Source organism: Centroberyx affinis, unplaced genomic scaffold, assembly GCF_046629955.1.
Source record: "Centroberyx affinis isolate AG114_WGS23_722 - 3 ecotype Tasmania unplaced genomic scaffold, CSIRO-AGI_Caff_v1 ptg001090l_1, whole genome shotgun sequence".
NCBI classification, from domain to species: domain Eukaryota; kingdom Metazoa; phylum Chordata; class Actinopteri; order Beryciformes; family Berycidae; genus Centroberyx; species Centroberyx affinis.
Genome location: NW_027279635.1, coordinates 2,072 through 145,008, shown reverse-complemented (window position 1 = coordinate 145,008; position 142,937 = coordinate 2,072). Strand labels below are relative to the sequence as shown.

Here is a 142,937-nt window from a genome sequence, read left to right as displayed (position 1 = left end):
TTACCGAGTGGCCAAACACCCAATGGGATGCCCACTGGGGTTCCTGCGGATGCACCGGTTCTGCGGCCAACTGGACCTCAGCTCGGCCCTGCGAGATAGCTCACCCCTGACACTTCCTGAAATAATCCTATCAGGTGGTTTGACCCGAACTCTCTCCTCTCATCCCTCACAGCGCTGAGCCGGCCAAGCCCCCACCTTCGCTGAGCCACATTTTCCATTGAAAAACTAAGTGATATTCCATGCTGTCTAGCCTCTCGCTTCATTTTTTTTCTCCTCTTCATCTATGCCTCCGCTCTGTTACGCTGAAAGGTTTGAAAGGAGTCGTGGAACTGCACGGTTATCTCGGCGCGGAAGACGGACAAGTGGAGATTCTCGCTTGGCGCGGCCCGTGGCTTGACAGACTCCAGACTTCACCTTGGCTATTTAGTCCGCCAGAAACTCAACTTTACCGTCAGCGGGCGAAACCACACGGAATGAAATCCAAGAACACAGACGCTCTGAAAATCATTTCCCATTTGATGAGGAAATATGACTCCTGTGGCATGCTGAAGTAATTAGTTACCTTGCCGTGAAGGATGCTCCAAAGAGCCCCGTTCATTAGAGCCAGGACTTTGTCTTCTGCTTATTCCTGCCCTTGGACACAAATATGAGAGAAATAGCTGGGCCTAATTGTTAGATTCCTGAAAGAATTGACTGATTAAAAACTTGGTCCGGCCTTGCAATCATTTCAGGACCGGGGCTGTTTTGGATCAGCTGTAACTTCATGGGTGTTTGAGTTGAGGAGGTGATGTGTGCAGGCCACTTCTCAGATCACGGACATTGTTGCGGACCAAAGCTAATCACATGGAAGACGAAGGGTCAAAGAAGTGTTATTACATTGCGCAGACAAATTACACCCCCGAATTAGCATATTCCCCCAGCAGGCACGTCCATAGAGGAGTACAACTGGAGTTTGCACTGGGAACTTTCATTGGAGGAGACTAGGAAACTTTGGCTAACACTGAGGAATTACACATTGCTTATAGAGATTATTAAACAAATTAATTACTTAGTAGTAGTTAGGCATTGTGGACAAAGTGTTATTTCAGCGTTAGACTTGATTTCTGAACTTCCTGAAAGGAATACTAAAACATCTAATTTTCTTTGAATGGGTTATACATGTCCAGAAATAAGAAAACCTATTGATACAAGCCATTTCTATCCGAAGAAGAACATTTTAACTAATTTCTTTGACTAGACCACGATTGTTAGCGTCAGACAGGACAGGTTTGTTTTCTTATATTCCACTTCTTAATGTATTATTTCCTCAAAATCATTCATTCTAAAGGGAGGGATGAATTCTGGCATTGTCTTCTTGATTCCATTATTGTATTAAAGCCACATTTGTTCAACTCTTCTCCTGGATCCAGTTCTGTTGCGAGGCGGTTTCTGAGTCTACTGCTTATTGAGCTAACCTAAAGCAGTTGAAAAATATTTCCTGTCTTCATTTCTCATAATAAACTTCTTTAGAAACCACCAGAAATGGACAGGGGAAAGCTGTGCTTACAAGAAACCACAAGTAAATGCTGCGTTTTGGCCAAATGAGGACATGTCGGCTGTTATTCCAGGTGGACATCATCTCCATTTTGTTTTGTGAAAGGGCCTGGGTCTGAAATGGGGGGGAAACATGTGACACATGCCAGTTTTAAACAAAAAGGGTCAATTGCACTTGTAAGAACAGACTGTGGAGGCATGCACATTGTTCTTACTTGAGAGAATTGGGAGATGGATGAATGTGGAAGGATCAGAAACACTCCATTCAAACAAGCTGCCAGAGTAAACTCTTCTCACAGAAAGGGAGAACCGCATTTCATGTAGTGGAACAAGGATGGGTGGAAGGGGAAAGACAATGTAGGAAATATCTGCTTTGATACCTGGTCTTAAGTTTTCACTTTCATTTACATGAGTTCGACGACCGCATTTTCTCGTACTCGTGTTCTTGGTGAGACAACGCGTACACAGACTCCAACCACGCATAACATTTCTTCCTCTCTGCCATAAACTGACATAATCCCAGCTACAATCTCACCACAAAGCCCTGCAATACAACAGGCCTCATCTACGGCTCGGTCATACAGGGGTTAGCCGAGTCGAACGCTTTTTCCATTCGCCTCCGACGTCTAAACAGGCCCAGTATGCACGGCCACATCTCCCTGCTTGTTTATTGGAGGATAATGCCTGTGAATTTCCTCCCTGGATCCCATGTCTCGGTCCATCCAAGAGTCATACACACACAAACAGCAGGCGGTTTAGCTGCCTGCTGTTCAGCTGTTTCCTAACAGCCTAAATCCTGGTAATTGGCCATTCTCTGGGCTCCTGAGACAGACCGGCTAAACAGCTGCTACAAACAAAGAGACCCCTTCCAGTGGTGCTGTGGGTCCAAGTCGACGCATGGCTGCCAGCAGGGGATAAAGAGAAAGTACAAAAACCTGTAGATACCAGAACGAGATGTAAGTTGTAGGGGTGAGAACCACGACACTGATACGTTCACTTCTTGTGGTGCAAACAAAGTTGGGATGAGATATCTCTTTTCATATACACATGAAATCCCCCAAGGCTAGTCCGCAACTCAGTGCTGCAATGTTCCCATGTTTTCCCTGAGAAAGTTTCTAACTCTGTGCTTTTTTCAGTCGGCCATAAGCTCAATATTGTATGGAACTGAAACTAAAATGCGGTTTAAAGGAAGGCAACACTGCAAAACAACATTCATCTAATTTTAGGTCCATAGGCGGACATGCCAGCGCCTCCAATTCAAAATGCCAACTCTACTTGGAGTGTTTGGCTTCTTTTTCTCTATTTATTTATTGTTTCTAGTTCTCCTTGCCAACTACTGCTAGGTTAATCTGACTAAGTTAGCTAGTTTACAGTGCTAGCAAACAATGTTTTTCTCTCCCTATTTTGAATAAGGTGCAGTGCTCAGTGTAGCGCAAGGCATGTTGGGAAACAATTTCAGTAAGCTGTTTTTTCCTGTTTCTCCCCACACTGTTTCTAGAAACACTGGTTGTGCACCAGTTTGGCTGATAGGGACTATAGAGTATATGCATAGTGAAGTCTGTTTGTCTGTTGGTGTCACCTTCTTTTAAGTGCGCTTAATTTGCGCAGTGCAAAAAGGCAATGTCTTTTTTTTTTTGTTGCATTTGGGCAAACCTCTCATTACAATGAAAGTCCTATTTCAACTATGGTGAATGAACCTAGGGGGTGCCAATTGCTGAGGCAGCAGAATTCAAAAATAACACCCATGGCAGCTCCACATACCATGATTGCATGATTGCTGTTTTCGAATTTTGTGGCGTCACCAACAGAGCCGCTGTACCCTCCTAAGTTCATCCTCTGAAGCCGATATGACCGCCCATTGCATGTCAGGTTTGTCCTTATCCAAGCACTGAAATGTTGGGTTTAGCCTGATGGATTGCACTGCGAAGTAAAATGTGATCCTGCAAGGTTTGCAATTTACACAGTGCCACATTGACAATTGTATCATCCTCCATGTTTGCATGCCAAGTTCAAAGGAATTTCACGATTTTCATCTCAAAAAAAGGTGGGCAGGTCTACTCCTGGGCCTCTCTGGGTGACTTTCAAACAATATTTGGCATCCGCGACCACATTAGGACGCCGTTGGAAGTGTTGCGAGGGGAGAAAATGCCGTCTTTTTCCACCAGCAGTGGTAAGTTGTAGTAGTTCTAGCAGCACCGGGCAGATTGCAGAGTAGAACAGAAGCCACAACCACTCATAACATAATGACAGCCGGGGGATCACAAATAAGACGTAGAGGAGCGCCGGGCCTGGTGTCTCTGTGTAATATTTCATCACAGAAAAGCTAAATAAATTCCTCACTACAGTCAAGTGAAACCACGTCAATGCAGCAGATGTAAGAAATGGCAGCTGCCGGAGGAATGCGGTTTGGCAGCGGCCGCGGCCTGAGGGGAGACTGGAAGGTCCTCGCACGTTAACACTTTGTGTTTGGGAACACAACGATACATTGTTGACGGACCGAGCGGGGCTTCAATCGCATGTCTGCCTGTGCCGGCGGGCTATCGGATCTCCTTGACCGCTTCGTGGAAAAATCCCACACAAAGGGCTTTTCGTGTGGCCAGACCTACCGAAACTCCCGGGCCATATTTTAAAAGGATGGCATTAAGGGAAAGTATCGGTGGTATTTACGTGGTATTAAAGACACGTTTCACCTCCGAATAAAACACACAGGGAGGTGGAGGGAGAGAGACATAGAGACAGAGAGCGAGACCATCTAGACCTGGCAGGCAGCATGGCACGAGTGTGGCAGCCAGTTTTCAGGGCCAGCAAATAAATACGCCTCACATTGCTCCAGCGGCGGCGTGGGCCAAAACTGTAATGTTACCATAAATCTGGAATCAAATGGGCACACTCCGCCAATGCAGGAGCCCATTCCTCCAGATGCTGGTTATGGAACGTTTATTTATTATTTTCTTCCCTCATCTGATAAATATATACACATGTTCGATGTAAAACCGTGCAGCGGAGCCGTCTGGATTCACGATCTCGCTATGGGAGAGTCGCAGTTTGATGAAGTCGGGTTACGAGTATTCATTGCAACCACTCTATTTTACTGGACTGAAATTTATCAGCCCGACATACATCAGATCCTATCCAGCAAAGCAGTGTGTTTAGGAGAGAGCAGAGATATAAGAGTATTGGGTATAGATAAGTAAAGATTTGGACTTGGTTTGAAACTGAAACTTTCGCCACACACATTACTGTTGGAAACGTTAAATCCAAAATGTAATCCATCACAGATTAGTGATTACCTGCCTAAAAAAAAACAAATACTGATGCCAGCTTTCCTCTGGACTTCAGTTATTTTTTCTTTGGATTGTTGGTGAGGAGATTTGAAAACGTAATCTTGTAAACTTCACAATTCTGGACCTTCTTGAGGTTCATGGATGGATGCCAGCACTAGCCAAAGCGGACCTAGTCCAATTTCTAGAGCGGACCTCTGCATGGTTTCCTCTCTGGACTCACTGCAACTTCATCTTCATCCAGGGCTCATCTGCCTCGACGCAGACCTCAGGACTGTGTACAGTAGCGCTTTATAGCCTGCTGCGTGACTGTAGGACCATTTAGCAAGGACCACAGGAGACCTCACGGGGCCTTTGGAAAATATGGCCCTTTCACTACCTACAGAGCACACACTGTACAGCAGCCTGAATTCTTCAGTCTTCATGCCTTATACCGTTTTTGGGTGCAGATGGCTGTGGGACGACTTCAAGAAGACATGCATGGTCACATGCACCATCCTTTTCATTCAGAGAAGCCTGGCTTTGACCATTGTGGGATTACTTTCAGAGCTGGAAGAAGGAGTATTCTGTGAATCAGCAGTACTAATGGAGAGAATACAGAGACAGCAGGTTAGGCTACAGCTTGTTCACACTGTAGCTGAGAGTGTCCCGATTCTGATTTTTTTCCCTCACATGACACAGATCTGATGTTTTCTAATCAATGTGAACTGTATAAATTGCATGGAGTCGCATTTTTTCAATTACTACATGAGGTACAAAATCGGATCCCATGTAATTTGCAACTTGCAATGTTGCCATGACAATAAGTAAATATTACATCATTCACCTGAGACAACTGCCATTTCACACCTGCAGGCAGCTTGGCTGAGCCAGCGTTAGCATGGAGGATAACGAGATACAACAACTGAAAGAAAGTAGGGATGCCCCAATAACGTTTTTTGCCACCGATCGGCCATACCGAAGATAGAGACACCCTCCAAAGATATATATCCGTTTCAGTCTTTGTTTTTGTATAAGTGAATGTTCTTAAGAGAGAGAGAAAATGAGACTTTTCAGTTGCCTCTCCGCTGTTAGGGTCTCGACCGTCGTCCAGTTCAGCACCACGGACAGCGGTGCAGAGTGCAGACCATTATGTAAACAAACGCACATGGCATGCGATGAATTGATGCATTAAATAAGCAGAGAATTAAATCGACGTTACTGGTTGTCCATGAAGATTTGTGTTTTTAATTAACATCCACACCGCCGACATGTTTTGAGGTGAGTTAGCATGTGACAATGACACCAACTCCGCTGAGAAATGGCTCACGTGTTTTGCGTCATCGATCGTTTTTTGCAATCGGCGACTATAAAGCATTATCGGAATTTCCCGATTGCATATTTATACTGAATATCGGCCGATTCCGATTGCTGGCCGATCGATCGCGGCATCCCTAAATGAAAGCAAAGACTCAAATTCAGTCAAAACTCAAAAGCATATACCATAATCAAAATATGTTTGAAACAAGCAGAAACGTAAGAACAAAAACAAATGTGACGTCCTTTGTTATTGTTATGCTACGTGTCTTTTTGACATTGCTGTCAGTTCATATTGGTACTGGATATGGGTTATATCCTAGAATAGATATGAACAGTTATCCAAAAAAAATCAGATATGAGCAACAATTCGGAACTGAGCATGAAGGCCTGCGGTCTGAAAGTAGCCATAGAGAGGGAGCAAGAGAAAGAGAGAGAGAGAGAGGCGTAAAGAAACCGACCCAGACACATATCCCACAAAGAGATCAAGCAAAGGAACATCTTCAACAAAGTTCAGCTCTTAAATCCGGTCCGTTCTGAAGACGCGAGCTAGTCCTGGGTCTCCTCACAGCGGAGGTGGTAGTGGAGGGCAGCCCATGACCTCACTGAAATATATATGCGCTACTGTCTGCTGCTTGATTGGATGAATGTAAATATTTGAACGCAGCGATGCCGCCCGTTGTGAAGCCGAGCCAAGGCATCCAGCGCCGAAAATGAGTTCGGGAGCCTGCTCCGGGACCCTGCGAGCGAGGAGCCAAGGCTGGAGCCCCGCGGGGAAGACGAACCACGCTACACCCACGCACCGCTGTTACCGTATCTGCTTACTGCCCCGGGAGGGCTGGGGTTGAGGGTTGGGGGGGTGGGGGGTGGGGGGTGGTAGAGCAAGGCCTTTTATTACGGAGAAAGCTGATGTAAAGTAAGACGAGGGAGAGCCGGTGCCACTCTGCGTTAAGTGAGGCTGGAGCTCAGCAGGGTAATAACGTGGGCCATATTGCTGCTGGAGGTGGCGAGGTGTAGACAAAATAGCCGCCTCGACACTGTGGTGCTACCATTACAATGCACAACTCTCACACACACACACACACACACAGACATAGACGTGCATGCAGGAACACACACACACCCACCCACACATGTAGACAAGCACATCTGGTTAGCAAGCCTACGCCAGTTGTAGGTGTCAGTTTCCCCCGGCATCTGCCACAAACACATTCAAACTGCGCCTCTCTTGTGAAGTCCAAAGTACCACAGTAAACTGCCGAGCAATATCAAGAATCCTAAAATCCACAAAATATTGATATTAGATCCGAGTAAAAACTAAACCAAATCTAGAAAATGTATTCCAAATGTTTCGGTTTGAATTTCCCAGTAATGTATGTAAAACTATTCCACGGTTTAACATTACAAAACATATTCTGTACCAAAGATTTAAAGACTTGAGATTAGATGCACAATATTTGGACTTCGTGAAATCCTATTTTTTTCAGACTTCTGTATCTATCTGTTCATCTATAAAGTTCTACTGCCAAATATAGAAACACTAGTCATACCAAAGTGATTGAGTTTCTTTGGGATTTAGCCACAGTTTTCATCTCTTCGGCCAAGCATTTCACATGACAACAAAGCTGAACTCCAGTGGACTTTGGGCCACGTTCACAAGGACCGATCTGTACTTAAAGACCTGCTTCCTTGTGTCTCGATCTGTATGCAGCTTTGAGTAACCAGAGATCAAACAACGTCTCCTCTCAGACAATTAGACAGACATAGTCGTAACAGTTCTCAAACCCCGCTAAAGCTACGTGGTTATGAAACACTTGTCACGCCTTTGTTATTCTTCATAATCTGATTGAAAGGAAATCCTGCGACAAAGTGGATACTGGATACAGACTGTCTGGATTAAGTGAAACCCGCACAGGTTTGAAGTATCTTGTGTTTGTGTGACCTGGGTACAATTTCCATGGCGAGAGCTTTATTTGACTTTAGCTTGCTGGTGGGAGGGTGGGAGAGGTAGAGGTCGGCTTTGTGTTTTCAAATTCAATTGTCCACTATACACTCAAAGAGCCTGAGCTTCCTGCAGCTCGCAGTAATAAACCTAACCTCAGGTTACATCCCAGGCACAAAGGACTGAAAATGGTCAGGATGGTAAAAACAGTCTAGTAGGCCTGCGATAAGGTGAGGCCTCAAGCTCCAAGACACTGTGCAAACACCTAGAGAAAGTGGCAAAAAGGTTTAAACCTCTGAACTCTATGCTTTACCCTCATGGAGGCTAAGGCCTGGTCTTTGACTGATGGAAAAACAGCTTCTATGAAGTAAGAGTGGATCTTCCAGGGGCTTCCAGACCTCCTTGTCTCTTCAAAGTAAGTGAAATTGGGGACTTTTAGTCTTGGTGGTTTACAATAAATTCTCTGGTCCAACCCCAAAATCGAGATCAGCTTGGCAAAGGAAAATAAGCAGTGCAATTATAACACAGGGGCCAGATTATTTATACAAAATAATGAATTTGTTTCTATACATGCCAATCATTTCACCCAAAGGGGGTTAAATAATATCGATTTTTCTTTTCTTTTTTTTTCACAGGGAGCAAAGGCGCTGCAGTAAAACATGCGTCTTCTCCATGAAAATGTGTTTGAGGCATGTGGAAAGCGTACACCCAGCCCATGTTGATACAAAGTGATTAGTTTATTATAGAAGCCAATGGCCTGAGTGCACGGGTATTTGCTTCCATGTTGCAGCGGGAGCATGAGTGAGATCCGGAGGGCGTCCTGTGACACACTGAATGACAACACGGCCGTGGAATCCGAGATGGAGAGGCGGCGTGTGGCCAGAAATATGCCACACAGGAGCACCGCGAACAAGGGGAATTATGGGTGGCGGGATGATGAATGGAGCTACTCATCCTTCCATTTTGTTTCCACGGGGCGGCAGTGCCCCCGCTCCCGTCCCGTCCTCGGCCCATGTGCTTATTGCCACAGTAACCCGAGGCCAGGATGAAAGCGTCCCCCATGGCGAGAGGAGTTTTCTCTCGGAGGGCGTGGAGTCCCCATCTCCTGCTTTCTTTAGGGCCTTTACATAGGGCTCCGTGTTTTTGAAAATAACAAGGGTGGGTTACAATGCAATCATTTAGGTTTAAATTAGATTGACAGAGCTTCAAATCCGAGGAAACTCAATTACAGACATATTACAAGTTGAATTGACTTACATGGATCCGAGGCCAGAGGTTCACACCAAACAAGGGTAGAGGTTTCCTGCTTACCCCGGGCCAGCTCTTATTAAGTTAGGGGGGGCCTGGTGTGATTGATAGGCAGACATATAGGGCTGCTGCCTCTGAGGATGTGGGTAAGCCTCTCTGATGACAGAATCCATATTAGTTCTTGATAGGACTTCTTCCCAAAGACGTTTATACACTGTACATCCAACACTGTGACCATTCAGCCAGTCTCCTTAGCTGAAACATAATAAAAATAGTTCTACCAGGCCCACACAAGGAGGACAACGTTCCAGGATCTTCAGAGTGAGTCCAGAGAGAGAGACGGGGGGGGGGGGGGGGGGTTTAACTCCTCAGTAACCCAAAGGACAGGTCACACAGCTCAAAATAGATCGGTCCTGAAATGGGTCGCTCCTGTTGCCTGATGAAATGTCAAGGCTAAATGTAAGCGGGTGCAACGCTGTAAACACGAGGTTCCACATAATCAAAGTGTTTCCACCTGCAGTGACAGAGCCATCATTTCTGGGCTCGCTGGCCATTACCTCACAGTCTTCTGGTGCTGAGAGGGAAACCTAAGAGAGGCCAGAGCTCGGCTTTGGCTGACTTCAGAGGAAGGAGAGAGCAGGCACGGAGGGGCATTTTCCTCTACCTCACATCAGAAAGTAAACAGTGAAAACAGTCTGCAGACCTACAGGTGCCTCCGAGTCTTTCTACCCAGAACAACGGCCATGGGTTCGTCTGGAGAGAAAGGGGCTTGATCTTGTTGGCGAAGGTTGAACCCTAAGACCCCAGGGCCTCGAACTCTTTTCCGAGAACTCTGTAAAAGTGAACTCAGAGACGGCCTGCTGCACTTCTCAGTGTCACCCTGGCCCTATCACATTCTCATTATCACAGACTATGGAGCTGTCCTTATGGCCAACATATTACTTCCCCACTGCAATATACAATTCAGGTGGCTGCGGCGGAGGATGATCTTTCCAATCTTCCTCTCACTCTCTTCCTTACTCTCAGTCGGTCAGCATGGCAAAACAATTAACTGATAGCAACCGGCAATGAGCATGACAAAGTGAGTGACGTCTGGGAACCCAACACCTTATGAAACGATGCCCGACGTCTCGTAACATTTTTACACATGACAGCATGACTGCTCTCCTGAGGGGCTCGTCTGAGCGCTAACCCAAAAGCCATACGGCCTGCCGCGGCGGCAGAGGAGGAGCAGGGAGACAAGACTGTGTTAATGAGAGCCAGATCTGCTCTGTTAGCTTAGCGGCTGGCTGGAGACTCAGACACAGACAGCAGGACAGAAAGCAGTCCATCACACTGCCTCTCAAGAGCTTCCCTCTGGCTTCTGAGGCAACAGGGTGGGGCAGAGGTTCTGCGATTTTGGCACATTAAGTCTAAAATCTGCTTCGTCCTCCCTCCCATCTCCATAACACCCGGACTCCCTTGCAGTTTCCTAGTATTCACAGTGCAGCCATAGGGAATCTTAAGGCCCAGGAACCGCATTCGTCTCTGTCAATGTGGTCAATGAATATGTCGAAATCAACAGATTGCGTACACCGCAAAACATGTCCCACTTAACCGGTTATTTAGTCTCACATTCATCTTAAAATCTTTTTTCTGAAAATGAATGATAAATTCTGCCATTGGGGTGAGATACTTCCACTAGTTTCAGGAATTTCTAGAAACGAGTGCCAATATCTTGAAGGAAGGCAGATCTCTCCACTATTATTGAGAATCACACTCTGAAAAAAAAGTTCACTTGTTTGGAAAAAAATACGATTTTAAGACTCAATACTAGATTAAATGACATGTTGGATGGTTTTGCAGTGTACAAAATAAGAGTGTAGTCTAGTCTTCAAAGTCCAGCGTGGCCCTTCTTAGGAAAGCTAATGTCCTATTTTACCTCATGTGGCATGTACAAATCAACAACCTTTGTAAAATATTCCCAAGAATCGTTGAATCTGTCAACTCCAGCTTTCCAGTAGCTGATGTTTTTCAGTGCAGGCTGGAGGAAACGGCAGCACTGCAGCTCAGCACATTGTTGGACCACATCAAGGCATTAGTACGCTGTATGCCTCCGTTGTTGTTTGACTGAGACATATTTCCAGACGACTGCCTGGACTGTGGCAGGAGATGAGGGATACGCTACAAGGGCAAGAGTCTTCGCTCTCCCTGCCAGCCCCGGGCCCTTTCATAATCACCCAGGAATTATGCACATCCCAGTTAAAGCGCTGGTAAAAAGAGTTATGGCTGCGGTGGTGTTTCCTGAGAAGTCTGCCAAAAAGATGATTTAGATAGATCACAAGTCTGGGGTCTGAGGGTTCCTCGGACACTGTTTAAACACAAGTCTTTATTCTGAAGACAGGAATGTGAAGGGCGCTGAGTGAAAAACCCCTCACCTAACAGCGACATTTCCAACATGGCAACGATGACAGCAGAGTTATTGGTCATCTTCGGCAGAGACTTGGACGAGACATTAAAGCAATTACTTAAGAAGATTTATTCCTGCTTATTATACGATTTGGCTCATCGAGTTACAGCCGTCAAGGGCTCCTCAACACAGCTTGCATTAACATTTGAGGAATCATTTTAAAAAAGTCTTTTATTTAGTTTAATACATAGGGCGGTTTGTAGTGAAATATGTATACATTCAGCTTTACAATTCATAAAGGAATTATTTAATCAAATTCCTAAATTACACATCAATATACAAGGTATACATATGCTTTCACATACAAATTCTGAACACAATGAAAAGATTTCTATGCCAGTTTAATAATTAAGCAAATGTCTTTTCCTGTCCATGTCCTTTTTGGATAAATACACCATTAAATTCCAATGGTAAACCTGTATGCAAGGTTTCAAGGTACAACTAAATGAAATGCTATTGTTGAGTTAAGGTGTTCAGAGTTAATAGTCTGCAGGTCCTTCACTGGACAAACATGAAAGAATAACACAATAGATTTTCTCATGCAATTAAAAAGAGATAAAAAGTAAGTATCCCATTTCTGATAAGACATAAAGGCATCTGTGTCATTTTCACTATCACTGTCACAGGATCAAGCTCTCAAAACTACATTTCCCAGAATTTCCCAGAACACACACCAGCACTCAAATACTACAAACATGGTCAGAGGTCAGGGGTACAGTACATTTATAACTGCCTCTCGGATACGAACACAGAGATAGGAGTACTGCAAAATCCATTAGCAATGTGGACCATAAGGCTTTTTCTTTGATTTTCCAATTTCAGTGGAAACACCCTTATGACTCACTGCCCTGTTTAATATTGAACACTTTTCCTTTGTCTCTCTCCAGCTCGAAGGGATCTATATGAAAGGCCTAGCAGTGCTAGTGATATTACTGATATTATCTGTCTGAGTGAGGGAGTGCCAGCAGGTCGCACCCCATTAAAGCAACTAGTTACAAAACAAGGCGTGCAATTTTAAGAGCTTCTCTCTTTTCTTCGGGCACCCAACGGAAAGCTTGCCGGTGCCAATCTCTTTGATTTATGCACTCTTCAAAACACACTTAAAGGTTTGGAGTCCAACACAATAAAAGTAGTAAAACGTCATTCCAAACACTTGGTAACTCTATTATACTGTGAACAAAGGAGGCAGTTGTGTGTACAACAGAGAGACACATGATCCCAGCCCCTGACTGAGGGTGGTGAGAGGGAATACGAGCCAGCTTGGCGTGATAAGCTTCTTCATAAGCAGCATAACGTTCATGGGTGCTGTGCGGGGGGACCAGGCAAGATCAAGCATAGGACAGAGCGGAGAAAATACAAACACTGGAGAAAGGTCAGCCCTACATTTGACACTGGCGTGCTTGCTAGGGCAAGGTGCCATGAGACAATAAGCATGCTGGAGACATGGAGGAAGACTTGGGTCAAAACACTTTTTCCCATTCCCTTATACTTTTTTAGCTTTAGACTGAGGTTTACACTATAGGGCAAATTTTATTGTCCCATTCTAATTAAACCATAGGACAAGAAATAGGTGCTATTTTGACCTAGGTCCTGCAACGACACAAAAATACAGCTCAAAAGAAGGGAGAGAAGAGAGAAACTAATTCACTCACATGCCAAAGAGAGGAAGGCTGAGCCGTATTAGCGTTTTAGTGCAGCCTTTGTATTGGAAAGTGTGTAAAAAGTAGTGTTTGTATGAACACAGGTGGTGAGTGTGGAGGGTCAACCCTCACAACTCTGGGGAAGGGGAGACAGTCTGACTACCATGGCCTTCATGTCTGAGGAGGGAGCTCAGCTCAGGACAGCACACACTGGGACTGTTTCTTTTTTCTTTCAGGTGTGTATGTGTATGTTTGTGTGTGTGTGACATTGTATGTGGTATTCACACATGTATGTTTGTAGACATGTTTGAGTGCGTCTGTGTTGTTTCTATGTGTGTGTGTCGTCTAGACCAGGGAGCAGTAGCCGCCGCAGCTTCCTCCCCCGGCGTCTTCGTCGGTGAGCTGGACTCCTCGGCCGTGGGTCTCGCTCTGCCACAACCCGGGAGTCTGGATGATCTTCTCTACCAGCTCCTCAAACGCACACTGAACCCCATCCCTCGTCTTAGCGCTGGCCTCTGGGAAGAGCGAGCGTAGAGGAAGAAATGGAGAAACAGAGAAGAAGAGGGGGTGGAGGGGGGGAGGACAGGGAGGAGAGATGAGGAGGAGGCGAAGGCAAAAAGAAGTGAGAAGAACAAGAAGAAAAATGAAGAAGAGAGGAGAGCGTAGTGGAGTGAGGAGAGGTGGATGGGGAGGGGAAGAAAGGAGATGAGATACAGACACAACAACTGTTACTGTCTGCACCTTGATGTCATCATCTGCTGGGCTCCCCGGCCGGAGCGGCGAGCGGTGGAAAATGTCTTAACAATAACTGTCAACCCCGGACACTAATAGTGGGCCTTAGGAGGTAATTAGGGGATATTGGAAACACTCGCTCTGAAAGATGATGATATCCAGAAACAATATGATGGTAATAACCATAGGAAGATGATATAAATCTTATTTAGAAATTCAAATCAAAATTAATAATTTCAGGAAATGGCTAGGAAAGCTTGGAAATATCAGAGTGAGATCCTTCAATTTCCAACCAACCTTTTTCAAATTAAAGATTTTTGAATACTTGATGAAGATAAATACTAGCAGTTTAAAGTAATGCACGTCATCTAGGCAACTCCTTTGAGTTCTCTTTTCCTGACAAATCTGAAAAATAGAAGCGCAGGTAAAAAGCAGAGAACCCATGGAAGATGATAGATGATGACTGTTTTATAAATAGAACTATGCAAGCATTCCTCAGCAAGTATGATAGTTATTTCAAAAGCAGCTTCCCCAGGATAATGGTCTGCTGTAACTCATGCCCAGCAGGTCTTTGAGAGCTGGGAATCCTCCCGACTTACCTATAAAAAGCATGGAATGTTTTCTTGCAAACTTCAGCCCTTCGTTCCTGTCTAGCTCGTGGTTTTCCTAAAACAAAAGAGAGGTAATGGCTTATATGAGGGCTGCCCGGCAGACCTGTCAGCTACTGTGGCTGTCACAGGGCAGAAAGGGAAAGTGATCTCTCACAGAGAAAGAACAGCACACAATATATTTATAATGCACTATTTAGTGGGCATATTTATCCACATGGACCGATTCCGGTATACTGGTAAAAGGAGAGTGACCAAAAATATGGAAGTGGGGCTGCCACTGTCACTTAGTTAAGTAATTAGTCAACTGGGATTAAGCTGACTGTTTTTTTTTTTTTAGCTTAATTTAGTTGTATTTGACAAAAAAATAAGACTTTTTTTCATTCTATGGGTTATAAGTTTCTGTAAAATTATATGCACATCTCTTGCATCACAGCAAAAACAATGTGGAAAATACAATTTTCCTACCATTCATTTGACAAAATCCTGTGACTGTGAATCCTGTGAATTTCTTTAGTCAAGGAAAATCCTTCATAACAGCTCAAACCAAAAAGCCACGGCCAAAAACATATCAGGATGTCCTGTGTGAGACCAGCTGGATGAAGGAAACAGAATGTGTTGCTCCTTTGTAACGAGTCAGCCTTGTTACCTGCTGGAGTCCATCTACCTTCATGTGACAGAAGCAGCAACAAAGACATTGTATACAAACCCAGAAACCCACTCACCTTATCTATTTTGTTCCCCACCAGCATTTTGACAAGGTCATTCCTTGTACAGTACGTCTCGAGCTCGTTGAGCCAGTTGTCAAGCTTGGTGAAAGTTTCCCGTCGTGTGACATCGTACACTGTGGCAAGCAAAAAGAACAAAGGTTGCTCAGAATGAACACACACTTTTACATCTGACAAGACAAGGCAAACTGTCACTGGAGCAAAGGCACCATTTTTGGCTTTTTCCCTACAGTCTTTGCTTTTTCTCCATCTGTGAATATATGATACAGCAATAGGACAATCTACTATTCAAGGCCATAAATGAAAAGGCTACCCAATGTGACACAGTATTCTTGAAATTAAAAATAAGTCTTTGAAAGAGTGATTAAAAGTCTGAAAGGCCTTGAATTTCATAAAGAATGTATTACTTTTTTATTGAAAAGTATAGACATAATTGATTTTTACACTACAAGACCCTGAATTATTTCAGCTTTTGATTAAATTCAAATGAAAACCCCCCCAGAGTAAAACAGCAAATAATATGACAGTATTAAACAACAGATATTTGATTAAAAAAAAAGTGTTATTGTAATATTAATCGGGAGCTCTCACAATCCCAGTGCTACTGCAAGGCACCTCCTGTTTCCATATACCATTAGAGTGTTCACAAACTGAGGGCTGCAGAGGATGTCTGCTTTAGTATTAAGAGTTTTAACTTGGTTCCTGTGTGCGTGTGTGTATATATGCGTGTCCATTTGAGGGGCTTGAGTTAAGGGGTATAAACTGACTTCCAGAAAGAGAGAGGGAGGACAGTGTGTGTGTGTGTGTGTGTGTGTGTGTGTGTGTGTGTGTGTGTATGTATGTGTGTGTGTATGGGTCACAGGATGAAAACCCATCACTCTCTTTACAACCACTGGCCTGACTGGGTCTACCTCTGTAGTGAAGGGGGCACACACACACACACACACTGATGGTGGAGTAATGATGGCGTCGTCAGCTTGGCTTACCCAGGATGACTCCCTGGGCTCCGCGGTAGTAACTAGGCGTCAGGGTTCGGAAGCGCTCCTGGCCTGCAGTGTCCTGCAAAACACAACCAGCTCAGCCCTGCTGGACACACTCAGAGGAAAAACTAGTGGCTCGAACAGAAGGAAAACCAGGGCAGACGGACATAAAAAACAAGACTGCCTCCCATTTGTCCCCGATGGCATGTGTAGGCTAGAACGGTGTTACTTAAGCGCCATCTTCTGGGGACTTGGGTGAATGACAATGTAAAAGGCCATGGGAGACATGGGACAGTTTGATAGGTAATGTCTCTGCTCTGACTGACAACCAACAACCACAAACCTGTATTTTTGTTTTTACAGAGTGATATTTAAGTCTTGGAGCAGTAATGAGTTTCTCACTTACCCATATTGCCAACTTTGCCTTGTTACCGTCCACAGCGATGGTCTTCACTTTGAAGTCAACACCTAGACATGGAAAGGACACACAGGCCAGTCAATCACTCATACGGTCATGATTACCTCATCCTAGTCAAGTCCAAATGTGATGACTCTTACAGGTTTGTCCAATTACTGCCAAGAATATTCTATCATGACGACAGACTATAATCATCGATGATGAATTGTCAAAACATACATACCACACAATGTCCCTGAACTTCCGCTAACCCCAGCTATTCAGACCGGCACTAAACCCAGCCCGTGTCCTGTATTTAAATTATGGCGTGACTACGTATTTATATCCATCACATAGGGACTGTGTGGTTTAATATGCTAAACCGAAACCAATACGACAGGTCTTTGTGAAAAAAAATACACCACCTGTGAAATGGCTCACAAAGAGCCATGATTCACCCTTAAAAATCACTGCCTGGCTGCAAAGGGACAGACATTTACATAAAAATAACAATGTTGTCCTCCTTGCCCTCAACAAGTAAATCTCCTCTATTGCCTTGCGCAGTGTCTCAGAGTACAGAGCATGCAGCGTCTGGATGACATATCAGCCCGAGTTTTAGCATGCACTGACAGATTTACCAGGGAAACGTACACTTGCGATGGGGTTGTTTTTACATCTGGGAATGGGAAGGGGGTCAGTTCAGAGCCAAAACAGAGGAGGAAAAAAGGGACATGAAGACAGGGAGGACAGGCAGAGGATATATATGACATATGTGTACCACACACACATATACAGAGTCAATTCACACAGTCAATCACAACTAGTTCTTCCCCAAGTCCAGCAGGGCTGCTCAGATACTGTCGCCAGATGCGTGTGGAGAGGAGTTTACGCTAAACAACATTTCCCTGGACCTCGCTCTCTCTTTCTCCCAACAGGCCAAGTGTATTTACTACACATTCACAGACAGGCCTTTCCCAGAGAACATGCAGCATCTGTTTGCAATATCACAGCACAACAAGATGCCACTACCACTGGAAGTCAAGGCTGGCTGATCTCTGTAGGCGAGCCCGTTTATGGCTGACCTCAAAACAGCCCTTCATCGGCTGATACAGGTACACAAGGGAACACTACAACACACACTCTGTGTACAAAACACAAAGAGTATGCGTCAGTTGTGAAGATGGCTTAGGCCTCAAGGGTTCAAGTCTGTCATACTGTATTGGCTCCATTTGTTCACCTTTTATAATGACTTACCAAAGGTGTTCTGCACTGGTTTCTACACAAAAAGACAACAGAAAATAAGTTTGTGCTAAATGAAACTCATCTGTTATAAGTAGGCTCAAAGAGACCAAAAGACGACAAAGTCTTAAAGTGATTACCTCTAGCCTAATCAATGCCTTTGGGTCACTGTTCTATGTGCTAATGTGACAATGTATTGAGAAGGCTGAAATCGCAGGCGGCAAATTGAGAAATACAACCTCAGTAACCTAACTGCTTTAGGAGGTGAGGGGGAAAATAATCTCATTCTGAAAGAGTGATACCAGATTACAAGCGATTATCCTGCTCTGATCTGAGGGGACCTGAGTCAATGAGGGAGGCTAGACTTCTATGAAGACATCTGTTTGGCAAAGACTCCCAGTTGGCCAAGTAAAACAGTAGCGATGCATGCCTACCCGTAGAAGAAAATGTGTTTTTATTGCTCCAAGCTTTCTGGGAATCTGTGCCTTTGGTTGTTTCAACAAAGACAGCATTGTGAGCTAGAAGCTGTTCACAAGATTCACATTAGGTAGGGTAGAGAAAAAAAATACCTCTGCCTCCCTAGCCATCAATAGGACCATGAATCTTGAGTTGTTGAATGCTTTAATGAACATTAGCCCACTAGGGTAGTAACAGCCCCAAGGCCACCTGAAAAAATATCGGGGGTGTCCTTGACGCATCAAATGTTTAATACCATTAAAAAAATCCTGATATCATTCGCAGACCCACTAGGACCTGGAAGGAACTCCTCTTGCCAAAACGATGCACCGCTAAGGTCACTATTTCACCAGAGGAGACGGATAGCCTGGCCGGCTGTAAGCTTTTTTTCACACTCCCCATTAACTTTAATATAAATCAAATAAGTGGGTGGCTGTGCGGATGTGTGGTGCAGTGGTGACACCGACTCACAGCTTGCCAAGTGCTCATGCCTTCTCTTAGCAGATGTCCGAACAAGACACATTTTTTGTGCTGTGATCTCACCTTAGCTTTCATTCCACTACAAAAAGAGTTGGACTTTAATTTCCGATTTAAATGATATGCAGAGACCATTGGGTGTGCAATAGACACATATGAGTGCAGTGTTTGAGCCCTTTTTGGTCATGGAGCAGGTCAGAAGTGTCTTGTCATTTTGTGCACTGCTGTTCAGTACAATGTCCAACCGCCTCAGCAGGCCCAATAGACTAGGGAGCAGAATGAAGAACAGCTTATGGTTGCTTTACTGAGCTTGGTAGCCATGTGCTTGTGCTCACTATTTGATTTTTCTAAAAATCAACTTGTGATATCCAAACAATGCCCAGGAGAGCATAAATAGACTGCAACACCTCATGAGCTGTCACTCTGCCAATAAATGGCATTAGCCTACTATTTGACTTCAGAGGTAGGTTAATATTGACAGAGCTCAGTTCTGTTACTCACCTATTGTTGCTGCTTGGTCTGGATCAAATGTGTCATCTGTGAATCTTAGGAGGAGGCTGTTGAAAAAGAGAAAAAAAGGAGGAGAGAAAATGGATTATCGCTACATCAACAAAACTAGTGCTGAAACTATTAGTTGATTAATTGATCGACATAAAATCAATCTAATTATAATTTTGATAATCGATTAATCGTTTCAGTCAATTATCAAGTAAAAATACCAAACATTTCCTGGTTATAGCTTCACAAGTGCTAAGATTTGCTTGCTATATCCATTTCATATTACTATAAAATGAATACTGTGGGGTTTTTTTGGCTGCTGGTCAGACTAAGTAAGCAATTTTAAGACATCACTTTGGACTCCGGTAACTTGTGATGGGTATTTGTCATTATTTTTGACATATATAGACTAAATGATTAATCGAGATTAATAGAGAAAAGAATGGTTAGTTCCTTCCCTAAACAAAACAGTAACGACCCAGCACAATGGCCTTTTTCAGTAATTCTATTCTACTAAAGGTGAGCAAGCTCTTGGTCTGGTATCTGGTTTCCATGTGCCTGGCTCAGACAGCCGGCTCTTCCCAAAGCTGTCCTGTTTTGCGGCACCAGTCCTATCTTATTCTGTATCTCTATGTCTTTCTATTGATCACTTTCTTCTTCACATGCATTACACACACACAAGCTCCAGATGACATCATTTTGGTCAGGAGGACAGGGTTCATTTGTTAACTGTGACTAATCAAGTGCAAAGGCCTTAATCACAGCACTGATGATGTGGATAAGCCCACTCATTTCCCTTGAACCAGGCATAATGCTCTTATTTTTCCTCACAGCCCATCAAGAGGGATGCTGGCGCGATGAGTGTTCATTGTTTGAAGTCTACATAGTCAATGTTGTGAAACAGCCAAGTTAGAAGTGTATTCTGTATAGGTCAGGTAAAATGAAACCCATGTTTTCTTTGCCAGATAGACATATCGCCTATGATTTAAGGGCCTCTGCAGACTGCAGGGAAAGAAATGAAATAAGTATACTCTACTCAAAAATTAATCTAGTCAGTGTACCTACTTGATGATAGAACAATCGGCCCAAGATGATTCAAATAATGCTACTTGAGCCCAATGAGACTCTGAATTAGTTTATTGTATTAAGCAAAAGCCTATTTAAATTAATGCCAAATTGCTTTCTGGAAACACTGCCCTTGGCCCGTATGATGCACTAGCGAGAAGCTTATAGTAAACTCTTCAATTTTCAGGAAATATAAGCAAATCGAGGTCTATGTTATGGTGTTGGCATATACTCAGTGCCTCCTCTGTACTCAATCAATGCAGGCTTGCCATTATAGCAAGCAAATTACCACGACTGCTAGAGAAAATGTGCAAAGAAAAAAAGTTATTTCTGTTCAACAACTAAAACAAGCAGTGGCGCAGTGCACACAGTGAATGTTTTAATCAATAAAGCATCTAAATAAGGATAATGTTAGGACTACAACCTGCACATGAGCCAAAATTGGGATGAATATGCAACAGACCTAGAATTAGCAAAATTACAACTGCTACCGATACAGTGGAAACATTTACTGCTGACATTCTCTGACATAAAGAGCATAGATTAGTGCAACATTTGAGACTGTTATTTAAATCCATCCAGGCTAACGCTTGGTTGATCCAAAATGGAGGTTAGTCTCAAATCCCTTTTACATTCCATCCCTTGTTGATCATGTTGAAGATCCCAGTCTTGTAATTAGAATACAAAAGACCTACCCTTATGTGGTTGATGCTATGATTTGTTATTTTGAGAAACTGAGGACTGTCTGGTCAACAGAATGCCCTGAATGATGATTTCTTTTGGCCAGACAGTTCACTTGTCAAAAGGCTGTTACGACAAAGTATTGGGCAGCTCATTATCTCTGTACCGTGCTATGATTCTGGAAGGCATGCTGTACTTGATACCATAGTTTGCAATGTGATGGTTCATGGCTCAGGCTGGCTATCAGCATTCTTTCATGCAGTCTGGATCGCAGTCATGGATATAAAGGAGACCAACAAACAGGCTATGCTCTATGTTGGCAGTGGCACAAACTAGAGACTGCCAGACTCAAGTTGAAAATAGCATTACATGATTCTACTTTGCATCACATTAGGCTGATTGGTGGCAATAACAAGGACCTTTGATTACCAAAAGTTGGCAAAACCAAACAGTTTAGTAACGTGCAGCAGCCTTCTGGAGAGTCTGTACATCCAACATGCCAGTGAATACAGGATCACACTGAGGACTCATACTGATCTAATACTATTGCGGTTAAGCTAGTTCCACATATAAATATATGCTGTACTGATGATGGCGTGTGAACCACCTGGACTTAGAGAAGATAGCTCTAGAGATACAGTGAATTTGCTTTCTAGATCAGAATAGGGAGTGTTCTTTGTGTTGGGGTCAAATCATCTGTCACATTATTCCAGGGACTGTAGCTACTGCTAATAACATTGTTACTTTGCATAGATTTGCGACTGTTTTGTTAAAGTAATTTTAGTTAAATGCCGGTAGTAGCAGTAACCAGATATGATGTAGGAGAGAAAATTGGTGAAGTCACTCGATTGCAACATCTTCAACCAGCTTGTGTCTGACGTGAAAAAAGATGATGTCACACATGCTAGCACGGCCAGCTAGCTAATGTTAGCAAGACGGTCAGCACAATATAACGCCTGTATTAGGTAAATGGCGTGGTTTGGCTACTAATTAGGAAGATACCTACAACAGAGCGGTGTGCTCCGTTGTTTTTAAACGTTGTATTATCTTTACACCTAGCATGACTTAGTTAGCTGTTAAGCTAAAGCTGGCTAGCTAGCTAACGTTAGCAACCAGCCACGACATCAACTTCTTCGATGTAACTTTATCTTACCTGGACTTTCCAACGCCACTTTCTCCAATTATCAATATTTTCAGCGTCGTTAGTATGTCTTCTTCCATTTTCCTCCTCTAGTTAGTTGTTTTACACTCGACACAAACCAGCAGCCTGTGTTTAAAACGACGTTTTTTCCTAACTTATGTTCCTGTTTACAGCTTGCAGCAGAGATAGTTTGACAGTTTCTTGCTAAGAGCTCACACTCCCACCACATCCGGGACGACTTTTTTGGCACTTCCGGTATGCATGCATGCAAATGATCTTTGATCATTACACAACAAAACAAGGTAAAGAAATAGGTAACAGAGATTAACAGAGAGGTATTAGACCATTTTAATATGGGTTAATGTTTATTTTGGTAAATGGGATTTTTTTTGCAGCAGCAGCATTGTACATCATAAAAATAACTCAAATCTGTGTATTATGCAGTAGGCCTATATTAGCCTGGGTAAAAGTTATATATATATATAGATATAACCCCTTTTTCATAATTCTTTTCTATAATGACAAAACTATACCCGTTATTGCTTTTGAACCTATAGGCCTACTGTTCTTTTTGTGTCTAGTCTCAAGGTCAGCAGAAAAATTTGACTCTGTACATTTTGAATCGAAATTGCAGAGTTTAAAAAAGAACACCAATGTTGGGTTCACACCTGCAGTTAGAGGACTGGTATAAACAAGACTAAGAGTCTAATAAAATTCTTAGTAAGTCTCAGTCTAATAAAAATATTTCAGATAGCCCAATATTTCATTTGTTTCACCAGACGACTGAATTTAAATCAGTTTTCTGATTTTGTATGGAATGATTGAATTTATTGAAGTTGAAACTGACTATAGAAATCAAGCTTATGATGCTCTTACCAAGTTTTTACCCTATTGCATTGAAAAGTCCTAGATATTTTTATTTTATTTTATGCCATAAGACTGTTTCTACATAGTGATGCAGTGGTAAATAAAAATGAGGGTTAACTTTGACCTGCAGTTGATGATCATATAAGGCAAACAACCACCAATATAAACTAAATTCACTTTCTTTTACAAAAAGCATTCATTTATGCTTTTTTGCCCCTTAAATGACCCTCTACTCATAACTGACACCAGTTTGACACTATACTCACTATGATGTTTGCTATGAATTTCTGTCATATAGATGACAGGTGGGAGAAGTGGAAAGTAACTAAGTAGATTTACTCAAGTAAGCTACTGTACTTAAGTACAATATTGAGGTACTGGCACTTTACTTGGGTATTTCCATTTTGTGAGACTTTTTACTTTCACCCCGCTACACTTCAGAGGGAAATATTGTACTTTTTACTCCACTACATTTATCTGACAGCTGGAGTTACTAGTTACTTTGCAGAATAAGGTTTTACATGCAAAACATACAATAAGCTCATAAAATATGTTGCATTGTTAGAGTTTAAACTCCCCAACAGTGCATGCATGTTGCATGGAGTAGTTAGACCTTCAACATTAAAATACTTCATGGTTCATGCTTCAATAACTTAACACTCTGAAAGGGACCGTTTTCAGAATGAGTATTTTACTTTTGATACGTAAGTACATTTTACTGCTAATACTTCTATACTTTTACTCAAGTAAATGTTTGAATGCATAACATTTACTTTTAATTGAGTATTTTTCATTTTGATATTGCTGCTTTTTCTTGAATAAAGCATTTGAGTACGTTTTCCACCACTGTAGATTTCTATTAGCCTAAAAAAAAGCTGGTTAAAGTAAACTGACATATTGTCTAGACATTTCTTGACTGGATGGGCTAAACATTTATTTGACCAGGATTTTTGTCTATCTCTAGGTCAACAAACTCTACCCAGTATCAGGCCTATCAGTAAACTCTAGTATCTTTGAGAGAAAGCAATTTTGACCAAATCACAGTAAGCCAATCCATGGCAGGGTATAATTTGATGTACAACATGCTTCAGATCTTGTTATAGTCACAGTAAGTAGTTTACAGAGAGCATAGTCTTATAGCTTTGTGGTTGAATTGGATAAGTACTCTTAAAGTATAGTTATTTTCAGCCCCACAAAAAGATACACTCACATTTTTTGTACTTTATTTAATAAATAAATTCATAAACAGCATCGGGAGAGAACATGGTATTGAAATAAAAGGCACTTTGAAAACAATACTGTATAGGCTTAGTTGTGTGTGGTGCTTCAGAGGCATTTGACTGTGAAAGGATGTCAGAGGTGATTCACGTGATGTCTTTGAACAAATACTCCTTCAGTCTTACAGTCTAAAGCAGTTTAACAAAACATCTTCTATTGACCTACACAGATGAGTTCACACTGTGCTACTTGACAAGCTGACAGAAAAATAATGAGCAAATATTTTTGGCTTGCTTGACATGAACACAGAAAAGGACCTGAGAATGAATATTGAAATTAGTTAAGCAAATAAAACACCATTTCATTTTAGTTGCAACTTATTTTGTTTCGTAACTATACAAATCCTTTGATTGTTCGACACTTTGCCACAACTTAACCATTTAAACAAGTGGTATAGAATCCCTTTGTGATAGTATATCAATGCTAAAAATAATGAATGCTGATATTAGCCTTCTTCTCGTATATTTACTTCATGTTTTCATCCTTCAGGATAGACAACAATACTCATTAAGAGTGCAATAAAATCGTAAACACTGGATATTTCTTACCAATGCTAGTTTTCATTTTTCCAAGCTGCAGCTTACTAAATTTACAACTATTTACCACTGCGTAATCTATTGAGGTTCAACATAGCTGTCCGATCTTAATTGAATGCTAAAGATTATCCAATACTTCCTATTGTATATTTGTTCTATATATACACACATCATACATAATGTGCTATGGCTGACACGTTACATATTAAACTCAGGTCCTCTCTGAAACACACAGAATACACAAGAAGTCAGTGCACAGAGAGAGAAAACAAGAGAGCGAAAGACACAGAAACACAGTGGTTGAGGAAGGGAGAGAGAGAGAGAGAGAGAGAGAGAGAGAGAGAGAGAGAGAGAGAGAGAGAGAGAGAGAGAGAGAGAGATTAGCTGCAAAATGTGTTAACTGCTGTCATACATACGGGTAAAAAAAAGCATCATCACTGAACTATAACCACTGTACAGTATATACTATTTGTTCTGTTGATTACTGCAACTTTACTAACCTTCACTTTACTAACATTCTGCTTTGGCAATGTATAGAATCTCTGTCATGCCAATAAAGCACCGATTGAACTGAATTGAGTCAAATTGAGAGAGAGAGAGAGAGAGAGAGAGAGAGAGAGAGAGAGAGAGAGAGAGAGAGAGAGAGAGAGAGAGAGAGAGAGAGAGAGAGAGAGAGATTCTTGTCCATATATATCTCCAACTATTATGTATATCTGTAGTGTACACACTGTGTTGGTAAAAAAAAAAAAAAAAAAGCAAAATCCTTTGCCCATACCAGTCCTGTGGCAGGAAAAAAAAACACCTTCATTTCATCATCTTTTTTTGCAAATATGCAACTTAAAAGTATATACACATGAACTGTACATCTAGAATACAACAAATGCATAGAAATCAAAAAGTGTTAGTAAAAATACAGATGCAGTGGCGAAAACGTTACATTATAATGGTGAAGCGGCTGAAAGAAAATGACAGAAATCCAACTACAAATTCCTCTCATGCCCCCGAATCGATATAGTTGTCAGATACTTGCTAACAGTGTTCATTGGAAACTAACAGGCCATCATTTTCCTTCATATTTGGGATTGACCACAGTCGTGACAGCACTTTTGTAGATGGGATTTTCACCCTGGAAGGCAAAAATGAAAGAGCGAGTTTAGTTGAGAATCATGTTGCTCATATTATCCAGTCAATCATACAGGTATGTCGCATTTTTATGAATTCCTAACAGGTGAAACGACAATTTCAGAAAAACCACACAGCAAAATCTGTATTACCATTAGGCACAAGTGGAGAACAACACTTGTTATGCTGGAGTGAGCATTTTCATTCATCTTTCACTAGCAGATAGCATTCGATACACAGTCACAACATGCCGTTTTCATAGTGTACCAAATACCAGAAGGTACAAACAGGACCTCATATCAGTTTAATCAGACAATACTCACCAAGGCAAGGTATTTGTCATCTGAGGAAGCTATTTATATTCTCAGACACTGAACAGGTTTTGCCACTTTCCACTGCACACTCATGCATTTCTTTTCCAAACTATGAAGGCTACATTCCTCTTCTTGTGGATCAATTTGTTTACTTAACTCTTTGTAGTTTTAAAAGGATTAAGAGAAAGGTGAAATTACACAAAGTGGAAGTGCATACAAAAAAAAAATAAAAAAAGCCCATGCAGGAAACTCAAGTCGAGCAGAAAGGAATACAAACTTATAGGGCGGCAGCTTTGCGGCCATAGTTTGGGTTCTGGAACTTATTGATAGGACTCTTGTAAATGGGGTTTTCTTGCTACAGGTAGAGAATGAGGACAGAAGAAGGTTCAGCATGGAAAAAAAGAACAGCAGCACAGGAAACAGAATGAAGAAAAGGCAGTATAATAGACAAAAAAAGCATGAATAAAGACCAAAGGGAATGATGGAGAGAAGTCCGAGTCGGAAACAGAGGGGAAGAGAGAAGGGAACATTGCTGCATTTAAATGAAACAAGGGCAAACTCTCCCAGATTGCCTGACACCTTGATTAAAATGTAAATTAAAAGTTCTCCCTTAATAGTAATCTGGATAGTGGGGTTGCATCCTTAAGTGGGGATGGGAAGGAGGTTCTGCTATCTCTTTGAAGTTCATCAGAGAGCCTTGTGATTGCTTTGCTCTGTTATCTTGTCAGGACGCCCGGTCAGTCAGTGTTCTAATAACAGTCTCTCGTTTCCCATAATTAAAGGCATCTGCAACCCGAAGACGCCCGGCCCATGGTAACACGAAAGACCCCAAAATACACAGGAGGGGTTTGGGGTTGATCAAGGACATCTGCACCGTCAAACTCACTTTACACTTCAGCTTTAGCAAGAACTCACCACTAGGTGGCGGCAAAATACCGTAGATAAACCTTTGCTGAGAAATGGCCCTCTGTCATATTGATATTGGCTGGCGATCCTAAAGAGGGCAGGAAGCAGGAAGGGGAGGGTCTGTGGCCACGCCCCGGAAAACGGCAAACTATGCTCAGGCTGCATAACATTCCCAAAAAAGTCCACACAGCCCGCTACGTTTTCCCTTTTATTTTGAGCGGAACTCAAAAGCAACATATTAGATCGACTTCTGCAGCTGTGGGACTGTTGAGGAGGGGAGTGAGGCAATCCATAATGATATCAACAGGTCTGCTACTCTCATCTGCCACTGAGAACAACAAACGATCCTCTCAAGTTCATTTTCTCTACGGCGGTTCGCTTTGAACAGCACCTGTTTTCCACATCTCACTCACTCAACAATGAGAGAACGCGAAGCCACCGCCAAAAATCCCCCAAAAATATTCATCCTATTCATCTCCCACAGAGGCGGTTCGTTCTCACCGTCCCGGACGACTCACCGTGTCCCACTTAGCGTTCATCTTCTCCTTCTCGAACTTGGCGAACTCCCGTCTGTCGTGGATGATCATCAGCAGCTTCCAGATGAGCAGCAGGGCCATTCCAATCAGGACGATGCCGGCGACCACGCCCGCCACGATGGGGATGATGTCAGGACCGGCGGGGCAGTCTGAAACACAGCATGGTGCGGTACTGAGTGAAATAACACGGCGCAAAAATAACACGGCTCTGGGCAAAAACATAACATTACACGACTGTATATGAATAAACAGACGAGCTATTTTCGGCACCCAAACCACCGCAACCCCTGTAATTTCCCATGCCTCCTCTGTTCCCAGAACCATGACTCTTTCCACACCCAGGTCACGTTGCCCCTTCCGTTCATTTCTCAAGCTTCCGCCGCCTTTTCCCGCTCACCCAGGGTGTCGACCACATGGACCTCCTTCTCCGTGTTGTTGTTGACGGCGTAGGTGTAGTAGAACCAGCAGTCGTTGGCGTCCCTCTCCTTGCAGTGCATGACGGGGAAGGTGGCGTCGTTGGGCTGGGGCAGCTTCTCCCGGTCCTTCACCTTGATCAGGTTGAAGTAGCTGCAGTCTCGCTCGCACGTGTCCTTCTTCTCGCCGGTGCCGAACGTCCGGCACTGGACGCACTCTCTGTAGGGAACGAGAGTTTTAGTCGCTGTTAGAGATGAGCAGCGGTGTTTTACTCTAGGTGTAGGGCTGTTTTCTGAAATGAAATTTGATTGATCCCAGTGGGGAAGTTGGGTTGTTGCAGCAGCAAACACTAATAGAATACAGTGAAGAAAAATAGAATATAAATAAGAATAGCCAATGGGGGTTATATAAACATGCACAGCTTCAGTGTATTTCAGCATGAGAACATGTGAAGTAGAAATATATGAATGTAAAAATGAATGGATTGCAGCTTCATGAAGGTATGCAAAATAACAGCAGTAGAACTTACTGAGACGAATGAAAAATGTGAAAATACACAAAAAATATGAATCAATGTATATGGAATATATGACAAATGAAAAGTATATTGCTGTTGTCTGGTGAAAACCTTATATGTCCAAAATATCAACTTTTTTGTAGTTTATCCAGTGGGTTTTGAAAGGTTTTTGGTAGCCCAAGGTTCATAGAATTGACTAAACCCACAGAGAACCATGTAAGTTTTCAGTTTATGTTAAAACATGAAAATCACCATGATTGGACTTATGAGATTTTCACCCGACAACGACGATATGGACGTTGACAGATCTAGAGAAGGCTAATCATATGGATAGAAAGTGTCTTGGCATGTAGATGTGCACACATACACACATAATGAGTAGAAATGTGTTAAAATGACTTGTCAGACTCACTTGTGCTCAGTGCAGACTCCTGGACAGGTGGGGCAGGTTTCACAGGTCGGACCCTGGAACTTGGGGTCGGTGCACTTACAGGTGCCGCACTCGCACTTCCCTCTGCCGTTACAGGTCTGCTTGTTGCTGGCCAGGCAGGTGCTGGTGTCCAGCGAGCAGTCGCAGGCGCTCCCGGTCCACATGGGGTCACAGATACACACCCGGCACTCACAGCGTCCGTGTCCTGGGAGAAAAGAAACACATCAAACGAGGACGGCGTGTTGCTTCCAGTTAGGCCGAAACAGAGACAACAAAGGCATCTGAATGAAAGATAATCTAATTTCATCACAGCTTAATCTCAGACGTGGTGGCTGGTAATCTAATTGGCAAACTGGTTATTATTCGCCATCTCAAAACCATCACGATATTTCAGATACAAAAACGCTTCTGTGTAGTTATGCCGAACATCGACCTGGACACTCGCTCACCTCCGCACAGCTTGTTCCCGGAGCGGTCGCAGTTGAAGTTGTCGCACTCGCAGTACTGTCCCCGGTACCTCTCCTCGGGGTTGTCTCTCTTCTTGCACTCGCACGTGCCGCACACGCAGTCTCCATTGTTGCTGCAGATGTCGGTGCCGTTGTCCTTGCGGCAGGTGCGGTCCATGTCCTCCGTGGCCACCTCGTTGCTGCTGCACTCGCACTGTCTGCCCACGCGTCCTTCGTTACACCTGAGACAGGGAGGGAAGGACGGGTGAGACTGTCCCCACTGTGGATTTTGGGAACCGCTACAAGCATTACTGTGCCTTATCACTAAAATCATATAGTTTCTGAATAAGAAAATCAATAAATCAATCTTAACAAGTGATTTTAGCGTTGAGTCTTTTCTTAAAACGAGTGGGAAAATGATAGGGTGGAATAATTTCCCTTGTTTTCACTGCAAATTTCGTGATACCAGTGGAGTGATCTGTCTTATTCTTCCTTTTTTCAAGAAATGAACACTTTCAAAATTCCTGAAACGGCATTGGAAACAAGGGGAATTATCTCACCACATTGCCAAGATTTTAAGACTGAATATGAGACTAAATGGATTTCTAAGATGGACATTTTTGCCGTAATTATACAATAACGTTTGCGAAAATATTCCTAAACAGGACTTACTTGCAGGCTCCACATTCATACGTCCCATTGCCAAAGTGGCAGCGGTTGCTGTTCTTGATGCCATCCTTGTGACACTCGCACTCACAGATGAAGTTGAGTGTAATTTCCACCTCCTCTGTAAATCCCAGGGGCTTAATCTTAATGGTCTCAGACTTTCCCTGCTTGGGACAGCCCTTGGCCGTCACACTGATGGTAAACGTCACCTAGGAACGAGGGGGAAAGCAAGCAAACCAAGCTCAGAGATCTGAAAGACTGGGTGAGGTTGTCAGATGCTTGTGAAAATCTCAAAACCAAATAGTTCTTAAACTCAGCAAGAGTTAATGTTGAAGCCTAAGTCAAATATGTGCTGACTCAACACAAGTCCAGTTTAACCCTAAAAGGCATAGGGAATAGGGTCAAAATGTCCCTTTGCTATATTTTCGCAAGAAAAATGTTTTATCATTTGATGTATTCTTCAAAACTGTTGTCTGTTACTTTTCCCCATATAAATTATACATTTCTCTTTAGTACATTTTCAGAAATGTGTTTTTGTTTTAGTACTCCAGGTTTCCAGGAGCTGGGTCAAAATGACCCTCATTCATTGTAACACTATAAAACATTAGATATATGGGCTAGTGTCTGTAGTGTGTTTGTTTTGGACTTTGCATTTCTGAGAGAGTGACAGTGGAATAAATATTTACTTTTGTCACTGACTTCCATTGTTTTTTAATACATTCATTCACTGCATTTGCACCGCTAACATTAAGGCTGTGTGTGTGAATGTTGTCATAAGCTTTTTTAAAAGACTGCAACAGTTCAGGGACTCTTTCTACAAAAGCATATTTACTTCTTATCATTGGACCAAGGCTTTTCAGGACTTTATTCATGAACTATACAAAAACTTTGCAACCTTTTGCCCTAGACTCTGAATTTTCTTCTGTACTAAAAAGCAAGCTGCATCCACACACAGTAGCTAATTTGGAAAAACCTTTCAAAATTGTATTCAGGTCCATGCAGAACACAGTTATAATTAATGTATTTAAAAAAGAAAACATAATGTTCAGTGTACATACAGTATATATGGTGTAAAGAAGGGGCCTGGATAGTTAAATAAGCCTTCATGAAGAATTTAATTCTTTTCAATGAGGGTTATTTTGACCCTGCTCATGGAAACTTGTAAGCCTGTGATGTCATGCATGGTAGGGTTAAATCAGTGTATCTGCAGGTTTCACAAAGCCAAATGTAAGACTTTGTAAGACCTTTTTGATCCTACCGGGCATTTAAAAAAAAAAAAAACACCAAAAGAGACAAAGCTGGCAAAAACACACTATTTCCGAATGACCATAGTTACTGAAAGTGCTGAAACTATAAATGGGCAGCATCAGGAAAAGGACCTCAGGAAATTCATTGTTAAGGGATATAATGTCCAATTGTATTTAGTAAAGCACGGAGGACATGCAGGTCAAAGACACCTGTCATTGCATGGTGAAAAAAGACATTGTAATACTTTTTAAGGACCCATGGATACAGAGTAAATCAATGGAATGGTGCTGTATGTTTTAATGGTCTGAGAGATTCCCAAACTATGACTTTGTGGGAGTGTAATTCCCATTTAATTCATATTGTATAAAAAAGTAGTATAACAAAAAGGTGTTTTTCAATTCCCACCTCATCTCCAATGGAGATGTTGGAGCACTTGCGTCCGCTTTCCCCCTCGCTGACCACTCCGTTCTTACAGCGCGATGTGTAAGCTATGGTCACTCCCTCTGGCAGCTTGCTGTTCTCCAAAATGACCTCTGATGAGAGAGACTGCCAAAAACAGAGAGATAACAACATGAGTGTTATTATATCCTCCGCTGGAATGTCAGCTGGTAGCTTTGTTTTGACAGTGTATAATACACAAAGGCTTAGCCGAGCATTAAATGTGAATACGTGTTTTGAAATAGCTTTGACTGTTAAACTCCTTTCCAACACACTCAGAATGCTAAATGCTTTAATGTAGTTGATTTAAGTAAATAATACATTAATCATAGCTGTTGGAGGGAGTGCTTCAACAGCGTGTCCATAGTGTACTTACATTGTAGGCATCTATAATGAGGTTGATCACGTTGCTGGAGTTGGCAGACAGTGTGCCCACTGCAGACTTCGGTATCAGATTTTTCAGCTCCTAAAGAGAGAAGAAAGGTTCAGTGCAAACCTTTGTCAATCCTGTGATCTCTTGAACCCCAGTGAGCCACAGCAGGGATTAAAAATACTTTGCTCTTAACTTTTATAGACTGTTGTTCCAGCTGCGGTGCACAAATACATAGCAGTGGAGTGGCAAAGCCCAAAAATGTACGATTCAAGCCGTTTCTAGCTTTGCGGCATTTTAGATTTAGACGTACAACATTGATTTAAAAACTACAATCATGAGATTGTTATTGTTCTGAAACTACCATGTGTAGACATAACGAAGGGACTTTTATCAAACTCAGATATGGAATTGGCTTGAAAAGCAGCAGCAGAGCAGAAGGAAGTGATCCGAGTTTCATGGCGATGCTTCTAAACAAGGAGCAGATGCATCAGGCCAGGTGAATGCTCCAAAGTACCAAAGGCTTCATCCAAACACACTCATGCACACAGAGGGAATGAGGAGGAGTACGGCCAAAGAGGGAGGGACATAAACAAAGAAGTAAAACAGAGAGCAAGACAATGAAAACAAGAGTAAGAATGAGAGCGAGAGAGGAACTAACTTTGTACACAGGCTGGAACTCCTCTGTGACTGCAAAGATGGTCTGAATGTTGTTGTCGCTCAGCTTCTGAACCAGGTGAGCGATGGAGGGATAGTCCTTGAAGAGAAGACGGAGGAGACGAGTCAAATTTACACCTCAACAAGCATGAATATAGAGATCTACAACAAAATCTCAGTTGAGGGATGTAATCCGACGTCTCCACATATGGAAACCTTTCAAAAATAGGCCGAGCAATGTCGAGCTACTTACATAGTAGTGACTCATGGTGTATATATTGTTCTCCAGGTGACATTTTCCGTCATTGGGCAGTACGATGCCGCCCAGCTTGCCATCTCCGGCAAAGTGGAAGCCGGCGTCGGTGGAGAACACCAGCAGACGAGTCACGTTCCTCCAGCCAATCTGGTCCTGAGAAATGAGAAGGAGAGACTCCAACTACTGCCAAACCGTACAAAAAATAAACCCCATCTTGTCCGCTACCAACCATGTACCAACTCTGTAAAAACAAAGGGAGTATACGAGTAGTTGAAAATGTAACACATGACCCTTTGATTATCATTGCATCCAAAAATCTCCCCGTAAACACCGAAGACTCATAAAATGCCTTTTCACACATCGCCACATTAACCTGTTTATTGGTGTTGTATCGCTGCAAGCAAGTGCTGTAACTGTGGGAATATTACCTTGAATTGTGAACCCAAGTGTGTTTATTTCCCATAGGGTCATACAAGAATGTTCTTCCTGCTTACCCCACACACAGCCACTTGCATGATGGCATCGAAGCCCCCCTCAGGAGAGTCCAGGTTTCCAGAGATGTGCTGCTGGCCCACCAAGGTGTTGAACTTCGATCCGTCGCTGGTCAGCTTCAGGACGTTCTTGTAGCTGAAAGGGCTGGTGCAGTTCTGGTCGCCCGTGCAAGGGTTCAGCAGCTTGGCGGGGGTGGTGCTGATGTATGGCATGACCGTCTTCTCCACAAAGGAGCCAAAGCCTTTGAAAACACAAAGGAGAGACAATATACAGGATAACTGCGGTTGGATTCAACATTTAAGTTTCATTTACTTTAGCAAAGAGTCAACAAGTTATTTTGAATGGAGACTTAACGAGGTGCTTGGCCAATCAGTGTTTACTCCTTTGGTTCAGTTTGTTTGGGCAGGTGAGAACAATGCCATTTGCACCTGGGTGGCACCAAATAATCACAGTGAGATGCCTGAAAATGGAGGTCTCAGAGAACTGTGGTACGGTTTGTTACGACTGCGAACATAATCGTACTAAATACAGGAAACAACCCCAAAACATACAGTTTTATGGGTATGTTGGTGGTTGTTTGACTGTTGTTCCATACGGTTTTATGGGTATAAGGAGACGGATGTTGACATCTGATAGCCAGCAGCTCCTCATGCTTGGAAAGGCTAAAATGAACTGAAGGCAAACAGCAGTCTGGACTGATGCTCATATTCAGCTATTTCTTCATGTGTTCTTACCTGGTATGAAGACCTGAGAACGTCAATTACGGCAAAGCGTTCAGACAAGTCCATCATGCTTAGGTAAAGTTACAGGGAGTGGAATCAGATTTGCTTTGACTCCCTGGCTGACAGGTTCCTAAAACTCTGTCCAGTTAATTAGCTATTTGTGAGTCCATGTGACTTTTGTTCACAAGCCCTGGTTCTCTTGTAATTGGGCAGCGTGAACTTAAGCGAACCAAATCCAAAAATGCAACAAAGTAAGCTTTTCAACTATGGCTGGGAAAAAAGAAAACACTGTAGGTGATTGCAAACTTAGATGAAAATCCTTACCTATCCTGAAGTCAGAGGTGATCTTGGACATCTCCAGCATCAGGCTGGTTCCCAGGTTCTTGACATTCTCCAAATCATCCTTCATGGAGTAGGACAGGTCCATCAAGTAGTAAAGGTCAATGGGATAATCTTCTGCTCGTTTGAACTTCAAGTTGAAAGACTGGGGCTCGCCTATAAATGCAGATCACGGATTTACAGGATGTGATCTTCACATGCTAGAGACTAGAGCAAGAGTACACTACTGTGCCTCAGTACTGTACCCCACACTGTACAAGAGTTACTATAATTGTAAACTTCTGTCATGTTATTGTGGTAAATATCTAATCCAAGAGAAGAAATCTAATGCAGAAAACTATGTAGTAAAGGTAAAATGAGAACTAAATGTAGCAATATTTTTAACCGTATCTTATCAAAATGTTCTATCATAATGATATTGCAGTCATATTTCTGTGGTGTTATTTCTCTGCTTCTCACCAGATCGGAGGGTGAGGCTGAGTTTCTGGGGCTGGATCTGAGTGATGTCCTCCGGCCTTAGCTTGTCCGCTCCCTTGTTGCGATTTGTCACCATTTTGTTCTTGAGGATCCTCTGTCCTCCGCGTGGGTTCTCGATCATGGCCTCTGCACAGCCCCTCTTCCTCAGAGACTGCAGCTCGTCACAACGGGTCGACACGGTCTCGCCCTGTTTCAGGAAGTCCTGGCGGCGGCACAGAGTGAGTTAATACCAACCTCAAACTGGACAGACTGGACCTGATATGCCTAAGACTGAGTTGGATTTCCTTGCAACATCAATGGCTTTTACTCTTCCACATTATGCAACAACCAAAACTAAACGCTTAGCCAAACTATCACTATGTTTTCATTGTAATGTGATGTTTAAGTGTAGGCCTACTCAATGCACCACAAATGGTATGATACTGCAATTCTCAGTAATGATTATAGCTGACTGCTTCGATCCACATACTGGGTCTGTGCACCAGCCACATTTGGCTCCAGCCTGGATGCACTCCCCACAGTACTTGGCATTGGCGTTGATGCACTCGTTCCCCTCTGGGTGGAAAACAAAGAGAGAAGAGGAGGCACAGAGTCAGACAGAGCAGCGGCACAGCAAAGTCCCTGCAAAGTAAGCAGCCCGTTAAGCCCCCCGTGTTTACACATCAGTTCATCCGGAACATTGTGTGGCTCAATGGTAATTGGAGACAGAGACGGAATACTCCATCTTTTCCATTATGCGCTATGCTCCATAATGCTAAGGTGGAGCTCCACTTCTGGTTAATGACATCATTAGGCTAAAGAAGCCTGCCTCTCCTCTAGACACGGAGGTGGTCATCGTTCTGAATTGTACGCTTGCGATGCGAGCCGACATCAATGCAATTACATCATGTTCTGCGCGGTCAGTGGGCAGAATACTGATGTTGCTGCTATATGTAAGCTGACCTTGTTTAACAAGGTGTAGGTAGGAGATGAGATCTGACAGGGAGATCTTACCTTTCTGAGCGCTGCCGTAACAAAAGACTCCTAACAACGTAGATATCAAGAGCAGCTTGAGGTCCATCTGAAAACACACAAAAAGAGCAACTGTTGATTTGAAAAGCAATATGTCAGCTGAGAATATCTCTTTGTTAGCAATAATAGCTGGGGCGCTTGGCGGCCTGAACGCTAGGATTCATAATATCCCAGACAAAAGGGTCCTGAGAGCTAGATGGATTGCATCTGTAAATGGCCTAGTTATAATTGGAGGTAATAAACTATCCAGTGGCAGGGGCTTTGCTATTCTCAGTCGGTCATAGGGCAACAGGGAGCTAATTCAATAAGACCATTCTCGCACACAAACACACACACATACACCAACTTAGCCCTAGCTTGGAGTGCCGCCTCCATTTCCCTCCCACCCATCCCTCTTACTGTAAATAGCCTCGTCTCCCTAGAGTCGACCCCTCTCCAGTCATGTCTATTGATCCCTTGTCTGTGTGTAGGCCCTTTGGTCAGCCATATCAATGAATCATCCCCTATTTGTAATGCAAAGCTCATGACTTTCTAATGACAAGGGGACTGAATGGCCTTTCTCTGGGCTAAACGGCCCATTAGTGAACAGCCTGCAACAAAGAGGACAGGGATGACTTGCTTGAGTTTGCAGTAATAGCTTTATTGTCAATAAATGCTGTGCCTGACGCACTCAATCATGAGAACAGAGCAAAGGATATATTTACGGTCTGTACTTAGTTAAGGAATGGGTTTTTCAGTGATCCTCATTACTATTATAAATTCTACATTACTGCCACCGTCTCAAAAGATTTAGTTAGCGTTGACATGCTTTTGGGAGCCTCACCACCTCTTATTAGCAGTTATAATAAATGAACGCTGGCAAAGCTTCTACAGAGAGGCACCATACCAATGGCCTTATGTTGTACTATGGTGGCCTGGTCAGCAAGGGTTCACTTTGCACCGAATCTAATTAACATATGGAATGTACGACCAATTTCCTGCCTGACTACAAATCGCCAACTCTGGGGAGTTCGAGTCATTTTAAAGAGAATCGCCACAGTAGCTAATGTCTACCACGCTGCATATTAAAGCATGTGGTTCAAATTAAGGCTAGATAGACTGCGATAAAGCCACTCAGTGAGGAACTCCCCGACTTAAAGACATAAACTGCATAAAACAGGACTAAAAAATGTTCCCTTTATAACCTTGCTAGACCATTGGCTGCTGCTGGCTATTCATAGTGGCTACATTAAAAGCCGACATTCCCTTACACTGTGGTAAAGGAAGCTCTGACGTTCAGCGTGCACGGTGTTGAGTGAAGCATTCCTGAGCGCCTGTGTGTTTGTGTGTGTGTGTGTCCATTTATATAGACACAGCAGGGTAGACAGCCTGTCTGCAGCCCCCCAGATTAGATCAGCTGGTTTGAACCTCTTCTCTGCTGCTACACATGTGTGTGTCCCTGCATGAGATAAACAGCACAATTACCCAAGCTCTGCCACCTTCACAGTGCACTGTCTCTGTTGGACATGCACTGTCATACTTAAGCCAGTGGTCTTAAACTGGAAGATAAAGCTAGCACAAAATAGCTAGGTCAACACTTAAAATAGAGCAAAATGGTAAACTATTGAGCAAACTGCAATGGTTTTAGTTAGTGTGAGAAGTTGTGCTGTGATTTCTTCTACTGTCGAAGTAGATGCATGCAGAATGAACAACTGATTTCACTGGACACTGTGAACACTGAGCTGAAAGGCAAGGAAAATATATTCACATTCCTCTTACAACAAAACCACAAACTCAGTTATTTCCTTAGCGTTCTTGCTGGGGTTTGGGCTTCAGCTCCAGCTCGGAGTTCCAGGGAATCATTCAAATGCAAACTACGTCTATAAAACGCCAGCGAGGTGTCAAGTTAGAAAAACAACCACGGCGTCTTCTATCCCATGAAGCTTAGCAGCTGCAGAGTGGAATGCTCTAAAAACTACAGTAAAATATAGAGCAGAGCGCCGAGAGCAGGCCGGGAAAGGGCAAGGAGCAGGAGATAATGCTGCCTTCAAGTGCTCCTGAAAAGCTCAGCGTTCAGAGGTTGTACATAAAACTTGTCAGCTTTTGGTTGGAAATGATAACAACATGGACCCTGTAACTAAAGTAGGTTTTTAGTGGCTGTTCTATTTTATAAATCTGGCAGCACAGAATTACTTTGTTCTGCAGTGGCAGAACAAAGAGGAGAAAATGCACATCAGGCATGAAAATTATGCTTTAATTAATCCGTCGAACAAAACTTATACCATCAATTGTTGACACAGCTTTCACAAAAAATTCAGATTTTCCCAGTTGAAAAAACAATATTTCCGACAGTACTTGAAGGCAGCCTCAATCTGCATATCTTTATATGAAAGCCCCAGCAACCATGATGCTCAGATACCCTATTTGGACAAGCATGACAATGCCAAGAACGTATATCATTGAAAACCACTAAGAATGATACACAGTCAGTTTGATTTATTGGGTTTGAAAAGTGCATGCCCCAATAAGCAAACATTCATAAACAGCTTGAATATTTTGGTCGTATATCTTGTGAGACTGACGTGAATCACAGTGCTAATGCAAGGGAGGGAGGGATGCAGACTATTAAGGGAATTTGGCAAAACAACCACAATGCTCAAAAGTATTTCTGCCCATGGGACAGATTGAAAATAAAGGAAAATTCCAGGCAGCATACTGACACCGAGACAGAGCAGCGCTGGTGTTTCTATTACAGAAAACCACTTTATTTAGTGAGTATCACCTTGGTGAGAGAACAGACAATAACACAGTCCCACTCTCTTCCCGTCACTCTCCCTGCACTGATTCTCTGTCTCTCTGCCTCACTCACACATCGACACACACACAAAACACTCGCATGTTATTCATCGACGCTTATCCACTTGTCACACACACCTGAGCTGTAACTAAGGACGGCCCACGTGTTTTATCGGCTCCTGCGAAGCTGTCCCAGCTAGCAGGAGAAGGTGATGCATGGCAGACACTGTGGTGCGTGACTAAAATGGGCTGAGGCTCTCAGGCATTCCTGAGGGACTGAACGCTCCCGGACCAGGATAGTAAACTGGGACCGGGAACACTGTTACCGCACTTTGGGGAAATGTGAGCCATGACAACCATGATGCAGGGAGGCCGTATTTGGACCGGTTGTAACGCCCCGTGTCTCACAACCGCCCCTCCCTATCCCATTTTCTCATGATTATCTGTCCCCTGAAAAGGACAAAATTACAATTCAATATGCGATATGGGGTTCACAATTCGACACAACCACGTTACGATGTAATGAATAAAAGTTCAATGACTGACTGTGCAGAATTATGTTTATTTCTGAGCCACAAATCTTTCTAGCAATGGCATTGGCTTGCTAGAATGTAAACAACAATTTAAAAATGTCATTACAAAGTGCAAATAAAATAATTTGGATGGACAACTTGTGAAATTGTGATGGGCATTTTTCTGCCCCACAATATGTTTTGTCACATTTTTGTATTGGTATATATTGAAATTCAATATATCGTCCCATCTCTAGATAGGAATAGTTATTCTTATACATTCCCTAATTGGGATGAGTTCTAATAAATTAAATTAAGGTGAAATTAAACTATTCCTCATTTTAACAGGGACCCCCAAGGACCCCTTGAGGTCCCTGGGCCGCTTTTTCTAAACCACTTGTGCAGAAAACCCAGCTTATCCGTGCATCTCAGTGACAGATCTTTGTCATGAATGAGTGGATTTACTTTCCTTTAAAAGTAGCTACGTCTGCAAGCACTTGGCAGCACTTACTGCAGCAAGTAATACCATGAATAATGAGAACGTCCACAGCAGACAGTGGAGACGGGCAGAGTGAGGGAGGGAGAGAGCAGACAACACTGCAGAAACACAGAGCGGGTCAGAGCGGCTCAGAGTCACAGTGGTCTTTGCAGGAGCGGGCCGAGCCCTGGGCTTCCCTCGCTCAGAATTACTGTTCTTCTCCGGCCGTGAAAAGGAGGAATGGAAAAGAAGGAAAAACAGGAAAGGGCGGTCCACAGTTCCCTGCTCGGAGGGGAAAGGGGTTGCCTCAAGTCCAAAGGGAAGGATCTTTAAGACTTTCCTATAGCCTCTACTCAGTTAGCCCTTTATTCTCTCCTATCCTCCCTCCTCTATTTGTGCCTGTCTGTCTTTCTCTCTCCTCTCCTCTTGTATGGGTGTTCAGGGTTTCTGCAGGTTTCAAGTTCAATTGAAGACTTTTAAAGACATTTTTAATACCAATTAGAATGAAATGAAAGTCCAGTTTGGCAAAAGAAAAAAGTGAAAATGAAAACAGATTTCTAATTGGAGAAATAGAGCAAGAAACCACAACATTTTCAGACCATTACAACTGAATTTTAGACTTACAATGCCATCTTTAACTCTATTATATTTCATTCTAAGGCCTTGAATTTAGATGATATAACTTTAAACATCTGAAGATGTTCTCAGGCAACCTGGTGCTGTCTGTGGCATATCTTTGGCATCCTACTCCCATCCTCCCTTTCTCTCTCTCTCTCTCCCTTGTTTCCTCCCTCCCTCCCTCCCCCCCTCGTTCTCCCTCCCCCCTCCATACCACCCACACAATTGCTCACTTCACTCCCTCCATTGCCGGCCAAGCTAAACCGTGGCCCCTTGACTCCGCATACCCTTCAAACCAGAGCGGAGTGGGGAACATGTCTGGGCCCGGAGACGTACAAGCCGTCCGACAGAACTGAAGGAGAATACCAAACAGTGTCCGTCTGTGTCTCTAACTCCCCCCCCGCCTACCCCACCCCACCCACCCATCCGGAGGACCCTCTCATAGCAGACAAAAGCAATGAATCAAGCTGCCCTCTGAGACCAGGAGCGAGGGATGGATCCTTATAGTGTTCCCACTTCACCATCCTCTCTTTGCTCTGAGAGCCTCTGTGTGATAAATCTTACTAATGAGGCTGATGTTGATGTCTTTTATTTTTTGGTTTTGGTGCTTCATTGTTTCCAGGACATTGATATGGGCAGACAGTCCGATGTGGTGTTATTTCTAATGTGATCTTTCCACAGAAACACTACCCCACAGACAAAGTAATTGATAGGGATGTGGGCAAAAAAATGACTAGAAATTCCATCATAGTTTCCATATTACATGAGCATTTCAATTTTGAAACTGTTTCTCAATAAAACAGCTTATTCAGATAGAAAGGCCAGTGAAAAAAAAGTATTTAGAGATGGAGTGGAATACCAGCAAGGGGAAGCAAGCGGAAGGAAGGGCTTCTCATCATTGCCAATAATGTTAAAGAGTCAACTTTCCGTCACACCTGACTCAGTGTGTGTCATCACTTATTTTTACCGTCAATGAAATGTAACATGATGTAAGGAGTCATTGACATTGGTTTCTATTTTTGTATTCTGTTTTCACGTCACATAGGGTCACAAAATGCTAACAGTTGTAATGATAGCTAACAAGCTAACCACCTGGTAACTTTCTGTATTTGTCTTTGGAAAAAGCGCAAGACTTGGTTTGTAGCATTTTGAACAACAAATACATGAAACTCTGTGGGAAAATATATGCTAACATGCTTTCATTAGCCATAGTTAACCAGTTAGCATTTCAGTGGTTTTTAATGGCCATGCATTTGTTTCTCAAAAAAAGTGACAGGAGATGAGAGGAATGTCCTATTTAGTGTCGGAATACAGGAAAGGTTAGTAGGAAGAGACAGAAAAGGTGAATTTTAAATCTCCTTTCAGTGTCTACCTTCTGGTTGCGTCCTTTGCCTCTGTTTCTGTCATGGTGATTTCAGACCCATTCAAACCACCTCTTGAAAGCAACCAAATTGCTGGCCTATGTAGCCTTTTCCCTCTCATATTCTAATATACTGTAATATTGCTTTCATTGCATGAGAACACAAAAGAAGTATAGAAACTTGAATGAACTTGCTTTTGGAAAGTGCTCTAAAATAATGGAAAAAGTAGGCCTATTTGCCCTAAATATTGGAGGAATGTTGTTAATGTTAGCTTAGCAGTTTAGCTAGCAATACGTTTGTATATAGCGGAACATGAGACAAAATGTGTCACTGGTGCAAAATTAAGCAATAAGCCATGAGAAGCCACACTTTACAGAGATTTTACAACAGGGAAGAGTCATTAGGCACAACCTGATGCAAAGTAATACTAGACAGTTCTACAATCACTATGAAGCACTGCATTGAGTGGCACACTGCGTTTATAGAAGAGTGAAAACACACCATTGTGTTAAAAAAGAAAGAATGCAAATATTCAGTAAATCTTTTATTTTAAATTGATAATAATTAAACAATGATAATTAGCTGAAAGTTATTCTTTGGCCATGCAATATTGTTCTTGAACAGTAGTTGAACAAAGTGCTTGCTACTTGACACAGTAATTACATAGAGTGGTGATTTTCAGTCAGGGCATTAATATTTAAAGCCAATCAGCCAATCAGAACTGAGGACCAGAACTATAATTATCCACTGTGTTATAGTTTAACATGAATAGTAACAGGACAGCCTGTAAGCCAGCTTCATAGTTGGAATTGGAAAGGCAGCTCATTGCAGGTCTCAAAAACGCTGGTCTAACCATTTCACACAAAACACTTAACCACATAGGGTGGCTCGAAGCCAGCATTCCCCTCATGTGTGGCAGGGTCTAAAGATACACTTCTGGTGGAATATTGCCTTGAAAGGAACTTCAGGTAACTGCAGTGCGCCTCCAGACAGAAAATCAATAACACTTAAGCATTTTTCGATTCTTTTCCACGCCTAAAATACATTTGCTTTGAACAGGGTTCGCATATTGTCGCGGCTTGTCCGCCCTCACTGTTTGAGCGGTTCAGCAGAGACAATTGAGGCAAAACCTCTGGAGGAAGGCCAAGTCCACATCACTATTCATGGCTCCATCTCTGTGTTGAAAATAGCTGTGCAGTGCTAACAAGCTATTTCTGACTCTCCACCTGGCCTCTGCACTCACTCCACAAGTCGACCCACAGGAGCTTTTGAGGGGCACAAAAACATCAAATTGGTTTCACAAGATGTCACAACCTAGTAGACACAGCAGATAACCTACACCTTACCAAGTGGTGATATGACTGATGTTCTACCCTCATAACCCGTTGTAGAAATAAAGGAGAAACATTTGACTTGAGCTTGAACTTGACAGAAGCTGCACTGAGGCATCTGTAAAATGAGGCATTTTTACTGAGGCATCTGCTTTACCGTTTATGTGATCCTCTCAAAGCAGACCCAGACTAAGGCAGTGAGCATCCAGTTTCTCACCACCGATCACCAGGCTGAAACGCAGACTGGTTTGGGGGATCCAGTGGGGATGCCTGTCTGTGACAGTGTGAGCCCAGGGCTCAGCCTGTGGAGCTGGGAGCTGCTGTACAGTAAGCCTCCCTATTCTCCCTGTGTTTGCTGAGTCGGCCCTTCCTTTGCTGGAACACAGGAAGCTCAACCCGATCACACAGGAAGCCTGTAGCATGCTGCCTGGCAACCAGCCATGTCTGCCCCTTGAAGCCGGGGGCCTGAAGATGAAATATTTTGTATCCAATGGAGAAAGGGGGAGAAAGAGAGGCAGAGAACAGGAGAGAGAGAGAGACAGAGAAAGAGAGACAGATAGCAACAGAGAGAGACAGAGACAAAGACAGAGAGAGGACCAGACTGCCTTGTCACACAGAGTTGAAAATGTTGTGTGCTGCCAAAACGGCAGCATATTGTCTTTGTGAATCAAGCGTGTCTGATGCCTAGACCTAAACCAGGCCATCCCTGTAATCTAAGCTCTGGGAAAAGCTAAACAAGCCTGGAAACTGCTGCTGGCAGCACAGCCAGGGGCCTGATCCCTCCAAGAAATGTGGAAATTAACAGACGGCTGTCACAGATACTAATTCTCTGAGACCATTTACAAGAGTCAACACAATAAATGTGTTGCTTAGAGAAAGGGAGAAATCATTTAGACGCATGGCAGCAGATTGCTGCTCGGGATATAAATATTTATAGTGAGAAAGTGATTGATCAACAGCTTATGGTGTTAGAGGCGAGGATAAAGACCATTGCTGCAGGGCTAAATAGTCCCTACAGTGCGTCTGCTACTGGGAGACAATGTATCACACTCATCCAGAGTACAGAGAGGCATCCAGTTCAAAACAAAACAAGGCAAAGGAGCTTGAATTCTTATGTTAACACTACAAAGACATATGCATCAGAAACAAAACTGCACATATGCATTTTGCTTACATATAAGCTTAGCCCCCCCCACACACACACACACACACACAGGCACACGCTTGTGCATGGCCAGCCACTTAATTCAACATGAGAACAGCTGCAGGGAGAGCAAAACAGTCAAGCCGTCCAACAGAAGCCAACACGTCACAAAGGCCGGGGAGGCACAGACTGTGGGGAAACTGACGCCGCTCTGTTTTCCCTGCACAGACAGTTCTGTCAAAGCCGGGTCTTAATCTGACTTCAGCTCTGCACCCGGCGGCCCGGACACCTCCGCCGTATTTCTGCTGGGGCCCCCGGCGCTCCGAAAACTGGCACGTTAATGACACTCAGATGTCTTTCATTAGGCTGCGGGCTCAACACTCGAGCTAGAGGGCCTCCGTTTCCGCCGCCACGGGGAGAGCGAGGCCCTAAAACGGTAAGCGCTCGGCGGGTTCGCGCGCTTCCTCTCGGGAGCAGTAGAAGAAGAATAACTGTCATGTTTCATTCTGCAGGCGTTCCTCAGAGGCCGCGGACTGGACGCCATGTTCTAAAACGCTGTTTCCGCTCGTGCAGAGCTCCGCTATACCGCTTCCAAGTTTGATATTCCTGAACAACGTACAGCTGTTGCTTGATATAAATTATATAAAAAAAAGCCCTTGTTGAATCAAGTGTTGAGTCTTGAAATACTATTTTTGCTAAAAATCATTTCGCTTTTCTTTAAAGTGAAGTGAAAAACCAGGCAACTGAGCGAAATGATTTCCCCTTTTTTCTAGAATTTGCATGAGTCAGGTATCATATTCTTGATACTAGCGGGGTGATCTGCCTTATTCTGCCCTGATTCAAGATACTGACACTTGTTTCTATAAAATCCCTCATCCCCTTTCAAGATGGAATACAAGACTAGATGATTCATTAACATGGACATTTTTTGCTGTGCGAGTTTTATGAGGAACTCGCTGAAAATTGAATGCAAATGGTGGTGGTTGATGTGAAGCCTGCTCATCGGTGGGAGGGACATAGTTGAACAATATGTCATCAAACATGACCCCATTAGTTGCTTGATGAAAAAAGGGGCCGGTCCAGTCAGAACAATAGAGTCCAGCTACACAAGAGAAGCTTCCCACACTCATGAGTCTCATGATGACAGAGCCTCTACATAACCTTTCCCTAATGTAATATGTGCTAAACATACATTGAATCCACATACATTGAGTCTGAATATCCACAACCTGGGAATTCCCCAACCCTTATGAGCGGGTTTATACAAGAGCCATATTTATGAAGTTGCAGTATTATATTTTTATCTCTGAACTTTGTGAAGAACCTTCTTTCGCACAGCTGGTGACTCACTAACACCATCAGACATCTGCATCCAATAGACCACATCTACAAAGACAGAACACATCGACTTTGTTCATAGACTTGATTGTTTTGGTTGTATGTATCCATGCATACAGGGGCACAGGAGCAAATCAGTATCTTATATCTGGGAGGTAAATTATGAAGACAAATTCTAATGCCAGGGAATGAAACAAACAGTGACCTGTCATGAGCTTTCATTGCCTCCATCTGGGAATTATCAGGATCAACTGCCTGCCAAGTCAAAGAAAAGACTTGTTGACTGGGTAAGTCACATATCAAAAGTTACAGATAGGGGGAAATAATGAAATATGGCCGACAGAAATCTGCTTATAGGAGCTACTGAAGGAGCAATGTTTGTCATCGTAGTTGTTGACGTGTTAAGAGAAAATCATACAGCTGAAAATATTATGTTCATTTCATTTAGTAACACAAAACAGACATGCCATTGTCGGTGTCGGTGATAGGCGAGCCATTGTTCGTGTTTGTGAATAAACCCACATTTCCACACACAAAACTCCTTCACATAAATAAACCGAGCGGGGCTGTGAATGAAAGGCATACTGGAAACAAACAAAGTCTCTTTTCCCACTCGCAGACCCTCGCCGTTAAACTTCAAACTGTCACAGTAATAAACGAGTACGCTAGATCTCGCAACACCGCAACACTGCTCTACTATTTACTACCAATATAACACGTTTAGCCCGTTTTCTCAGCAGACCTCGGCTAGCAGAGGTCAGCCTCAACCACGTCTCTCTCTGAGGCTGTTTTTAGAAGCCAGAGGCCCCCCCCCCCCCCCCGGCCCCGAAAAAAATCACACCGCCGCCTTTGAGCTGGATGTGGAGAGATAGAGGGAGGGAGGGAGGAAGGGCACAGGGAATAGTGTCAGGCTAAAACCAGCTCTGGAGGTCACAAACCAAAACCCAGACTGAGGCACAGCCCGCAATCTAGCTGCACAAATACACAAAATCTGTGCCAAAAGATATTTTCAGAAGAATGGAGTAGGACCCACGTGGCGAAAGAAGTCCTCGTATCGCATAGGAGAGAGTTGAGAGTTTTGCATGAAGTTTAATTCACGTATCATAGATTGTTTCTGTTGTAACTGGAGTTCATATTTCCATTTGGTTAGACTGTGTTTGTGTAAACTCTCACAGTTCAGGAAAAGTCTGTTGAGATTTTGGTCAGACATGTGATTCACCGGCTAACAAATCATAGGTAACTGCTCTTCTGGGATCATCACCTTGGTGTGTGTGTGTGTGTGTGTGTGTGTGTGTGTGTGTGTGTGTGTGTGTGTGTGTGTGTGTGTGCAGTGGGGGTAAATGGCAGTAACAGGCGATTATTTGTGCCACTTTTACGCCTGAGATCTTCCCCTCCGGCAAAAAGCGTGTGTCACGGAGGGCAATAGTACACATTCATCACTTCCGTCTCGCAAGGGACAACACATAGGGTCCACGTCTCACACACACACACACACACACACACCCACACACACACACACACACACACAGCACCACCAAAGCGCACATTCATCACTTCCGTCTCAGGGGGACGAGCTCACACAGAAGGTTCGTGTCACACTCTGACACAAAAAACACACACACACACACACACACAGGAGAGACATCACATGTCCTGCAGAAAGGGAGAAGGGCTGCTGGGTGTGTCCCTCTGTGTGCCGTCGTAAATCAGGTGGGAGCCCGGCCCCTCCTCCGGCAGCTGCTCCCCCGGGGACTAGAGGTCACATCCATTCAGCTGGTAGCACCCCCCTCCTTCCCCACCCACCAACCCCCAACCCATCCCCAACCCAAGCTACCGTCTCCGCTACCGTCTTCCAACCCCCCACCCGCTCTCCTACATTTACCCTCCTCCTCAATTAGCCTCCTTCCCTCCCTCCCCCCGCCCTCTACCGCCTCTCTCCTTACTGTCCGTCCTTCCTCTCCTCAATTAGCCTTCCTCCCTCCTTCTGACATGCCCTCCCTCCCTCTCCCTCTCTCTCCCCCGCCGTGGCGAGGCACCTCCATTTCCCTAATTAAACTGAGAGCCCCAGATCCTCCAGCCGCCACACTGAGGAGTCAGCGCAGTCAGCTGTATTTACAAGGCTGGAGAAAGCAGCCTTCATCCCGCCCGCTCCTCTTCAGATGAAATGGGGGGATGAATCTCTGTTTGATCCAATCAGCGGAGGCGGGCGCTGGCTGTCCTGCAAGCAGCTCTGACAGGATCCTATTGACTTTTAAATGGCAGCAGGCTCTGCATTTGCATGTTGTGTCAGACAGAGAAAATAACACCTGTCTGCACCAGGAAGGAGAAATTGATGGCCTGCATGTAATTCGCAGATTCACACACACAGACTAGCTCTGTTACTTCCTCAAAAAGGGAAAGGAAAAGCAGCGATGCGCTCTAAACTTGAGGAAGTCCTCCAGGCCAGATGGCATCAGTGGATGGGTTACAGTGCGAAAGGCAGGATGTGATCAATCCTTGACAAATCATCAAAGGCTACATGCAGATTCGCTAGGAAAGCTGGTGCTGAAATATGAAAAACTCAGATAAAACGGTAGATACTGTTCATCATCTTTGAAGAACCCTCCCCCTGCAGTCCTTTTTACTGGCTCTGCTTCAAGATCAGATGGTGACTATAATGACACTGGTTCAGCAGAAGGCCTTGATGCACTGATACTGTGACAGATTGACTTTATTATGTCGCCACACACCACAGGATCACAGCCTCGACGGTGTCTGAGGACAGGACCTCACTCACACTTTCATCTGTTGACATCTCTCTCTCTCTCTCTCTCTCTCACTCTCTCACTCAACATCTCATGTGAAATGATCCCCGAGTAATTTGAACAGATCATATGAGATCACTTGAAGACAACTTGGAGCCTTTTCGTACGACCGTCCACATTAAAGGCAACAAGTGGAACGGCAGCCTGTTGAATCTGATCCAAAAAAAAAGAGGGATACACACTGGAGATCACAATATTTACATACACATCATAATATCAACATAAACCTCATTATCTGGTTATTACAATACAGACTGCATACCAGCTCAATCACCCCCCCCACACACACACACACACCACACACACACACACACACACACACACTCTCACCACCACTCTTCATAATGTATTGAGGCCAACCTGCACAGCCCACCACCTAAAAAATATTCTTGTATCGTTTTGAAAGATAAAGATCAGTTTTGATATTCCTAAAAAACAAAAACAAACAAACAATATATATTATATTATAATATTATAATATTATAATGATATATCATATCATATAAAAACACTATACAGTACCATAAGGTCAGTATAAACTCACTACTGAGTATCATAGACACATACCGTAAGTCCCTATAGGAATATCATAGTGATACCATAGGAGATAGAAAATACTACGAAGCACCATAAGGTCAGTGTAAACTCACTACTGAGTACCACCGCTACACTACTAAGTCCCTATAGGAAATCATTACAGGGAGTTTTCGTTAGAGTGGGATGAAACAACATAACCTAAATCTTAGAAATCATCATTTGCTTGTTTAGGATGCATTGCCTGTTTACCTTGGCGTCGTGGTGTTATTTCCTCGGCAACATAAAGAAGTATCCTCTTTAAAGATCCCAGTGATGATCCGCTCTGCAGCAGCACAGACAGACGGCAGCAGCAGCAACTACTGCCCTGTTGGCACCGGGGGCCACTTTCTCCACCGAAAAAGTCACGGTAGATTCTCCCTGCTACTCATTCCCCTCCGACTCCCTCCACGGAGAACAAAATATATCACAATAAAATGGGGGAATAGGTCGATAGCTGGAAAGGAAAACAATATCCCGGTGGCTGTGTAACCCCCCTCTCTTTCCACGATCTAAATCAGGGAGAAAGCGGAGAGACGAGCCCGCAGCGCTCCGCTCCTCCTGCCCGAGCCAGACCGCTGTCAAGCCAGACAGAATAATGCATGGAACTTCCGGTTACAACTTTCAAAATAAAACTCAAAATAAAACGAACACGTTACCATCCGAAGTAAGTTAAAAATACAAAATATATTTAAGGAGTCTCTTTTATGCCCACAAAAATTCCTTTTCACAACATATATCAATAGCCATAAAAGCCTATAGATAGGCTATGCCTACTATAAATATATACATTTTTAAAATGTAGCCTATACTTTTAAATAAAGTAATAAATTTTACTGCATATATCCATAGCCATATAAGCCTACTCAATATACCATGCAGGCTACACATATACGTAGCCTATATATATGTAAATGACTTTTGGTGGGAAAAAAGGAACAATAAAAAAATAAATAAAAACAAATTGTTTCCACTTTGATAGCTACGACTATGGACTTTACTATTCTTATTCTATATAGGCTAATATATATTTTATAAATAGTGGAGGAAAAATACACAAAGGCAGACTAAATCACAAATCCTACATCAGAAATCGTGGAGGAATGTTATCTGGAATCTTGAAAAAGTCAGTTTCACCCCACAGCAGTGGCACAATTATTCCCTAAATTATATGGAATGGGACCTCCAGCACCTGGTGTCAAGTCAGGCAGATAAGCCACTGACATGCCTTGTGCTTTCCATACACACACTGTAAACTTTATGTATACAGAGCTGTAAGAAATTCACGCTCACAACCCTTATTGGAGATGCTTTTATTTTGAAAGCAAAATATTCTGTTTCCCGGTATCATTCTGGCTAACTCTGGCTCACTTGACGCAGATCCTGTCTGATCCTCCTGCTCACGTCACTGCTCGAGGACAACCCCGCTGTTATAATTGTCTATTTATACAGATAGCAGTTCACCAATATGTCTGTCAATTACACGTTATAGCAGTCTGTAAATTTATCAAAGTTTAAATCTTTTGGGGAGGATAAAATATATTATGACCAATGATAATTGTCTTAATACTACTACTACTACTACTACTACTAGGCTACTATTACTACTACACTACAACTACTTCTAAAAATAATAATAATAATAACAATAACAACTTACAATAATATACAATAACAGACAGACACAAGTTTACGCAAGAAAAGAAAAGGACAGAGGCAAAAACAAACATAGCAGTGGAGGGCAAACCGACCTAAACTTAATTTATCCAGCTTTTTATTTTGAGAATAGAGTTTATCCACCTTTGTAGATTGACATAAATCATGTAGATCAACATAAATCATGTATATTCATAGAATACATAATAGTAAGTAGTATCAGGCTGACATAAGTTATATAAGGATAAGCATTCCTAATGTTTTTTCCTCATGATGGGTTGATGTGCGATTAAGCATTGCCCTAAAAATATTATTCAAAAGATTCATTTAGAATATAGCTACAGGGGTAGAATATTTGCAAATGAGATTCATTATTTGCTTCAACTGCATTTCTCTTTTAGCTTGAAGTTTAATGATTAATAATTCATTAGTTGCTAGTTTCCATGTGAGCTGCAGGGTGTGACTACTGCCTGCTATGAATGCTGAAGAATGAAAACCTTGTTTGTATTTCTTAAAATGGCATTCAGTCATTTTTTCCCTTCTGTTATTCACCTTTTTTCCCCCAGAGCTGGATTTAAATCATTATTATCTATGAACACAGTCCAGACCAACTCCAGTTATCAATCCTCTTCCATTAGTTTATCGCTGTTGTCAGACAAAACACATGAATCTGCAAGAGGTATGTTTTTCTAAGGAATGAAGAAAAGAAATCATTGACAGCCGTGTATTTTTGTGGTTTTCAAAGGTCTCAAGGGCCAAAGGTAGCATGAATCTCAGCAGAGAAATCACCCTGAAAGCTTTCTAATAAGACAAATACCAGCTACATTGTTTCCACGACAGCGCTGTCATGTAGAATGAGCAGAACCACAACATGATTTCGGTCAGCTTGGATCAGCTTCAACGAAAACCGCCGAGACAGCCAGTATTTATTTGCGTTAAACTTTGAGGAGGAAAGTTATTTCCGCCTTGACGTTGGAGAAATGGTGGAAACTTCGGAAGGAACAGACACATGGGGTCCGGAAGATGCCGGGTTCCTGTTTAGTCTCCAGGGAGTGTTTACAAAGGAATGCAGCTTTTTATCTCCCTGCGCTCCACGACAGGACCCCTCTAGATGGGTTACATGTATAACTCTGACCCTCTTTAATTGGACAGGAAGCCCACAATCATTCTGTGTCCTTCTCCCTTGTCCACATAGTTCTCATGTACTGTAGACGCTCCATTATACTCTGTTTTGATGAAAAATACAGTAGTTTTACAATTTAATTCATTAAGAGACCAGACAGGAGAGGTCATACAAAGTTATATGCATCAATGTATGTGTGTGTGTGTGTGTGTGTGTGTGTGTTTGTGAGCGAGAGAAAGGGGGGGCAGGGTGGGTGGGGTTCATATCTTGCCAGTGGGCCCCAGAATTCCTAGCAGCGGCCCTGGATGAAACAGTTATTTTACTGATATGAGTCATATTTCACAAATATTTGCTAGGAGCCAAGACATTGTTGCAGCACCTGAATGAATCATATCACAGAGCGAGTGAAAAGTCCAAATAAAGGGAGGGAGAGAGAGAGAGAGAGAGAGAGAGAGAGAGAGAGAGAGTATGTGGAAATGAAGAAGAAGAATAAGATCTTAGAAGTACAGCGTGTCCAGATATCTAACACATGCTGTCAGAAGAGATACAGACCATAGCAGAGGCCTGAGACTCACTGTATGTTATCCAGATGTAGAATACCTGGCAACTCATGGTTAACTGTTCCCTCTCCTGGCTGTCTGCATCTGTTTCACCTATGGATGCTCCATTAAAATGTATTTTGTCGCGGAGAAGGTTGTGTAAGGGAAAAACTAGATAGAGTTCTTTGATCACTTGCGACAAGGGAGACAAACAGTTATTAAAATGTGTTGATATAAATGATAAAGCCACAAAGAGTGATTCCAGAGTTCAAACCCAAATGGGAACATTGCAGATTTAAGCCTGTTAAAGGTCAAGAGTTGTGTACTATTGTTAACATAGGTTTTTATGGCTATAATAAGTTCCATAGTGATTAGGACATCCCCTATACAGATTATAGTATTGTTATATAGTATTATTATAGTATTATAGTCATTGTCTATGTGCTTATTCCCAAGTATTATATCTGGAATTGGACAAACACCCAATGTATCACTAGTTGGACTCAATCAATGAATGATTTGTGGAGAGTGGAAGAATACTATGTTGGCAGTGCTTCTATGAACTCTTGAGCCTCCCTGTGGTCTGTTTTGGTCACTGCACAGAAAGAAGGACAAACACTTTAAAAGCAATAGTTCTTTGTTATGAAGCCTACATTTCACTTTTTCCTGGGCATAACTCACATATATATATATATTCTGTCAGCCATGATAAAAAGCTCATATACAGAATAAACAAATGTAATTGTTATGACAAAAAATAATAATACAATTTCACACAATGTAAGTACAAGTCGAAGTACAATTCCAGATTAAACAATGTTAGTTGCCTTTGGTAGTCATATCTAGTTCAGTATTTGTCAAAGACATCCGGTCATTTCTTTTGAAGATATCAGGTAGATAGAGAAAAACCACAGCAGTTAAAATGCACACAGCAGTTAAAATGCACACCCATTGGTTTCAGTAGAATACCCCATCATTTAGCAAGCTATGTGTCCTGTATGTATGAAGTATGATGCTATGTGTCCTATGTAGAGCCAGTCTTATGTTAAACTATAATCATATCACAAGATTTTAATGAGAAATTTGTACTGCTTCAAATAATCAACAAGAATCTGTATCACTCCACTGAGCCACCCAGTGGCAATATAGAAAACTACAGACACTGTTGTATCTCATACAGGCTGAAATTTACAGCTCATTCACGGCATGTTACTGAAGTTTCATAACCAGTGTTGTCTTACACAGACAGTCAGTAAGAAAAGACACACACACCATTCCTTTTTAGCTGCTAAATGAATATATGACCATCATTTCGGGTCAGTTTCAGGTACACTGACGATCCCCATTGATGAAGCAGTCCTGTGTAGCTTGAGACATGCTGGTAGGAGGATGATTGTCTGTGGCTGGTATCTTCAGGGCTTGGAGATGGACCCAATCATCATCAGAGTCATCCACTTATTCCACACTGTACCAAAGTGCTCTATGGGAGAGTCCATACTAAAGCTGGCTATAACTGAAATCCTATTAAGAAGTATCGTTATGCAAGATACCACATTATGGGCTGGTTTCCCAGACAGAGTTTAGACTGAGCCAGGAGTAGGCCTTAACTCAGAATAGTTAATCACTGCTTAAAAAGTGGCTTTCTTCAGCACAGCTTAATTTGAGATCAGTTACATTTGGACTATGGAGTCCTTGATTAAGTTAGATCCGCCAGATTCTTGTGTTTCTTGATTTTGGCGACACTGTTGGTGATAAGCGGTCATAACTTTTGCACTCAGTGTCGGCACTGGCCCAACATGCTGCAATAATAAAGACACTCAGTGCAGACTGTGGCTTCTTTGTTTATTCTTCTAGTCATATTTCTTTTAAACAGCTGTTCTTTTGCTTCCATAAGCACAAAACGCATCACTTTCTGTGCAGCAGAGGTTCCTTCCCAGGAAACACAGACTCACAGGTGTTTACAACAGCAAATATAAACGCTTTAATGCATTAACTGGCTATAAGTTGAATCACTATTGTATGGTATCAATCAGTGATAGAGTAACAAAATGGACATTTGTTTATATGAAAAAATGGATGTAAAAATTGTAATTGGAAAAGAAACAAGGGATGGAAACTGTGTCTTCCCTGATGAACAGCATTAATCTGAAGTTCAGCCTGCCTCCTTGGAAGATTAATTAAACCTTCAACTATTCCTGGAATAGCGTTTATCTTTGTTCTGAAACTCTAATCAAATATCAGAGTAGATTAAGATAAATCTAGGACTATTTCAATCTACAACCCAGAAAGCAAATTATTGTTAATCCAGTTTAAAAGCACATTTTAGTCTGGGACTGTCCGGAAAACCATCCCTATCGGTTTAAGTGGTTTAAAGAGAGATAATACGAATCTGGTGGGGTTACAAATCTCATGTAGTTATTTTGCATGAAGGGCATGCAACCAAATAACTTTATATGACTTTCATTTACTTGCCTAAATATGTATTCTTACTTAAGACTATGGGGACTAAGCATAACTGCTATTTATCTAACATGGTTTAAGAAGAAATTGTCACAATCAGTAGTTGACATTCTCTACTTTTGCATTCATCTTCTGATCTGCAATATACAGTAAATTTCATGTCATTTCGAGTGCAGAAAGGAATAATAATGTCTCTGCCTAGTTATCCTACAGTCTACAGACAACATCATACACTCCTATATACAGTACAGACCCACTGGCCGTGCCGTGCCAATGTAACACACCAACACTTTAAGATGTGGCCTCACTAACCCCTCGCAGAAAAATCTGTGAAAATGAAGACTAAGTGTAATTTCGCCTAATGACAGACTAACACAAAAACAGCTGAGCTCCTCAGTGACGGCCACATCAGCTTCCCATTAGTGGTCAGTCTCCGCCCTTCTCCCTATGCCATCATTTCCACCGCTGTTTACCGCTCCAGTAGGTGGGGATGCCTCACATTAGAGACTTCGCTGCAGTTCTTTCCATCTGCTTGGAGATCTGGGCACAAGTACTCACCCGTCTTGTCACATTAGAAGTGCTGCTGACCGCTTTTACTCAGTGTTGGACTAAATCAGCTGGGGAATAGCTTCCTATAGAATCTATCAAATCCACTTTATTGCCCTGAAACTGAAAAATAACCAGACCTCTTTATTTGAGTCGTATCTTTGGAAACTGCTGTGAGACAAAGACTAGACAGAAGATTCTTGTTTATGTCACTGCTGTGCTGCATTAGTACTTACTTTCACATCATTTCGATGCGAATAACAGATGTATGACTGCTGCTTGTGTACAGTAGATCTTCATATTGCAGTGATGAGGCTACTAGCTAACCCTCTGCAGCACGGCTGTGATGGAGATCAGACTGGAATGGGAACAGGAGGATATGGGAGTCCAGGGTCAGAGGTTAAGGTCGGGGGGTCACAACAGAAACATTCCCATTGCTTTTTAAGGCCTTGCTGTTTATTCATCTTTTTCCTACAACAGCAAATTACAGAAGCAGTATTGAAAATAAAAGTCTTTTTTTGTTGTTCTTGTAAAAAAAAAAAGAAAATCTGCACAAAATTTGAATGACAGTACAAAACGAAGCGATAATATGCCAGGTAAATGGAGGGGTGGGGGGAGGGGGAGGGGGACATTACTGTTGGAAAATCTGTTATGCCTTTTTCAATAATGAAAAACATCTCAATATTTTTTACATTTCAGAATTATATCACATAATCTGAAACTATATATAAAAAAGATGAAAGAGAAATGAACACGTGTTTTTTGTGTGTTTTTGACTTTTCCATTTTTTTGCAAATGAACGCTATAAACACATAAACTTCTTAAATATATTTATCAGTGCAACATTGTTTCTTTTGAGTCCACGCTACAGTATCCTTTTTCTCTAGTTTAGCAGACGGCTGTCTTTGCTACAGTCCTCTACAGCTGAAAGCGGTAGCAGACGGTACGGTGGAGGGGGGGGTCGCAGAGCGCGGGACGTCCAATCTGAAATGAACAAAGCTGAGAATGTGTTCACCACAGCACATGACATACAAAGCACACTGATGGGAAAAAGACGTCACCCCCCTTCTCAGGATCAAGTCTCTGATTGTTGTGGTGCGAAAACCACTGAGCTCCAGGTCCTGCGGGCCCTCGTGTCCTGATACTGTCAATCTCACACCGAGTTCACACCGACTCCCTTCCCCTTGTAGTCCAAAAACCCTCGCGGTGGGACTGTCCCGTCCATCACATGGCAAACAAGAGTCTCAATAGAGATTTCGAGAGTAGAGAGTTCACATCGAGGTGACGTATGCACTTCTTTTTAAGCTTAAAAATAGATAGAAAAACAGACGGTCACACATTGCTCTTTTTCTACAGTCGTCCTGTCGTTCCCCCTGTTGGTTGTCTCTGGGGGGGAGGAGTAGGGGGGGGGGTCTGACAGGGCAAAGCGAAGAGTCCTTTTTTTTTTTTTCATCTTCAGTCGTAGTGAGCGATGACTGTGTATAGCAGTTGTGTGTTGGAACCCCCAGCGAACAAGAAAGGGGGCGACCATCCTTTGGTAAAGCCACGTGGGAGGCCAGGTGACCTGATTCAGGTGACGCCACTCGATCCCCCCGCTGTAACCGGTGTCCCTTCCTAATGACATCAGCTCTGACATCGCAACGTTATGGCTGCTACACGTGAAACACGTAAAAACTCTTTGGCCCCCGGAAAAAGGCCGTTAAGCTACAATACAGCATGTGAACAATACAAACTGGGTTATCATGAGTTACGTGTGTCCGGCTGGAGTAATGATAGCACCATTCTTCAGTTAGTGTGTTTACCCCCCCCCCACCCCCCTCCCGTCCCCTTTAATAGACTCCCACAATGAGGGATTCAGTGACAAAGTGCATTCAAGCTGCATTGTCCAGATAGCACTTCTTCAGTGAACAATCCACAGTGACATTTGGAGGTGACCAACAAGTCTAGTCCTTAGCTAAAGCAAAGCAATGATGATTGATTTTTTTTGGTATGCTGGCAGACATTTTACACTTTTTACTACCTCCTCTGCCATTGACATGAGCAATGTTAAGGTGTTTGAGGCTGTGTGAAACGTATTCGGCTCACACAGCAGAGATCGGGTGAGGAAAAAGACTGAGCGCGAGGGAGAAAACGAGAGAGATGCTTAATTGCCGTGAGTTCATTATATGAATTGTTTTCTTTTGTTGCCTTTTGACTCATTAGTCCTTGGGTGTTGTTGTGAAGTGGGCGTTTTTGATGACAGATGGCTTGAATGCGTACTGAAATCGCCGTAACACCGGCGTCACACAAATCGCGCTCTTCTGAGCGAAAGGAATCTAAAATTGAAACCATAACACTGCACCTTCCACAAAACAGTCAGACGATTGTATTTACACACACACAACCCATGAAAAAAGGGATACTGCAGCTTTTTTCCTTTTTACTTTCTTTAAAAAGGGCAATAAAATATATTAAAACTTATTTACAGTATGTGGGTTTTGGACAGAAAAGAACGAAACAAAACAAACAAAGCGCTGTGATGGATTGGATCCTGTTTTGCAGATATTTTTCAGATAATGTGCCCCTGTTTCCTGTCATCATAACTTAAGCATTAAAAAACACCCAAATCAACAGAGGAGGCCAACAAAGATGTACTAAAGGCACTGTCAGAACCATACATTGCCATGGATGGGACCCTCACTTTAGAGAGATAGGGGTCAAAGGGGAAAGGGTACATGTATCGGGGTTTATGGGTTATGGGCACACCCTGTATGCCACACCATGGGGCAAATCTACAGTTTTGCCAGATATGGTTCACTTAGAATTTTGATACGTCTCTTTCAAAACACGAAAATAAACAACAGCCTTCATGAACTGATAATAAAAAAGGTTTCCTCCCAGAAAACGATAAATACTTTAAACATTATAATAAATTGGTCTCAACACCAGCATCCGATTGTAAAAATGAATGAAAATCAAAATAGAAAATTAAAATATCATCTAAATCATCTGTACATATTTTTTTTCTGTATTTATTTTGTACACAGTGTCCCCTACTGGTAGGTTCTTTTTACTGCAGCTCCTGAGAAAAGCGTGGATCAGTCCAAACCTCCCATTGGTTCCTGAACCTGTCCCTCATCCGGCGAGTTTAGGGCGTCGACAGTCCTTTGAGCCCGCCTACTCACGGATATACGAGAGGATATGCCTACAGTCAGTCTTGTGCATGCTCTGCACGTCGCCCAGTCACACGAACGCACTCTCTCCCATCTCACGCCTCCGAGTAGGAGTTCTGTACATTGAGTTTGTCCTTCTTTAGCTTGACGCCGTCCACCAGCTCAAAGTTATAGTTCTCCAGAGCTGATAAGTTCCTGTCGGACATGCCGCCGTGCGAGCAGGCGCAGTAGAGGACCACGCCGCAGATGGCGCCCAGGAAGACCCCCAGGGCGGACATGGCGATGATGGTGATGAGGATGGGGTCCAGCGTCTTCAGCATGTTGCCCGGCCCGCTGATCTCGTTGCTCTCCACGATGTCCGGGTAGTCGGTGCTCTCCTCAACTGGAAGAGAGAGGGAGACAACCAGAAAAGGAGAGTGAGAAGCGAGGTAAGATGGAGATATATGTGATGCAAGAAAAGTGCAACCGTGAAGGGTTTGGGGAAGAGTGAAGTGTTCCCAAGAAGGCAAAATACTTGAAAAATAAGGGGAGAGGAACCACTTCTGATGCAAAAAGGAAAATATTTATTCAAGCTGATAGTTGAAAAGGTAAAAATGCAAATGCAAAAATATGGCTATACAATGCATTTGCACTTTAGGCATCGTGGTTCTCGAGCTTCCTTTTCTAGCTTCAAGTTGGTACATATATCAATACCGTTTAGTACAGGACCTGATTTTTAAAGTATACAGTCAGAACTAATAAGGAATTCCCTTCTTTGTTCTCTGACATTTAACCCCACCCACCCAAAATAAACTCTCCCTAAGACATGACTTACTGATTTCATTGAAGCGGTCCTCCGGCAGCATGGGCTCAGTGGGTACGTCCGGATCTATTCAAAGAGAGAGTCGAATTGAGCTCAACACCACAACAAAACACAGTGGGAATAGAGTGAATAGTGGTCAATAGAGTCCAATTCCAGGTCAGGGACTGGACTGGAGGCATTGTAACTGTGCACAACAACCCTTACCTTTGCAGTCAGTCATGCTGAGGCCATCGAGGATCTTAATGTCATCCACAGCAATGTCTCCCCAGCTCTTTCTCTCCACCAGCCCTTCAATCACCACCTTGAAAAAAAAAAAAACACAGAGTGAGCTTTCAACAACCTTACGTCTTGAATGTCACAGTGGTGAACTAACAAAATAAAGCATCAAAAGGCACCATACTGTATCTACACAGTTATTGTCTTCCTGACTGTTTCATCATTGATCCATCCAAGCCTTTAATTTAGCCAAAGGGGAGGAAGAAGCAGGAACTCTCACAATTTCTATCATCTATTCTGTTTCTGGCTTTCTATCACAAATGTCATCACAAAGACAAAAACACAGAACAAAATCTGATCTCTATGTGTTGGTGTTAACGGAAAAGCTGCAGAATATGGCCTCCTGTTGCAAATATCTTCCATTAAATACATGGATGGTTTATTCGGACCATACTAAAATCTTGGCAGTCTTTGATTTACCTGATAGGGTTTGTTGGAGTGCGGCACAAGGACGCGCCCCTCCCGCCAGCGGTTGCCTTGGTGACCGCTGACGGTCCACAGCAGGACGTCAGCCGGTCCTTCCACGGTCTGCTTGCGTTGCTTGATGTGCAGAGTGCCGATGTGCGGCCCGAACATGTGGTACCAGAAGGACACGCACAGGTCCGAGTCGGGGGAACTGACCATGGGACTGACCAGCCGGGCCACCTCGGTCTCCTGGGGACCCGTCGCTAACGTGTAGATGAAGTTCCCTGACCCACCTGCCAGAGAAATGATGGCATTGAATTACTGACAGAGGAATACTCCAAGATGCTGTCAATGCATTGATTTCTGATGTTTTCATTACAGCGCATGGATCTTGATTTCTATTAATCGAAAGAGATATTTCATAGCAGAGGGTCAAGAATTGGTAAGTTTCAGATATCTGCTCTGTCAGTGCACCTTACATACAGCCGAATTGTACCCCATAAGGCCCTCACCTGTGTGGTCCATGTTGGGCCCAGTGTTGAGGGTGGGGGTCCCGCTGGACTGGATCTGCCACCTAGAGCCGGTATCTTCTGATGTCCAGCTGCAGAAGGACGGGTCGTTGGCCCAGCCGAAGTCACAGGCAAACCACACGAAAGCTGCAACGACACCGAAGGTTAAGGTCAGGGTCCAAAAAGGTGTCAGAGGAGATCATATTGGATCAGATCAAATTTATCTTCTGGATCATTCAGTCATCGCTGTCATCATCACTATCTTCATATGCAATAATTATTAAAACAAAACAAATTAGATCCCTGGCCAGAATAGTGAAATGAGTCGCTGCTCTCCTATTAAAAAAAGGGAAATTGCCAAGAGCTCTGAGCTTTACTGTAACAATGACCCGAGGGCCTGTCATGATATGACTGCAGGCTAGGCTTGAGGGCTTCAGCCACTCATCCTTATGGTCTACAAGCACTAGAGGGCAGCAAAGAACTGCAGGACTGAAACCCAGAGTCCCACAGCTGGAGGGGAGATGAAACAGCCGACTCAGGAGGGAGAAACAGACAGAAGGAGGCAGGGAGGGAGGGAGTGAGGGAGGGAGGTACGGCCCTGACAAGAGAAAGAGAGGAAACCGACAGCTTGGACCTCATGCAGACCATATATCTTGGCTCTAGTTAATGATCCCCTTTAATAAACGCAACACGGCTTATAAAAGAAGGTATGGAGTGACACTAAGAAGGGAGATGGCAGAGAGACGCGGATAGAGAGAGAGAGGGAGGAAGACGGGGTCCGGACATCATGTCCAGTTGAAAAAGCAGCATTCACAGCAACCCACAGAGAGCTGAGGATTTTAATGAGAGCAGGGACTCGAGGTTTAAAGACAGCTATAGTTGCAGTGAAGGGCCCCCGTTCCACCAACACAATCCCCCACAGACACATGCCGCGCCGAAAAAGGCTCCGCAGAGGAAAGAAATGTGTGAGAGCTTGGACTACGGCGGGTTTTGCTTTTCAAATTGGATAAAGAAAGACTTCCAAGGAACACAAGGGAGAGGGATGTTTGGGATGTTAGCTATGGCCTCAAACTCCAGAATGAGATGCCTTTAGAGACGGCGCGGGGCGGCCCTCCAAAGGATAGAAAATATGAGCCAATATTCCCTTTAATAATGGGAAGGTTTTAACTAGCTTCTGCAGGCCGAGACTCTATTTATCCATTAAACACAAAGGATGGAATTCCCATGTGGAACCACATTTCAGGCGTAGGGCCACTTTTTTTTTTTGAAGAAATCCCATTCCCAATTAAAATGGCTTTGGGTTTTTTTTTTTCCATTCTTAAGAGACTTTGACTGAGGCTACCGACAAGCTCTGGATAAGATGAGCAGCCACATGACTCACTCGGCCATTCGATGAAAAGGAGGACATTTTTTTTTATGCCATATGCCAGTGGAAACTACATCTCTCGGGTGCATGCACACACCCACCCACACACACAAACACATACGCATACACAGAGCTGATTAGCATGCACGGCTTGAGGCCCTTAACATGGAAAATCAGATGGATAAGTGCTCACTCACAGACACTTACTTATGTTGACACGCACACAAACACACACACACACCTGCACCTCGGCTCTCATTCTCATCTATTATCATAGCTGTGCCCCAGTAGACCGCAGACAGACCAGAGAGCCTGCTGATAGAGTGAGGGGGCTGGGTGGAGCCTATGGCCCATTAGCCAAGGTCAGACTGGGGCATAGCCTCTCAGCTGGCTGCTGCCTCATCAGCTCACTATAGGAGACAGCGCTATGTGTGTGTCTTTGTGTCTGCGTGTGTGTGTATTTGTGCCCGTGCATGTGCCCGAACGCACACCTAATCTCCTATGGTCATTTGCATCGTGCTTTCCTGTGTAGTGTGCGTGTGTGTATATGTGTGTGTCTGTGTCGGCCCAGTGATTAGTGATTATGCTGAGAAGGCAGCAGCAGAGCCCCAGTGCTAATCATCAGCTAGGCCTGCATCACGCAACCTCCCTCACCCTGTCAGCCGGAGCCTCTCAGGTCCATATCATCAGCTTTAATAACACACACACATCACAGCAGAGCCCGGCTTGAGCTGGCAATCATTAACTATGGTATGATCTTGTATAAATCCATGGAAATGAATACAAAACAAACCTTGGCATTTTAACAGTCGCTCTGATTGGCGTGCAACAATCCACATTTATTATAGTGAGATGAAGTGAGAGTAATCCATGATGAAAAAAGGCATAGGTTTAAATTGTATGCACCGTCTATTGTATTGAGAACTGAGAAAAATGCTCACCTGGGATGGTGTCCACTTCAGCAGTAGTGGTCTCTGGCATCGTGGTGCCACCTGCCACAATGCAACACATTAGCACAGTTAGCCTAGCCTGGCGTAGAGTCTAGCCTCTACACTCTCAGTAAATAAACCCATGCACTGAATCTATCCATGCTAGCTAGGATTGGCTCATCAACACATGCCTTATCTCCTCATTCTGACAGGTGCCAGTGGATACATTTCCCCTTTCTATGTATATCCCCCGTCAAGCACTTAAGCAATACATTCTAAACATGTGACTGAGACGGTGCCATGCTCTTCATTGGAGACTGCTGGTTAGTGGGGAGTGCAGGCAGCGGCGCAGGCTCAGAGGGTTACTGGGTTAGTGGGGAACGAGGCCAAGAGGAGGAGGTAGAAGGGGGAGGAGGAGGACAAGGCAGGTGAGAGATGAAAGGAAGGGGAGGGGGACAGATCCGGCTGGAGTTAGTTAGATTTAGAAGCAGGTGTGTGTGTGTGTGTGTGCGATCTGTGCTGCAAGTGAGATAATCCTCTCCTGTGACTGTGCAGAGGTGGAGGTAAAAAGGGGGATGGATGGTGAAGGGGGAAGGAGGGCTACAGGTGCAGGTAATTAGAGCCGCGACCGCCTGTGTGTATGTGAGCGTGCACACACGGGCGCGTGCACGTGTGCTCCCGAGCGTGCACGGTAGATGGCAGATTAGTTGCGGTATCGAATCGAGCGGGGGGGCAGAGAGCGGTGAGGCTGGGGAGAGCAGCGGCGGTGGTATCAAATCAAGAGGAGCAGATTGAGTGTGAGCCAGGGCAGGAGATGGGTTGTGTAGGGGGTTGAGGGTTGGGGGGGTTTAGTTAGTTAAGGTTGCAGTCTCATGAGGGCGATGTTAGCACCTGTCACGTCGTAGTCATCACCTGTGCCGCTGTGGCAGCTCGCCTGGTCGTCGTCGCACTCGTCCGACGGAGTGGTGCTGGGAATCGGCGTGGTAGGAGGGAGAGTGGGAGCTGTGGAGAGGGAGAAGGAGAGAGAGAGAGTAGACGACATAGGTTAAAATTCAGGTGAAACGTTAAATGTGATAGATGCCTTGACATAGGATTTGTAGGAGATGAGTTGATACTTTGTTGCTTTTACGCATTGGTACAATTCCATTTCACATGGAAAAAATTCAAGCACGTTTGTGGATCATCACATTTACATCGTATCCCGTTCCTGTAGTTGGGTCAGATCACTGTCTGATCACATTCTCAGTCAAAACGAAGCACTCATTGGATTCATTTGGAAATGCACCAAGACCACCCTCTGAACAAGGTCTTGAGTGCGCTTGCTGTGTTCGCATATGGCCAAATGAGCTGAACTAAGTTTGAAATAACTAGCTCAAAACAAACTAGGTGTGAAAACGCCCCCAAAACTGTATACAAGCTTGGCGTGCTCCTCCCACTGTCATGAAATTGGTTTCAATCTGGGCCCTCATCTGGGCCTGAGCTATTAGCATCCCTCCTTTTATCAAGCTGTGGAGGTTTGGGTGTATAAATAGAGCTGAAGCTAAAGCCTGGTGCTTGGGGCTTGGGCGGCTGATGCTTGGAGATGGAGAAACAGGGCTTGGGATTGGCTATAGGCAGGGCCCCTGGCTGCCACAGCGGCCTATCATTATGGCCCGCTACACTTGGATGTGGGCAGGGCCCGAGAGCCATTCCACGCTCCACTGCCACACAGCCGTCCTGCGGTGTGTGTGTGTTTGTGTGTGTTTACGCTGACAGAAGTAATGAACGGGCTTCCCCAGTACAGAGGGAGGCAAAGAGGAAGAGGCGGGAAGGAGGGAGGGAGAGAGAAAGGCAGAGACAGATAGAGGTAAAAAAAAAATGCGTGAAAAATGTATGCGTGACTGTGTGTTCTTGTGTGTGCGAGAGAGAGAGTGTGTGTGAGCCAGCGGTCTCCCTCTCTCTCTCCCTCTGCTAGATGAAATATGAGGCAGATCAGCCTCTGTCAGATTCAGGGTGGGGAAGGTCAGGGATGGGGTCAGCACTGCATCAGGGGAGCTCCGCACAGAAATGAGGATTTAGCCCTCCTACTATGGCTAGGCACACACACACACACACACACAAACACACACACTGTACTAGTACAAGCACCTGCGTATGTGCGTGATTGTGTATACATGCCTGTAACCACATGTTTGGCAGGGTGATTGCGGTTGCTCTGTGTGTGTGTATGTGTGTGTGTTTGGCATTAACACTGAAAACAAGCATTATCATCTGACTAAAGCTCCCAGTGGGAGTCCACGAGGCTTACAACGGAATGGGCCCACCGCCTCCCTGAAATCCAATATGTAAATCCACTTAGGGCTAGCCCGCTACAGCACACTCTTATATCGCTGAGCTGTTTCTACTCTAGATGAGCTTTGAGAGAGCGGCAGATAAAGAGAGAGGAAAAAAAAATAGGGGTAATTTTAGAGATAGCGAGAGTGCCGCGTAGACTTTAAGTGTGCGTGCGGTCCTATGAAAGAAGAAAGACGGGCAGGAGCTGGGATGAGTGTGATGGGGGCAAGGCTGCAATAATCCTACTGGGCCAGGTGGGCTTTCATTTGATCCCCTCTAGGAGTGGCTCTGCTATGGGGGCTGCTTTGATGTAACGGGGAGACAAGACAACTGTCCCTTGTAGGGATAAAGAGCAGGAGCTGGACAGCTGTTGGCTCAACATAGGGAATCCTCACGCACATCTTTAAATACCCCCCGAGCAGGGCAAAGGCATCAAGTGCACGCTACTTACTCACATGTCATTACCCTGGATGATAGATGGCTCACCTGTGCGTGTCTGTGTGTGCGCAAAGACACGTGTTATCATGCATGTCAGATGTGTATACAGGCACATGCAGTTCCGTGAATGAGTGTATTGTGCCTAAGTGATGCAAGACACGCAATCAGACAATAAAATAATAATAAATGTTGTCATCGCAGGTATAAATGTCATCGCCATGGGTGGAAACTTCATCGTGGGTAATTGCGTCAGTAGAAATGTCATCACCGTGGGGTAGAAATGTCGCCAACTTGGGTAGAGGCCGAGGGTGGAAATGTGAACGAGAACTCATATAAATACTTGGTGTGAATGCAAGAGCGTGATCAGATGGGTCATCACCCGGATCGCATTCTAATAGCAGGCCTAAATGAGGTCCCAGTACCTTCGATCTCGCAGCCCAGGAGCTCGAGTCGCAGGCCCATCCCGGCAGGCGTGGCCCTCTCCGGGTAGATTCTGACGAAACGGGTCAGCAGAGGCTCCACCGTCCTCAGCTCGGGAGTGTCGTAGTTCATATTCCCCTCAAATATCTGACAAGGAAAAGGAGGGAAGGAGAGAGAGAGAGAGAGAGGAAAGAGTAGAGTGAGTGGAAAAAAAAGACATAAAGCACAATATTGCAGATAATGTCATTGCAGTCGCGAGTTTGACTGATATAGTTCTCCAAACGCAGATACCCCGAGGCAGACTTATTCCTGCCTTCTGAAAAACCAGCAGAGGGGTGGAGGTGGAGGGCGGGGGGGGGTGGCGGGTGGCGGGTAGATAGAAGGATGTTGGGAAACAACAGAAGATGACCAGATCTCTCTCGTCTTGCTGACATCTAAAGCACTGCTTAGGCGACTGACGCAGGGGGCCAGTGGCAAAGACAGCATGACATATACCTCTGTCAAAGGCAACTTCAACTCCTTCCACTCTGCCTCAGATCCTCCTCTACTGGAGGAATAAATGAAAAACGAGAGGAGGAAAAGGGGGGAAAGGAGAGAGAGAGAGAGAGAGAGAGAAGCAGGCGAAGGAGGAGATGGAGGATTGATGGAAGTGGATTAATGGGTGTGATCACGTGAAGGAGCCTGGTTCGCCTTGGATGCTGGGAACCTCTTAGGCAAGGAGAAAGGGGAGAGAGGCGGCTAACTAGGACAGGGGGATATGGATCCTCCTGGCTCCCTTCATAAATCAACCATCAGGCCATCTGGATCAGATTTATACCCTGTCAGGGACGCTTGTAATTGGGGACGGGCTCTTGCCGCACTTCTTGGAGGTGTGTATGGTTGTGTGTGTGCTTGTATGAAATCTTTGTGTCTTTGCGTACACGTGACGTGTTCAAAGCGCAACAACACCGGCAGATAAATCTGGGGTTGCTTCTCTGTGTTGCACGTTCTCTCCTCTCCTCTCCTCTCCTCTCCCCTCTCCTCCCCTCCTTTCCCCCTGCCTCCCTTCACCCCTCCTTCCTCTCTGGAGAGGTTTCACTATCCACTGAAAGTGCTTGAACAGTGTGTGCTGTGCAGAATACAAATCAAAGAGAGAGGGAACCGGGAAAGGACTCGGGGAGACGTCTCGAGATGCTTATCCTAATGTGATTCAAAGCACTGCTGAAATTGACTCGCAATGACTGCTGAATGACTCACAACTGCCGGGCGCAACGCTCCTGCGAAAATTGACTAAATGCGCCATAATCCGAATCAATGTTGGTGCGTATCTGAGAGACTTTTTTTTAGAAGAATGCATTCAAATAATTTTCCACAACACTGAGGGTAAAATGTTATACCTACTTTTTGGCTTTTGTTAGAAACCACACCATTACTTCCCTCCCTCATTTTGTCTACATTACAAAGGAGAACCTTCGGGTTCTTTTTGTTTAGTTGTTATGGTGGTTCTGATTTGTTAAAATAAAAAAAGAATATAAAACCCAGTGTGTCACTTAAAAAGTTCTTTTAACACTGCTGATTTGGGACATTTCAGGCATTGTGCAAGGGTCCTTTCCAGCATCATAAAGGGTTCTACTATGGTACAAGCCAAGCCATTTTCTGGTACAGGAAAAACAGCATGACAGAAGAAATGGTTGGCTAACCGAGCCGAGTCCGACCCTCTGCTGCTCTCACCTTTGGCTTGTTCCCGTTGGCGTCCAGCACCATCCTCCAGTCGGAGCCGTTGTTGCTGTAGCCGAGGCGGAACTTCTTCATGAAGACTTTGTTCTCGCGGTGCTTCCCTCCCTGGATGATCATCCCCCTCACCAGCTTCTCCTCACCCAGGTCCACCTGCAGCCACTCGTTGGTGAAGGGCTGGGGCTGGGGCAGCAGGGTCCACCCTGACCGGCTGGTCAGCAGGCGGGCGTTCTCCGGCACCCAGCTCCGGTCCGTATGGGAGGACGCCGTGATTTGGGAGTCTGTGATCAGGCCCGAGACCATGCCCAACATGCCTGAGCACGGGTACTCTGAAAGAGGAAGGAAAGGGAGGGGGGGGGGTTAGCTTGTTCGTTTTTGATAAGAACTAATGAAAACCTGCAGGGATGAGATATGCACGAGCAACCAAAGGCTTGATCTATATCCAAAGGCTTGATATTCAACATCATTTACCATGCCAAAAGTCTGCTTTGGCGAGTTTGAGGTTCATATGGGGGCAAGAGAGAGAGAGTGACGGTGAAAGTCAAAGTGAGGAGGACAATTCCCGCATCTCTTTGTGATGTTGCTGTGATCTCTCTCTCTCTGTAGATCTCGTGCATACTAATTCCTGTGCCTGAAGCGATTGTCTCTAGGCAGCCAATTAAAACCCTCCTCTCGGTTGGTGCTTCCACCTCCTGCATTCTGGGAGTGCTTTTCTTTTCATCTCCCTTATCCCCTCCTCCCTCCACACACACACGCACACTCACACAAACACACACTTCTCTTTGTATTTCTCTACTGCTGCACTCATCTACCTTCTGCTCCACAGCTGTCAACATCAGTGGGACCGTGTCTTTTAACACCTCATTGTTTCCTGTCCACGCTTTCTTCTCCTCCTTTTATTCTACCTTTCCCGATCCTATCCTATCCTAATTTTCTGTCATTTTCAGCATTCTTGGACACATGACTCCCATTCATTTCCAAAGGGAGACAGCTGTTTTCTTTTTTTTTTCCTCCTGCTCTTAGAGTCTTGATCACATCCCTGCATATCGAGAGTGTAACTGAACCGTTATATGATGCCACATTCATTTCATATCAGTGGAAGAATGGGTGACGTCTTGTTGCTACAACTTGGAAGTGTTCTTGTTTAAAATTCAAAATGGCCACATCCACTATGGCCATCGTGAGGCCAATTGTTGTGGCGCTCATTCTTGTTCATTCTTGTTCTTCTTATCTTCTTCTGAAAGACCAAGTGGGAGAGTCCCCCATGTCGTACTTGCAATTACCACTAGGAGGTTTTTCCCAGTCGGCAGCTTGTATTTGCGGTAAATCTGATATGCCTGAGTGCCTGTCTCTGGTCTGTCTCTCTCTCTCTAAACATGTTCCTCCACTTAAACCGAAGACACTGAGTCTAGGACCTGTAGTAAGTAATAACATATTTACTATCTGGCTCCCACGGAGGGATAAAACTGGCCACATCTTCTGTGTCTGTGTGAGACAAAGTGTGCACTGTACCGCTGCAGGACTCAATAGGGTCACTGCATCTGGGAAACAAGAGCGAAGACTCGGAGAACAAGGCCTCATTCAGACGCGTCTCCCTCTCTGGTTATCTTAAACAGCTCCTATGCAGGCCCGTGAGACGAATCCCTGGTCCTGCGCTTCTCTCCGAGGAGTAGAAGAGTCCAAATCCGAACTCGAGGAACAAACGCTGGCGGTGCGGAAGACTCTCTTCTGTATTCAGGGTCTTTCTCCCTCTTTCTTTCGTCCTCTGCCAAGATCTGTTTGAGTGTGATCAGAGGAGCTAGCCCCTGGCGGAGCAAAGCTAAGGCACTCCACTGCACACTGACCGCCTTTGATGTTGGGGGGATATGAAAGAGAGGTGTGTGTGAGTGAGATTGTATGTGTGTGTGTGTGTGTGTGTGTGTGTGTGTGTGTGTGTGAGCGATCTGGGTTTAGACACCGGGTGAACTCCCCGGGTCATCTGGAGCTGTTAATGGACTTCAGCTGCGATCGGAGAAGGTTAGGGATGGCACGCACGCAACGACACACCCAGAGGAACACGTGTGTGTGTGTTGATGGTGATACTCAAGAGATGAGGGTTTGGGTGGAGCATCGGCGGTGGATCACAAACACACATACACACACCCTGGCTTATTTACAAACAACAGGGCGGGTGGGGGTTATTAATGAGTAGCTGCATGAATCGGCAGAGGCACGCGACACACGTGGCGCTGACCAGAATGATTTACCAAATACATATTGGAGCATTCTGGGGTCTACCTCCGCCTTTCCTCTGAAGTCTAGCTCTCCATCCTGCAGCTCTACACCCTCACTGTTTCATGTCAAGCCTTTTCTGTCTAAGGCTTTTCAATGCGGTTTTTTTGGTCGGTTGGAACCATGGCAGCGTCTCTCAGAAAAAAGCGACGAGACATTAAAAAGCTCTCAGTGCTTCTTTCAACAGAAGCTCTTTTTGAATTTCTTGTCTCAGGGATTCATAATTCAAGGTAGGACGGAGTGAGTCAAGGAGTTTATGCGGCACTCAAGCGCCTCACAGCTCTCTCTCTCTCTCTCTCTCTCTCCCTGACTGTGTCGCCAGCATCTACTGGAGCTGGCAGTGTCTTCAGAGCACCAAGGGGTGCTGACGTCACCGCGGAGGCCCTGCGGTGCCTCCGTTCCTGTGATGTGTTTACGCTCTGTGCAGCGGTCTGGTCGTCAGCCCAAAACACACGCCCCAGCTGTAACCCTGCTGTAACCACAATGCCCTCTGCCCTGACATGCACAGCTACACGTATGTCATGTGTGACTGCGCAACACTACATGGATGTGACCTTACAAACTCTAAACCCAATTCTTAATCCTCCGCTAAACCCTTGTAGAAGTGAGGACCAAAAAAAGGATTTTCTTCATCTCTCTGTCCTTGTGATAATCCTTTTTTCCTCACAAGAATTAAAAAAGTATAAGAACACACATGCAAACACAATGCTGTGCCTAATGCACACTGCACCACAGCGCAAACACTAATAAACATTCAATACACATGCTCATAAACCCATAGAGACGCAGACAGATGTGCTGACAAACATACACGCGCAGATGAAAGTGAACCACACACACAGACACACAGACACACACACACACAGACACACACACACCCACCCCTCTCATTAAAATAACAGTATTGACAAAGAGGCAGAGATGATATGAGCTTTTGCCACAACCAAAGCTCTATAGCCAGAAGACAGCAGACTGGGGCTGGATAGGAGGGTGGGACCAGACCAGCAGGGGAGCTGGCACTTTGGAGGGATGGGAGGGAGAGGAGATAGACCACAAAGAGAGAGAGAGAGAGGGAGAGAGAGAGAGGGAGAGAGAGAGCATGTGTGCATACAGCCCACAAGGCCCCAGCTCTGCTTGTGTGCCTGCCAGCTGTTGGCTCCATTCATATTGAATGAGGTACATCTAAACATCAGGTAACATAAATACGTAATCCCCCCCTTCATGTGCCACTCCTCCATTATGTAGCAGCTTGCTTTAGCCTTAGAGGAAGGACTCTCATAGACAGCTAGCTTCTCATGCTTGACAGAGGTAAGGTGTTTCTGCTGCTGGGGCCAGGAGGGGAAATAGCAGCCAGGTTGCAACAAGAAAAGGAGTCAAACCAACGGCACAAAGGAACACAAGCAGAAATGATCCCTTTTTATTTTGAGTATAATCTCATCTGGTGAGTGCATTCGAAATTGGCCCGTGTTTAATTGGAAACTAGCTGGTAACGGTGTTTTCAGTGGCAGGCTCGATAAAACACAGAGCTGGAGTGTGTGTAGGTATGTATCAGCAGGGGTCTCAGCAGCGCTAACCTGATATCTTACAGCCGTACACCTCGAAGCGCAGCGCGATGCCTGTTTCCCAGGTAACGGGACGGACCCGGACGAAGCGCGTCAGCGTGGGTTTGGGCAGCATCGTCTTGGTAACGTCCGTCGGGTTGGTGTTGCCTTGGAAAACCTGCGAAGGAGGCAGAAGAAAATTTAATTATTGACAGAATTTGCTGAGCGGAGACACAGGGAGAGAGCCTTAAACACAGAGAGAGAAAGCCGAGGCAGTGGAAGATGCAACTCAGAAAGTATACATATGTATTTAATCTAATGATGAGTCTCAAATCATATTTTTCCTAAAACAAGTGAAAAAAATCTGCAAATGCCGTGACATAATTTCACTTGTTTCCAATGCTAATAAACTCTGGAGTGATTACTTGTGAGTGATTGCTTCCACATTATCTCAGAGCATTTCCTATCGCACCACATGTTGCAGCACAAACAGACGATGACCTGTGATTGTGTAACCAGAGGCGGTATGTAGTAACACTGACAAGACCAGATTGGCTCATGATGCCCCCATTTCCTGTCCTCTTGTCTCAGATCTGCTCACAGTTTTACTGCAGTGTCTTGGTTAAAGGTCAGAGATGTCACTGTTCCTCCCCTGGGGTCGGCTGACAGTTTACTAGCTCCGTACGAGGAGGCCGGCCACCCAGCAGAACAACTCCCCGCAGTCCCTCACAGCTCGTTGTGAGTAATTGAATCACATCGGTGACCGTGCGACCCGCTGACCTCGCCCGCTGAGTGGCTACGGGGGCACAGAGGAGTCCAGCTGTGTTTACCCCCTGAGAGGAGCGGGGATGGACACATAGACAGACAGATACAGAGAGAGAGATGGGAGGAGATGGGGGAGATGGAGAGGTGATGAAGGAAAATGAGAGCAAGAGAGAAATCGAGAAAGAAAAAAGAGAGAGAGAGAGGGACAGTGCGGTGACCATCACTCTCCAGCTCAGCTAATCTGGGCTGGAGCGGGCCGGGGCGCTGAAACGGCAAACAGGGCTGAGCCATTAGTCCGTGCTGCCTGCCTGCCTGGCCCTCTGCAGCCCAGTCCCAGGGCAATACCTGTCAGCCACGCCACTAAGGGACCTGCAACAAAGTCATCCACTCTCTTAAATGTCACGCCGAGGCTCCTCTCCTCTCCGCTCGCCGACTATAAAATGGCTTTTTTCCAGAGCCGCGCTAAGGCTCCAAACTGCAGGCTCAGCATTTAGCAAATGGTCCCACTCCTCACAAAAGCACTTTAGAGCCCGGAAAAAAAAACACACACACACAGCGCCGGGCTTTCCACGGCACCTTTAAGCCGCCACTTTGCAGAAGGGACTGTGTACTTTGGAGAGACCATAAAAGAATCAGGCCTGGGGGGGGTGTGTACACAGCAGCACAAACACGGCTGTTTGGACGCTCTTTTGCTATAGAAAACTTCTTTTTTTTTGTGCCACTCTTTCACTCAAGAACGCCCCTGTGGTATTTACATGTCACGCAACTTGAGGACTGTCAAATAGACACACACACACACACACCTCCATGACCCTTTGGACACCCACAGAGAAAGGCAGAGCGGGGGCTGTTTGGCCTCCAGAGCAGCACAGATGGACAAAACCTGCTCTGTTTGACGGGCTGATCAGCGATCGATGGTTACAGCCTGTCACGCTCCGGTCAAGCGTGCCCTCCCTCCCTTTCCTTCCTCCTCTTTTCCCTCTCTCCTGGACCCACCTCTAGCAGCTGCTCAAACATGACAACCTGATTCTTACCTCTATCCCTCATCCCTTTAACTCTTGTTGATCAAGTCTTTTGTTGTCCCCCTTTTCGTTTAAGGCAAGCTGACGGGTGCCTGACACAAAACAGAGGCTACATTCCTCACAAAATCCCCCCTCCTGATGGCTACTGCAGTCTTGCGTTAGCGCTGTAAATACCATCCACTCACACACAACCAGTGGGTATATTACCATACCAAGTAAAGTGCATAATTGCATGTTGCGAGACGGAGACTCAAGTACATATAGCAGGGTATTCCCCCCTTTTGTTGAGCTCAAAGGGAACATGGACCAAACCACAATTCAAGTCAGCTGGCTGCTGTACTGAAATGGGACATTCCAAGTGCAGTACATCTGCACGGGTGGTTTCTGTGACACAGTCACTGGGCGGCGGGACATGCACAGAAATACATCAAAGGGTTTATCTAGTCCCTGCTTCCATAGTCTTATTTAGGAATGGAGACTGCATCCAGATTGTATACTGGAAACAACTGTATCCATCTAAAAAAGTTAGTTTATCTAGCATTGGATGATTTTGCTTATTTCCAATGCAGATCAACTGGTTTCAACATTTTTTTTTAATCAAATCATTTCAAAATATACTTGTGAAGTGATCTGACTTATTCTACCTTGTTTCAAGATACACAAGAGACACACAAGAGAAAAATATGATTCATATATATATATATACATATATATATGTATATATATATACATATATATATATGACTTTGCAGTGAATTACAAGTTTATGTATCCACTGACCGCCTAAACTAATTAGGGACAACTCTACCTTGGTCTGTCATCTTGTGACTTTAGAGAGAGAGAGGGAATGCAAATTATTAGCCTCGTTAGTCAGAGCCTAGAGATTATGTTATTAAGCCTTAGTCCACTTAAAAGCTTGATCTAATGTTTGGTAAATAAGTGACTGTTAGTACCCAGTCTGCTCATTAGGAGAGTGACTTTCTGACTTGTTGGCTAATTCAAAGCCATTTCCCAACCAGAGTCAAGGAATAGACTGAATTGAAAGGAAGCAGGGGGAGAGAGGACAGTTTCTCCTTGTTCTCCTACCTTCTGTTTGGAGCCCTCCTTCAGAGTGATCCAGTCCTCCCCGTTGGAGCTGACGTCCACTTTGTAGGATTTGACGAAGTAGGTCCTCCGGGTCTCCTGGGAGATGGCGCCCTGGGTCCCGATGGCCGAGACGAACCGCAAGAACCCCAGGTCCACCTGAGGAGGGCAAAGACAAAAGAGAGAGTTAAGCACAAGCAGCCGGAGAGGAATTTTACATTTCACCTACAGAGAGAGGAGATTTTCCCTTTTAAAGTGCAGAAGAAACTTAAAGAACTAGAAATATAAAGCTTTTGCCTGTTCACGCACATGAATAATTTGCGCAAAAGAAAAAGGTGTTCAACGCAGGATCCCCATTAATAATGTACTGACAAGCTGGAGAGTTAAAAATATAACTCTGCTATTGGAGTCACCTCTGGCCATAGCCTCATCAGCCACTGCCTGGAATTTAATAAACAGAGCAATGAAATGATATTCGCATTAATGAAAGAGACACTGGATGACAACTTAATTTCCTGAGATGGGAGACAAGAGCTTATTGGATAAAAGTGAATGTTGAATAGAACGGAGCCCGCGATCACATTATCAAAATCGGCCAAGAGGAAAGAGAGATACAGATTGAATATCAAATATTGCAGGTTTAAAATATGCAGGGGCTTTATAAAGTAATCATGAACTGCAGTGCATTACAGGAGGGCTATTATATTTTCACAAGCAGACAGCCAGAGGCAATAGGGTCAGGCAGTGTGTGTGTGTGTGTGTGTTTTCTGTGCTCATGCATTTATATAATGTATATGTGTGTGTTCTGTATGTGTGTGCTGCATTCAGAACTGCCTGAGATGCTGAGCAGACACACACTGGTTTGCATCAGAACTGGTAAAGGAGCAGAGTGTCTGTCTGCCAACCATCACGCCTGCTCACCACCATGACCGCCACTGTCAGGACACACACACACACACACACACACACACACACACACACACACCCTTCAATGTGCCACACTTTCTTCTGTTTATACGAAACTTCAAAGTGTAAGAATAGCCTTCCAACTGGCTCTTAATCCTTTTAACGGTGCAGTCTGTGGCCCTCCACGCCTGTCTAACTGCAAGGGCTTGGCTAGGGGCCTACTGGGACCCACACACACACACACACACACACACATATATTTCCAGTCACCAGCGAAAAACAAATCGTCTCCCTCTGACCTCTGCGGAAGGCTACTTAACCCCGCCGTGCCATCCCTCCATCCATAACGGAGGAAAAGAGCGGGCGGGGTGCGTGTGAGTGAGAAATGAAACTGGAGGGCTTTTAAGAGAATACCGACTCTTCCTCTGAAGCGTCCGAAGCGGCGCGGCTGCTGTTTAACGAGTGTTAGAGCTGACGTTAATGAGGAGTAATGGCGTTGCGTGCGGAGGAAGCCGGGGCGTCGGTGGGAACGGGCTCTTCGGATCACGATGAGAGACGGGGGGCTTTGATGTCGGCTTTGAGACGGGGGCTCGGCCTCTGATGGATGATGACCGGGGTCTTGGGGAGATTACTGAATCCAGGAGAATACCGGTGTGTGAGGGTGCGTAAGGAAGAATGACAACAGTGAAATCCTTTATGCGAGAGCCGGGGGAAGGAGATCTGCTTCCAAAACCGGCCCGAGCCGACTGGAGCTCCAGCATGTTAAAACCATACGGCCCCTGCAGAGCCAGCTATAGCTTTGTCTGCCAGCCTTATATATACCACACTTAATGACTCAGAGCAAAGAGCCGGGGGAAGGAACATCTGCATGCCACAGTGCCCCCGGTCACTCCTCTCCTCAAGTTCGCCTTGCACTTCCAGAAGTAAAAAAGATCTAAACAGATGGGGGCAATGAATGAGGCTTCTCCATGCCATTCCTCCCTCTCTCTCTCTCTCTCTCTCTCTCTCTGCCTCTCTCTCGCCCACTCAAAGGATTTGGATGGATGGAGAGGGAAAGAAAAAAAAACAGAAAGAGTCACACGGAGAGACACAGAATACTTTTGTTCCTGTCTATAGGCTCAAGGGGCTTACTGAGTAAGGCCCAGATTTCTTTTAGGTCCGCAAATAGAGACAAAATCAAATCCCCTCCGCTTCAGACGGTTCCCATTTAATAACGCAGCAGATGAATTCCTCTCTGTTGGGTAAACGGCTATATGTGCCAGTGCTGGATGGGAAAAGCCTGGCGGATGGCAGTGAGGCCTATACTGGCATGTATTAGGCCAGGCGGGTCCTTAACGTCTCGCTTCAAATGGCCGGTCTGACTCCTTTCCAATCTGGACCAATGACAGCGCGGCTTACTGAAAAGGCTTATACTAAAACGGTCGAACGGGAAGACTTGGCCTTTGGGAGGGTCTTCCCTGATTGGGTCTCATTAGGCGTAATGGAGAAGAAGAGCCTGTGGGAATGCACTGAGTGGCCGGGGCTAACTGGGAACACTCCTGAGTGCTCTCTCTTATTGGCTGCGCCGCGCCCATCGTCTTTTTGCAGGATTCACTTTCATTTCTGAGTGATCGAGCGGCCCACCTTATGAGTACATTAACAGTCATCTGAGCAATATGGCAGCCGGCGCTCCGATTCACCTTGCGGTCTCCGAACCCGAGAGTCGGGAATTGGAGAGAGTAGGGTTGGACCGATAAATCACTTTGTCGATATACTGTATTGGGCTCTTATTGGCCTTTTATTAAAAATCTGCTCTGGCCAATCAGTCTTGTCCACCTCTAATATGATGGAGGTTCCTTCCTGACCACATCTCCATTAAAACAGTCTGTAAAACCTGCAATAAAATCTTATTTCTTTGCACATTTGTCCCATAACGTTTTTTGTAAAATAATTCTTTATTACAGCTCTATCCCAGAGTTAATTCCCCTACCACTGAATAGGTATTTTACAGGCTTTTCCAACCTGCCAAGAATAAAATCCTATGGTCCTATGGAAACACTGAATACTTGTAGTTTTTTTTGGAATTTGTTGGCCTGAAAATGTTCAAATTTAAAGATATAGCGTATCAGCAGCTTCAAAAACATTGGTATCGGTCTTCAAAAGCCCAAATTGGTCGAGCCCTACTTCGGAGTTAGGGATGTGATGAGAGGAGAGAAGGGGGGGGGGGGGGAGGAAAGAGGAAAGGGCGAGAAGTGCGGAGGGGAGGAAAGAAGAGACGATAGGAGACGAAGGGGAGAGCTAAGAGACGGGAGGAAAAACAAGCGGCTGACAGTGACGCCTGGAAGGACGTGGAGGACAGGAACGCCGGGGTCTCTTGTGGAGGAGAGCACAGAAAGACGAGAGAGAGAGAGAGAGAGCAGACTAGATCAATTTCACAGACACGGGTTGATAACAGGGCCTGGCTAATGAGCGAAGCATGATTTATTAATGGCTGCTTGTTACAGGCAGGGGAAGGAGGCCGGGCCTGCGCTAACAGACCGGGGGGTTACACGGGTCAGGGAGAGAAGACAGGCTGCCAGGACGTCTGGATGTAAAGCACGGCCCGCTCCTACACCGCAGAGACCGCACTGAAAACAAACAGGCCGGGATAATGATCACTAGTGGGACTTCTTTTAGCCCTGAGCCGCCGGACAGCCTTAGCTGACCTATATAAACCAATAACCGACATTTAGAAAATCGCAAGCCGAGCACAGAGAGCGGATCCCAGGCAAAAACACAACGCTACCAGATGATAAATGGCTCGTCATCTATCTTCGCTCATCGCCTGAAAGGCTGAATCATGCCTAATGGGTGTTGTAATCACTGTGTGAAAAAAGGGTGATTTAATATGACTCCCACGCCCGCATGTAAAGGGATGTATTTTGAGACTTTGCTGATCTAACAGAACGAGGCCGGTGTCTGTCCCGCATCCACTGTATTGTTAAATCTCCAGCGGGGGAGGGTGCGTTTTGGACCGATGCCCCGCCTATAGACAAATGACACTATACATTCCCGGGGCACGCTGGCGCACGGTAACTCATATCTGGAGGGACACACACACCCTGCGCCATAAACATGCCAGGTCGGGTAAGAAATCACGCACACTTCTCCGAAACTCTCCATAAAGCAACGGGAGGCCGATACGCGGGCGGGACTCCGATGTGTCCTTGTCTCTGAGGAGTTTTTTTCGATTCCGACGCGGTCCGGAATGTGTGTGTGTGTGTGTGTGTGTGTGTGTGTGTGTGTGTGTGCGTGTGTGTAGGTGTGTGTGTGTGTGTGTGTGTGTGTGTGTGTGTGTGCGTGCGCTTTTGGCTGTTCTCTACCTTCCTGTCGTTGTGAGGCACAACCGATGACTCAAAAAGCCCTGTGCCTCGCAAAACAAGCCCGGCGTACACGGCTCCAGTCGTTTCGCGGGCTAATGAAACCGGAAAGGCAGAAAAAGAATTAGTCGTGCTCGGGCTTGTAGCGTCGGCCCGTTAAAGCCTGGTGTGCGCGCAATTAGAGCGGCGTGCGGAAATCCACCGCGTCGGGCGTGTGTGGCAATGAGCGGCGGGGAATGACAGACAGACAGCGTGTTTATGTATTTGTGCTGTGTTTGTACAAGTTTGACGAGTTAATTTCCCAATTATCCGCCGACAGCGCCGACAGCTGAGGGGCGTGATCGCGAAGTCTATCCGTTACTCAGTGCATTGTCTCCCCGCTGTGTGAGTCAGATGTACAACAAGGCCACATGATATGTATTGGAAGCTGGAGTCATTGTTGTGTGGGCGCAGCGAGGAGACGTGCGGTTTATAGGGGACGGGGATGGGAGGGGTTGGGGGGGGGGTGTGTTCGAGAAACACAGAGGGCTGCAAAAGCTCCATCTCTCGCTGCTCGATTGGCTTATAATTGAGTTGCCAGGGAAGTTGTATGGAACAATCCGTACTCTGGGAGAAGTTTACCAAAATACTTTACTTTTTTTTTTTTTTTTTTTTTTTACCCATTTCTCTGCCTTCCCCCGACTGTGGGGGGAAAAATAGCTTCCCATCTGTGTGTGTGTGTGTGTGGGCTGCTGAGTGAATAACCGAAGCCTCCGGGGGGAATGAGTTTATTCGTTTTTCCCTCACCAAAAAACAACAACAAGAGAAATGCTGATGGTGAAAAAGGAGGGAACTCTCCTAAGTGTTCCAGAGTCAAAGAGCAGCTGGCTGACAGAGACAGAGGCCCGACCCTTCTATTTCAATACTTTTTGGAATGTTTTATGGATCTCAAAGGATGGGATAGTCATAAGAAAGATAGCCTGCAATTATTCAAGGACATTACATAGACGATAAAGCTACAGCCATCTGGTTTTTGCATACAAAATCTGATTAGAATATCCATTGTATGACAATAAGAGAGATGTGGTATTGTTTGTGAATTGATCTATGCAGGTACTTTGCTATGTGGCTTAAGAGATCTGTCTCTAGCATAACCATAAGGACAGATGCAGCATTTCCAAATTAGGTTACAGCAGTCCATCCCCTGATTTCACCCGCAGCACCTGGGTGTTGCTGCGGGAAGCTTTTTTTTGAAGAGTTCCATTACCCTAAAGTGTAATTAATCCTCCGTTCATGAAAATTGTATTACTCAAACGCTGCGGGACCTATGAGCTCTACTCACGACCTTCCATTTATCACAGTATTCACCTGCCAGAATTACAGTTTATTTTTAGCCCCCCCCCCCCCCCCAACACCTCTTTGGTGGCATTAAATTATGCACATCTTCCCATGCGCCGATCATCTATTTCCCTGACAAAGAAGGATGATTCGGAGAGGCTCTGCCGCGTGCGTGTACAGGTAGGATGACAACTAAAAATAAAATAAAACGGTTGCCTGGTTTGTGTGTGACTGTGAAGTGTGTGTGAGCTCAGCATGCCGGAAATGTACCGTCGCATGATTAAAGGTTTCAGTCCCAGCTGTTTGAGGAAGGATGTTGATTTAGAGGTTTCCTTCCTTGTGAATCATCTTAAAGACTCTACCTCCACCGCCATTCACACACACACACACACACACGACTAATGCGCTGAGTGACGTTTACGAAACCAAGAAACAATGCTCGGGACGGAAGAGAGGATGACCTTATGGTATGTCACGTCTGGCAGCTGCTTGACGAGCCCGTCCCGGGACGAGGGGGGGCTGCGGATGACCGTTTAGTGACGAAGCCTGACTCCAGAGCCTCGGGCAGTTTCCTCGTCTGGAATGCAGACGCTGAAAATGACACTGATTACGGCTGAGCTGCGTTTCTGTCCCGGGGTACTTAACGCAGCGCTGTTTCATTTCATTACATCATGCCATCCTTCATGTTTTCGATTTCTCGTCCCACTTTTGGGCTACTCCACTCGAGTGCGGGTCTCCGTCCTCCCATTGATTTTCCAATTGAGAGCGAGGCCCCGGGAGCAGCGAGGCACAGACAGCATGCATTGTTTCCATTTGTACGCCGCGATGATGATCTCACCGGCAGTCGCATGCCAGCCTCCGCTTCTCTTGTGCACTCTCTCTTTCTCTCTCTCTCTCTCTCTCTCTCTCTCTCTCTCTCGGCTTCATCAACTGAGAAGCTGCTGTTAATTACCAGTCCATATTCTAATTACTCATCACTCCGCGCGGCAATAAGCCCTGGAACGGAGACAGCGGCGGAGGGAGAGAGACAATAGCGATGAAGAGGACGTTTCTGCAACTCATTGACCTGAGGTAATTGAAAGCACATTTGGATGATGGAGAGAAAGAAAACAGGATATGGCGGAGCGCGTCGCTTTAGCGTCTGACGTGAGCCCCTGCACTCTGGACCGCGGAGGAGATAAACGGCGGGGGCCGGCCAGACCGGTGTTTTGAGCGAGGAAGTCGGCAATTAGTGGTCGTTTGGTTTCGGTCAGGCGGTGGAACGCAACCTGTTATCTTTGTTCAGCGGCCCAGGTTTCGCAACGCTGTTTTCCTAACAGTGTTATGGATCCGTGTGAGGAAATATGGGTCATGCCCCCGCGCTTTAAACTCTCATGTTAGCCCGTGATAAGTTCCTCTGTAAATGGTTGACTTTGCCTTGAGATCGCTATCACATGTAGGGGATAAAGGAGCATATTTTGTAAACAAACGCCAATATGCTTTTCATGTGTTGGACTTTCATCTACCAGACGGGCGAGACTAAAGCAGACATCCCCTGTCACATGAAAAAGGACTTGCGTGGCTCCCTATCTCCTCTCATGATTAAACAATTTCGTTGATCAGAGACATATAGAGGCCTATACATAAATACTGATAACATAATCAGGGATAATGCTTCTGGTCAAGAAGATTGAAGATAATGGCAGGACCCATTGTAGCTAAATCATATGATTATAGAGAGCAAGAACTACTCAAGCTCATAAGGATAAATCACCTCAACCTGGCATATGGGATAACATGTACTGTATATTGCCATTATGTGATGCTCGATAAAGAGGCTTTCAGGTATTGACAGTTGGGCTCTCTCCAAGACAGCGTGCATTATTCATGTTGTGTGTGTGTCTCTGTGTGTGTGTGTGTGCGTGCGTGTGTGTGATCAATGGCGGCTGTCTGACAGACCCGGTTGTCTTGGAGATCCGGTCCTGCCTCATTCAGATGCTGCGGTGACTCTTGGTGGCCATCGGATCGCCTCTCCAATATATTCAACAGAGCCATTCATCATTACTCAGCATCTTGGAGATTTTCCCTCTGATGGTCCCTGAGGGACCCTTTCGTCTCAGGCTGTGGCGTGTCTTCCGAAAATATATATCTTCCCCTCGGAGACGCAAATGTGTGGTGCAGATGCAGGTATTTCCTCCCCGACGTTATGCATCGTTCAGGTTTTCCTATTGGAACCAGGCTGAGTCCATAAATGCAAGGATCGGGGTGTGAGGTGGGGAGTCTGGGTGTGCGCCCGCATTTATTTTTGCCGCAACCTGCTGCACGGGCCCCCGCTGTTCATCCTCTGAGGCTTCAAAGAAAGCCATGGCTCACGCAGGCAGATAATATGCACAATTCTTCCTCTCCCTTGATGTGGCTGAATGTTCAAGAAGAAGAGGGAGAAGAAGGGGAAGAGGAGACGAGTGACGCAGAAGAAAAAGAGGGAGGGAGATATGAAAGGAACAAGGAAGAATGTGACGAAGGTCTGTTTTGAAGGATTATTGCCCCTTTTTTCCTCCCTCCTTCAAGCCACAAAACCCCTCAAAGGACATCTGTCCATCTCTGTGTACTCCACAGGGCTGATTAATGACCTGGCTAACCCAGCACTCAATGCTGAACCACATCACACCAATCTAATTACCCAGAGAAGAGCGCACAGACTCCAGCATCTTGCCCTCCTCCTCTCCATGCATTAGAATTAGGCGGCATTAAAATGGATGACAAATCTGGATTATGTTCGGCAAAAAAAATGGAAAGCAGAGCGAAGGAAAATGCCCAGGAATCAAAAAGCCGCCTGTCATGAATAATAAAACCGTCTGCCTCAAATTGCAGTCAGGGAATGATAATGAAATAAATAATGAATTGATTACTATGCATCTGACGGCGCACTGAGATGATTTGTACGTGCCGCGAGGGGGCCCGAGCTTGTTGCTGCACCGCGGACGGGCTTAATGAAAGAGGAATGAAGAATTCCACTCTTTTAATAACACTTGTGATAATTGGGCTCTGCTCAGAGTGCCTGGCACAAGTGCATCACACTCCTTCAAAAACATAAATTATGTGGCAACCCCAGACTTGGCTCTTTTCGCTGCCTTTGAAATTAGAGGCACCCGGTTCAGCGTTTTGATCCGATTGGTATTGGGAAATCAGCATGCCCATTAGAGCATGTCCCCTCTACAATTCAGACTTTACTGCTAAATCAAATCCTCCATAGGATCAATACTACAGCAGAGAGAGTCTTGAGTGGCAACAAATCATCTTGTTTGTCTGTGGTTTCTGCTGACGAAGGGGCAAAACAGGGTAGAGGAGCGTTCAAATCTATACTCGAAAGCAGAACTGTGTCTAAGGACTGGCAATCAACTGATAAAAAATATGTTGTTACCCTTAACACACATATCTGAAGATAAACGATGGACTTTCCTTCCAGAGAGACAAATGGTTTACACAACACTGTCAGATGTGGCTGAAAGGGAAGTGGTCAGGGAGGCCATGGTTCTTCCTGATCCACTCAGACACATGCTGGGTTCCTCTGCAGGACAATATGCACTCCCACTCACTCACTAAGCCAAGAACACAAAATCACGCACACATGGACATTGACAAGCATGGGAGAACACACACACAAACTCTGATTAAATTAGTCTGGAGGAGCAACGGGGGCCCTCAGGACAATATTTTCATTGCAATAAAGGAAAAGCTTTGCTTATGGCCCTCCCCGAGCAAATATTTGGCAATGGGTCAGCTCTATTATTCGCCCCCAGAGGAATATGCTGGGGCCAAAAACTTTTCAGCGATGAAGCAAAGAGTGTAGAAAAAAGGTAGAAAAAGAAAAACAGTCTGGGCATTTACAAGGCCTGAAGGCTTTGGGTTAGTAAATCAAACATGCTCCGAATGCGTCCAGGTAGTGCACTGGCGGTATTGTCACTGGGGGGGGTTTGTGCTGTAAGTGGACTTGGAATACGTGACTTGGCCCCGTCTGGGGATCAAAGACTTAAACCTTTAGTCTTTCCACATAAAGTTCCCTAGGTGGATGATGATCCCTTGGTGGAGATAAGCCGACAGGCAGACAAATGTGGCGAGTGTGTTTGTGTGTGTGTGTGTGTGTGGCTAGGCAGGATGCCTGGACTAAATCACATCCTCAGGTAGGAGAGGAAGACAGAGACAGAGAGGGACAGAGACAGAAACGACAGTGACAGAGAGAGTGGACAAAGGACATTTTTGCGAGGTTAGGACTCCACCACCCCGAGGTCCACCAGGAGGCCAGCATTCATCATCAGAACTGCTGGATCTGGTCGAAGCGTTATGGAGAAACTACACCTCCAGAGACTGAAGGGCAAACACAGAACACACTCCTACTGTGTTCAAGCAGGCAGTAGTCACTTCTAATACCGCGTACACCCTCAGACTGTGACTCACCTCCGGTATCATGCTGCTGGGAGTTTGTTTTTTCTTCCATGCTGCCATCTATGACTCAAACTGCCACTGAAGCAATAATCCGTAATATTTACATTCTTTCTAAAGCATGTGAAGTTACAGTGGTTGGTAGTGCTGTACCTGTATCCACTCCTTGTTAGAGTCCTCTGCCGGCGTCCAGGCGTTTTCATAGTAGTTGAGTCTGGAGCGCTCTGGGGACCAGCTGGGGTTGTACTGGGACGAGGCTACGATCTGGTCCGACGCTATCTCCCCCGACTCCATTCCCAAAGGGTCGGTACAGTCAAAGTCTGAGAACGGAGGGGGTGAGGAGAAGGACAGAGAGGGGAGAGAGGATAGGAGAAGAGGGGCAAGGTAAAAGATAGTTAGTTTCATTTTGAGCGGTGGAGGCACCGGCGCGTACCCAGCATGCGTTCTCAGCGCTCCCCCGGAATCGGAGCTCGTCCCTGGGGAGAAGTCACCGTGCGACAGGGCACTCAGCTCTGGTGGCCGGAATAAGCAGCGCATCAGCGACGCCTCAGTAAACCCCTTCTCTTTCTCTCTCTCTGTGCTTTAATGGACCCAGGGTGGAAGTGTTCTACATTAAGGCGTAAAACTTCTCTTCATGAAACATTCAGCGCGGTGCTAAGTTTACGCCCGCACGAAAGAAATGTATTAGGCGTTAAAGTGACTTTCTCTCTAGCTTCTTCCTTTCATTTTTTTTTTCCCACTGACTGAATCTGTGTCCCTCAGCTCCCTGTGGCAGTTTATCTTTTTCGCACACGGCACATATTTACCCCAATTCGGTCTCCCGGGGGAGTTTAGGTACGTTTAGTGTCTGTATTTTGGGGCCGTATATCACGCTCAATGGCCCTACCACCCAGGATAGGAGGTGGGTTCCCTTGTTTGTGTTGACAAGGGACAGCCGCTCTGAGGCATCCCCGGCCGGGTGACTGGAGACCGGGTCAGCTCGGGGGTTCAGCCCCTCTAACCCCCCGGAGGTCAGACGTACAGACTCTGGAGCTGCAGTTAGGGTTGAAACGAGAGATATGAGGTAGAGGAAGAGCTGATCTTTTGACCCGGGCAGGGGCCGAATAACTTCACCACAACAACACGGAGGTATGCGAGGGTGCGCTCTCACACGGTCATGCGGACATGTTGGCCAGTTAGCGATGCCACTGGAGCAGTTGGGGGTCAAGTGCCTTGCTCAATGGCACCTTGGCGGGGTTTTGTGAGGGAGGGGAAAGCGCTACTCCTTCACTTTTCCCCAGCCGGCCTGGGAATTCGATCCGGCGACCCCTCCGGTCACGAGCCCGCTGCCACACACACCCCCTCGCAAATACACAAAAATGCAGTCATGTGCTTGTGTGGATGTGGACACACACACAGACACACACACACACACACACAGAGGGCATAGGGCGAGGAGTAGTGAGGAGCTGCTATGTGGCTGCTGCCTATGAGCTAACACAGATGGTCTCCCCATCTGCCGCACTGCTAACACACCTCAGTCACTGGGTCACCGTGCGAGTTTATGCTTGAGAGTGTCTATGCGCGATTGCAAACGTATGTGTGTGTGCGTGTGTGTGTGTGTGTCACAGTCTCAGTGTGAGGCTGAGGAAACTGTCTCGCACCTCTCCACTCACATCAACGCCTCTCTTTTGAGAAGTCTGCCCGTTCTTGTCAAACTTTTCTGCTCAGACCCACATCTTCTAGATTACTGGATGGCAATCAACAAAAACACAAAGAGGTGCTTGTTTGCAGCTGAAGACGGTTATCTGACCATGTGGATTACCGACCAAGGCAAGGGGTGATAGCAGAGGAGATAGGGACGGTAGGGGAGGGGGATCGGAGGGAGAGAGAGGGAGCGAGGGAGAAGGGGTAAGGATAAAAGACAAGGCCTCTTTTCATCAAAGCCTTATCACCTCTCATCAGCAGCTTTCAGCTAGAGTGTACCGTTCCCCCTTGCCATGTAGAAGCGAGAAAATCCGCTGTGTATTATGCATAAAGGGATTATGAATGATTCAAGTGGTACAAGTCTGGAAGAGCACTGAAAAAGATCAGAGATTTCCTCACTTTCTTTCTTTCTTTCTCGGATATGTCTTGGCCGGTGATGTAAGACCGAGCAACTCATATAAATTAAGGTATTTACTGATCAAGGGTCCGATATTTCACTATCCCTCTTAATGGTTAACGTGAGGAGTGGATTTGGGTAATCTGATCTCAGAGCTGTGATTAAAGCGACTCAAGTAACTCAGAGGAAACTAAGGAGTAATGACATCAACAGTCATCGCTGTGTTCATTATGCTTGTGTGTGTGTGTGTGTGTGTGTGTTGACTTAGAGTGTGTCATTATGCAAAGTCTTCCCTACGGGCAAGAAAAAAATCCTTTTGGAGATGATTAGTAGATTTGTTGAATGCCATCCATCTCTATTGCATCCAAGGAGTGAGTGTGTATGCATATGCATATGTGTGTGTGTGTGTGTGTGTCTGGGGTGGTCTGGTCTGTGGACAGATTTACGACCCCTAGCAGCGCTCGTCTTCCTTAATGAAATGTTTAGTCGGAGCGTTTCTCAAATTGGGGTCGGCGGGTCGGGCCCCATGACGATGATGCCGCATGTAAAAAGCTCTAGGGTTGTGTGTGTTTGAGAATGTGTGTGTGTGTGTGTGTGTGTGAGTATGTAAGGGTGGTTTCTGGTGGGGTGGCCGCCTCCTGGAGTCTGTCTGGGCCCTCGGTGTGTTAACGTGGGTCTCGTAAACCACGGGAGACGGCCCTGTAGCTCGTAACACATTCCCCAAATGACGGGGCAGGAGGTGTTTATTTAATAACTCACAAGCTCTGTTAACTGAGTGGGAATTTGTTAAAACGGGATCATGTGTAGCTTCACTTGCAGACAAGCTCTCATTCTTACTCACACTCTTAGTAATAATCCTCTGGTGGTTGCTTTATTGCCCTCTAACTCTTATGCAAACCCTTCTGAATCTACCCAATTTAGATCCGGGCTCATCTGATCCAAATCCCCTTCCATCCCATATCTCTATGGATTCTGATTTCATTTTGATTCTCTACCTGACTGGTACAGGTTTTCATTTCTGCCATATTTGTTCTGGCTATGTCTGCCTCTTCCTCTGACTGCCTGGAAGAGATTTTGATTCTACATCCCCCTCTTGTCTTGATTCTCTGTCTCTTCATGCCGGCTCACCCTCGGGGACGGTCCTTTCGATGACGGTGAAGTTGGCGGAGAAGCCCTCCTTCGCGATGGCGCTGTCGGTGTTGATTGTCAGTGCCAGGATGCCCGTGTAGGAGATGATCCTGCCCGGGGTGTTCTGCCCGCAATACCTCCCGACATACGGGCCGACTGGAAAAAAGAAAGAGAGAAGAAGAGACAGAGACGGGGGGAGAGAAAGGACAAACATTGTTACCGAGGTTGCACACGGGTTAGAGTTGGGTTAAGTCACTATTTGTTTGTTTGCCACAGCCATGTCACACATGGGTTTGACTACTAATCACCTCACCGCCCCCCCCGCACTGTCTGGAGGTGAGAAAACTAGTGTGTCAGTGAGGTATGGGAACGGCTGCATTTTTGTGGCCGAGGGGAAGATTTTCCCCATAACGACGCGTGGGAAAAGACTCCCGACATTCCGCGCCTGCTTGCCCGCTGAACACAAAAAAAAGAGAAAAAGCGGAAGAGGGACTTGTGGTGCGGGGAGGTCACGGTTTCTGTCTGTTTGCTGGCCGTAAATTCCTCAGAACGCCCCCCCTCCCCCTTCCCCCCCCCCGCGCCCCACCTCTTTTTTTTTGTTTTTTTCCTTTAACGTGGTGCACAGTTGAGGCAGACGCGGCCATGGCCGAGCGAGTTTCGTGAAGGAGACCAAACAAGTAGAGACTGGGTAGACAAGGGTGCGGGGGGGGGGGGGGAATGTCAAAAGACACGGGGCAATAAATGTACAAGAGGGGCACGTTCCACTGAGCGGACTGAATGAACAGCGGGATGGAAAATAAGGTAGGGATGGAAGATGGAGGGAGCAGGAAAGAGAGGGGGAGAGGGGAAGAGTGATGGGGAGAGAGAGAGCGAGAAAGAGGGAGGGAGAGAGCGCACAGTGACCTTGCCCTATGCGTCTGATGTGTGCTATGATCCATGCCTTTGTGCATTTGCGAGTGTGTGTTTCCCTGCGTCTGTTCTTCGGTGTGCAGATGTTAAGCAGGTCCGGGGACCTGCAGCTTATCTGTGATTAGTAATGCTGTGATCAGTGGCGAGTGACAGCCCCTGCCTCCCCGCGGCCTCCTATCATCCAAACACGCCACTTCGAGCCGGGCTCACACATGAAAGGCAGAGGCCAGGCCACAGGGACTTAGGGCAGGGGTGTGATGGCTCAGATTAATCTTCATAACACAGGTGCTGTGTGTGTGTGCGCGCGAGTGTGCGTGTGTGTGTGTGTGTGTGTGCGCCTTTAAACCCACCAAGGCCTGGGCTGAACAAAAAAAAAAAGCCATCTCCCAGATTATCTGCATGACTCCCCCGGCGTTATGAAATTTTAAAGAACCTCACTATGAACTCGGCGTCCTGCTTGTCTCTCCATTCCTGAGGGAGGAGGGAGCGGAGGAAGAGGAGGAGCGGGGTGGGGGTGGGGGGCGGGCTGCGCCGCAACACCAAGCCCATCGAGGTGCGCTTTGAGTGGGGGAGAGGGAGGGGGGGGGGGAGGTGCGACTCCCCCGGCGCTTCACGGAGGCTCGCTTTTGCCCGGACATCTCCCACCTCTGCGGCCTCCCGGCGGCTAGCGTGCCTCCAGCCTTCTGTGCTAATGCACTATTGATCCAGCAGGCACCGCAGGTACTGGCCTGGCAAAGCCGACACACTGTACTTTCCTCCCGTGGCTTATTTTTATACGAGGCTGTCTCTCGCACACAACAACACTTGCAGGGTGTGATGCCACGTCGGTCCGAAAGTGTTGTTGTCGTCCGGTTTGTGTCCTCGAAAAAGCCTCAACTGTCGGACAAAACCGGGTTATTTTGTTATTTTCGAGTCGAATATTACTCTTCAGCTGAGCGAACAGAAAAGTCTCAGTGGATTTTAATCGGAAAATGTGTTTTTCTGCAGATAGCGCCATAGGAAATGCCTCCTTTGCAGATCCCCGAGGTAATTTTTACCGAAGTCGTGTCGCAGTCATGGGAAAAATATATATGCATAAAAAAGGTGATAGTAATGTGACATATTCTTTGCCCTCGAGGCCTTTGCAGATCTTCTTGATCAACACGATTCTCGGGAAATTAAACATGTTCCACCTTTGGGAGATAACATAAAAACGTGTAATGGAAATAGTTTGACACCTCTATGTGGAATCAAAGGTCAACGCTGCACAGTTTATATCTGTGGAGGTGTGAGTTTAGACTAGAATATTGAACTGTAAGTAAACTCGGCTGAAAAGGCGCGGTGATTTGCAACACTTTGACCTTATCGCTGGGAAACGCCAGTGCAGAGAATACCGATGTGCGCAGCGTTGAACGCCGCTAGATCAAATTCTTTCAACTTTCATGTTCGCTGCACACTCTGTGTTGGAATAGCCAGCAGAAAAACTCCAAACTTCAAGAGGCGATTTCGCTGACCGAGTTCAAAGCCTCGGCTCGGGCTGTGGAAGCGTGCTTTGAATACTGTCTGTGTCACTGCTCTCTCTCTCTCTCTCTCTCTCTCTCTCACCTGCCAATGTTCTAGATGGATCTGAGAATGCTATAGATATTGTTTTACTGTTTGTCCGAAGCTGCATGTGTGCTGCAGCCTTTGTTCGACTGCCAAAGAGATGTTGGATCTCAACGGGACAAAGCTGGCTCGATAAACGCTTGAGTTAAAATTCACAGAATTTTATTTGTCAGTCTGGTGGGAAACACAAGGAAACCGCCGAAGGAAGTTCCTTTTCCAGTCATTTCCTCTTAGATCGGAGTGTGTTCTTTATTCGGCAGGGCGGGGAACAGCAACCACTTAAATACCATTGCCTTGACTAGACCTACAAGTCCCAGTGGAGAGACACAAAGAGACACAAACATCTCCTCCGACACAATGCGGCCTGTCACAGAAAAAGGAAGGGTGGGAGGCTCTTGCAATCAGGAAGTGTTTGGCATTGAGCGATGACTAAGCATTATGTTCATGACGACAGACCACTGGACCCCTGCCAGACCTGGTTAAGTTAGCCCACTGGCCCAGATAATGCAATCACATTGTTCACTTTCTCTGGCAAAACAGTGAGAACTGAAGCCGAAACTCAGCACTTCCTCCCTCTCTCTCTCTCTCTCTCTCCCTCTCTGTCTCTCACTCTCTCTCGCTATAGGATAGCAATCAGGGCGCATTGTTCAGGGCCACAGCAGATCTCTTAGCAGTGGGAGACGACGCATTTTCACAAGAGGAATTCAACGACCAGGCCCTCCTCCCTCTTTCCTACACGGGCCTTGAAACGATCCCATCTACTGTGTCAGAATGCATGGACAAACCCACAGCTGTTGACATGGCTACAGTCATACAACATTAACCTGAGGTCAGCTGCTTTGGGGATACCTCACCTGGGACACACACTTAAACACACACATATATATCATGATGTTTGGCTTAGTCATTCCTTTGTAGCAGGAGATCTAACAAGCTTTTACTTATTCATGTTACTGATATTTCCTTGTACTTCCAGGAACTAACAATTGTACATTTTACATTAGGTACTTAGCGGAAACTATTATCCAAAGTGACTTATAATGAGTAGACTAGTGTAGGTATATAATTGCTTAAAAAGGGTTAACCCTAACCTATTACCCTAACAATGTGGACTGGATTTCCACCTCAGTCGTAACTGTGCAATCTAAATTCATTCCATTCAATAGTAATGACTCTGTTGTTCCTGTGGTGAAGGCCGGCCGCTCACCTCCGGGGAAGCCGTCCCAGATCTCCAGCCGGTCGTAGCGGCAGAACACGCCGGTGGGGGGCGTCGTGTCGGGCTCCAGCTCGAAGCTCTCGAACTCCAGGACGATCTCGGACATCTTGGGCGCGAAGATCATGAAGGTGCAGTCCAGGTTGTTGGGGTACTTCTCCGGGAAGCCGGGCGACTTTATGACGCCGCTGTTGGAGGTGAAGTTCCTGGAGCACTCGGGACCTGGAGGGAGAGGAAGGAAGACGGGAAGAAAGAGGGGGGCAGAGAAGAAAGGGATAGTGTTGTTTTATTGCTGTTTGTTTTCGGGTGGCTTTGTGCAGGGGGTATTGAGAAGCTCTGTGTCCCAGCTGGTTCATTGAGTTGAGGGCAGTTTATGGCCCAAAGACCGGAGACCACCTTCACAGTTTCTACTATTCACTGGAAGAAGGACGCTACATCTGGGTCTCTCTTCTCTTGGTTTTGGTTCTTTGCCTTTCTTTCATTCTTTATGTGTGTGTGTGTGTGTGTGTTTTAAATCTCTAGCTCGGGGAACATCTGGCCTGCGAGTGTAAACATAAGTGAAAGGCCTCAATCACCAGAATAAGAGTTGGGGAAGGATGAATAAACAGCTTGATTCACGTTGCAGCAACCTCCTGCACACACACACACACACACACACACACACACCAGCCCTCATCATTACACGTCTGTGAAACATATGAGAGGTGCTCAGGCAAAATTACAGCGTTGATGATGGAAGGAAACGGTGATGACTGTGCATACATCAACACACGCACACACACACACACACACACACACACACACACACGCACACATGCAATTTTACACAAGAGAAAGTCAAAATATTTATTCACAGCTCCCCAGAGAGCTGCCTTTCAGCTGATGAGGAGTGTTAACACGTTTCCCATGTTAGTCACTTCTCAGAGCGTCGTGAGCAAAGAGATTATGATGCTGGAGTGAGTGACACGGGATAAAAATGACGGGAACCGCAGAGGGACATTTTTAAAGAGACTGACAGAAAAAGGCATTAAGGCATGTTTGCTATGCAGGCTCAAGGGCTAAGCCAGGATGTTGGCGAGCGTTTTGAACGAATGCATCACACACACACACACACACACACACACACACACCACCACCACCACCACCACCACCACCCAGCGCAAATCAAACACCATCAGGAAAAAAGACCACTGTCATCGCATGCAATCATTTGGAGCCATTAGTGGTAGAAATGTGCCCAGGGTAACGTCATTTTCATGTTATTCTGACAGCCGGCGTGATGGGCGCAGATGGGCCGATCGAAGCCAAAATTGTGGGGAGTTATCGCTAGATAGAGCCCCCGTGCTACGGCCACTGTAGCTTAAATGAATGTGGCAAACTGCTTTTTCCACTGTCACTCAAGCATCTTGCTGGGCCCCTAATTCAAGACCATCAGGCCCACTTGAGGCCGCTCACCAGTCATCGAAGTGAAGGGAGAGAAAGCCTTGTTGATTTTCTTTCTCCCCGAGTTAAAAGCCACGAGGAGCAGCGTTTTGACTCTAAAAAGAGTTGACATTTAGTGCTGCAGCTAAAATTTCACAGCTTCCCCTCGTATTTTCCCCTGGAAAATGGAGAGATTTTCTCTGTCGAGATCAGACGATTCCCGGAGATGAGGGGGACGGCTGGATGCTGCAGGTCTCCACTTTGCCTCGCCATATTTGGGAGAAAATTTCAGAGAGTTTGGCAAATCTATAGATGACCACTTCTTTGGAAGAGGGACCCTGTGGTCCTTAAGTGCTCGAGGCAGCTGCAGCATTCACAGTGCAGTTCAGGTCAATGTGTTGAGTTTCCTGTGGATATTGGCTCAGGACTCAGCTCTCCGTCCGTTTCGTTGCCCTCCCCCGTCACCCTTATCTCGGCTCCGCAGTGGACCAGAACAGATTTGGCCTTTGGAAACAGTAGATTCTGAAAACCTGTCAGACCCTAGACTCCAGACTCCAGACTAGAACCGAAAAAGAAAGCATGGCGCCTCGACTGGTGGGAGATATTCCAGTAGTTGGGAACATTGCAAGCATGTCCATCTTAACAAGTCATTTAGTCTCACTCCGCAAATGACACTTGATTCAAGAGAACGGATGAAACAAGTTACTTCGAATTGAAAAAGAATGAATTTATCTCAATCCTTTGGCATAAGAATTGATTTTATGACTGTGTGTGGAGGGTGGGATAGGGGTTAGAGATCAATAACGGTACTTCACGTTCCCAATTCACCTTAAATACCTGCTTTCACCACCCCCGTCACCTCTCTCTGTTTCTCTGTGCCTCGTTCAGACCATGACTGAGGCCGAGCCAAGGACAAACTCCACTATTGTTCGCTTTTGTGTGCCTGGCTGCCTTTATACCGAAAAAAAAGAGAGAAGACATCAAAACAAAATAGAGTGGTGAGAGAAGACAGAGCGCTCCGGTCGTTCCCACCGGCAAGATAATCAGCCAACAGATCTCTTTTATCTAGTGACTCCACGGGGGGTTTTCCGTCCCTCAGTCCCCACGCTACCCAGGATGCTTTGTGTTGATGCTTGCGTGAGAGGCATTCAATGATACCAGTCATGCTTTTCTGCTGCAGTGTGTCTACCGTGTGTGTGTGTGTGTGTGTGCATACGAGCTTCAGGAGACAAACACGTCCCGTTGTCAGCCAAATGCTAACTCCCCACCCCTTGCTCGCTCTCTGTCTCTTTTCCCGTTTTATCGCCGCAGTTGTTGTGTGTCTTTCTCGGCGGATTCAGCGCCTCGATGGCGAGAACTCAAGCAATTCCGCCGGAGAAAGGAGGGAAGCGGCAAACAAGAAGCGCGGGGTCTGTAAATATGAAAGGTTTGACTCCCTGACAAACAAATAAACTTCCCAGAGGGAAGGCTCAGGGGGGCTTATCCGGCCTCTATACAGCCCTCTACACAGGCACACACACATACACAGGGGTAGCTATTCATATCACTTGATCTGAGATAAAACAGATAGAGCAGCCGTAGTGCAGCTACTAGCCCCGACCGCTGCTTTTAAGCAAACAGCTGAATTTACGACGGGAAGTAAAGAGAGAAGAAGAGGTAACCTTGAAAACACAACGTTTACCAGCAACCTCCAACCAGGCGCTCCAACGTTTACTGCCTGCCGTAATGGATTCCTTTAACACTCGTTTATATTGAGCTCATCTCCTCTGGACGGCGGAGTAAACAAATGTCGGCCCGTCTCGCTCGCTGAGTGATTGGAGTTTGTTTAACGGGACAAGCCGCGGCCGGCAAAATGCTATTTAATGGAGATCTGATTTCAACGTGCGCAAGTGCTGGAGATTTATACTTAAATCTTAAATAAATATCATTTCAGCATTAGGGAGGAGGGCCTCTTTCAACTGTTAGTCCCTTGATGACTTGTCCTCTATGTCTCTGTTTAGCCGTGACTCTGAAGTGCTGAAAGCAGACCGGAGACTGGGCGTTAATCATTAGAACAACCTTGCTCCAAGGAACATGCCTTAAACGCGACAGCCCCTCTCTATTTTTTTTTTTTTTACATTTCTCTCACTCTCTTTCTCTCTCTCTCTCTTTCTTTCCATGCATCCACCTCTCTCTTTTTTCCATCTATCCTCTCTCTCTCTCTCTCTCTCTCTCTCTGGTCAGGGTTATTAGGGGCCGGAGCCATGGGGGCCAGAGGTGTTGTTCTTGGACCGCTAAGTAAATCACCACTGTTTATGTTCCATGCGGCTCTCTGGCTGATCATTAGCCCGGTCCACAACCCCCCACCCCCTCCGTTACTGCCCCCGCCCCCACCCCATCCGTATGCCCACACTGACAGGGGGGTTAACGGGCGGTGGAGAATGAACTCTTTCAACACCAACTCAAACATTAACCTGGAGCCGGTGGGGTGTCAATCTTTGAAACAGATGGAAAGGCACGTTTACATTGACCCGCAACCCTCCCACCCTCACACACACACACATACACACACACACACACTGAGGCGCTTCCACTTCCAGCTGACACACTGACACGGCATTTAGCGTGTCGACTGTGCCGATGACGTCGTTCCCCCCCTTCAGTATTGCCAATGAGGGATGACACAGGGCGTTGATGGGATAGGGGGTGGGGGTGGGGGGGTCGCATATTCCCTCCGGCTCCCCTAAAAAGAGAGTTGTTGTCTTGGGTTTCCATGCGGGCAGTGTGTGTGTGTGTGTGTGTATGATGACAGTACGTCTCCATGCCAGATGTGACCTATGCCATCGGGGCGTGCCGTCCATGAAAGCTGAGTGTGCCCCCTATTAAGCCCCCTCCTACACACACACACACACACACACACACACTCACCTTCAAATTGTTGACACAGGTGTGTGCATGTAGTAAAAGCGCCCGCACCACAGTGACATGATAAACAGGGCCTTTTGTGTGAAATGATGATGATAGTGATTTTCAGTGTAAGAAAGAGATGGTGGATGCAACAGACCTCCCTCCAGTAGACTTAGTCATTCTGCTGAGTAAGTGTGGGGAGATAGAGAAGAGTTTGGGTGTGTGTGTGTGTGTGTGTGGCCGAGGAAGGGAGGAGGGGGGGGGGCCTACCAGTGGCACTATCTCTGCCTCCTCGCCCACTTCAATGGGCCCACTGCCAGCCTTGATGTGGCTCTAAGCGAACTGCAGAGTTGTTAACGGAAAACATATGTGTCACGTGTGTGTGTGTGCCAGTGTGTGTGTGTGTGTGTGCATGTGTGTATGCGTGTGTGTGTCTCCGCATGCACGCGCATACATCATTCCAGAAACACTTGAGGATTTTAAGTGAGACAAGATGACAGGATAAACACAGACATTTGCTCAGAAGATGAGCTGTGATTTTTTTTTACAGTCTATGGATTGTTGTTCAGAAAGCCGGTGATGGGAGGAAGAGGGAGGGGTTGGGTGAGATGGAGGGATCAGGAAGAATGTATGGCGGTGCAACTCTAATGGATGAGCTACGGGGGACTTTGGAGGGAGAGTAACACTCTGGCAGCCGAATGTCTCAGTGAGGCTCTCATAGTTAAAGTAGAAACAGAACAAGCTTGCATAAAATGGCCCCCATATTGGGTAAGGCTCAACTCAGTTTATCCATCTTTTCAGGCCAACATAGAGCTTTATGATAGTATACATCATACTAAGTAGTATCAAACTGATGTAAGTTATATGAAAATAGGGGTTTTCAAGGGAAATAAAAGCACAAATTATTGCTTTTCTGAAAATAAAACTGATTTTTGTATACATTGGTGGTTGCTTGCCTTATAATGATCGCCGACTGGAGGCCCATCCTTTTTATTTCCCGCTATGTTACTGTACAGCCGTACATAAAGAACACCAACCTCACTAATCTGTCCCCTTCCGCTCAGACATTCCTCTGTATCACTCTCCTAACTGATTCCTCTTCTCTATCTCTTTCTTTTTCGCTATCACCGTTCCCATCGCTCTTTCCGTTCCCTCTTCGCAAACCCCCCCCCCCCCCATCTCGCTCTCCCTCTTTCTTGCCAGACTTCAGCCGGCGGAGCGAGGCTGCCAATTTGCAGGCCATAAAATAAATAGCCCATGCTAATTAAGATGGTTGGATTGGATGGAGAAGTAGAGAGAGAGAGAGAGCGGGGGGGGTGGGGTGGGGGGGGCGGTGGAGTGTGATGTGGAGACGGCCATAGAGAGCCGCAAAACAACCTGTTCTCTACCAATTAGACACTTTGCAGGCCCGCCGCTGATGAAAGCCAGGGCTACCCTCCAGCTTGTGTGTGTGTGTGTGTGTGAATGTGTGTATTTACATAGTTTGAAGCTTAAGTGGATGAACCTACACATGTACACGTACTCGTATATGTTTGCATGTGATCCTCGGGGGGGAGTGTATATATATATATATACACATGTTCGCCTTGTGGGTATATTTATCATACGGTTGACCTTGGCGCGTGTTTAACCCGGGAGTGAAGGCAGCACCAGTCCCCGAGGTGGACTTCCAGTGATCTCTAGCCCTATAACCGCAGTGGTAAACACCCTGCATTCTTTGCATTCCCCTTCATTGACATGCATGACCGCAAGCCTCCCGCTCCCCCATTCGTTATCACAGCATCTGTGTATCATCATTAACTTTACATGTGTTAGCCAACGCAAGCCCGTCGATGTTTTTCCCAACTAATACCCTGCTCGTTGATAAGCTTTGCTAATCAGCTAGCTTTGTATCTCTCTTTCTCTCTGCTCAGTTCTCTCTCTCTCTCTCTCTCTCTCTCTCAGTCTCTCTCTCTCTCTCTCTCTCTCTCTCAGTCTCTCTCTCTCTAACAAACAGGGCTGTTAATTGATCTCAGAGCCCTGGTCTTGGCGGCAACTACTGCTTCAGTAGTCAAAACACACAGTAAATTCAAAGCATAACAAGAATCTGGATCCACTGAGGGAGCGACGGCACACCCATGGTGCTCTTCTCCAAGGGGGGGGGGTCCTGGGAGAAAAAGACCTAGGCAAACACGTTCCGTCTTGGGTAAAACCTCCAACAAAGCCCCCTCCCCTCCCTCCTCCTCGTCTAGCTCCAGCTCTCTCCTTCGGACTCATTCTCTCTCTGCCTTTCCCTCTCTCGCTCTATCCACATTTATACATCCATATTTCTTGCTAGATCCATATTTCCCCATATCTCAACGCCCTCTGAGTGTGTTCAGCAGTCCCCCCCCCCCCCCCCCCCCATCGCCACGGGGCCCCTAACACGGCTCATTTATAATCAGTCCCGGCTAATAGATGAGACTGGGAAATACCAAGCTAATCATGGGAAGAATGTAGTGGATTTAACTACCCTATCATGGGGAAAGAGGCAGCGTGTGTGTTGTGTGTGTGTGTGTGTGGCTATGTGTTGGGGTGGAGTGTCGCTTTGATCTCATAAATGGACCCACACTCCACCAGCTGCCCTCCTGTGATGGCGACACACACACACACACACACACACACAAGCACAAACACACACTAACCCAGATTAAAAGCAACGAGGGACCTCGCCGGGCCATTCATCATGTCTCCGAGGTCACAGGGGGCCGTCCCATAGACTACCACGGGGGTTAATTAATGAAAGTGGAGTCTATAGCACCTGTCTGCCTCCTAGTCACTCTCTAGATATGTGGCCTCCTCCTCTTCATCCCCCCCCCCCCCCCCCGCTCCAAACACAGGAAGGCGATAGACCAACAGGAAATTCTCCCTTTTGTTGTGTTGTGTCTTCTGATAAGACACACACATCCCCTGAGGATATTTGCGGTTTATCGTACCTGATTTCAAACCCTTAGGTCTTATTTTTAGGTAGGGCCTTAACGTTAAGGAAGGAAGCTCTCCCTAGGGTGACGCTATCTTCCGACTGATTGGATGCCATCGCGGCGGTATACAAACTGTATCCTATCAGAAACAGGAAGAGGTGAAAGCGCTTCCTGAGCCCAAACCCTTATAAGGGAATTGAATTTACTCTCTCCTCAACCAGCTACAATGAGGACAGGTTTGTCCCATTGTTGTGGATTGAGAGAATAAGGCAACATGTGAAAGCAGATTTTCAATAGTAAGCAAATGACGCTCTTGATTATTGCACAATAATTCACACCAGAGAAAAACAACTACAGTTATGGAGCATATGGGAGTATGATTCATTCATTTTGAATGGAGCATATTGTTTGCCATATTGCGATTGCATAATTTGATGCTCTGGTGCCTTGACTAAATCACAAACAAACCATGAAATGAGACGGAGCGCCTCTTTCTTGGCCCATTATCAGAATTATTCCTCTAGCGTCCATACTGTATCCTACTGTGTTAATGTAATAAGCTCGGCTGAAGGCAAAATTCGGTAATTCTAGTGTGAGCAACAAAGTATGATTGAAATTATGTATTTGCGGTGTGGAGCCTGCAAGAGTGTTTTTGTGTAAGCTAAACCTGGAAGTGGACAGCTGGTCTTTTAAAGGGACTGGAGCAAGACGGACCTGACTCAGAAGGTACGGTTCACATCCCCCCCCCCACTCACCTGTTTTGAAGATCTCGTATCGGATGGAGAAGCCTGCTCCGTGGGTCTCGTAGTCGGACACAAACTTGATGAAGAGCTGGTTGCCGGAGGAGACGACCGGGGAGGGGGCGATCTTCCCGCAGTACTTCCCCACCAGCTGACCGCTCTCATCCACACCGTCCCGCACCTCCACATAGTCATACCTGAACACGGAAAAGAGAAAGAGAGGCATGGTCACTTGTCTGGTGCTTTCAACACCTTTTTTCACTCTTATTTTGCTCTCTACTGTCTACAGCAATGATGGCCTTGGAATATTAAACCGGATTAGTTGGAAAGGACATTAGGATATTCAGTTCTTACCATTCATGTGCACCACACACAGATACACACACACACACACACACAAACTCACACATTCACACACAGAGGAGCATATAAACACAGAGCAACGCAGCATATTGTGTAGGTAATGTAGTGGAAATAAAACGCATTGTACTAATGAGGTCTCAGGTTAAAACTCGGAGAACAGGTGGGCAGGCTATGCTCTCATTATATTGTGGCACACACACACACACACATACACACACACACACACACTGCAGAGGTTTTATAACAATGCTCCCAGCAGCATTGAGGCCAAGTTTATGTAACAGCTTTAACTATTGAAGCTCAGCTGAAGAGTTGTCTTCTAGGTGTTTAACTACGGGATAGCACTGAGTGTGTGTGTGTGTGTGTGTGTGTGCGTGTATGTGTTTGCGAGTATGTGTGTTCTATAAGAGAATATAGCAATTGACAGTGATTATATTTTGGCCCTTGGCATAGGCAGGTATAGAAAGAGCAGGTGTTAAAGCTATCAAGCACACATAGCCTCATTGGGACTGCTAGAGTGCACGCACACACACACACACACACACACACACACACACCTACACACACACACACAATCCACAGCCTATTCAAATGGAATTTCAGACCCTCGGCTATTGAGGGTAGCAGCCGCCTAATTGAGTCAGCACAGAGTTTAGGAGCAGGAGAGGAAAACGGCTTCAAAATAGGACTAGGAATGGGAGCCGTGGTACGCACACAGACACACACACACACACACACACACACACACACACACACACACACACACACAGACAGGCATGCGAAACTTAAGATGGTGGAGGAGAAATTAGAGTGACCAGCCAACGAGGGTGGTCTAAACACAGCCCCTGGTTATCAGTGTGCATGTTTATATGTGTGTACTTCTAATTTTGTAATCTTCCTCACTGTTTTGGGTGTGTGTTCGTGTGTGTGTGTCCCTGACCCTGACGATCTGCTGTTTCCCCCCTCCATGTTCCTCATTATCCACCACCATTAAAAAAAACACAAACACATGACATAGACCTAGCTGGAACACACGTACATACATTTGCGTAAATTCATACACTCAGATAGTAGGACACAGTCTCACTCTTGCATTAATTTGTGTGTATGTAAGCACAATGTACAGCAGGTGTGTGCACACATGACACACACACACACACTCACACACACACACACACACGTTCCTTTCTCTCTCTCCTTCTCCCTCCCTTCGAAAATATGTGCCTTCTGGGCATAGGGGCCCGTTTTCATAGTTCTGCTTGATTCCCAAATTACTGTCAAAACATCAGGCCTCCTTAGCGAGTCTAAATTCACTTAATGCATGGGATTTCACACAAAAAGGCGATTTACACTTTGAATGATGGCTCAGGGTGGGCTAAATCCCTCAGGTGGGGCCAGACATGTACCCACATGAACCCCTCGCCACCCCTTTCTAGTAAAACGGTTTCCTTCACCTGCATCGAATTAAAAGTGCGTATTTGTGAAACTGAAATGGCGTTACCGCAGGTGATGTGGGAGGGAGAGAGGGGGGGGGACGCCTACTGGGTTTACACACAGTCGTTATGGGCAATATTATGACAAGTTGCAGGAGTCAGCTAGACCGGTCAGAAAGTGTCCACCGAGGGGAGGAGAGAGCATAAAAAATGGAGAGCTGGAGAGGAGTGGCACTCCTTGAAATTGGGTCCCCTGAGGGGGCACGATGGATGGATGACTTCACTCGTCTTTCTGCCCGGCTGGAGTGATCTGAGGTGATATGGAGCTGTCAGCATGCATCAGGCGCCGCCTCCTCTTCTTCTTTTCTCTTTCACTTTTCTAGTCTCTCGGGGTGAAAGGGTTGGGGCTGGGCAAGAACGCCGGGAACTTCTGGCTGTCTCTAGAGCCGATAACTGCCACAAGGCCCTGAAACACGGCCCATTGCTCCTCAAGCCTGGCCTGGTATCCAGCCCCTATGAATCGCAGTTTTCAGCACTCTTCAAATTTGCATGGCGATTCAGTTGGTTTTTGGCAGTTAGCTAACTAGCCAGCAGGCTAATTTAGCAAAGCACTACTAGATATGTTAGCTAGTGTACAAATCACATGTGTAGACAAGAAGACCAGATACTATAGTTAGCTAGCTAACAAGCTGACATTATCTGGGCACAAAATTAATCAATGATGTGACACTTCCAAGTCAAAAACAGCACAGAAATGAACCATATCTTTTGAATTTGGTTGAGACGGCCAAGTGGTTGCTCTCAGCCATTGAGGAACTCCAATATGGCCGCCAGAGGACGCATCAGTTGAAAGCTTCGGTCCTCTCAGCCAGGCCTTCCTAGCCTTTACTCTGCGTGGAGATATTTTGACTCAGAGGTAGAAACATCTGGGAAAGATCTGAAGATATATTGCTTTACCCCAGTTGAGCTCTTTAGATATCTCTGTTTTGATATCCTTCAGGACCCCTGGTGTTACCGCTCGATCCTGGCTACCTCTCTGATGTTCTGCTGGTAATGAGCTTGCTGTGTTTGCTTCCCTCTCTACCTTTCTCTCTCTCTCTCTCCTCAGGTTGTGATTTCAGACCGGGTCTTCTTCCTCTTCTCCTCACCGGCCCACCAGCTGTGGCAACAGGCGTGCTCGGCTTACACAAATACCACTTTGTTTCAGCTACTTTATCAGCTCAGTAAAAAATACCAGTTTCACGTGGTGTTTACAATGTTATTCCCCCCATGCTTTGCGGCACAACGGCCAGAGAGTCGCTCATTATTTAGTTTAAAGGCTTCCCCTGAAGCGGGTATCAGCTTTCTGTTGTTATGATGTCATTAGCTTGTCATATAAACACTCATCCAAGTGTAGACACTGCAGCATATATTTATGGCGATAGCATACCATTTTTGCTTATCACACGATAGTTTCTAATAGGTGTAAAATTGATCATGAGTCAGATGATTGTGTTCCAAATCACATGTTTCTGCTTCTAGTGAAGCCTGCAGTGTTTCTAAGAACACATCAGAACTGCGAAAGTGCGAGGAATTGCAGCATGAGAGTCTGCTTTCATTCTTTGCCTCTTGTTTCCATCTATTTTTCTCTGCTTAGAGGCTCTGCACTCCTCTCTCCTATTTTCTCCTTTCTTCTCCTCTCCTTTCATCTTGTCTCCTCTACTCTCCTCTCTTCTCTTCTCCTCTCCTCTCCTCTCCTCTCCTCTCCTCTCCTCTCCGTCTCTTGGTTCCCGGCTCACGGCAGAGAGCATCAATCTTCTGTGGCCCTGCTCTGTTCTATCAGCCGACTTATAATTCAAATCGGTGCCTCTGCCTCTGCAGCTCTCTGCCCCCCCACCGCCAAAAACCGAGCGTTGCCAGACGCCTAAAAAATTGATGCGGAGATGCATCACAGAGAAGAAGGAGAGAAGAGCAAGCTGCCGGAGTACAGCTGAAGGAGCTGAGCAAGTGTTTGTGTGTGTCTGCGTCTGTGTTTTCATTGTTTGTGTGTGCACATGTGCATTTTGTGTGTATGCATCCATCTGTGCATGTACATGTGTACAGTATGTGCATGTGTGTGTACAGTATCGCATTTGTTTATGTGTGTGTGCGTGAAGAGAAGCCAGAAAGCCAATGTTTCTCTCTAGTCTGTCCTTGCAGACTCCTTATTCACCATCCCAGGGAGAGAAATAGATCCCCCCCCCCTTCCTCTTCACTCCCTTTTTGACTCCTCGCACCTCCACAAAAGCTGTTTATTGCATTTTTACCCTGGCACATCATCAGCCGGCTCGGATGGCCCTCGTAAAGGCGGCACAGCGGGAGCGCGGATGCAGATGGAGGAGAGAATACGCCCAGGGGGTCCTTGTCGTGCTCTACGCGCGAGGAAAGAAGAGGCTTTCTTCTCCAAAACGTCTCTGGGGCCTCTCCTCATGTCTAAATGACTGGTGCCTTCGCCAGGACTCCAGCAGTTCTGCGCCAGTGGGTCCACAAGCTCTGCTCTGGTAACACACATCCAGCCAGGCCCTTATCATCTGGAAGACATTATGGGAATCGCTTGGCGGGGCAGTTTGACGCCTCCGAAAAGGCTCTCCTGTTGCCAGCCGTGTTAAATGTAGCTATAATCCATTGCTCTAAACACCTGCGGGGACTCGCTCCAGGTTCGAGAGTCCGCAGAGAAGACGGAGGACAGTTAACGGCCTCTATCCAGGATCATAAAGGACACAGAAAACCCTCAGAGAGAGCAAAGAGGGGAGAAAACCATGCTCTTTTTCTGAAGAGCATGGCCTAGTTTTGAGCCCTGGACAGTCCCAGTGTTTCGGGGTTTGCCTCTCATCTCTCTCCTCCTGACCCACCGAGTTAAATTTAGATCCCTTTCCTCGGGGGCCCGCATGATAATTCGTTATGTTGTATTATTGTTGGTGTTGTTGTTATTCCTCATGACAATGCAATCCAGCTGAGCCATGCACCAACTGTAACAACCATTTATCTGTCTAGTCTGCTTTGGTCTGGGTGGGCCTGCCTCTCGCCTGCCAGCACACTGTAACACACACACACACACGCACACGCACGCACACACACAGTGAGCCGCCTACCGCAGTGCTAATAGTGAAAACGGTCTGCCAATCCAGCGGGGAAATTAAAGGGAAAAAAGGAGGGGGGGATGAATCTAATTCTCAACGACCTTCGCTTCACCGACTCAAATGTATTAGCCTGCCTTCTTTCTTCAGGCACAGAGAGAAAGCAATCCGCTAGTGTCAAACGAGAACATTAGCCCTCCTCGCAAAGCCAAAGAGAAGGCGACAAACCACCGGCCTAACAATATAACAGTTATATTGCCTGGAGCTTTCCCATGGAAATAATCTGTCCTCCCTCTATAAATGTCCGCTTGATATGGTTCTACAAAAGCAATACAATCTGAGGCAGTGGAATAACACTATGACAGACTGTATAAGCCTCATACAATTGGTTACGTTTCTTAATCGGACCATTTATAAGCTCAAGCATGCTGTGGAAAACCCTAGAACAAGAGCTCTTTCTTTGCTATTACTTCCCTTAGTTCGGCTGTATATAGAACAAATTGCCCGGCTCTTTTCTCTGGCATTTCTCTTTCTTGGGGCTGTCACAGTATAACTCGCTATCGCACGAAAACATGTCACCTACAACATGTCAAAACATCTCCGGGTTAGACAAACCGGAGTGGAAAAGCCTAAACAACGGACTCGGGACAGCTCGGGGAGGCCCGGGGAGACTTAACAGGAAAAAAGGCCGTGTTGTCAGCTGTCAGAAAACTCCGGCCGGAGACTTCACGTGTTAACGAGTCTCGGCTAACAAACTGTCACTTGAGGCCCCAGCAAAACATCATTAACGTTTGTACAAGGGGGCCCGAGACAAGTTGATCTCCGACTTACTTTTTCCGAGCCTGGAGGGGACATACCTCACTGAAATAAAATGGTCCCTCTCTGTCTTACTCCTTCTCCCTCACTCCCCCGCCTCTTGCATGTGACATTCATTAACCCGCACTAGAATAACAGGTTCCGTCTTTCCTTGGGCCCAGGCCAGCCATAATGACCCCCGCGTCAGTTTCCCTTGATAGACAAGGAAGGAAGAAGGAACGGGGCAGAAAAACCGGGTCGGTCTACCTCTAAATGTTCTCGACGAAAAACATTACCTCTAATCGAGTTATTAACGTCATGGTTTCATTGGGAGGGAAAGACCCCAGAGCTAAAATGGAAACTTCACCACAGGTGTCAAGCAATCAAGGGATTTTTTTTTTTACAGCATCTCCCTCTCCATTGATGTTTCTCCAGTCCTAAATCCACAGGAGATTATTGCAGGAGTTGACGGCCTCAGAACCTGGCGACCCACCCAGCGGGAGAAACCAACCACCCGACTATTAGTTGATTCCAGCTAATCAGAGCTGATGTGTTCAGAAGTGGGCGCTCGCTGGAGAGGGAGAAGGGCAGGACTTCTCCGCTCACCGCCACCACATGGACGGATGAGTAGATAGGAAAGACGCACGAACGGATGGATGTTCCCCGCCCAGAAGGCGCAGCTGCACCCCGTCCAACGAGCCTCTTTGGGTGTCACCCACACGGGGCGAACTCGGCGCACTCTGTATTTTTAGATGCCACGGCTGGTTCTGATTTTGTGGCAGCCTCGGCCGCACGTTCGTAAAGCATATTCGCTTTCCTACACGGCAATTATCATTAGCATTGATGGATTTAGCGCGCCTCCATCCATTAGCTTTCCTAATTACACTGTCGAGAGATCTGCTGTCGCCAACAATCAAATTAATGAATTTGGCTATTTAGACTCAATTATTGCACCCCCCCCCCCCACCTCCCTCCACAACACACACAATAATCCTTTATTTGGAAATATGAGCACAGACTGACAAGAGGGAGAATTCTGGCCCGAGGGGGATCCGTCCTGCTAGGCTCGGAGCTGGCTCACACTGCTGTGAACTGGAAAGGGGGGCGGGGGGGCTTAAAAAAAAGGAAATAAAACTGACCACAAAAGCTCCCACTGTTAGCAGACCCTCTAAATCCCCTGTCCTCATCTCACATGTAGGACCCATTGCTCTTTGAACCCTTCAGAGGCAGAGGTATGTTCAGCTGACTTGCGCTCTATTCCCACGTGGGGCCAATGATGTGCCTGCAGGGCCCAAACAGATCTGTGCATATTTCCAATGGCCCCATGTGCGCATTCTGACGGTGTTTCCTCATTTAGATCCTGAAGCATGACAAATGGGTCACAATAACGTGATTATAGAAATGTATGTCAGAGGGTTAATACATTTGTTGTGTGTCGTTATTTAGCCATGTTATATATACTGATTTCCCTTAAGCGCTGACCTGTCCTCTAAATGACACTGCTGACTTGAACATAAAAAAACTATGAATACGCAATGGTCAAAAAAGCATTTAAACTATATATCATATTCACAGTATTCTAACAGGTGATTGTAATAAATGAACAGGTGATTATAATCAAATGACAGCTACAGCCAGTGAGCTGTGTATATGATAAAGCTCCATATTGGTAGGAAATGCATGTGACATCATGGGAATATTATGAATAGTATCAAAAGATACAGTAGAGAGTTTCAATAAAGGTCTTAGAGAGTGTTTTGAAGGTAATTTGAATGTTCACTATGACTATTTCAATCCTGAACTGTAAATAAATGAGTCACTGCACTGTCGCTGTGTAAAGTTAAAGACTAAATGGGAGAAATGGTTGTAGCAGTGCCTAGTGCTGAGAGTACCAACTAGCCCACATTCCTTTTTCTATTACACATCTTGTTATCATGAATAAAGCAAGAATGAGTAACCACAATTAATTGCAAAACTGCCCATGGCAAAATGGAAATACGCATTTAGCACTTTTTTCCCTGCTAAGTGAGCTTCGGAAATTAAATTGCTCAGCATACACCAGCGCTCCATGCATATTAGTGGGCGATGTATGCAGATATGAATATTCAAGCTCCGAATGTATGCTTTTGAATATGAAACAATGCACCTCTGGGTGAATTTCTAGGAAACGCTTTATGGAAGTAAATCTACAGTGTAAAAACTGGCCATATGATGTAGGCCTATCAGGATGCAATATAGCATTTACACATCCTGTCCTGGAAAGGTTCAGCCAGAGACCCTGTGATATGTTTAACAAAGGGCCGAAAAAGAAAAGCAAGCAATTGTAAAAAATTGTAAGAAAAAAATAAAATAGGAAGAAAACAAGCCAAACACAAGCCAATAAGGTAGACAGGATGAGAAGGCTCTTGTATTTTCTCCAGGAGAGAGAAGAGAGAAAGAGAGGGAGGGAAAGAGAAGGAGGTAAAGAGAGGCGCTCCAGCCCATTTCTGGGGCCATTACAGGAGAGAATGGCTCCCATTTGTCCCACCTTGACATTTGAGAGGATCTCTGATTGCACAGGAGAGAGGGGCCGGCAGAGGTGAGGGAACAGAGAGCCCTCCACAGGGGGCTCAGATGATACGCCGTCGTTACAACAATGAGAAGTCAAGGGTAAAAATAACAGGGCAACGGGAGGAAGGGGGCGATGTGGGACGGGCGGAGCAGATACGCACCGTCTTCCTTTAAACACACAATCCCCTCCCCCCCCCGGGGCACCTAGGGGACTCAGTGGCGTGGATAAGACGCTGACACGCACGCCCCACTGCGAGGGAGGGAGCAGTGGGGCTGCTTCATCTCAACTCACTGTATAATGACGAGCCCCTCGCTCCTCACAGCCAATCGCAAGCCGGCAATTTGGCAATGGGACGTCCTGGTTTGCCGGGTCATCCTGTGGTCATTCACAATGCATTAGTATAACACATATGTCAATGCCTTATAGACTATTACCGGATATCCTCTTGTAGGATTACTATAATTTCCCTGACTGCATGGATAGGATGTAGTACATAAATATAATGGCTGATGCTCGGCAAGGAGAATCACGAGGAAACGTAGAGATGATTGTAAACAGTGGCCCACTGAACTTTGCATGGGACTAAAATTAGATGAGTGACCGCTGCATGACTTCAGGATTTTACACGGTGAGGAAAAACAACAACAAAAAGAATGTGCACTCCTCAGAAAAAAAAACGAGAGGAATCCTCAAAACCACGCGGCCAATCATCTATCTGTCAGTCGGTGAGATGCTAGCGTGCTCCCCGCCGGGGTAACGAGCTGTGTGTGAGGAGTGCGGACGGGCGTGTTCAAAGAAGTGGAGGAGGAGGAAGGAGGAGTGAGAGAAGGAGAGGGAGGAAGGGAGGAGGGGAACCGAGGCTGGGGTCAGCTAGAGGTAAAGCCTTTGGGTGCCGTTCAAAACTCTCTCCTCTCCACAATGGACAGGAAGACAGAAAGAGTGAGGGGGCGGGGTGTGGAGGGAGGGAGGGGGGGGGATTAAAGGGGAAATAGGCGGGTGAGAGAGAGAGCGCTCAAGAGAGGGTGAAGGCACGTTAAGTCGAGCGGGCGAGAGAAGGGGCGAAGGAACAGAAACAAAAGAGAGACATAGTGCAAGTAGAGGGGATTTGGCAAAGGGGTCAGTGGTGTGGAGAGTGCCTTCTCTCTCTCTCTCTCTCTCTCTCTCTCTCTCTCTCTCTCTCTCTCTCTCTGTAAGATTCTTCTACATGGCTCCGCACCGGCTGGGAAGCTCGGGGGCAATAGTAGTAATAACTGCACTGGGAATTATTCAATTAAAAGCCCCATCCGTCCGTCCCCCTCAGCGGCCTCCCTCCTCTCTCTCTCCTCTGTCCTCCCTGAAGCCTGCGGAGGTGGGGGTTGGGGGGGGGGGATCGGGGGGGAGGGGTCAGAGAGCAGTCTGGGCCTGGCGCTCTGTGACCCGGTCATCTGGCTGGACTTGCAACCGCTCGGCTTGGGGAGCGGAGGAGACCGTGAACAGGCCCCCGGGACGGTGCGGCGGGGACTCTGTCCTGCATACAATACACACAAACAGCCAACAGCCAACCACACCTGACCTTAAACCGCACCGAAACCTGAACACAAAGACTATATCTGGCCTGGACAGGAAGAGGAAGAGGGAAGAGGATGGTGATAAAAATAAATCTGCGTGAGTGTTTTGACAATATGCACGCCACATGTTTGCTAGTGCGGCCGGGCTGATCGGTCGGTTGCCAGATACAGGCAATTTCCTTTGAGCGCTGATCAGCCCTTTGGATATCTACCTTTTAAAACCACATCCTGCAGTTCAGTCCGATCGCCTTATTGTTCTCACTGTCTGCCCGGGACTCTGAGATTTTTCCAATGATGCAGCACTTTGAAAGCCAAATAGACCGCGCTGCGAGGGCCGGGTGCCAAGCGGTGCATCTCGTCCGTAGTGCCGGACAGAGGGGCCGGCGGCCGGGCTTTATAGGGCCGATCAAAGTGCTGATGGCCGGCCGTGCCCTTGCCAAGATTTGGAGGGCGAGCTGACCCTTCCATTTACTGGCCCCGCACTCTCACGCCTGCCAATTCGGAGGCCGTCTGTCCAATAATATTATCTGCATTCTGGCGAAATCCTCTGGGGGATTGTGTAAGAGTGGGGGTTGGTGGCGGCGGGGAGGAGAGGGGCCGTCTTGTCACTTATCCCCTCTGCAGGGTTCATCCTGATGGGGGCTGGAGAGGCGCCAGAGGTACAGGGTAGTAATAACACTTTCAGCGGTTCCCCACTGTGATAATACCACAAAAGGTTGCTGTGAGGCTGAATTTACAGTCTTTTTTTTTTTTTTTTTACAATTACTGCCGCCAAAAAAAGAAATAAAGAAAAAAAAAAAAATACTGTCGCGGCGGTGGCAATGCAAAAGAAAGACCGCAACTTAATGTTGGCAATTTAGCAAGGAGAGATCAAGCAGAGCGCAAACAAAGCGAGGGCTTGTGGAGTGAGTGGCTCTAACTCAATCAGAGAGCAGTGGGGTACCGCCCCATCAATCACTGTCTGCTTGCCGCCCGGGCCGAAGCACGGCGAGTTGAGTGGTGGAGGAGCACCAGCGAGCCGGCCAGCCCGCTGTGCGCAAACACAGTGACCAAAAACGACCCCGGGGACCCGTGGGGCCTGAGACGGGAGGAGGGGCCCCCGGCTTTACTTCCTACCTCGCTTACCTACCGCAAACAAACTTTGCGTCAGCCGGAGCGCCTCCAGGGCCACGCTTGATTATTTGAATGAACGGCCCTATTGCTTCCGAGTCCCCCCCCCCCCCCCCGCCCATGCCCCCCCCTCCCTCGCGGATCCCGAAGCACCGGGGCTTTAGGGCAACAAACAGGCCGCGTAGGACCAGGGCCACATCAATCAAAATCATGAGCCCCATTCAAGGTTAGACCACTAAACGAAACATGTCTGACAAGCCTGGACACGCTGTATTAAAGAGCCCCGGAGCTCCTATATGGGCTCTCATCAATTAAACTAAAGGAGCCTCTTCTCCCTCCCTTTCTCCTCTGGGATAGGTGGGGAAGCAAGACGTTGGGAGGTACTGTTTCAAAAACACTAATCCGCCCCCGACTACTGCTCCGCCACACACTGCCACCCACATCTCATGAAGCCTAATTATTCCTCGTTCATTCATTCCCCCCGCCCCTCTTTGTTGTTTTCCACGCAGCCTCAAAAGCTGGAAAGAAATCACCATTTCTTACATGGAAAAAACAAGAAGAAGGCGAGAGGAGGAAAACCTGTTGCTAATTATATTATATGAGGCAGAGAGAGAGAGAGAGAGAGAGAGAGAGAGAGAGAGAGAGAGAGAGAGAGAGAGAGAGAGAGAGGGAGACGGTCCTTATTGCCAACTGTCCTTTGGAAACAGAAACGCATAATTGAATTATAGCCTCAATGTTTAATGCTTTTTCATCTGCACTGGAAGGAAAATGAGTATGAATTTTCTTACAGGCAATAGATGTGTGTCCAGATAGAGAGCTGAGATTACCAAATGTTGTCCTCTAATCATGAGCCTCTCCGTACGGCTCCTTTTCTTCACAATCTGTTTTGGATAAAAAAGTAAAAGAGCATACGACAGACATCGCTAAGCTGTGTGGGCCGCGGCTTCATTCCACTAGAAAACTTCCATATAGGGAAGCTTGTATTGGTTTGAGGCTGGAAAGAAGAAGAAGAGGAAGAAGAAGAAAAAAAAAAAACGCCATCCGTCTGCCAGAAACAGCTTAGTGACACTCAATCCCTGGCGAACACGAGTGGCTGACTCCCACATCGAGATGAAAAACAAAGCAGGCGGACACGTGAGGCTCGCCGGTGCCTTTGAGCCGCCGGAGATATGCGGCTCCAAATCCGCCGTGTTATTTATGAGCGCAACCCCTGTCTCGTCTCTCTCTTCCTCCTCCTCCTCCTCCTCCTCCTCCTCCTCCTCCTGTACTGCGAAGTGGACTTTTCCCCCCCGCTGCGAGGCAGAGTGGCTCGCCTCCCGGTTGCGGTCGGGTTGTGCATGAATCAAAGTGGTGACAGAGCAGCGGGGAGGATGGCAGATGCCACGGCCAGAAAGCTTTTCAATCAGCCTGCCCTTCCAAGCCTCGGCCAAGGTGAACACTTCACCGGCGGAGGAAGAGGGAAAAAAAAAGACCCTCAACCCCACGGTCTGCCACACACACACACACACACACACACACACACACACACACACATGCAAGCACACAGACCCACTTTAATCCTGCTCATTAGCCAGAGAGTGCCATTAACCCTTTGTGTTTAAAAGAGAGGGAGAGAAAGAGAGGGAGAAACGAGGGTGAAGGTCAACAGGTTTCTGATGCGACAGCTCTGTCTGCCGTCCTGTCTTCTCTGCCCTCTGGTTCATTATGAAGGTGAACACTTTCTCTCAGGGGGGGGGGAACATTTAATACCATCAGCCCCCTGGCTTTCATCTGGGAAATGCTATTTACAGTGCTTTGAATGGGTCACCTGCCTCATTAAGCGTGGAGAGTTTTGCAGGTAGCAACAGGGACGATGTAAATAGAAAATTCAGATCCGGAATACTTGTAAGTTGGAAGTTTTGCCATGCTGAGTAAATAAGGTTTGGTATAATTGCTGTGAAGTGCAAACAGATATATTCAAAGTAGATTGCTCTTTGTGATGCCACTGACAAGCTTTTTTTTCCCCCAAGGCACACTGTTTCAGTGTAATTTGACGTATAATTTGATTTCCATTGTTGCGAACTGTGGGAGTCTATTGCTTTGGAAAATACCAGGTGCATAATTTCGGCTGCCTTTGTCAAACCCGGTAGTTAAAAGAAGCGGCGTCGCCCCACGCACTCTTTATTTTCGCTGCGCCTCTCTGCAATCTCGCCGCCGCTTTGAACTCGCCCGCCGCGGATGTTTCTCTGACATGCACTTTGAGGAGAGGCGCCCATCGACAACAGGAATAATGTTCGCTAACAGGCCATAAGTATCTCTAACAATCCGTGTCGGTCCAAAGCCTCTTTCCCCTCGGCCCCCGGAGGTCACATCCCTTCCCGTCTTAAAAGCCTGTACTGCCGCGGGAGAAAGAAAGAAAGAAAGAAAGAAAGAAAAAAAAGGCCCTGTTGCATTCCAGCCTTATTTATTTTCCTCCATGACAACGGCTGATGAACGGTCACGCAGCCCCACTTTGCCTTATTTGCCCGTGGTCGCCTTGCGGAGGAGCGTGAGAGAGGAGTGAGGGGGGGGGGGGGAGGAGCTGTTTTCACAAGATCCAGGGAGCAGAGTTATGGCTCCTCGCTCCCCAGCTGTGAAGCTCCGTCGCCCCCGCCTCCTTCCTTGGAGCTGCTGCACGTCATTCAGGTGGTACGGGGGTATTCGGGGAATTAGGGAAAGTGGCCAAGCGGTAATCACTGCTGGTGGATCTCTTCCCTAAAGCCCCTTCTGTCCTTCACTCTCACTTCCAAGAAACAGGTGGCACTCATTGTTGGCCGCTGTGACCATATGAGTCAGGATCTTAGTGGGATTCCTACATAACAAATGGGCTATGCATGGGGGTGAACCCAGTATAGACCCACGGTAGGGTTATACCCCCCCCACACTCTCTGCGCTCCAACCAGCTCCTGTTAGTCATCTCTGGACTCCAAGCCCGGTCAGGAATGCCAGGAGGGGCAGGATGTCTATTGTCGAGCGGCACAGCGGAGAATGTTTGCCTTCCCAGCAGGCCGAGCAGCTCTACAGGGGCAGCGCGGCGGGGGGTCGGAAGGGAAAGCAGAGCGAGGGGGACGGAGAGAGAGGGGAGGGCTACAATTAAAAAGAGGAAAAGAGTGCTTTTCCAAGCCTTGGGTTACAGGCGGCCGTGGGCAGGGGAGCTCCAGCTGACTTCTGAAGCACGGCGAGGCGGGAGGCTCTCGCTCTCTCTCTCTCCCCCACAAAGGGCTGCTTGAGAGGGCATTCCTCGAATATCTCCCCCCCCCCCACCCGGCCGTACAGCCCGGCTGAACCCCCTACCCTCGCCTGCTCAGGGCTGCACGGACTGTCACACTGGAATTCAGTGTTCTCCGAGGTCCAGAAAAATACCGTCCAGGCGTAGAGAGAGAGGGAGAGGGCTCTTTCTCCTTTCATTTTCACCCACTTTCTTCTGCTCCTCAAAAAACAAGCAGAGCGGCCTTGACTGACTGGTTGGCTGTGAGGGATTTCAGTGTGCTGAAGAAGTAACTGTTTTTTTGGTGTGGTCAGCAAATCCAAAGGCATCAATGATTCATAATTTTGTCAAGAGTACATCATATCAGTAGAAAGTTGGTTTCCCTACTAAAGTCAGCAGGAGGGAAAGAGATGGAGAGAACAGCCTGCAGCTCAGGATAAAATATTCTCCAGGTCTTTTTTTTTTGTGAACAAGGTTCAATGGTGAAAAACTCTAACTTGATCAGACTTCTGAGCAGAAAATCTCACTCCAACAATGAAAAGTGTGGTCTGTCTTACAAATTAGATAAATTACCCTTCGCTCTGCCATAAGCGAAACCTGTCTGTCACTTGTTTAGATTCAAATCCAACCGAAAGCTCCATTTTTCCTTCAGATGGCGGAGCCTGTCACAGCCAGACAGGCCTGACAGCTCTTATCAGATTGGAGAGAGAGAGAGAGAGAGAGAGAGAGAATGGGCACACAGGGAGGGAGCGAACCAAAAAAGCATATCTATTTACTTCGGCTTTTTTCACTTCGGCTTAGCTTGCTCATTCCAGCGATTTTCAGAGCGAATTGACTCCAAATATTTGCCTTGACGCGGGCCGCGCCTTCGCCTCAAACTTCATTAGCTGCGAGAGCGGCGAGGGCGGCCCGCCCGACAAAACTCCACTCTGCGAAAGTCTACAGCGGTGCGTGAAAGGTAAACACGTTCCGCATTCAGAATCGCAGGGCTCACTTAGTCCCCTTATCTCTGTGATGAAGTGTTTTCCTCCTCCAGCTCTCAGGATACAGGCCTCTGCACTTCCCCAAACAAACCTGTCAAGGGCAGCGCACACGTGCAACAACAGCCAGGCTCCGCTCGGCAGAGGGCTGTTTTTCTTTTTACGAGCCCCACTTTGAGTGCTCCTTGTTTGGTTTGCTGATAGCAGCCATGTTGGGGAACATGTGGCGCATGTGTGTTCCATTTGCCCGCTAATTAGATTGCAAGGCAGCGCACTGAAGCATGCATTGTAGCTCCCCCCCCGCCCCTCCACCTCCACCTCCACCTCCACCCACTCTGCCAGTCCATCAGATAAGGAAGCCATTCTGGCTCTCATCAGTTTCCATTATGTAAGGGTTGTTTTGGTGAGCCGAGCCGCGACAGGGAGTCTGATGGGTCCGACACAAATCACACCCGGCTACTGTCTGGAGATACAAAAGCCATAAGGAGCACGCATCCGCCCAGTCATAACTGAGTTACCTATCTACCTTGCTATTAACACGAAGACCTCCCCTCCAGTTGCATAGCGTCATCATTTCAAATCAAGGAGGAAAAAATAAATTTTGCTTCACAGCTACAGCTTGCCAGCTGAAGCCCAAGTGAAGCCGAAGTACAAGGTGGAATAGAGTGAAGTGGAACTAAAGCCCCATGAAAACCGCTCCATTAAAACATTAAAAATGAAACGGCACACCGGGTTAAAATAGGAAAAGGCTGCAGGTCAGGACGACCCCGCTTTCCGGCGCAAACCCTCTGCACGGCCCACATGAATCAGCGGCGACTTGATTAAGTTTCACAGCCGTCTCCCCAGGTTAGTTGTTAGTGTATCCTGTAGCCACGCGGTTTAGAACCCCGTGACCGCACCATCGGCTGGCTCTGCTCCAAACATAATAAATAAGCACATTTGGATCGGGGTAGAGAGAGAGAAAAAAAAGCGAGATCGAGAGAGAGAGAGGCACTCGCAGCTCACGCACAAACACACACATTACACAAACTACATCCACTAACAAATTTATGAACAGCCAATTAACCGGCAATCCGTACTCTGTACATTCGGTGGCTGCTAAATGAAAAGAGCAGAGCTAATTTGTAAATGATACAGCAATGGATCACAAAACTCAAAGCCCGCCCTCCCTTCAAAAGAAGCCATCTCATGTGTGCCTCGGGCCCGGGACTAAATTCTTTTTATTGCGTGTGTTTAGACACAGGAAATTCATTCCTGGCTAATTTCATTAAGGGAGGTATTGTTACTGCTACACCCCTCCGCCTGTCTTTTTCTCTCTCTCTCTCCTTCTAACCCAGCATCTTGGACAGTTTAATAGTCCCCCTGGTGCTGAAATCGGACCCACAAGAAGTGTCAAGGAGGATCCACCCTCTGCAAAGACAGGGCCGCATTCAGCCTGCCATAAATCTCAGACAGCTGTAAAGAAAGGTTAAAGTGGTATTGAAATGCGGGATTAAAAATGAGGCCCTGCAAACATATACAGGGGCCATTCAAGGAGCACAAAGGCAGCGTAGGGCCGAGGTTTTTTGGGCGGAGTGGGGATACAGTAACAGGATCCAGCAAAGCCCTGTACTCTCCCGGGCCCTGCAGCGTAAACAAACAGCTGAGACACACACACACACACACACAAAATCACACACAGTCACACACACAGAGGGAGACAGGCAATCAGAAGGAGGCAGTCTGCCCAGGCAAGGCTCACCTCGGGGCACCCACGCTGACACAGGCTCATCACATTACTGTCTGTCTCTGGTTTCACTGGCTTAACCTATCTATCTGACGACAGGCTATAGCCGCTTAGCCTTTTGTTGGGTGCGACAGCTCGCGGCTTACAAGTCAAATAGGGATCGGTAACTAACCCGCTGACTGGCTGGTAGAGAGAGAAGAAACACACAGCAAAATCAGCCATCTTCACCAGTCATTTTGTCCAGTTTTGAGTCTTACTTCGCTTGAAATAAGTGAAGAAATCTGCCCAATGGGGTGAGATCATCACTTGTTTCCAATGTAAATCAACTTGTTTTGAATAAAGTGTAATTTTCTTTCTTACTAGTGGAGAGATCCGCCTTGCAATACACTGACACTGGTTTCTAGAAAAAACCCTACATTGGAAACAAGTGGAATTATCTCCCCCACTGGCAGAATTTGTCACTTGTTTTCAGAACAATGGGATTTCAGGAATGAATAGGAAACTAAATGGCTTATTAAGATGGACATTTTCTGCAGCCACAGTCGATGGGCTCCGGTGCAGTTTCTGGCCCCATGGCCCTCTGTCAAAGCCTCCTCCAAAAGCAATTCAAATCAATATTAAACCTCCCGGTGATTTCATTCCACAACGACGAGACGCGGAGACATTCCAAAACCAAACGGTCCGTGGGCAAGACATTCCTATTGCCATATGTAGTGGCAGAGCAGAATTGCATTAACACAGCTTCAGCGACTCTGCGGACACTAGATGGCGCAGTTTCATGTGCAATATGCATGAGGGGAGGAGAGGTAGAGTCACACACACATGAAATATTCACACACGCACATACATTTTCACTCACATATGAAATACTCGCTCATACAGATATGAAACATATACACGCTGACTACTAACCACTCACACATAAATAGGCTGTATATGTGTGTGAGTGTATGTGAACAGCACCGGTGTGGGTGAAGTTCTACAAGGCTTCTCATAGTACTCTAGTGGTCCCAAAGTGGGGTTCGGGGGCCAATTAGGGGTCCTTGAAAGGGTTTTATGGGGTTCTCAGACAATTAAATTTCACGATTACTCTTATTTCATTCACTCAAAGTTAGCAGAATGAGATAATCTACATAAGAATGGGTATTTTAATCAGATCAGAGGTTTCACAAACTTCTCCTCAGATGCGGGACAGAATCTTATCGACTGGGGAGTCTATGGAGCCGAAAGCGTATCTGCTGGTTATAGAAAGATTAGCAACTCTTTGGTGTACTCACTTGCACTCCCGGTCCTCCAGATCAAAATGCGGATTGAAGTTGATGAGGATCCTCTGGTGAGGACCAGGCGCCGTTATCACCCACACGCATCTCTGAGAGGGGAGATAAGACGCCGGGTAGCCGGGCGAGGTGAGGTAGTTGGCGTTTGTGATTCTGATGTTGTCTCCACATTTATCTGCAGATGGGGAGTGAGAAGCTTCTTTCAGAACATAAACAAAAAAAATCACTTTTTCATTTTTTGGCTGGTGCTCTTATCCAGAGCGGCTTACAAAGAGGGAAGAATTTAGGAATCAGTGCCTTGCTCCAGGACACACGGCTGCAGCTGGGTTTGAACCTGACACCTTCAGCTGGCGGGACAGTCTCTCATACCACTAGACTACTCTGATACTCATTGTGAGCTGCAAGTTTTTATGTCAGGATTGCTATGTTTAACATCAAACTGCGTGTTAGAAACTTAAAAATGTTTCTTCAACAAATGTTATCAGGCATTTAATCATCACTCAACTCAATTCAATCAATTTGACTTAAAATATAAAGTTTTTATTCTGTGGAATTGAACATTTCCTTCATGGAGATTAAAAAGAGAAATGTCTATCTATCTATCTATCTATCTATCTATCTATCTATCTATCTATCTATCTGTCATTCTTATATATTATTCTCATGACTCAGGGTTTATACATTGTCAATAATATCCCTACCATCCACTTAACTTGGTCAAATGTTGCACTGAGCTATCCCCCATAGTGTCCCAGTTAACATGTGGCCACAAAGTGTTAGTTCAATGTTAGTAATAATGAGCAAACAGTGTTGGGTCTGAATAGAATAGAATAGAATAGAATAGAATAGAATAGAATAGAATAGAACATGGCTTAATCCAGCATTTGAACTCTTGAATTATTAGATTAATTTAGGCAATTCTGAGATAAGATATCTTTAAGTTATCTTAATAAGAAGAACGTAGCTGCTGCCTCATATAAGAATAAAATAAGAAGAAGCTTTCAATGGCCTGTTCGATTAGATATATAAACGATCCAAATAACGCAGAGGTCTGGGTGGAGGTTAGAGGCGCAGAAACCCAGACTTGAGAGAGAGGTTAATACGTTTTATCGTTTGCCGAGGCCGTGTAAGTCATCGTTACAAGGTCGACGAGTCTGTTTCTGAAACTTCCCTATATGTATTACATCATTAATAGGAATTCCCCTTTATTTTTCGGAAGCAGACCACTGTTTTCCAAATTACATTTATCTTCATAAGCGCGTGTATTCATGATTTATTGATTAAAGGATTCACTATCTGCTGGTCTATCTAACCCTATACGCAAACTACTTAAAATTCAAATAAATTAGGGTTATTAAGTATATGGAGGTTACTGTTTGTAAATGGAATAAGTTGATCTTAGTAGAAACGAAACTGATGCTGTAAGAATGAATGCGCAAAGGAGAACATGGGGAAGTACTATTCTATTTTTGAGTCAAGCATTTCTCCACACTTTATGAACTCCATAACGCACACAAACATGCACAACAGTTTCACAATGAATATTAGGCCTGTAATGCCCACTAAACTCCTCCGCTCACGGAAAATGACTATAGTAATCCTATAATAAAATTTCGAAGAATACTATACAAGTCTCACAGGAAAACTATAAGTCACTATAGAATTTTTTTTAGGAATATTATTGTGATACCATAGCAGATAACAAATACCATAAAGTACGTTAAGGTCACTATATACTCACTATGTGCCACAGACATACTATAGGAATATTATAGGAATATTATAGTGATACCATAGGAGATGAAAACATGCCATAAAGTAGGATAAGGTCAGGATAAAATCACTATTCAGTTCCACAGCCACACTATTATAGGAGAAATATAAAAGATATATATAAGAGGGATTTTTCGTTAGGCGGTGGCAGAATAGGCAGGTGAATGTGAGTTTGCCAAAAGATCAGCGCAGATCAGAGAGGACTAATCTTTTACAAAAATATTGGGATTAGTAGCCTTGCAGAGTAAACATATATACATATCAGATGTCACACTTACCGTTTTTGAAAGCCCTGGCCACCAAGAGGATTCCCATGAACAGGATAAAGACTAATCCACAATGCATCCTTGTTTTGTCTCCAAAAAAATAAAATTACGCATATAAAAAAAACGAAATAAAACTCCTCAAAAAGCTTTCTGGGCAGTATTCTTCTTCGTCTTTCCCCGCTCTTAACTCGGCAAAATAAAGCAGAAGTGTTTGTTTGAACGCAGTTGGAACTGATCTGAGTGCGGTCTCAGGTCGCTGGCATCCTGTCATTCAGCTCCTGTTTCCTCTCTCCTCTGCCGGGTGCGCTCCTCTCTCCAGCGCCGACGGTGCCATATCCTCTCCAAAGAAGTCAAAGCAAAAAAAAAAAAAGAAATCAAGCAACAACCCCGCTCCCTTTTGCGTCCCTACTCCGTCAAACGATGCCCAGGCGGGAGGTAATCCGTTGCTGCGGAGGGAAGAGACACAGACGGAGAGGTAAGCAGGTTGGAAATGCCTCGATGTGCCGCGCGCTCTGGACGTTCCCAAATCTGACAAGACGCGCGGTGGCTAATACTAACAGGGCTTTAAAGGCAGGGATACACCCCTTCCCCAAATTGTGCCCACTTTGTTTCTATAGGCCCACAGTGGAAACTCAGAGGGGCTGATGATTGGCTTGATTACAAATAGCCAACCTATGTGGGAAAAGCCCCTCTTCTGTCTTTATATATAAGCGGAGCTGCACACAGAGCGCCGCCAGTCCGTTAAGTGACAAGACTCTCTCTCTCTCTCTCTCTCTCTCTCACACACACACACTCATTCACCCCCCCTCCCTCTGCCTCTCTCTCCTCTTACTAAACAGAACTAGAAATTGTAGAATGATACTGTACAAATATATCACAACAAAATTCAAAAAGTCCATAAAGGAACATTTTTAAATATTACAGGAGATAACATCATACCAAATACCACAGGGGATTTAAAAATAGTACCATAAAGTATAACGTCACTATAAACTCACCACTGAGTACCACAGGCACTCGGTAAGTCCCTATAGGAATATTATGGGTTTTTTCCTCCGGGTGTCCCCCTCCGCCTCTGTACTAAGACTGATCATTATGTGTGACACACTGAGCTACCTAATCAACTAGAGCAGGTCAGCATCTCCGCTGATACTCCCTCCATCTGAAACTACCAACCCACCTGTCCCTCAAAAGCTTGAATTATCAGCCCAAATGGAAGCATCCAGACAAACTGCACAGCCCAGTCGTTGCGATTGCATTGCTTTATATACTGTATATAGGCCCAATTGTGCTCTAGTGTTGCATATGAGAAAGTGATTTTCCCCCTCTTCATAAATAGTCAGTGTGGCTTTCTTTTATGCATCAGCAGCTACCCAGATGTTCCGATTGTTAAAGCTTGCCCCACAACAGTGGAATCGTTAACATGCCACTTTGAGAATTAGGGGAAATCAATGAAAGCGCAAATCATAGTAGAGTCGTTTAATCAAGGCTGCCCCTACGCTGGGTCACGGCACAAAAAGGGACGGAGCCGGAATGTAGCCTATACGCAGCATATGCGTCAATCGGCACATACAACGCGCGTTACAGTGCGTGATAACAGATCATTATGAAACATAAAAGAGTAGATGGAATGTGCATGTTGGGCTTTGGCTACATTCAAACAAAGAAATTAAAGGACTTGGGGAAAAATAATGGTGAGAATGCCAGTCAAGTGTGACTAAAATCGTAAGGGAAATTATGAAAAAATCATGAAAAATCTAATATTTCGATTATCACCATCTCAATGCGCCCAAACGCAGCGGTATTTCTTTCAACGCTACGCATAAGACAAATAAAAAAAAAGCTGCAATCACCTGCGTCTTGAGGACTCACAAACCCGTGGGTATCCAGCCCTCCTCTCTCCACTTCCAACATGCGTGGAGTGGAGTGTACGATCCGATATCCCGTATTCTGTTGAAAATGACCACTAGATCTTCTCCACAGCCCCCCCGAAACCAAGTCAATCCCGAGGTTATGTCGCCAAAAAAACGCTTATTTTCACCGCGCAGTCCAGTCCGGTCCAGGTTCCTCCACCGCGCAAAGGCGCACCGCCGATGCCCGAAGACTCGCTCTCCTCTCCGCGTACAGACCGGTCTCCTCCCCGCTGATCTCGCTGGTTCTCTTTGCCGTTCCCTCTCTCTCTCTCTGTCTCTTTCTCTGTCACTCAGCGCTGTCACCGGGTGCGATCCGAGCTTATCAAAATCGCTTGAGAGAAAACAGACAGTCCCGAAAGGGTCGAAGGGGAGAGAAAGAATAAATGAGAGAAACAAAAGTCCTTGGTCGATCTGGTAGGAGCTACTACAAGTTTATTCCGTCTCCGTCTCTCCGCGCGCCACCGCTCTCCGTTCCTCCGGTGATGGAAATGCAGAGGGCTTGAGTCCCTATCAGTCCCACACGCCCCTTTACGAGTGAGCGTGTGTGGTGTGTGTGTGTGTGCGTGTGTGTGAGAGTGAGAGAGAGAAAGAGGAGGAGGGGGGTGCAATCGAGATGCAGATTTTACCCAGCTGCCTGCGCCGTCTCAAAGATATCAGCCTCGTAGCCTTTATTGGAGGCATCAGAAAAGTCACATTAAGAGATAAATGCGCGTGAGGCGGACAACCCGACAGCGTCTCGTGCGCTCGGCTCCACAGTAAGCCATCTTGAATCAGATCCATTTGTTATGTTGGATCATTCCCACAGAATGATTCTCCCCTAGGTTCTTCATGCCCTTATGGAAAAGCAACTATTGGGATCCTATGATAGATTGTTATAAGGATAGGCCTAGTACACAAACATCACAGTAAAAATGGAAGTCCCCGTAGGAATATTATAGGAGTATTAAGGTGATATCACAAGACATAAAAAATACCATAAAGTGCGATAAGGTCACTATAAACTCACTGTTGAGCACCGCAGACACACAAGTCCCTATACAGGAATATCATGTGAATATTATAGAGATAAGCGCAGGAGACTCTGGGGGCCCGTCACTGAGTGCGCAGTCTTCTCCCCATGTGCAAAGTAGCTGTATTTTTCGGATTTACATCTCCATGGGTGTAAAAACAGGCTGAACCAGTTCAGCCTGCACCGTAAATACACACAGACTATTGAGTGACAGCATAATTTTGAAATGAATAATCCAGTCATCAACGGCATTATAGCTGTCTGACGGTTGACATCAGTCATCGGTGTCAATTCACTGAACCCTCAGGCAACCTATGTCAAAGTCCCCGCATGTAATATTATTTGCCACCAATAATATGGACTAAATATCTAGCATTTGAAGCAATGAATGACAACTGATAGCATGCAATTATTATTGGGTCAGTCCAATAGATTATTAGAGGTGTAGGTCACCATCTTGTCTATAAAGCACTCCCTTTAGAGGGAGCATTGGTCCTGGGTGCTGTTCTGATGTGATTGTTTTTTCTAGATAGGCTATATAACTTCCAGATAGACTTGTGGCCTTTTTTGCTTGATCTCTGCTTTCCATTACAATGATAAAAAACGATACGATCAAATTTGGTCTCACATAGTCTAAGGTATGTGAAAGGAGTGAAAGGAATGAAATGAAAACCAACAGCTTATGTTGGACTTGAGTGAATGAGCTGTTCAGTGAAAGTGACAGTGAGGGAATCTGGGAGGTCTGAGAAAGCGGACAGACCTTGGAGACAGCCCTCCGCCTGAGAACACCACAACAGGCAGGGGTCCCAAAAGTGTTTAATGTGAAGGAACAAACAGATTTGCATAAGACCTTCATGGACCCCATTTGATAAGATTTTATCCTAAGGAACACCATCTGTGAAGATATTTGTTGTTAGATATGACTTGCAACAGAATTGCATAACTGTCTGCACTGCAGGTGGAGAAGCAACAGAGGAGACATTGAAACCTCTCATGAATACAGCCGTCCTTGAGACATTCTCTCATTGTGCAAATTGTGAAATTGAACTAGTCATCATTTTGCTGGAGCTAGAAGTTCCTGGACCCTACTTTTGGAACCACTGCCATCGGGCCTTGAGGGTTAAACCTGGTGGAGACACTGATTGAGTCTTTTAGTTCACTTGCCTGCAGTAACCCAGGGGTTGGAACTGCAGATCCCTATGGTTAGGAGCCTTCTGCCCTGTAGGGGGCATCAGAGCCAGTGAGCAACTGAGAGAGAGCCACCCATTGCTTTTTAAGCTCACCCTAAAGCCTTTGAGATCATGTCTGAGTTCACGAAAAGTGCACTGATAAAGTTTTTTGCAGACTTTATCAGTATAGTCACTCAGTCCTCTCTTGGCAGAATGCGCTGGCAGCATAAATGCTATTATTATTATATTAGTAGTAGTAGTAGTAGTAGTAGTATTACTGAAATAATAATTCTCATGCATGTTACATATTATTGTCTTGTAAAGCGCACACAGTGTTCCCTGTTCTGAAAAGAACTACTGAACCATTGTGTTGCACTGTGGAGAATGCGAGCAGCACTGCATCATGTCAGTTCAGGAGGCTGACATGCTTTATGCACATAGCACATTGAGATGTTCCCTTTCTGAAACATTTTTGTGACACAATAGAACAAGATAAGCCAACAATCCCTGCACATTAATGTTTTTTTTTTATTCCTAGAGAGAGAGAGAGAAGATGGAGTGGCTTTATTCCCATTCCAGCCCTAGTAATTCTCTGCCTTGCTGATAACACATATGTTAAAGTGGAGCTGGGCATCTCTATCAAAGGCAGCACTAACTAGCCTTGCATGTCTTCAGGATAACGCAGGAACAATGGCTTAGAGTCATTTCACAAGGGTGCCTGCCTGCCTGCCTCCCGCCATATCTAAAATGAGGGGGGATTGTGGAGGAACAAAGAAAGAGCCATTTAAAGGATTTGCTCCTTCGTATATCCACACTAATCTTTAATACAGTCCTGACGAATAATTAGCCCCGGTACAAAAGCGGACATTTTATGTCTCCCGTGAGCAGTTGGCTTGATTTCATTAGCCTGCCCTTTATTCACCAGACAGAATCAGTCAGAGTGAAATGCACAGGTTAAAACATTAAACGTCAGTGTGAACAGTCCAATAGACAAAACTAGTCTTCAGAGACATTATCAGTGATCAGGATATGACTGATCTATTCTTTGTGCTACTTTGTGCGAGCATCGATGTAGAAACCTGTAGAAACCTATGAGGTGGGTTTGTAATTGGGGTTTTCAAGCAGGGTTGGGGTCAATTCATGAATGAACTCATCAATTCCAACTGGAATTTGAAAAAGCCTACAAGAAACAGAATTGGAACTCAATTGGAATTTCAGGAATTGGAGTTTAATTCAGTGAAATTCTGTTAAAGTCTGTGTTTTCTTGTTTTTTCTTACCACAGATCTTTCACTGGTGAGGAGAATCAAACCAGTTCGCAGCCCCGGGGGAATATGCTGGGCCACCCATTCAGAGATTTGGTCCATTTTCCGATTGCAGCTGCACTATAAGGGCTGATATTTTCAGCCTTGCTGCCCCAAATGACTGGGTGCGGGATGCCAGTCCTGATGTCATATCAACCAACATATGTCATACTGAGCCCAGTCAGACGCTGGGCCCTGCTTACTGCTGTCATATGGGCCATTGGATCCCTGGGATTTATGCGATAAAGACCCAAACCTTTGATATACGCTGCACCATATCCATCTTGGCCCTATTTCCCCATGTAAAAACAGGCAATATTTTGACTGCCACTGAGTGCGTCAGGGACATCGCTGTGGCACATAGCTTTTCCTCTAAATTCAATACGAGATGACGGATATGTCATTTCCTCAACCAGCAGGAACATTTAAATGCATGTTCCCGTTCCACTGCATTACAAAGTGGATTAGAGGTGCAGACCATGAACTTTTTAAAAGACCTTGTTACCTACTAATCATAGTGAGTTCCAGTTTCCCCTGCATGAAGGCCGCAGTAAAAGACAGCTATCGGGGTTCCTACAAGCAGAGGAATTATTGTGCATGTGAATGGGAGCTGTATAGCTCTGATTACACCGTAAAGAGGCCGCTGTACCCGTTTCACACTGTTGGCAGCTGTTGATAATTATTGGCCTAAGAATGTTTCACACACCCATGAACAGACTTGCTGGCACAACGGCACACCTTCGAACTCGGCAAATGTGTCATAATCCCGGGCTTTTTTTTGTTCGGAGGAATGTGGAATGTGCATATGTACGTGTGTGTGTTCTGCTGTGTGTGTGTGTGTGTGTGTGTATTTTGCGTGTGAGAGACAGAAGGTGGGGAAGAGAGGGGTGAAGAGAGAAAGAGAGAGAGGACGAGAGAGGCAAACAGAAGCAGAAGTGAGTCGGCTCTCTTGCGTTCACTTTCTTTCGACTCCGGGTGAAGACACGGGAAAGAGAAGAACCCTGACAAAAATCCCCTCACCGCTGACTCCCGAGGGTGGGGTGGGGCGGGGTGGGGGGGGGGGCGCTCAGTCAGATCAAGGTCTGGAGTAATTGCAACAAAGGCAGCGTTCCTCCTCTGAGGCCTTTGGGCGAGGTGAAACTAAGTGTGAAACAGAATTAGCAGAGGAGCGAATAAAGCGCTTGTGAAGTTTAGAGACATTATGGTAATGGAGGAAGAACAACGGTGGAGTGCCGCTGAAACATTTTTCGGGGATATTCCTCATTCAAACAGAGGCAGGGGGAATCACGGCGGAGGAGGAAGAGGAGGAGGAGGAGGAGGAGGGGGACGGAGGAAATAAAACAAAAAGAAAGAAAAAAAAAACGGCTTCATTAGAAGTAGAAACATTTACAGTGACATTTAGTGAAGCGGGGAGGATGTATGAATAAATATGCATAATGTTGCCGGGAAGCATCGAGAGTTTCTCAGGGGTAGAAGGAGGGTGAGAGTGATGGCTTCTGAATTAATGATGAGGCAGCCTACTGTCTGTCTGTGTGTGTGTGTGTGTGTGTGTGTGTGTGTGTGTGTGTGTGTGTGTCTGCACGTGTGACAGCATTTAACTGCAAATGGGTGTGCATGCCCTAAGTTCACACACATATCCAACTCACTCTTGCAGCACCCCAATTTCACATCATCACAGATGGAAATTACCCAATCCTCGATACCTAATCAAGCGATCATTTTTTGGAGGCACACAGATTCACGATTGTCTCCGATGCTTAATTACATTTCTGGAAAGCCGGCGAGCCAACCGCTTGGCAAATTCCAATTTTTGGTATTTTCGGGTTCATGTTTTATTCTCCTCTCAGTGTTTTTTTTTCCACCAGATCGGAGCTGGAGATGATGAATATTGTGCTGCTCATCATCAAACGCTGAGGGAGAAGCCCCAGAGATCAGGGCAACGGAGAGAGAGAGAGGGAGGTGCAGAGCGGGAAGGAACTGTCAGGGAGAAACGCTATGTAGGTCAATGAAGAATTGCACCGGGATATTGCCTCCTCAGCTCACAGTCTGGGAAGCTGATTTGATTTCCGGTGAATCCATCCGACTTGAATTATGAGAGATTACCCTCCCTAAAATCACCTCGGTGACCGCCGTGGAAATCCTCCGCTCTCAGTGGGAATCAATATATATATATAAGCTAATATCTATACTCAGTCTCTTTCACTTCTTCAAAGAAATCGTGCAAAATTGAATAGTTCCTACACTGTGAGGGTGTGTCCTTCGAAAAAGAACTGGGATCTAATGGAGATTAAACATACCTTTACTCAGTTTACCCACCTTTTTAGACAAACGTCTCTGTGACTTAAATTCATAGCATATATTAAATGGCAAATGGCAGTGAGAGGTAATGAATTGAATTTTGATTATTTCAATACCCAGAAATCATATATGTGACATCAGTAAATCACACACTCCTCAGAATTAAAGGTTTTCTCACTCACTGCTGTTTAAGAGACAGTTTTGCATTTGTTTTTGATTCATCAGAAGAGAAGATTTCCCACCAGTATTCATCCCTGACAGCAGAATTTCATTTGGATAAATAGGGTGAATCTATAAAATCTTAATTTTTGCTCTTCTCTGAAGCCCTACTTTCTGATTTAGGCTAAGACAGGTGGATTTGTACAGAAAAATCTTGCCTGGCGTAGCTTTAATACTTTTCATAAATATAAATGATTTGTGTTAATACTGGTGGTTGTTTGCATTACGATGATCACAGGCTGGAGGTCATAGTTCACCCACCTTTTAATCTCCCAGCACATGACTGGACATGAGTGTGACGTGACGCCTTCACTGTTCCCTGGTAAGATCAAAACCACTGACCGGTGAAATAGACACCACCCACCCTCCCATACCTCCCTCTCCCCCTGTGCTTTGTTCGGCCAATAATTGCCACAACAGGTGGTAAGGCTAGCCGCCCCTCTAGCCCTCCAAACCTTTGCACAGACAACAGGGTTAGAAATGGAGCCTGAAACAGCAGCACAGTAAGCACAATGCCCAGTGTCCCGGTAATTAAGTACAGGAAATCCCAACAATGGCAGCCGGGCCTGTGATGGTAAAGATTAGCCGAAATAGTGAGAGGGGCTACTGTGGAAGATGAGACGCTGGCCATTGTGTGTGTGTGTGTGTGTGTGGTGGAGTGGGGTATTGGGGGGTGCTGGGATCACTCTTACTTTGTGTGTTAGTGTCTGTGAGTGCATGGTGTGTGTCTTCATGCTGATTCTTCATGCTATTTTAACATCTATTTGTAAGAGTGTGTATTTCTTGCTACTGCTGACAAAGCGCTCCATCATAGGACAGGACTAATGATTTACTGCAGGATTATTTACAGGAGACTGACAGGATGTGACTAAAGAGGCTGAGTCTCCACCAACACAGATAAAGGCTCTGTCTGATTAGGACTCACTTGGCCAGGATGCAGGAGGGAGTTACACAAGTCTATCTACACACACTCACCACAAGGCCGCATCTCCCAACAAGACCAAAGATGGACACAGGGAGCAAAAAGTTCAGTGTTTTTTTGGTATGCCTGGAATTGCGATACATTTCCTCATTGAATCATCGGGTCACGGAGGGTTTTTTATAGCGCCTGAGAATGCTGAGAGGACTTTCCACACTTAATTCGTAATGGATTTGTGTTGCAGAGTTCTATGAAAGGATGCTGTGACTCAAACGTACCGAGTTCAATCTGATTATGCGGTTGTCAGTTGTAGCCTTATAACATAAACCTTTGTGGCAATTCTGATTCACTGACAAATGTTTTACTCATGAAAACTTCACAGGCGGTTGGCGAGAAACGGGGCAAAACCATACTGGTTTTACACATGAATCAACACATAAGTACAATAAATCCAACACATAGGATGCCTTCATCACAACGCAATGATGCAGCGTTATTTCATATTCATTTAGGGTTAAACCATTATGGATTTACGAAGGCCAGTACCGCAATTTTTGGATTGAAGCTGCTGATGTTCTTTATCTTTAAATAGTACTATTTTAATACCAAACAAAAAAACAGAAATTCCAAGTACTCAGTGTTTTTATATTGCAACTGCAATCTCATTAAAGTACCACATTGACAATTGACCTTATTCCCATGCTAGCCATCTTGTACGTTACACTCGGGGTGGAAATCTGTTCATAGAAGACTGCCATGTAAAGCCTACTACAACACATAAGTGAGGACTTCAGGTAGAGGTAACAGTTATCAAATTAGCTAGCAATCTCAAGAACAACAACTACAACTGCTTAAATTTAGCAGGGAAGCTAGCTAACGTATTAGCTAGTTACTGTAGCTACAAACTAGATAGGCTAGATTCTGGTAGCTAGCAACAGTGGGTCAAAATGTTCACCATGGGAATAAGGTCCATTATACAAATAAATATGTAGCCTAATCAAACAAATACATTGCATCATATCCATCATATCAGAGGTTGATGAGGATGCCCGTATCCAAGTTTTAATACTGGCCATATATATCGGCAAAGCAACCTTAATCCCGGACATACATTAAAAGAGGCAAACGACCTGATAATGTCGTTCACGTTGCTCAGGTTATTCTGTCAGAGGGCAGATGGTTGCTGAGCTCTGTGTTTTCCCATTACCCACAGCTAATGTGGGCAGCGCTGTAAAGCTCTACCTCCCGTCCCTGCCAGCTGCCGGTGACCCCTGAAGTCCCCCCTCTCATCTCTGTCAATATCTGGAGTTGTTATCCTGGCTGCAAACTGCCGCCGTCGCCGCGGGAACGAAGTAACTCCATCTCGCCGTGTCAGAGTGCAGCCCCCAGAGAAACCGGCCTGTCCACGGAGACAAATAGAGACAGACATGGGGAGGAAGAGATCGAGTCGGACAGAGGGAAACAGCAACGGCAGACGGAGAGAGAAAAGAGGCAGACAAAATAAAGATGGAGACAGAGAGAAAGAGAACAGGAGAGAGATTTTGGAGTCCGATGGGAAGAGAGGGACAGAGAGGGAGAAAGATATACATATATAGAGAGAGAAATGGAATTGGATGCAGAGAGAGAGAGAGAGAGAGAGGGAGAGAAATGGTATTTGACAGAAAGAGAGAGAGAGAGAAATATATTGACACAGTGAGAGAAGTGTAATTGGATGCAGACGGAGGGAGAGAAAATGGAGATAGAGAAAGAGATAGAGGAATGGAACTGGATGCAGAGAGAGAGAGAGAGAAATAGAGCAGAAGAGAGAAGTAGTGACAGAAAAAGAGAGAAAGAGATAGTGAAAAAGAGAGGAATACATATATGAGAGAGAGAGAAAGACATACTGTAGAGGCCAGGGCCGTGCACAGACATTTTGGGGGACAGGGGCTCAAGCCCTGCCCTCCTTTGTACCCCTCCGCCCCACAGGCAAAACAAAAATAACAAATTGTCATATAATATAATTTCATATATACTGTATATCCCCCTCTCTCTCTCTCTCTCCTGGTCTTTCCTCTCTCTACTTAAAAAACTATCTAATAAAGGCAACAAAAAAACCAAAACATAATTGGCTGACAAAGCACGTTGCATTTTTGCAGTAGCTCGCCAACTCAAGCAGGCCCACTATAACTTTTCCAAAATGGACATAAGGAAATGGCTCAAGCCACCATCTGCGCCATGCACCCCAGGATTAATTAAAGGAGAATCAACCTGATCTTTTTCTCATTCCAACTCGGAAACAACACCTGAACTGTTAGCGGTTCCCCCGGAGCTATAGTTAATTATCATTATCATCACCATAGTCCATGCGTGTCTATAATAATGATGCCATCACAGCAGAGCCAAATAGCAAAGCAATACATTGTTCTACTCAATTACCAACTACAAATGCACCGTTTTTATATAGCTAGACCGGTGTAAAAATAATGCCCTACCATTGAAAATGAATGTATTTAACTGTTTGGACCAATTCAGTCATACTAGATCAGTGGTTTCTTCAACAAAGAAAGGTAAGAAGGACACACTGAGTAAGTAGACTTCTTTCATGTGGCACATATGGATCTGTTCATGCTCTGGCAAATTATATCACTTTCACAGCAGCGTCAATTCACACAGGCCTTAGTTTTCAATGTTGTTTACCTTTATATGACAGCAGTGTAATAGTAGTTGTATTCCCATGCATTCTCCCAGACAAGATTCGACCCTGAATTACACAACCTGGGATTGCAACACACACACACGCACACACACTCACACTCACACACACATTAGAGGTGGATGCAGACAGAGAGACAGGGAGCGAGAGTGATAGAGAGTGAGAAATGGAATTTGATTGAGAGAGAGAGAAACAGAGAGAGAAATAAAGACAGAGAAATGAGAAAATAGAGAGACGTATAGAGACTCCACCGCTCCCACAGTCGGTGTCTCTTTAAACAGGGAGGAGGGTTATCTGAAAACAAACTAGCTCAGTCCCCAGCGAACAGCAACACTCCCGCTGAGCCGGGAGAAGCACATGTTTATTGGTACAAGCCTGCAACAGATGTGATACCGGTTACTAAGTAGCTCCACTATGGCCTTTCAGTGGGATGTTTGTTATTTTGCACACTTTCTGTGAAATGTTTCTCAATACTCCCCACAGTATTTATGATAAGACATGCAAACACACTAGGGTTTGACCCACAGCCTACAGATTTCTTGAGGCACCCAATTTACCAATATTTGTTTAATTGAAGCTACCAATAGCTTGATATTTATTTTATTATTTATTTCATTTTGACATCTGCTGATATTTAATATCTGTAAAGTTGACCATTTTTGTGCTAAAAAAATGCCAAAAAGTATTTTCCCCAGAATTGTATTGTTGGCAGGGTGTAAAAGGCTCTGAAACAGCATTTAATATGTTCATAATAATATAACAATAACAATATGTGGCATTACAATCAATTCCTTTTAAGAGCTTCCCATAGACAGCCAGTGTAACATTGATCAATTATACAATAAATATGTAATCAAACAAACTGCATCATATCCATATATCTTAATTAAAGGCAGCTATTACAGCAGTCTACCCCTAACACACATACTGTTATATAATGTTATACATATAGATGATTGATGATTGATACTTTTGTATGGTAGATGTTGTCAAAACAAATAAATTTAATTGAAACTGCATAGAGAGAGATAATAGAGAAAGATAAATAGATCGAGAGAGATAGAGAGAGAGACAGTGAGGAGAGAGCGAGAGAGAGAGAGACTCTTCTTTGAGTCGAATGTTAAATCAGGAAGTGATTTATGAGGTCAGAGGAGCCTGGAGCTAAATGGACATCACTTCCAGCACTCACACGTGCAACACACACTTTCGTAAATTCCCACACACATACACACACACACACACACACACACACACACACACACACACTGACGCACTCATCCACACTACTCTGTTTTAATTTGCTATAGGGACTCATGAAATCATCCTGCTAGAGGAAGCCAGGCCCGCTTTTTGGACGGTGGACAAAAGCGACAGCTCACCACAGCTCCTCCAGTCATATTTTATGGTTAATTATAAAGCGTTTGATGAGAGTGGCTGTTTTTAAAAGGCCAAATGGATTGGATGGCAGCGAGGCTGCAGTGTTCACAGACTAGACATATGGCTGGGTGTAATCACCACAAGGTTTTCAGCAAAGGCTTAAAAAGGGGCCCGGGCATGAGAACGCAAGACAAACAACACTCTTGTCCGTAACACAGAGCATTCATGTTAACTGTGATTTTAATTTGCAGTTGGACACAATCATTTGAGGCTTATTGCTTTTTCATAAACCCCTCCCTCCCTTTTGAACGACAAATACCACACTACAAGCTAATATAGCTGTTTTGCAATGGTGTTAATCCCCTCAGACGTCCGCCTATCAGCTCCTTTGTTTCTACTAGGCTAACAATCATACCAGCAGCAGACTGAGACTGACATTGTGACGCTGTTGACCTCCCATGACCCCATTTGTTTTACCGCCAGTGTCTGATGTAGAGATACGCCTCTGTCTGCTTTATCAGTCCTGGCCTGCGCCTCGCCAGCTCCGCCACCTTTCGCAGCCTTACAATGGGCCCTCGAGGCAAACCGCACGCACACACTCACACATACACACACGCTGACACATACATGCAGAGGTTATCTCGCCCCGACACGCCAGTCATAATCAATGTCATGTGACGTATTCAACAACTCTCCAAATGAGGCCTATAAAATGAAGTGTTCTTCTCGGCCTTATGGTTTCTTGTCTGCTCCTTCTCCCCTTTTCCCATTAAGCCGGGCCATCATGCTGTCAAGCCGCAAGCCGAGGAAGTGCGCCTAAGCAGACACTTAATTTGTCTTGTTTTGTCATTAGCTCCGTGGCCACGGAGTGACCCACAAAAACATGCCCTCTTATCGATTTAACGTCGCTCGCCGCGTGGCAGTGATGCACGGGTCGGCCGCCCTCGTTTTGGTTTAAAGAAAAAACTGAAGGGACGTCGCATTGTAATGTGTGTCACACGCTGACGAGACGCAGTGGACAGAGGGTTGACAAGTAGGACTGATGCCATGTGATATAGTGTCTCTTCACTGCTCTGAAAAGCCAGCAGATATGCCAGGCACGCGGTCTGCGATGATGAACTCTTTGATAGAGGGCTGCTTCAGTTCACAACGTGAAGGGCAAAGCCTCTCCGTCTGCTCCTGCTTTTCATCTGCCACGGTTTTTCTCATATCTACTGGTGGCTATTACAATCAGTCCAGTCATAGTTTATAAAGAGGAAGACATTAGTTGATTACGAAATCCCAGAATGCCAAGTTAACACTTGTGTCCTTGGAAAATGTTCGTTCCAAGTTGTTTTGGAGAGAACAAACTTCTAGAGCAGTGGTTCTCAAACTTTTTCACATCAAGGACCCCTAAACTGACACAAATTAGACCACGGACCCCTATTTTAGATTTTGTGCAAAGGTCCCCCATCTGATAAGATTTTTGCTTTTAGATGTTTTATTACAGAAAGTGTATGAAACCCATGACCAAAATAGTCATACATTCTGTCATTGCGTTACTTATGGATGGAATTAAAGTGAAAATAAATTATTCCCCTTTTTGCTGGGGACCCCCTGGAACCCCCTCAAGGACCCCACTTTGAGAACCACTGTTCTAGAGAATGCAAGACCAGAAAAAATGGACTGTGTGCTTGGTTTCAAGTGATCAGTTAAGACTGACACAGCTGTTCATTTCCCCATCTTATTCATCCGTCTCTATACTACTGTTTATAGCATCGATTGGATGTGATGAATTGTTCTCGCAATGAATCTTGGGGCTTCCCATTCATTCTCATTGACCAAGATCCCATCTGATGCATCCTGGGTTGGCAGGTAAACTTCAAAGATCTTTATCCATCCTCCATCCTCGGCGTTCTTTTGCTTTGGAATCATACTTCAGCCATCCGATATTACGTCAAAAGCTTCACAGAGGACACAAGAAGACGTATTGAGAAAGGCCTATTGATTTATAACTCAAGAGGTCTTTCTCAATGTCCCTTTCTCAAGAGGTCTTCCCAGTACACCATGTCACCAGCAGCCTTAGAATTCTCACAAAAGTTCACTCTAATTGCTCCTCACTTCTATTCCACAACTTTCTGTATGTATGACAAGGTGTCTACTTTACTTCAGCAGGTGTTCTCTGCCTCTTCATATGTGTCTTCTTCATATTCAGTTTCCAGGCAACTGCAGGGCACGGGAGGTGAGGCCGGCGGGCGCAGAATGCAGCGCCGGCATAGCTGCAGGAGCCCGACAGGTTTACTGAAGACAGGCAGGCGGGCAGAGAAAGTGCAAGAAAAAAAAAGAGAAGAAAAGAGAAACGGAGAAGCCGGTGGGGCGACGACTGCGGGTCAAAGGGACGAGGAGAGGGTGGAAGAGACTCACGGATGGCTTCCAAGACTCCCATGCGATCAAAAGAGACCAAAGCCGGGCCTCGCTATCTGTGGTAATAAAGTTATTAGGGCTTCGTAGGCGCGATTCGACAAAATGACCTCACTTAGATACTTAGAGACGATCTTGCTTTGGAGGGAGTGCTGACTGTCTGCCCCGCTGAACCCGCGACTCTCCCCCCGAGGCTCCTCTGATACCGATAGATGTGGAATGTTTCGCTTGGCTCCGCCGCATGACGCAACGCTCGGAATTGAAGCGGGGGCCTGATTTTTCAACGCGGGTGAGGGTTTGTCTGCAAGGCAAGAGGCCGTCTGAAGCTCAGCTGAGAACGCCCGGTGGGTTTTGAGGCTTTCGCTTGGAAGCCCCGATGATTCAATAAGAAGTTTGTGGAAACTCGCCCATACTTGGATTCTTTTCATTGCTCGTTTCATCCAAGGATTCTGCTGCCCACAGACCGGTTACGAGATTTTACGGCTGATGTACTCACACGAGGTAATGCTTATTGTGACTAGACGAAACGGTTTATTTTGCAAAAAACGTAGACGATAAAGACGTTAGCGGCCCCGTAAAGCGAAGGCGGCGAGATGTGAAACCAAAGGAGGAGTTCTAAAGCTAAACCAAACAGCGCGGATCCAGGTTCAGCTTCCTCAAACACAACACATCAAGCGTATTTTGTTATTCACCAAGGAAACTCTCTCTCCAAACACCAAAAAACACGGCTCTCCTATTTCACCAAACACTCAAGACGAGAGAGGGGAGGAACGGACTTAAATAAATACAGCGCTCCGGTTTTGCCGTTTGAAAAAAAACACGCAAAGTTGCATGTTACTGCTGAACTCCACGCTGGCAACTGTAAACACAGCTACAGTGCATTATACCATGAACAAAGTCTGTCATCAGCACTGTTTGTTTGTAAAAAAAACAAAAAAAGCTTAGGAGAGACCAATAGCGTGCAAGTATTCATCTCTGTAAATCTGCGGGGATGGCAGCAGCTCACGGCTTCAAAGAGAAGCGCTTTGAAAAATACCTCACTTCACATGAAACACCACACGTCTGCATAGATGATATTTTGTTGATATTTGTTTGAATCATTATATAAGTGACCGCATTTCCCTAAAACCTGCTATAGCCATTAGAACTGCTTAGAAAATGTGATTCATGCTGAAAGCAGCGAGAATGCAAATACACTGGATGACTCCTGCCAATCGAAAAAGAAATCCCAAATGTTGCAGTTCCATAGATTTTCTTCCTTACACCATCTTGTTTTTCCTTTTCTCAGTTTTACAGTTTACACTGAATTACCATGTGCTGACATGTTTACATTGCAGGAAACCCCGCTCAGTGCTGTGCGAGTCTCATGTTTCCGCATCTGTGGAGGGATGTGAGGCAAACGCTTATTATGTGACACTATAACTGTGATCAAAAGCTATTACACAACCCATCATGCTTTTCAGCACATTGAGAAAGAGAGATTCCCACAGATGTGTGGGAGTGCAACTAACTATTTATGTGCCACGTCAGGCCACTCAACATGCTCATTTTGAAAATATTTCTGAATCATACCGTTTATGTCTTTGACAAATTCTGCATGTTCCCAGACCTCCTTGTTTATCAGGGATGATAGATGTGGAATGTGTGTTTGTGTGTGTGTGTGTGTGTGTGTGCACATCAGAAGGGAGCTGCTGGAGCCTTTGTCTGAGTTAATGACTAAAACAGCATCAAAAACAACAAAACAGAAACGCTCTCCCCGGATAGCCTCAGCTGGCTGGACAGTTTGTCACAGCTTTTAAAACCACCTCCCACTGCTGTGATAAGGTGTGTGTGCATGTGTGTGTGTATGTGCAATGTGCCGGGTGTGTGCACGTTAAGTCAGTTGAGTGGTAAAGGAGTGTATGCATTATCTATTTGTCAGCTTGTGTGGGCCTGTGTGTGACGACAACGAGCGTCCCACAACATTTCTGACAGGGAGCAGATAAAGAAGAGTGTGTGTGTGCGTGTGTGTGTGTGTGTGTCCAAACACAGTGTAGCTGCAGACAGCCCAGCGTGGACACATCTCGGTCAGGTTTGGCGACACATTTCCATGGCGGCGGTGGAAGCATGCTTGCAAAGATAAGCCCCGAGGCGCTGAGGCTTTTCACACTGTGTCTTTATTTCGCTGGGGTTCGGTGACAACTCTCCCTTCCAAACTCTATCCAAGTGGGCCAGGTTTGTCACTTCAAGGAGTTCACAGTTACACCGAGGCACCGCAAAAACCCCCCAAATATTCCCAAAGCATGACTGAAGGCATTAAAAGTACTTTTGAAGAATGTAAGGTTGTGAAAGTGTGTGTGTGTGTGTGTGTGTGCGTCATCCACGCCTCTATTGCTATATCTGGCTATTTTGAATACTTAAGATTAGCAGCTATCAGTTTGGGAATGCTATTCTTCTCACATCAACTTTGGATTTCTTTTCACCCTCTTCAGGTAGAATCATATCTCTGGCTCCCTTTATTAAAATCCCTATTTCAATATCTTATTTTCCTATTGGAGTCACGTCTGGGGCCCGGCGAGTGACACAATAACCTGATATCTTATTCAATTGAAATGCCATGGAGCAATAACGATTTGCTACAGCAAACAGCTTGCAAATAAAGCTTGTCTCCCTCAGCGGTAATAAAAAGCCTCATGTGGGAGAGGTTATATTAGGACTGTGAGAAATCAAATAGATAGGATCTGGAGTGCTCTATTTCACTCAGAGCTCCAAAAAGGGAGTTGTGCTGTTCCACGGGGCAGCGCAAATATTGAGACATTGAAAAAGGAGTGAAACTAAGTCAGAGGACTTGAGCAATATCTGCGGCGGTGTCCCAATAGTCCCATATGCTGAAATGTCAGCACGCCGCACACACACACATGCAGAATTTCCTTGTGCATACAGACACAGGCCTCCTTTACAGGTGTCACGTATCCGGATTGTGTCTAGATCGGATGTCGTTGGATTATATTTACACCTGGCATTATAAGGCGGGAAACACATTGAAATCTGATTTATTGTTCCCTAACCAAAGCACAAATTGTCACATATGTCTCTTCCTCTTATAATACTGTATTTATGTGCTTGACATTAAACATCTCATCATGCTTGTTCCCCATTCACAAGTATCCTGATTATCCATTATTTCTGTTTATGTAGCTCCTATATATGGACTGGAGACACATTGAATTCACACTGTTAATGAGTGTGAGCTTAGAATCATAAGGTTCTATCTGCTTTCAGGACAGTTCTGAGATATTGAGCTTCAAAGTTTTCAGCATCCATTGAGTTAAATGGAGATGGGTCCTTTTGTTTTAGAAATTACAGACTCAAAAATCATTATTTTCAAAATGTTCATGTTTTGACAAAAAAGTCAGATAGAACCTTATAATTCCATGGTCACGAAACGCGTCTTCGGTGCATTTACACCTGAATTTGATGCAGTTTTGCTCCATCCAATTACAATCGGATCCCTGCACTATCCATTAACATGCACAGGATGCATGCTAATGCTGTTGTGAAGTTGAAAAAAGGATCACAGATACACTGCACAGCCTCCAGTGGAGCCTTTGTTTTACCTTGTGATTTACTTGAGGATAATACCTCAGAATAGCTTCACAACATGGATGAGATCCACGTTGCCGAGGTCAACAAATTTACAAGTCATCTGAGTCAACAAGCCCTTTTATTATGTAGAGTGCCGGCTAACCTTTAACCAGAGGTTGCTTTGAGGTTGCTACATAGACAAAGGCTAACAAGGTCACGCAAGCTTGTTGTCCTGCCCGCATGCCTGTGGAGTCCAGACTCCACTTTTAGTTGGAGATAACCTTCCCAAACGCAGGGGTCCTGGGACTCGGGACCCAATGAGTCACCGATTATCTCCGTCCACAAAGGTCAGCGGTGCCGTAGCCCTGGGTATGAGTGTCCGCCCGCTTATCTGTCACCTGGCCTTGATGGCCAAACGGGCTCCTGTGTGAAGAGGTCAGAGCAGAGCTGTCAGGAGGCCCGGGCTGCTATCTGGAGTTGGTAAACAAGCCGAGGCCACAGCTGCACCTCACCTCTGTGTGTGTGATGGTTAACAGACAGAGCTGGTGTGTGTGTGAGTGTGCAAGAGAGAGAGAAAGAAAGCCAGAGAGAGAAGAAAGTGGGAGAGAGAGGTAGAGAGGAAAGCCCCCCCCCCTACACCCTCAGGACATAATTAGACTTCCCCATTCCCACCAGTGGAACATGGCGGCGACTCCCCCAAATCCAGAGAAGAAGAAGAAGAGCTCCCAGGGTTCTGCTAAATCTTTTGATTAGCCAGCCAGGGTTTGCGGTGTAGCTCTCTCTCTTCGTCTTTTTACAACTGCGTGCCTTGTAGTGGGAGCAGCACATAAATGAAGTGTTATTAGGGAAGAGAACAGACAGCACATATAATTTGTATTTTCTTGTAGGATGAATAATAACAATGAAGTTAAGTGAATAAAGGTCTATTTGTGTGTCTTTTGGAAAACCTCTCGCGAATCATCTTCTTGTCAACATCGGAGCTTTCAACTGTCCCTGCTAGGAAATGCTATTACCATGATTAGAGTGTATGTGTGAGTGTGTGTGTGTGTGTGTGTGCGGGTGGGCGTTTGTGTGTGTGCGTCAGAAAAAGGGTAAGTGATTGTCTATGTTGCCAAGTCCTAAGTGCGCCATCCACATTTGCAGCGCAATTATGTACAACAGGCAGCTAAATAGTCATGTCACTTTTGCCCTAGAGTTTTATTGCCTCATTTCTCTCTCTCTCACACATACACACACACACACACATACAGGTGACATCCCTTAACAATCAGGCAGGGAGAAATGAAGAGGCGTCCACAGGGCAATTGTAATCTTTGATGTGTATCATTCTGTAAGGCTTCTCTATCTTGTGGAGCAGGACGTCAAAATGATCACCTGCCTGTAATGGCAACATGGGAAGTAACCTTTAATTTCCTCGCACATGTGCACATTACACACACATACAAAACCTTAGGGCTGCTGTAAACAAAGCGGCCCAAATGACTAAGAGTGTACACAGGTTGTAAATAGAAGGAGGAAGGAAACGGCAGAAATGAAAGGGATCATCCAAGCAGCAATGTCTCTTTTTCTTACTTTGTCTCTTCTTCTCTGTCTCTGTAGATTTGGGTAGGTGTTGTGAGTTTTAAGGTGATTTTGGTCACTTCTTTTTCGCTTAACCGACTTGAGTATGTATGTTCTTTTCCAGCAACAGCCTGCTTCACATTCATACAGTTGCACACGTTCACACCTGGGAGCTGCCCAGCGCAACCACAGGCTTCTGCTGCTGACCGCTGAGTGGATTCACTGGAGCAGTTTGGGAGGTAATTGCCTTGCTCAAGGGCACCTTAACCGTCGCTGTTGACGGAGGAGGGGAATGTTTCTCTTTCATTTCCCCCACTGAGATTTCCCCCCCGCCGGCCTTGGGAATCCGAATCGGCAACCCTCCAAACCGCAAGCCCGCGCTCCTCAAACCTCTAGGCGACCGCTTCTGGTTTTGTTTGCGAGACGCTTCGCTGGAAAGTCCACGTCTCTCTCTCTCTCTCTCTCTATCACTCTCTTCCTCTCCGTCGCTCCACGCAGACCGCGGTTTAATGAGGTCATTTCATTCGCCGGAACCCCTATGCAAAACAAATGCGCCGATTTAATCAACGCCGGCTTGATTGCAATTCCGCCACGAAACCCTCGCCCGCTCTATTTGCAGCACGCTTTCGCCGTGACCTCGCCGTGCCCCCCCCCGTCTCCTCCAGCCGCCCTTCGGCCTCCCAATCAGCACCGCCCCCCCCACCTCTGAGATACATGGACAGCGGCGAGGTTTTTCGATGGCGGACGCCTGTCACGCCACACTCGCACACAGCGTCAGTTCTGCCTTTGATGGGGAGGGAGGGGGGGGGGGGGGGGGGAAGAGAAAAACATCTTCTGGGGTTTTGGACTCTTGCAGAGACGGGAGGGGGGGGGGGAAGAAAGGCGAGCGTGACTCTCTGATGGCTTTCAAACGGCATAACGTTTGCGCGCGTAACGCAGCCGGGGAAGGGATCCGTCAACTCGGGCAAACCCCACTTCCACGCCGACCCCCCCGCCGCTCCCCCCCCCCCCCCCCCTCTCACTCCTCACGTCTCTTCTGTCCCGCCTCTCTCGTGACAATTTCCCCCCCCTCTTTTCTCCCTTTCTTGCTTTCATATGCTCTTTATTCCGATATGTCAAGGAAATTATCCTCTCCCTATACCGCCTCGCTTTCTCCCCCCCGCTCCTCTCCTCTGTTTGAAAGGATAATGTGCACGGGAGGTAGGGACAGGCAGCATCTCTCTTCTCTCTTTCGAGGCTGTTTTTTTTTTTTTTTTTTCCCGGTGCTGTCTGTCTGCCTGACTCTTTCTCTCTCTCTCAGACGGGGGACTTGTGGTGATGAAGATGCTCATTTCTCTCTCCCCCGGAGGGCCAGATTGCAGTGTTGTGCCATTAACCAGGAGTTGCGCTCGTGTCTTGGCAGCTTATTAACATATTTCATCTGCACCCGCTACTCTCCTTCACCACTCAAATGCGCTGCTTATTTTTCTCGCCGTAATGTGCAAGTTATAAGTTGCGATAACTTATTTTGGTAATTCAAGTGAAATAATCACTGTTTCCCACTGGGGTTAGAGGCAAGCATTTTTGGCATATAATTACACTGTGGAAAAGAAAAAAAAGACATTTAAAGCCCCTGCTGAATTGTGGGACTATGTATAATGTTTTGGGTAACAAAGGAGAAACGGAGGTGGCCACACACATGCAAAAAGGGGGGGGAAGAAAAGATAGTTGGCCACACACATCTGTCACTCGCTCCTGTAAAAGTGTGACAGAATCTGAGACAGAGGGAGGGAAACGTGGGAGTGAGAGAACAAGAAAGTTTTGTGCAGCAACACATTTATGCCAGTGTCTGAGTCCCTTACAGTGCGTTTCTTAGTGTCTCACACACACACACACACACACACACACACACACTAGAGTCATTAAAATGCACCTGCCTCCACTCTGCTCCTCCCAAACTCCTCTCTCCTCTGCTGCTTTTGTTCAATGCTAATGGTCCACAGCGCTCTTCGGTCGTCGCGAGAAGCAGGAATGTCACACCGCAGCCAGTCCCGGGGTCCCGGGATCAACTGAGGGGGGGAGGGGGGGAGGGGGTGGGGGGGTGGGAGGATATAACCCCAGCAGGAGGGAGTGCCTGGAGGTGGAGGGCAGCGGGGGGGCAGACGAACCATGAGCTTTCCACAACGCCACACCGGATTAAACTTTGACCCGGAGCGCGAAGCCCTAAAAGCCCTAAACCCTCAGTTGCGGAGTGAGGAGATGTGCATAGCTGTTTAATGACTCAGTTTAAAGGCGAGCGGGCAAGTGTCAGCTCTCAGCTGGACTCAGCGGTTTACCAGAGGGCAATGAGGATGGCACCTTGTTAAACATGACTCTGAGGGGCGGGGGGGCTCTGGCAATTATCTGAGGTGTTTACTTAGTTCTCCACATCATAGGAATTTCTATTTTGGTGTGCTTAATGATGCAGTTCCACTTAGCTCTCTTCCATATGAACTTCGGAAGGAATCAAGCTGTTTTTCAAGTGCTTTGAACGGTGCGGCACTCGAGAAATAAACAAACTATGCGCGTAACGTTTGTATTTATAACACCCAACCGACTACAAATATGAAAATATCAGAGATAATGCATTTATTGCTCTCCATTAATGGGCACCGGTGAGTTCCTTGCGAGCTTGTCGTCAGTGGCTCTCCACGATCAAGCTAATTATTCCTCATCATATCCAGCAGGTAGTAATTAGGCCTTTGTTACTCGCTATCATACTGTTGATACAATAGACGGCTCTCAGGCTGCAATTGTTCTCTGCAATTGTGAAGA

General features: G+C 45.6%; 3 protein-coding genes across 7 annotated transcripts; all 3 read right to left on the bottom strand.

Annotated features, from left to right (window-relative positions):
• Positions 1-11,814: 11,814 nt before the first annotated feature.
• Positions 11,815-22,591, bottom strand: LOC139647541 (ras-related protein Rab-18). 3 transcript variants are annotated; one of them, XM_071523456.1, is made up of 7 exons: positions 22,404-22,591; positions 19,508-19,563; positions 16,760-16,905; positions 16,444-16,516; positions 15,455-15,573; positions 14,721-14,787; positions 11,815-13,904 (listed from the first exon to the last, which is right to left on the bottom strand). In XM_071523456.1, exons 1-7 carry the CDS (start codon positions 22,469-22,471, stop codon positions 13,735-13,737), a joined length of 699 nt encoding a protein of 232 aa, XP_071379557.1. In that variant the 5' UTR covers positions 22,472-22,591; the 3' UTR covers positions 11,815-13,734. The 3 variants fall into 3 exon arrangements, with proteins under 3 accessions (XP_071379557.1, XP_071379558.1, XP_071379560.1); XM_071523457.1 differs by having other exon boundaries at positions 11,816-13,904; positions 16,844-16,905; XM_071523459.1 differs by lacking the exons at positions 15,455-15,573; positions 16,444-16,516 and having other exon boundaries at positions 11,816-13,904; positions 16,844-16,905.
• Positions 22,592-24,470: 1,879 nt separating this feature from the next.
• LOC139647538 (integrin beta-1-like) lies at positions 24,471-49,871 on the bottom strand. 2 transcript variants are annotated; one of them, XM_071523452.1, is made up of 16 exons: positions 49,581-49,871; positions 36,416-36,482; positions 35,892-35,977; positions 35,405-35,624; positions 34,931-35,101; positions 33,887-34,125; positions 33,390-33,545; positions 33,141-33,236; positions 32,486-32,575; positions 32,077-32,217; positions 30,430-30,632; positions 29,761-29,999; positions 29,294-29,516; positions 28,348-28,583; positions 27,933-28,099; positions 24,471-26,198 (listed from the first exon to the last, which is right to left on the bottom strand). In XM_071523452.1, exons 2-16 carry the CDS (start codon positions 36,480-36,482, stop codon positions 26,133-26,135), a joined length of 2,400 nt encoding a protein of 799 aa, XP_071379553.1. In that variant the 5' UTR covers positions 49,581-49,871; the 3' UTR covers positions 24,471-26,132. The 2 variants fall into 2 exon arrangements, with proteins under 2 accessions (XP_071379553.1, XP_071379554.1); XM_071523453.1 differs by lacking the exon at positions 24,471-26,198 and adding an exon at positions 26,786-26,863.
• A 6,294-nt stretch (positions 49,872-56,165) lies between these two features.
• nrp1a (neuropilin 1a) lies at positions 56,166-122,040 on the bottom strand. Of its 2 annotated transcripts, none has more exons than XM_071523454.1 (18): positions 121,576-122,040; positions 119,735-120,168; positions 117,684-117,858; positions 99,596-99,777; positions 91,588-91,815; positions 87,888-88,043; positions 84,830-84,996; positions 74,700-74,855; positions 71,860-72,004; positions 68,012-68,343; positions 66,304-66,448; positions 64,022-64,132; positions 63,143-63,193; positions 60,839-60,982; positions 60,342-60,619; positions 59,850-59,946; positions 59,658-59,711; positions 56,166-59,225 (listed from the first exon to the last, which is right to left on the bottom strand). In XM_071523454.1, exons 2-18 carry the CDS (start codon positions 119,799-119,801, stop codon positions 58,939-58,941), a joined length of 2,775 nt encoding a protein of 924 aa, XP_071379555.1. In that variant the 5' UTR covers positions 119,802-120,168; positions 121,576-122,040; the 3' UTR covers positions 56,166-58,938. The 2 variants fall into 2 exon arrangements, with proteins under 2 accessions (XP_071379555.1, XP_071379556.1); XM_071523455.1 differs by having other exon boundaries at positions 64,043-64,132.
• Positions 122,041-142,937: the final 20,897 nt, after the last annotated feature.

What these genes read in the sequence shown, in the direction of transcription:
- LOC139647541 (XM_071523456.1), bottom strand. Translation starts at nt 22,471, where the DNA reads ATGGAAGAAGACATACTAACGACGCTGAAAATATTGATAATTGGAGAA. An exon ending in TTTGTGGTTGTTGGTTGTCA is followed by an intron (nt 16,517 to 16,759) that starts GTCAGAGCAGAG and finishes TGTGTTTTGCAG; the next exon opens with GACACTGCAGGCCAGGAGCG. An exon ending in AGCCCAGGGAGTCATCCTGG is followed by an intron (nt 15,574 to 16,443) that starts GTAAGCCAAGCT and finishes TGCTTGCCACAG; the next exon opens with TGTACGATGTCACACGACGG.
- LOC139647538 (XM_071523453.1), bottom strand. Translation starts at nt 36,482, where the DNA reads ATGGACCTCAAGCTGCTCTTGATATCTACGTTGTTAGGAGTCTTTTGT. An exon ending in CACCTCTGACTTCAGGATAG is followed by an intron (nt 34,126 to 34,930) that starts GTAAGGATTTTC and finishes GTGTTTTCAAAG; the next exon opens with GCTTTGGCTCCTTTGTGGAG. An exon ending in AGTTCCAGCCTGTGTACAAA is followed by an intron (nt 32,576 to 33,140) that starts GTTAGTTCCTCT and finishes TTCTCTCTTTAG; the next exon opens with GAGCTGAAAAATCTGATACC.
- nrp1a (XM_071523454.1), bottom strand. Translation starts at nt 119,801, where the DNA reads ATGCATTGTGGATTAGTCTTTATCCTGTTCATGGGAATCCTCTTGGTG. An exon ending in CCAACGGGAACAAGCCAAAG is followed by an intron (nt 66,449 to 68,011) that starts GTGAGAGCAGCA and finishes TTTCCTTGTCAG; the next exon opens with ATATTTGAGGGGAATATGAA. An exon ending in ACTCCAACAAACCCTATCAG is followed by an intron (nt 59,947 to 60,341) that starts GTAAATCAAAGA and finishes TTTTTTTTCAAG; the next exon opens with GTGGTGATTGAAGGGCTGGT.